The sequence below is a fragment of the Ranitomeya variabilis genome, chromosome 4, assembly GCF_051348905.1.
Source record: "Ranitomeya variabilis isolate aRanVar5 chromosome 4, aRanVar5.hap1, whole genome shotgun sequence".
Lineage (NCBI taxonomy): Eukaryota > Metazoa > Chordata > Amphibia > Anura > Dendrobatidae > Ranitomeya > Ranitomeya variabilis.
Genome location: NC_135235.1, coordinates 253,585,689 through 253,694,132, shown reverse-complemented (window position 1 = coordinate 253,694,132; position 108,444 = coordinate 253,585,689). Strand labels below are relative to the sequence as shown.

General features: G+C 46.5%; 2 protein-coding genes across 4 annotated transcripts; one reads left to right on the top strand and one right to left on the bottom strand.

The window, feature by feature from the left end:
* Window positions 1-18,811: 18,811 nt before the first annotated feature.
* On the bottom strand, window positions 18,812-56,750 carry CCDC15 (coiled-coil domain containing 15). Of its 2 annotated transcripts, none has more exons than XM_077249519.1 (10): window positions 56,473-56,750; window positions 51,537-51,686; window positions 50,504-50,713; window positions 48,874-48,984; window positions 44,556-44,714; window positions 43,801-43,920; window positions 22,658-22,761; window positions 20,953-21,117; window positions 19,747-19,895; window positions 18,812-19,399 (listed from the first exon to the last, which is right to left on the bottom strand). In XM_077249519.1, exons 1-10 carry the CDS (start codon window positions 56,665-56,667, stop codon window positions 19,284-19,286), a joined length of 1,479 nt encoding a protein of 492 aa, XP_077105634.1. In that variant the 5' UTR covers window positions 56,668-56,750; the 3' UTR covers window positions 18,812-19,283. The 2 variants fall into 2 exon arrangements, with proteins under 2 accessions (XP_077105634.1, XP_077105633.1); XM_077249518.1 differs by having other exon boundaries at window positions 18,832-19,399; window positions 56,479-56,717.
* A 2,983-nt stretch (window positions 56,751-59,733) lies between these two features.
* Window positions 59,734-106,586, top strand: HEPACAM (hepatic and glial cell adhesion molecule). Of its 2 annotated transcripts, none has more exons than XM_077249516.1 (7): window positions 59,734-60,608; window positions 87,380-87,721; window positions 88,811-89,092; window positions 93,343-93,436; window positions 94,849-94,922; window positions 101,064-101,134; window positions 105,953-106,586. In XM_077249516.1, the coding sequence occupies exons 1-7, from the start codon at window positions 60,488-60,490 to the stop codon at window positions 106,229-106,231; spliced, it is 1,263 nt and encodes a 420-aa protein (XP_077105631.1). In that variant the 5' UTR covers window positions 59,734-60,487; the 3' UTR covers window positions 106,232-106,586. The 2 variants fall into 2 exon arrangements, with proteins under 2 accessions (XP_077105631.1, XP_077105632.1); XM_077249517.1 differs by having other exon boundaries at window positions 60,010-60,171; window positions 105,953-106,585.
* The last annotated feature ends 1,858 nt before the right edge of the window (window positions 106,587-108,444 follow it).

Sequence of the window (108,444 nt, the reverse complement as noted above, 5' to 3'; positions counted from 1 at the left end):
TACTGAGCCAGATACCTACCTACACAGCCAGATACATACCTACTGAGCCAGATACGTACCTACGCAGCCAGATACGCACTAACTGAGCCAGATACGTACCTACTGAGCCAGATACCTACCTCCACAGCCACATACGTACCTACTGAGCCAGATGCCTACCTACTGAGCCAGATACCTACCTCCACAGCCAGATACGTACCTACTGAGCCAGATGCCTACCTACTGAGCCAGATACGTACCTACACAGCCAGATGCCTACCTAATGAGCCAGATACGTACCTACTGAGCCAGATACGTACCTACTGAGCCAGATACGTACCTATTGAGCCAGATACGTACCTACTGAGCCAGATACGTACCCACACAGCCAGATACGTACCCACACAGCCAGATACCTACCTACTGAGCCAGATACCTACCTACACAGCCTGATACCTACCTACTGAGCCAGATACCTACCTACACAGCCAGATACGTACCTACTGAGCCAGATACCTACCTACACAGCCAGATACGTACCTACTGAGCCAGATACCTACCTATTGAGCCAGATACCTACCTATTGAGCCAGATACCTACCTACACAGCCAGATACGTACCTACTGAGCCAGATACCTACCTCCACAGCCAGATACGTACCTACACAGCCAGATATGTACCTACTGAGCCAGATACTTACCTGCACAGCCAGATACCTACCTACACAGCCAGATACGTACCTACACAGCCAGATACGTACCTACACAGCCAGATACCTACCTACTGAGCCAGATACTTACCTGCACAGCCAGATACCTACCTACACAGCCAGATACGTACCTACTGAGCCAGATACCTACCTACTGAGCCAGATACTTACCTACACAGCCAGATACGCACCTGAGCCAGATACCTACCTACACCGCCAGCTACATAATTACTAAGCCAGATACTAACCTATACAGCCAGATACGTACCTACTGAGCCAGATACTTACCTACACAGCCAGATATGCACCTACTTAGCCAGATACCTACCTACACAGCCAGATACGCACCTACTGAGCCAGATACGCACTTACTGAGCCAGGTACCTACCTACTGAGCCAGATACCTACCTACACAGCCAGATACGTATCTACTGAGCCAGATACCTACCTACACAGCCAGATACCTACCTACACAGCCAGATACGCACCTACACAGCCAGATACGCACCTACACAGCCCGACACGCACCTACTGAGCCCGACACGCACCTACTGAGCCCGACACGCACATACTGAGCCCGACACGCACCTACTGAGCCCGACACGCACCTACTGAGCCCGACACGCACCTACTGAGCCCGACACGCACCTACTGAGCCCGACACGCACCTACTGAGCCCGACACGCACCTACTGAGCCCGACACGCACCTACTGAGCCAGACACGTACCTACACAGCAAGATACGTACCTACACAGCCAGATACCTACCTACACAGCCAGATACCTACCTACTGAGCCAGATACTTACCTACACAGCCAGATACGCACCTGAGCCAGATACCTACCTACACCGCCAGCTACATAATTACTAAGCCAGATACTAACCTATACAGCCAGATACGTACCTACTGAGCCAGATACCTACCTACACAGCCAGATACGCACCTACTGAGCCAGATACGCACTTACTGAGCCAGGTACCTACCTACTGAGCCAGATACCTACATACACAGCCTGATACCTACCTACACAGCCAGATACGTATCTACACAGCCAGATACGCACCTACACAGCCAGATACGCACCTACACAGCCAGATACGCACCTACACAGCCAGACGCGTACCTACTGAGCCCGACACGCACCTACTGAGCCCGACACGCACCTACTGAGCCCGACACGCACCTACTGAGCCCGACACGCACCTACTGAGCCCGACACGCACCTACTGAGCCCGACACGCACCTACTGAGCCCGACACGCACCTACTGAGCCCGACACGCACCTACTGAGCCCGACACGCACCTACTGAGCCAGACACGTACCTACACAGCAAGATACGTACCTACTGAGCCAGTTACGCACCTAAACAACCAGATACCTACCTACACAGTCAGATACCTACCTACACAGCCAGATACCTACCTACACAGCCAGATATGTACCTACTGAGCCAGTTATTCACCGACACAGCCAGATATGTACCTACTGAGCCAGATACGGACCTACACAGCCAGATACCCACCTACACAGCCAGATACCCACCTACACAGCCAGATACCCACCTACACAGCCATATACCCATCTACACAGCCAGATACCCACCTACACAGCCAGATACCCACCTACACAGCCAGATACCCACCTACACAGCCAGATACCCACCTACACAGCCAGATACCTACCTACACAGCCAGATACCTACCTACACAGCCAGATACCTACCTACACAGCCAGACACGTACCTACACAGCCAGGTACGTACCTACACAGCCAGATACATACCTACACAGCCAGATACCTACCTACACAGCCAGACACGTACCTACACAGCCAGAAACGTACCTACTGAGCCAGTTACGCACCTCCACAGCCAGATACGCACCTACTGAGCCAGATACGCACCTACTGAGCCAGATACGCACCTACACAGCCAGATACCTACCTACACAGCCAGATACATTACCTATTTGAGGGATTATGTGACGTGTGATTGTAATGTATTTATAACTGAGTGGCTAGTAGGTCTATGAGGATTATACTCTGTATTGGGTATCTCAGTTTTTCATGTAGTCCAGGTGCTGGACTTGTTTTCAGTGTTTTTAAATTGTGTGTTGTTCAATAAAACTGTGTTTGTTTCCTGGTGATCCCTGACTATTTGTACATACTATTTTTCTTTTTTTTGTATAGTTCACATTGATATGCATTAAGAGATTCTAGTTCATTTAATTAGCAGTTGGTGTCTGCTTATATCTATATAATTGATTGAGGATTGTACACAATGTCCCCCACACAAGAAAGAAACGTGAAAATTATCTCTCTGATCATCAGAAATCCATCTCCAGATGTTGGGGCTTTCCTATAAATCGTGTCCAGTCCCCATTACTTCCCCGTCCTGTGCTGGGATCTGTTCAGATTAATTTCCGCTTCTGGACACTTTCCCCTAATTCTCCACAGAGGACTTCCCGCTTGGGGGAAATTTTTCAGATCTGATACCCCCAGATCTGTGACCGCCGGCCCACAAAATATTAAGGTACCGTCACATTTAGCGACGCTGCAGCGATCCAGACAACGATCCCGATCGCTGCAGCGTCGCTGTTTGGTCGCTGGAGAACTGTCACACAGACAGCTCTCCAGCGACCAACGATGCCGAGGTCCCCGGGTAACCAGGGTAAACATCAGGTTACTAAGCGCAGGGCCGCGCTTAGTAACCCGATGTTTACCCTGGTTACCAGCGTAAAAGTTAAAAAAACAAACACTACATACTCACCTTCCGCTGTCTGTCCCCCGGCGATCTGCTTCTCTGCACTGTGTAAGCACAGCGGGCGGAAAGCAGAGCGGTGTCGTCACCGCTGTGCCCTGCTTTCCGGCTGGCACTTACACAGTGCAGAGAAGCACAGCGCCGGGAGACAGACAGCGGAATGTGAGTATGTAGTGTTTGTTTTTTTTTACTTTTACGCTGGTAACCAAGGTAAATATCGGGTTACTAAGCGCGGCCCTGCGCTTAGTAACCCGATGTTTACCCTGGTTACCAGTGAAGACATCGCTGGATCGGTGTCACACACACCGATCCAGCGATGTCTGCGGGAGATCCAGCGACGAAATAAGGTGCTGGCCTCCTAGCTCCGACCAGCGACATCACAGCAGGACCCAGATCGCTGCTGCGTGTCAAACACAACGATATCGCTATCCAGGACGCTGCAACGTCACGGATCGCTAGCGATATCGTTGTTACGTTGTTCAGTGTGAAGGTACCTTTAGAGCAAAAAAAAATCATGACCAAAATCCCATGCTGCCTGCCTCATATAAACAGACCCAGGTGGTCCCGCACAGACTTACATTAGGGGCTTCCGCTAGAGTCCAAGCGAGCGATTCTTACCATCACAAGTGACAGACAGAGGCCGAGAACACCAACAAGGGGCGCACAATGTAATCCCCCGGTCATCAGACATAGAATCACAGTGAACACAACACCACACTGCTGGGGGAACCCGACCGATTGTGGCAGCTCACACCATGGGCCGGGATACGCCATCGCACCAACAGAGGTGCCCACACACCTCCGCCGGCCACCAAGACCGACCTTCATGGTGGGCCAAGTGTGTCAGGAGCAGCCATTAAGCTTGTGGTCCCCCCACAGAGGAGAAATCCAGCAGTAAGGCCGGGAGCACACGATCCGGTAGCAGCAGCGCATGTACACTGTCATCTATTGAACGCAGGTGAATGCTCTGATCACTGAACTGTGCGGATTCACCGCGTCAAATACATTGTATAGATGTATTGCACCTCTCCAAGATAAAGAGACATGCTGCGGTCTGGAAAGTCGCTCCCAATGTGTGTCTCAGCGGGTGACCGCAGGCGTCTGTGGACACAGCGGAGATGGGATTTCTTGAAATCCCATCTACTGTGCTGTAACATCTGGACGCTGCGGGTTTAACACTGCATAAATACACAGCTTCAAACCCGCATTAACTACGGATCGTGTGCACATATAAGGGTACTGTCACACAATGCAATTTTGAGCGCTACAACGGCACGATCCGTGACGTCGCAGCGTCGTATGAATATCGCTCCAGCGTCGTAGACTGCGGTCACACGTTGCAATCACGGCGCTGGAGCGATGCCGAAGTCCCCAGGTAACCAGGGTAAACATCGGGTTACTAAGCGCAGGGCCGCGCTTAGTAACCCGATGTTTACCCTGGTTACCAGCGTAAACGTAAAAAAAAAAAACGGTACATACTTACATTCCGGTGTCTGTCCCCCGGCGTTCTGCTTCTCTCCACTGTGTAAGCACAGCAGCCGGAAAGCAGAGCGGTGACGTCAGACGTCACCGCTGTGCTCGCTTTCCGGCCGGCAGGCGCTCACAGTGCAGAGAAGCAGAACGCCGGAGGACAGACACCGGAATGTAAGTATGTACTGTTTGTTTTTTTTACGTTTACGCTGGTAACCAGGGTAAACATCGGGTTACTAAGCGCGGCCCTGCGCTTAGTTACCCGATGTTTACCCTGGTTACAAGCGAACACATCGCTGGATCGCTGTCACACACAACGATCCAGCGATGTCAGCGGGTGATCAAGCGACGAAAGAAAGTTCCAAACGATCTGCTACGACGTACGATTCTCAGCAGGATCCCTGATCGCTGCTGCGTGTCAGACACTGCGATATCGTAACGATATCGCTAGAACGTCACGAATCGTACCGTCGTAGCGATCAAAATTGCACTGTGTGACAGTACCCTAAGAGCCCGTGGTTATCTCGCCCTGGCTCATGGCTGCAAGCTCCTTGTGTGTAAAGTGCCGCAATCAGTCTCACAACAAACTTACAATAGGGCCGGGTCGGCGGGTCTGTAATGTAAAAACAAAAGGCTGCTCTCCCACCCCCCTGCCCAATTACCATAACACCCATGTCCTATGCACAGGCCCACCCCCCATTGTTTCCTTGCCTCCCCTGTAGACAACCTTGCACCTGCATTATGCCTACCTCAGTCCCCCACTACTGCTCATCTCTCCGGAGGGGGGCACATGGTTCTCCTTAGGCCATGTTCACATGCCAAGTAATCATCTGTTAGAACGGATCCAGCAGTAGTCTACTGGCAAAAAAGTTGTACAGACATACAGTGCCCCCCGCCAGCAGCACAGAGCTTGCCCCCCACCCCGATGACGGCACATAGCTCCCCCCCACCCACAGTGGCTCAGAGCTCAACCGCCACCCCTGACAGCGGCACAGAGCTCGCCCGCCACCCCTGACAGCGGCACAGAGGTCGCCCGCCACCCCTGACAGCGGCACAGAGGTCGCCCGCCACCCCTGACAGCGGCACAGAGGTCGCCCGCCACCCCTGACAGCGGCACAGAGGTCGCCCGCCACCCCTGACAGCATCACAGAGCTCACCCGCCACCCCTGACAGCGGCACAGAGCTCACCCGCCACCCCTGACAGCGGCACAGAGCCCCCACAATCAGGTCTGGTGAAACAAAACAAGAAACAAAAACCCAATAAATCACTGACTTTGCTTTTCTTCCTTCTCATTCTTGGATACACAGCGGTGGGTTCCACCAGACCATCGCAGCCCTGCACCTGTTTATATCACGGGGATGAGCGATCAAGTTTCCTGATCCATGTGGGGTAAATAACAGACTTTTCCTCTCGAACGCGATCTTCCCTTCGTCAGGACCTGTCCGCTCAGGGTCTGAAGTAATCTTACAGTCGCCTTGTAGTGGGTGGTGGGGTGATCATATGCACAGCGGTGAAGAGGGGCCCAGAACCAGAACTTCACTCTATGGGTTTATCTTGCCTGTGACCCCAATATCATGAAGGGTGTAAACCTGCGCAGGAATAAGCAACATGAACGGCCCCATGTCCTCTCTGTGGAGGACTTCCAGACTTGTGGGGCTGCAGGCTCTGAGTCCAGGGGGCTTTTACCAGTCCTTTCTCGGCACAAGCTGTGATTTCATTGAGGACATACAGCTCAGAAAAGACTTTATAACCCCAGGGGCAAATATCTGAGCGCTCACATCGCTCTGGGGTTACACGTATACATCTATGCGTACGATCTCCCATAAACCGTGTCCTTTTAATTATTTGTGCCACCCATTACTGTACATCAGAGCGATTTCTGACGATGCTCAGCTTTATCCAACCAGCGCCATCCCAGAAGTTGCTTTTTGCAGGGTTGTACCGAACAAGTAACACTGATGTGGATTTGCACACGAGCTGACAGCAGCAATAAACTTGAGCTGTTTTTGTTTTTTATGCATTTAATAAAATGTTATGAGTGCAATTTAATTATTATATTGGTATAATGAGCTTCCCTCATTGATTGGGGCCGATCTCTGGCCGTGATGGATGCAAACAATCTCCGGTGTTTACATCACAAGAACATGGTGTAAAACCTCACAACTACACAGAATCACTCACCTGAATGGAAGAAGCAGACTGGGAGCTGGAGAAGCTGAAAAAACACAAAGGATACTGAATTAAGAAAAGGAAGTCATTCCTCAATAACGGGATCGGAGAGAGGGAAAATACAGGGAATCATCAGGTCTCCGCTCAGATTAGTTAAAATTCACATATAACAAAATTATAGATTTACAACTTTCAATTCTTTGTTGAAAACCCATCCAGACTTGGTCCTGCTCACAAAGCTGGAGCTTCCCATAGCAGCAAAACAGTAAACAGGTTGTGTAAAGAATGGCGTTACGGTCAAACATGCACCCCCCTCCGCTCCACTGACTACCTATGGGACTGCTGGGGAGAACGCTCTGCTCCCATAGAAAATGCATGTCTGACCTTGCTCTATCCTGACTCTGCCAAGCCCCATTCTTGAGATCGGGGGGGGGGGGGGGGGGGGGATTGGGGGTGCCAGCAGTCGGACCTCCCAGCAATCCCCTATGGGATAACTTCTAATCATGGCACCATCCTTTCAGTAACCAGTACAGTGCTGTGAGCAGTAATAGGGATATAAACATTGAGGGCTCCCGTTCACCCACAGCAAGCAGAGATCATGAAATGGAGAGTGATTGACCTTCATGTATATAATACCCTCTGCAGGATATACAGTGGCATGTGAGAGTTTGTGCGCCCCTAGTCAAAATTACTGTTATTGTTAAAGGGAACCTGTCACCCCCAAAATCGCGGGTGAGTTAAGCCCACCGGCATCAGGGGCTTATCTACAGCATTCTGTAATGCTGTAGATAAGCCCCCGATGTAACCTAAAAGATGAGGAAAAGACGTTAGATTATACTCACCCAGGGGCGGTCCCGCTGCTGGTCCAGGTCTGGGGCTTCCCATCTTCATCAGATGACGTCCTCTTCTGGTCTTCACGCTGCTGCTCCTGCGCAGGCATACTTTGTCTCCCTGTTGAGGGCAGAGCAAAGTACTGCAGTGCGCAGGCACCGGGAAAGGTCAGAGAGGCCCAGCTCCTGCGCACTGCAGTACTTTGCTCCGCCCTCAACAGGACAAAGTACGCCTGCGCATGAGCCGCAGCGTGAAGACCAGAAGAGGGCGTCATCTGATGAAGATGGGAGGCGCTGGACCCGGACCAGCAGCGGGACCGCCCCTGGGTGAGTATAATATAACATCTTTTTCTCATCTTTTAGGATACATCGGGGGCTTATCTACAGCATTACAGAATGCTGTAGATAAGCCCCTGATGACGGTGAGCTTACCTCACCCGCGATTTTGGGGGTGACAGGTTCCCTTTAACAGTTCAGCAAATTGAAGATGAAATGATCTAAAAGGCCTAAAGTTAAACATGACACATTTCCTTTGTATTTTAGGCAAACAAAATGTTTTCTTCATCTTTAACATTTTAAAAACTACAAAAAGATAAATGGGCCAATGCAAAAGTTTGGGCACCCTTGGAGATTTGTGTGGTCAGATAACTTTGACCAAGGTTTCAGACTTTAATAATACTGTTAGGGTTATGGCTTGTTCACTATCCTCATTAGGAAAGGACAGGTGATGCAGACTTCCCAGCTTTATAAAAACCCAGCCTCCTCTAACCTTGTGCTAAAAATAGCAGCCATGGGTTCTTCCAAGCAGCTGCCGAGCACTCTGAAAATGAAAATGGTGGAGGCCAACAAACCAGGAGAAGGTTATAAGAAGACAGCAAAGAGTTTTCAAGTTGCCCTTTCCTCAGTTCGAAATGTAATTAAGAAATGGCAGTTAATCAGAACAGTGGAGGCCAAGATAAGGTCTGAAAGACTAAGCAACATTTCAGTGAGAGCTGTTCATTGGATTGCTAGAGAGGGAAATCAGAACCTCCCGCTGAGGTTGCAAAGGACGTTTAGAAAGATTTAGCAGACTCTGGAGTTCTGGTACATTGTTCTACTGTTCAGAGACATTGGCACAAATATGGCCTTCATGAAAGAATCATCAGAAGAAAATCTATCCTGTGTCCTCACCATAAAATTCAGCGTCAAAAGTGTGCAAAAGTACATCTAAACAATCCTGATGTATTTTGAAAACAAGTCCTGTGGACCGATGAGGTTAAAATAGAAATCTGTGGGCGCAATGATCATAGGTATGTGTGGAGAAAAAAAGGGCACAGAGTTTCAGGAAAAGAACATCTCACCTACCATTAAGCATGGGGGTGGATCAATCATGCTTTGGGGTTGTGTTGCAGCCAATGGCACAGGGAACATTTCACTGGTACAGGGAAGAATGGATTAAATTAAATTTCAACAAATTGTTGATGAAAACATAACACCATCTGTAAAAAAGCTGGAGGTGAAAAAGAGGATGGCTTCTACAAATGGATAATGATCCTAAACATACATCAAAATCCACAATAGACGACCTCAAAAAGGCACAAGCTGAAGGATTTACAATGGCCCTCACAGTCCTCTGATCTGAATATCATTGAAAATCTGTGGCGAGACATCAAAATAGCAGAGGAAGCAAGATGCCCTGGGAATCTCACAGAACGGGAAGAATTCTCCAAGGAAGAATAGAGGAAAATCCCTCAAACAATAACTGAAAGACTCTTGTCTGGCTACAAAAGAGGGATTTTTGTATACTCACCGTAAAATCCTTTTCTCCGAGTCAATCATTGGGGGACACAGACCGTGGGTGTTATGCTGCTTGCCACTAGGAGGACACTAAGTGATACAAAGAAAGTTAGCTCCTCCCCTGCAGTATACACCCTCCTGCTGGCTCTCAGCTAACCAGTTCGGTGCGAAAAGCAGTAGGAGATCAGTAACAACATATTAGCTTACAGCATGTCATATTATATATGAGAGTATAGCATATCGGATTATAAAAACAAGCATAAGCCAATACCAGGATGGGAGCTGTGTCCCCCAATGATTGGCTCGGAGAAAAGGATTTTACGGTGAGTACACAAAAATCCCTCTTTCTCCTTCGCCTCATTGGGGGACACAGACCGTGGGACGTACCAAAGCAGTCCCTGGGTGGGGACAACATCAGATCAGGCCCTGTATAACCGCTACTTACAAGTGCGCCACCGCGGCCTGCAGAGTCCGCCTGCCCAGACTCACATCTGTGGAAGTCTGGGAATTATAGTGTTTCAAGAATGCATGCGGACTGGACGAATCCGAAAGCTTGCAGGCGTGTCTTGTCGACGCCTGGTGCCTAGAACCCACGATAGACAGGGAGATAGGCTGACATCTAACACGGAAGGACTCCTGGATGGTGAAAGGAATACACCAGGCTAAATGGCCGATGAAGACGGCTAAACCCTTCCTGTAAACGTCAGGAAGCCTTCCTCTTACCGTCAGTAAGCCCAAGATACAGTGTCCAACCTTCGGAAGGACGCCGTCCTCGAGACTTACCTACTCAGAGCACTCGCTTCGTCCGGAATATGGGGAACTCATTCCATTTTGTGGACTGGTGCCGAAAGAAATGAGGGAAGAACTATGCCCTCATAACAGTGGTAATACAATGCCACCTTGGTAACAAGGGATGGGGAAGGCCTAAGGACAACCTTGCCTTGAAGGAAATAAGGGAAAAAAGTCTGAAAGGACCCGTTAGCACCGAAGACTCGTCAGGATGAGGATATCGCCGAGAAAAAAGGGGCGACCTTCCCTAATAGAATAGATCCCAATGATCTAACGGTATGCGTTAGGGAAGAACTACATGTGAAAACTTCCTGCGAGGTGGTCCCTACTTGCAGTTTTGTTGCAGAAAGGCAGAAAGCTACCAGCTCCGCAAGCAAACAAACTGACGTGGTCAGTGCGGATTTCCGAGAATCACTGGGGCCCTTTCTGCTTCTGAAAAGCTTTCGGAAGTAATGAACGGGGAGTTGTGGAAACTGGTACCACGGAAGAACCAGAGCATGCAGTGCGATGGCTCTTGGATCTCGAGGCCGAACGACAAACTCGAGTACACAGGCGATCAGTCAGGACACCATCCGAACTACAACTGGAGAGCTCCAGTGAAGGCAGGTCTGATGGAAGACTTCCGGGTGAAGTTCCCACTCACTTGAGGCGAAACCCTGACGGCTGAATATGTTCGCAGCCCAGAGTTATACTCCTGGGATATGTACTGCCGAGATCACCGAGTGATAGATCTCGGCCCATGTGAGAATGTGAGGTACCTCGGCCATGGTGCCTGAACGTGGGTACCTGCTAGATGATTGACCTATGGCACAGCCGTGGCATTGTCCAATTGAATTCAGCTGGGTTGACCCGCCATAAGGAATTGGACCTACTGTAGGACTACCTTTCAGATCTCCAGAGCAATGATCGGGAGAAGAGGACTGGTATTGGAAGTTACTAGTAAGCATTGAACCGGGAGAAAGGCCCTGGATGAAAGAGCTCAGAGACTATCGTCTGAAAGTCTGCTTGACTTGCTGAAAACTAACGGAGCGAAGGAAACTGCTTCCATTGTCTCCATCTTTTCCTCAGAACCCTCCCAGCAAATCAAATGAAATGAGGGGATGAGTGAGCAAGTACGCGAGCTCCCTGTTGAAGGACCATGACCTTGTCTGAAGGGAGATTTACCACCCTTCTGGAGGAGTACCGGATCATCCTCAAAAAGGATATCTGCTGGGCTGGAAATGAAAAGTTGTCTAAGTCTAGCCACCAGTCCAGGTGAGAGGGTATCGCAAGTGATATAGACAACTTAGCGTAGTCCTGCAAGAGCAGGTAAACAGTCGGCCAAACAGGGCAGGACGACCACACCTCTAGGTGCAAGAGGAACATGACAGCCGCCATGACCCTTGCGAACACTCTGGGTGCGGTAGCAAGGCCGAAGGACAACGTCGTGACTTAAATGCTGTTCACGAATGGAAAAGCGAAGGAATTTTTGAAGAGGGTAAGCATCCCGAATGTCGATGGATGCCTTGAAGTAATGGCTGAACGGAGGAACTCCATTCGAAGAAGAAGAACCTTGTGAAAGGTTGTTAGAAGTTTGAGGTCCGGGATCGGTTCTACTTCTCGTTCCCCTTTTAGGAACCAAGATCCCTTAGATCTAGACTGTCCTGGACAACCCTTTCACTGTTGGTCGGGGCTGTAGGAACGTACGATCCTTCGTTAGTCTCCCGCTCAAAAGATTTGATTGACCAGCTGTACTGTCTTCAGGAAAGGTTTACTGGTGTGAATCAAAGTAGTTAAGGTCTCCAGGCAGTAGACCGTTGCTCTAGCAATCCATGCGGCGGCTAGGGAGGGTAGAGGGCTGGAACCGTAGCCGCAAAACGGAACAAACCAGATTTGCTATTTGACAGATCGTGGCATTTTTAATTGATGACACATCGGGCAGGGATACTGGTAGGTAAACCACAGGAGATTGTACCCGGTTAATCTGCCAAGTGGCAGAATGCGCGGCTGCTTCCAGCAGGTCATTGCAGAGTTAAAAATTAGGAACCCTCGATCCACCATCCTCTTAACAGGGAAGTGGAGAGGGGACATCCGCCTTCTTGCATCTTCTGTTAAATAGTGGTGATGCAGAGGGGGGTGCTCAGACGCCCGAAAAGGGTGCCTCTGTTCATCCACAGAGTTCAGGTCTCCGGGTGGACAGGACAGGTTGTCTGGCGTTAGGCCTGGATGCAGAAGAGGATACCTGGAGGCGACACTCCGTGTGCCCGTCTGTTGATGGTGAGGGGAGATCGGCGCCCTTTAAAGGGCCTGTCGCCCTTAAAAATCAGACCAGGCATGGTGTCCCACGTAGAGACTTCTGTCCAGTGAATCGCATATCCGGACTAGATGGCAAATGCTCTACGAGGGAGTTTAGTCTCCTTATGAGGGACACTGTGTAGTCTAGAGCAGGACCGGAGTCCTCGTCAATGTACAGAGATTGGATGATGATATAAATAGGCGAGTCATCCTTTACTGAAACTCTGGCAAGTCCAGGTCCAAGGCAATATCCATTCTGTGTTCAGAGTCTTGTTGTCAGCAAATCCTTGGAGAGAGATCATGAAATGAGAACTTCCGTTTTGTAGATGCCTGTACGTTTCTAGACGCCTGTACGTTTCTAGAATACTCGCGGCCCCTGCTAGCCGACAGATCCCATGTAGGAGAGGGACCATGTATATCGGTCCTGCGAGCACTCCGAGCTACGGAGGGATTTAATTTCTTGGTCATAAAAACCATGGGTTGCGGCAGTGACGAAGTCCACTGAGGGAATTAGTTACACTGGGATAAACTGGGATCAGCGGCAGAGGGCTCCTCATTTATGAGCAGCTTCGGATTGGTCATGTGCCTTTAAGACCAGGGAATACTGGTCGTGTGCCTTTAAGACCAGGGAATACTGGTCGTGTGCCTTTAAGACCAGGGAATACTGGCCGTGTGCCTTTAAGACCAGGGAATACTGGTCGTGTGCCTTTAAGACCAGGGAATACTGGTCGTGTGCCTTTAAGACCAGGGAATACTGGTCGTGTGCCTTTAAGACCAGGGAATACTGGTCGTGTGCCTTTAAGACCAGGGAATACTGGTCGTGTGCCTTTAAGACCAGGGAATACTGGTCGTGTGCCTTTAAGACCAGGGAATACTGGTCGTGTGCCTTTAAGACCAGGGAATACTGGTCGTGTGCCTTTAAGACCAGGGAATACTGGTCGTGTGCCGTTAAGACCAGGGAATACTGGTCATGTGCCTTTAAGACCAGGGAATATTGGTCACGTGCCTTTAAGACCAGGAACACTGGTCACGTGCCTTTAAGACCAGGGAATACTGGTCGTGTGCCTTTAAGACCAGGAATACTGGTCACGTGCCTATAAGGCCAGGGAATACTGGTCATGCGGGTTTAGGTAAAATCTCGCAGCAAGCGCCAATTCGGGGGGCGGAGCCTCGAGACTTCCATGAATAGGCCCAAGCCGGGGCCTAAATTTCTGCAGCCGGCGCCAGTGTAGAAGTGCGGGGCGTTGCTAGAGAAAATTGAGCGCTTCTGTGCCAGGCGAAAAAGCGCCAGGAAAACAGGCAGAGCCGCCTTAGGGCGCCACAGTGCGCTTCCGGGGTGCGGCCTACACATCGGCCGAAGCCGGGGGCTAAATTTTGTAGCCGGCTGGAGCGTTACCTCAGGGAGGTGGGCCACAGGGAAGCCTGAGACTGCCTGAGCACGTCAGCGGGCCGCGAAGTAGCGCCGAATGATTGCCGCTGGCGTACCGGCCAGCAGCACCTCCCCCCAGGGACCAGGACCGCACCTTCCACGCAGGCAGCGTGAGGAAGGAAACTACTCACCACCACCGAGCAGAGATGCAGCCTCTATTGCGAGGGAATAAGCTCAATCGATCCTCCCTTGGCTGGGGGATGGAGAGCCTCTGCCATCTTCATATCTGCCTGCCGCAGGGGACTTACGGCTACTGTGGGGACTACATGACGCCAACAGGTGAGGGCTTAATTGCGGAGGAGCCCGGGAGATGCACATAAGAGGTATACTCTATGTGCTCGCCATCTTACAGGGGGAGATCGGGACCATATAGGAACCGTCGCCCTAGCGTAGATTAGGCGTGCCCCAGTCGTCGCAGGAAGGGAACGGGGAGGTATACTCGCCGTGCTTGCCTGTTGATGGTTCGGGGGAGAGCGGACCCTAGAAAGGAATCCGTCGCCCCCTTCACTCCGTTAATTAAAAAATAAAAATTTACAGAAAATAAAAATAAAAAATGTTGGGGTCTGAAAACAGACCCAAGTGCCTCCTACAGACACTAAGCAAGAACTGGTTAGCTGAGGGCCAGCAGGAGGGTGTATACTGCAGGGGAGGAGCGAACTTTCTTTGTATCACTTATGTCCTCCTAGTGCAGTGATGGGCAACCTTTTGAGCTTGGTGTGTCAAAATTCGCCAAAAAAACGAGCATAACTTGGGTGGTGTGTCACCTTGATAAAAAACCATAATTTTGCGACATGTATAGTTTAAATAACAAATATGTATAATTAGAATTAACTTACCTGCTTAGTGACTAATTTGTTCATCTGTCAGTTGGTTTCTTTTGTTGGTCTTGCTATTATTTAACTTGTGTGGGGTGCCGTGAACTAAGATAAGTGAGGGGGAGGGCGAACCTGTGGCACTCCAGCTGTTGCAAAACTACAATTCCCATCATGTCTTCACAGCCAAAGCCTTTGCTTTGAATGGCCAGCCATGATGGGAATTGTAGTTTTGCAACAGCTGGACTGCCACAGGTTCGCCATCACTGACAGCCTCCCTCTCACTTATCTCAGTAATGGCCAATGACACCCCACAGTTCACTGGATGATGGTTGCTGTAGTAGTCACAGGGCCTGCAGACAGCAATCACAGGGCCTGCAGACAGCAATCACAGGGCCTCCAGACAGCGATCTCCTCAGGCCTCAGAAGTGCAGCCTGGGACTTCTGGCCAGCGCAGCAGGGAGCAGGGAGCAGCGCAATGCCGCCCAAACAACACAGATCCGACGCAGAGGCCTGGGACTTCCGGGAGCTGCGCCTGGCCTACCGGAAGTCCCAGGCCTAGACGCTCTGCACCGGAGCTCTGTTGTTTGGACCCACAGACCTCCTGCATGGCATCCGATCCGATAAAAAATCGGATCGGATGCCATTAGTGTTGAGCATTCCGATACCGCAAGTATCGGGTATCGGCCCATACTTGCGGGTATCGGAATTCCGATACCGAAATCCGATACTTTTGTGGTATCGGGTATCGGTATCGAAACAACATTAATGTGTAAAATAAAGAATTAAAATAAAAAATATTGCTATACTCACCTCTCCGACGCAGCCTTGACCTCACCGAGGGAACCGGCAGCGTTGTTTGCTTAAAAATCGCGCTTTTCCTTCCTTACGTGAAGTCCCGGCTTGTGATTGGTCGCGTGCCGCCCATGTGGCCGCGACGCGACCAATCACAGCAAGCCGTGACGTAATTTTAGGTCCTTCAGGATTTTAAAATCACGTTCTGGCTTGTGATTGGTCGCGTCGCGGTCACATGGGCGACGCGACCATCACAAGCCGGGACGTCACGGGAGGCAGGACAAGCGCGCATTTTAAAATGCGCGCTTGTCCTGCCTCCCGTGACGTCCCGGCTTGTGATGGTCGCGTCGCCATGTGACCGCGACGCGACCAATCACAAGCCAGAACGTGATTTTAAAATCCTGAAGGACCTAAAATTACGTCACGGCTTGCTGTGATTGGTCGCGTCGCGGCCACATGGGCGGCACGCGACCAATCACAAGCCGGGACTTCACGTAAGGAAGGAAAAGCGCGATTTTTAAGCAAACAACGCTGCCGGTTCCCTCGGTGAGGTCAAGGCTGCGTCGGAGAGGTGAGTATAGCAATATTTTTTATTTTAATTCTTTATTTTACACATTAATATGGTTCCCAGGGCCTGAAGGAGAGTTTCCTCTCCTTCAGACCCTGGGAAAGAAGCAATTTCTATGGGGCCGCGGCCGGCGTGTCACTGAAAATGACTACGCGTGTCAGCACTGACACGCGTGTCATAGGTTCGCCATCACTGTCCTAGTGGCAAGCAGCATAACACTCACAGTCTGTGTCCCCCAATGAGGCGAAGGAGAAAAGCGTTTACAAGCTGTGATACTTGTAAAAGGGGGTGCTTCTAGGTACTAACTATGCAGGGTGCTCAAACTTTTGCATCAGGCCATCTTCCTTTTAGTAATTTTTAAAATGTAAAAGGTTGGGGGTTTTTTTATCCTTTTTTTCCCTAAATACTGTGTTCAGGGCCACATTCTGGGCTGTGCTGGGCATTCACTGGACATGTAATGCCAGAGCCAAATCTTGTGGGTTTCTAGTTATGTAATCTTGCAGCTCTGAATCTTACCAATAATTTAGAAGTGATGCTCTGATTCCAAGGACGAGGTTTCACAGGAGGATTCATGCATTGATGCGGCTGCTGGATTCAGATCTGCTCGAATGCACATGAAAGCTTCAGCACATGGCGAAGGAGTTAGTGCAGACCCCAAATGATGAACATTCAGCCCTATGACTACTACAAACCCACAGGCAATCTGTGGTGACATATGATGAACATTCAGCCCTATGACTACTACAAACCCACAGGCAATCTGTGGTGACATATGGAGCCTGATACTGCAGAGAATTATGGGTCTGCTCAATACTGCATCCCAGCAGCTTAGTGGTTAGCACACTATTACTTTGCAGCGCTGGGTTCATGGGTATAAATCCCACCAAGGAGAACATCTGCAAGGAGTCTGTATTTTCTCCCCGTGTTTCCCGGCTTTCTCCCACACTCCAAGGACATACTGATAGGTTTAGATTGTGAGCTCCAATGGGGACAGTGTAATGTCTGTAAAGCGCTGTGGAATTAATGGCGCTATATAAGTAAAAAAAAACTAAAACTTGAGACAACATTACTGTGCGACCACATACAAGTCCTCAGCAATATCTGCCTGTTTTGTTTGCCCCCTTTGACGTGGCTCAGAAGCAAATTTCTGCTACATGGAAAGGAGTTACCGTAAATCAACTGTGAAAATCCAAAAACACAAAGTAACATATTCTGAAGTTTAAACATCTGCGCCGCAGGTCACTTTCCGTGCAGAAACTTTCTGTAGTGTGTGAACGAGCTTTGTAAAATCTCATACATCTGTAGTCTGCTGCTTTAATCCACAGTGATATCACCTGTGCAAATCATCTAATATGAGAGAACAATGGAGCAGCTTTCCCCTGGGATCCTGACTGACGACGCTACCGCCCCGGACTGATAACGGACACTATATCCTATATAACGGTGCAGTCAGGAAATATTCAGATCTGCCCCCTAGTGGAGAAATGTAGCAGCACAGACATTGGAAGAATACTAAGTGCGTTCAGTCATTTATTCTGCATTGAACGTATCTGGTGCAAAATTGGGGTCACCGAGTAGTCTTTACGGTTTTCCTTTATGCACTAGCTGCGCTAATAGGTTTCTCCTTGTGCAAATTGATATATTTGTGCTTATGTTATTACTACCAACTCCTGACATCCAGCAGGCGGTATCGGCATCCATTATTCCAGCACACTGTGATTGGCGCCATCATGACTATAACACCAGCGTCGGTGACCAGATTCTCATGTGCTGAAATACTTTGACCTCAAATCCAGCAGCATTTATTTCTCCTGGGGTTTAATTCATAGCAAATAACCATTAATAATTAAATTTAAAGGGTTTGTCCCTGCAGAGAAGAGTAGATGTGAGATGAAGTGAGAGGGTGGTGGACATTCCCTTTAAGGCTTGGGCCTTTGGGTTGTGTTGTGATCCACGACTGTTACCAAAAGTCCAAAAAATACCAGACTTGGTGACATGCACTTTACAAAAATATCTAAGGAGGCACAAAGTGTCTAAAACCCTTTGTAATTGCAGCAAACAGCAGAACGGTCACTGAATTCTGGCACATCTTAGTTAGTAACTCAGCCCCTTTGCGTTTCAGTTTTGCACCATTCTCAATACCTCTGCTTCAGGTCACTGGGTGGAATTATTCTTATCTACACCCAGAGGCTAAAAGACTGACCAAAAATGCAGGGCTCTCCAGAGTTTTCATGCGCTGTGGGTGAGCTGGTTCATTTTCTCTTTTTTCGATAGACGGACTTTATAACTTTAAGACAGATTTTTCAGTCTGTTTATATAAAAAAAAAAAAAAAAAAAGTTTTTACTCACTGACAGATGGCAGAGGACTTGAAACAAAAGGTTGGAATTTCACACTGTTTCCATTTGTGGTTTCTGTACTTCTGTTGGAATTAATTTACCTTTATTTTTTGTGGACAATTTATTTTTGCTGCCGTTTTGAGATAAATTTATTCTTTGTGACTTGGAAAAAGTTTTTTAATCTTTACGTTTTCATAATTTAGTTCAACAAGAAAAATAGTCACAAAACTAATAAAAAACAACCAAACAGATTAATAACTGCACAAAAAACGTTTATCTCATGGTAAATCCCCCCAGAGATTTTCTGCATACACTTATAGAACTGTGTATGTATAAGTCCTGCAAGTGATCAGCCCGACACACAACACACCACAGCTTCCCTGGCTGCATCCTGCAGGAACTGCTGCTGCAGAACATCTTAAGTCATTTATCAAAAGCTAAAGTGTAAAATACGTATGCTGTAGATCAGCACAAATGGCGACCCTCATGCCTGAATCCTTTGTGCTGGAGGATACGGATTAATAACTCCTTGTCCTCCACCACTCCCAAACTTCAAGCTCTTGCATCCAGCAGAGATCTGTGCATTATCTTACACCTCGTGGTTCTGCAAAACTGATGTTGCAGGCGGAAAATCTGGAGCCGGCGGATCCATCCCACATGTCACGAGACAAGAGCACGGATTGCAGGGCGCGACTGTATGCTGCAGGTGAAAGTCGAGAAATAAAAGTTATTGAAAATTAATGAAAGGATTAAATGACAGACAACAAAATAATAGGCTTCCAGGTAAGAGGGGGCAATCCGGACCCTCCTCTATTCTTCAGGGCACAACAGCCATGATGGTTATTTAGGACACTCCCATATACAAGCCATGCCCCAAACATCATCAGTTTTTGGTGCATGATTCTGGCACACGTAGAGGTGTAAATCTCTCTCCTTATAGATGATTTGGACAGCAGCGAGGCTGAACCTCCATCATCAATAACTCAGGAAATATTATACGTCCACATTTATAGGAATCCATACCCATACCCCCTTCCCAGGCCGCACCTTTGGGGTTCTTGTAGAAAACGCAGTTATTTGCGCAGGTGTCTGGATGGGAGTCCCAGAAGTCGGAGCCGCAGCAGCACAGAGGAGGAAGCTCAATGTTATGGAACAACAACTTGTCTTTCATTTGGGCTCGTAAAGCTTCAATGTACCTGGAAAGAGAGGTGGCATTATTTGTCGAAAAACGCAGTGCTGGCCATTGTCACGTGAATCAGTAGACAGTCACGTGTGCCCACTAATAGGAAATAACATGCCATTTTCATTGCAACTGGCCAACCCTCCAACATGTATGGAAACATCTGTCCACCGTAATAGACGATATTGGGGCAAAGAAAGATTGGGCTGTTGGACTCTAATATGCCCGATCCTTTTGATCTCATGGGGAAAATCTGCTGTTGTAAGAGTTTGTCTTATTGTTATTAATGGGTAAAATTGTAAAGCTCTCGTAAAAACAAGCAACTTTGCAATATGCCGCTTATTAAAACTCCAGATTGGAGGAATTTTTAATTCTATTATGTACCACTCGTTCCCTAGCTTGTCAGCCACCTCTGCAATCTCAGAGTATCCGCTTACCTAGGCAACACATCTGGTAAACAGGAAGCTGGGAGGCAGAGAATCGGTTGCTCCTGCAGAAAGATGAGCCAAGCCCTTAAAGGGAACCTGTCACCCCCAAAATCGAAGGTGAGCTAAGCCCACCAGCATCAGGGGCTTAAATAGAAAAAAAATAAAAATAGAAACTGAAAAACTTCAGACACTGAGCGCTTCCTGCTGCAGTTTCTCCTAGAAAATGTGTCCTTTTTGAACAACCTGATAAAACTGGTGTGTGCGCACAGCCCAAGTCCCCTCTATATTGAGAAAACGTGCAAGCTCAGCAATGCCCAGAGTGCATGTACATTGGGAAGGGTGGAGTTGTCAGAGCTAAGTGAGCCTTCCTCTGACAACCAGCTAATGGCCGGCTTGATCCAGTTTAGCAGCTCACAGAATCTTCACCCTAAAGCCCAATAAGATTTTAATAGGAAATTGCTTTTTCTGGAGTGAAATGTAACTACCACAGACGAGATACTGACTATAATTGCCCCTGTATAGTATCTAAAAACCACAAGCAACTTCCCAAATACCAAAATGGCATAACAGCCCGACCGGGATGCTGGGAGGAAGTGACAGTGCTGTGTGTTCACCGCCGCTGACAGACATCATCCCTGGATTTACCGGTTGCAGTCTTTGGATTTCTGTACCCGCTCCCTTTCCACTTCGGCCGTCGCCTCTTGCTTAGTCTCTTCTGACTCAGACGACCGCCTCTGGATATGGGGAAAAGCAGAAACGCGCAGACGTTGTTCCTCCATCAGTCGTTCCACCTCCCGTTCATGTTTCATTCTGTGGACAGAAGAGATTATACTGGAAAGCCAAAATATAGAGATGATACACGACGTTACATCAGTTTAGTCCTGGGATGTGGCAGCTCAGAAGTGCACGGGTCGGCTGTGCAAAAATAGCAACTGAAATATTTTCGGCTTTGTCACATGAATAAACCCAACAGCGGATCCATCAAATAGTTTCATAAAATCTACATACATCATCACAGATTTCTGCACCTGAGACCACTAGCTCAGCACAAGCTGGGGCCGTCAGTCAGGCTGGGTGGGCGGAGACTGACCGGCCATCAGTCAGGCTGGGTGGGCGGAGACTGACCAGCCGTCAGTCAGGCTGGGTGGGTGGAGACTGATCGGCCATCAGTCAGGCTGGGAGGGTGGGTGGAGACTGACCGGCCGTCAGTCAGGCTGGGCAGAGACTGACCGGCCGTCAGTCAGGCTGGGTGGGCAGAGACTGACCGGCCGTCAGTCAGGCTGGGTGGGCAAAGACTGACCGACCGTCAGTCAGGCTGGGTGGGCGGAGACTGGCCGGCGTCAGTCAGGCTGGGTGGGCGGAGACTGGCCGTCCGTCCGTCAGCCTGGGTGGGCGTAGACTGACCGACCGGCCGTCAGTCAGCCTGGATGGACAGAGACTGACCGGCCGTCAGTGAGGCTGGGTGATCGTAGACTGACCGGCCGTCAGTCAGGCGGCTGGGTGGGCAGAGACTGACCGGCCGTCAGTGAGGCTGGGTGGGCGTAGACTGACCGGCCGTCAGTCAGGCTGGTTGGGCACAGACTGAATATATCAGACTCATTATCTATTTTACTCTTTAGCTACTCATAAAATGCTCATTTTACCATTAGGATTAAACAGCTATCCTGTCACGAATTTTCAAATTAAGTGCAGTAGCCTCATCAGGTGCAAGGGATCTATTTAATACTGTATGCATTTTGATTGAAATATGGTGACAACTCCCTTTTAAGGCTATGTTCACACATACTGGAAACAGGGAAGGCTTTCATCCTGAATTTTCAAACATTATTTCTGCAGTGCAGAAGTTAATCCAGTTTTGGCCACTGATTTCACGTCTTTTGTTGCACGTTATCCCCATTGGGTTCCAAAACCCAACCAGTCCGTCCGTACACTTACCATCTGCAGCCCCTGCGGTAAAGCTTTCCTGGCCTCTGTATCTGGCTGCTGCAGTGCTCACATGTGGCGACAAATCATCGCTGGAGGCCGAGTGTACACAGACTGGGGCAGCGTTACCACAGGGGGCGCCACCTCAGCTTAGAGAGCCACAAAAAGGGCAGATTTGCCATATATTCTGCGCAAATCCAATATTTGTGAACTTACCCAAATAAAGACAACTTCTACGAATCAGAAAACTGCTTTTAGGAGTTGTCACTTTCCTTCCCCACTAAGACGTTCAGACACTTTCATTTATTGAAACTGAGCACAAGAAAAAAATACCTCCCAGAAAAAAATCCCTATAAATTCTCTGTTCTATCCCAAGTTCAGGTCAGAGAGAATTTCAGAATTATGTATCGGTTATGTCACGACTTACTTGGAGATTTTCCTCTCGTGCTCCTTCTGCCTCCGCGTCTCTTTCACCTGCTCCCTCTCGATGTCCATAAAAAGTCTTCTGTACATCAGGTACTGGCTTTGTCTCTAGGATACAAAGTTATGTACGGGTTAATAGCGAGGAACAAGAGTCAGAGTATGAAGTGCAATCACTGTAAAACACTTTTAACCAGAGACAAACAAATGAATTCACAAGACCCGGGTCCAGGTACCACATCACGAGTCTGTGGCCGCTAGATGGGAACGCTGCAAAAAATGTTTTTTGAGAGAGACACGGATGAGTATTAAGCCAGTGCAAATGCCTATTTCGCTGTTCTGTGACGTGTTTGTAGGCGACATTTACGTGTGCGGATGATGGGCGATCGTGACCATGAGACCAGAAGACTGAACGTCCCGTGCTGGTAAGGTTTATTATTCGCCTGTTTCCCCAAGTGCCACAAATGTTATCACTCCCAGCAGTGCAATCAAAATAATTATATAGCACTCAGTATCTGAAGTGACACCGCCGGAGGAGATTGTACGAGCGGCTGTACTTTCACACACATAATTACAGCTAATTATAGGGACGTGCTTCAATTGACCGTGTAAAGGTTATAAACACACATGAGTGGGGCAGAAACCACCTGTCCAGCGTCACGGAGACCGGGAGAGGAAAGGAGAAAAGCCGATAATAATGTGTAACGATATTCTACTACCCGCCAAATAACAGGCATTGTACACCCCAGACCTGTGGGCCTGCAGACGATCAATCAGGGGGCCCCACTATGGCCGTGATAAAACACACAGTGGTGCAGTTTTGCCACAATCACACTCATGTCTGTGGTGAGGAAAGATGACTGCCATCACGTCTCACCTTCTCTAAGCTGTGTTGGGGGAGTGATTGTTTTCCCCCTGTGATGCTGGCTGCTTATGATTGGTCAACCTCATGCAGGGGGGAAGAAGTACACGCCCCCCGCTGAGAATAATCTCTGCTAACGCCTGAGTGGATTTATAAATAACCACAAGTTTACTAGCGAACATCTCTTCAAATTAAAAAATAAATCTACGTGGTTCTGCAGCCACTATTCCATGATGTGACCAGTTTAACATCCTCTTTAAAAGGTGTTTTCTCAATATGATAAATGGTTAAAATTGCAAAGTGCTTGTAAACACAAGTAATGGTGCCATTAATCTTTTGTAAAAATCCACCAATTTTGCAAGAAAATAAGGATGTTTAACTCTATAGTTTTACTGCTCATTTCATGGGTTAATGACCACCTCTACAGTCTATCAAGAGTTGGCCGGTTTCTTAGGCAAGGAGTAAAGTTTTTGAAAGTTCTTTCTGGCAAAAAAACTATAAATACTGCTCTGAAGCGGCTGAATTGCTAGAACCAGCTAGCTTCAGTGTCCCTGTGATTCCCCAATGCTGCAGAGGAAACGCTACTTCAGCCTGCAGCATTGGAGGGCGCATCGCTTGGACTAGCAGTGCAAACTATACCGCTGGTCCTTGCTGTCAATCATCAAGGAAGCTGGTAGCTGAGGAGCGGTGCTCACGGAAGACAGAAGATAAGAAAACCCCTTTAAAGTCTGCAACAAATTGACAAGCCGCAGATCACAAACCTGCAATGCTGATCAATTCTGCTGCGGATTTCTCTGCAGTGTGTGGATTACATTTTCTGCAATATGCACTGGATCGGACAATGTACAGTCTATCGTACCCTCAGGATACAGAAGCCATTAGTTTTCTGACCTGCAGAAATCTCTTCTCCACTGAAGGATGACCGGCTGACTGCAATCACCGGATAAACATCTGGAAGTCACCCAGATTATTTGTGAGGAGGATATAGCACTGCCAGGACAATCACACACCTTTCTTATCTTTATGGTTCTCATGGCTCCAGAACTCAGGGTGACTAACATGTGGGGCATAAATTAAACTGCCAGCAATAGAGATTAATGAGGAAAGGGTCAAATGGGCCGAAATATTCTCTGCCCGCTGGATACATGAGCCAAGCCGTCATCTGGCAGTGAGATGTGCTGCTCACATTGGCCAAGAGTTATGAAATGCCAAAAGCAAATAATAAAAAAGGAGATGATTGCATCGAAACCGGTACAATCTCCGGTCGGTGCAGAGACTCCCATATATTTGGCTCAGTACAACATTTTATTGTCTTCACCAGAATAACAGGATATAATGATAATTTGGCAAAACTGTGACCACTATCTGGGCCCGAAACGAGCAGCTATGGCAAAATACCGATCACCTGGAAGACCGAAGCCAGCGACCTCTGCCTGGAAGTGATCTCCCAAAAAATATGCCCCAGGACCCGCTGGATAATGTATATTAAAAAATAGCTGCTTATCTCTCCTTGGTTTCAATAAAGCACGGTAGTATGTTATCAGCATCTTCGAATCAAGTGTATCTCGACACCAGTGGGTGTCAGTAGCCAGGAAAAAGCAAGCATTCTGCACCCACCTAACCCGTGCACTGCCAGCACTCCCCAAGTCCAGTACTGAACCCCTTATCCCCACAAACCACATTTATTGCAGGTTAAAAAAACACTGATGTAATTATATTTTGTTTTTTTTTTATTTTTGCTGAAATCCAACATAAAATGTTAAAACCCCCTTCACCCGAGCCTGATTTCACCTTCCTGACCGAGCCAAATTTTACAATTCTGACCTGTTCCACTTTATGTGGTAAGAACTGTGGAACGCTTCAACGGTTCCCGCTGATTTGCGTTTATTTGTGAAAATATCCAAAATGTGTCAAGAATGTGAAATTTTGCCATTTTCAAACTTTCAATTTTTATGCCCTTAAATCAGAGTCGCGTCACACAAAATAATAAATAACATTTCCCGCAAAGCTACTTGACATCAGCACAATTTTGGAAACCTAACTTCCCAACAAATAAACATAAGGGTTAAAAGTTGACCAGCGATTTCTCATCTTTACAACGAAATTTACAAAACCATTTTTTAGGGACCACCTAACATTTGAAGTGAGTTTGAGAGGCCTATATGGCAGAAAAGACACCAAAAAAGTGATACCATTCTAAAACCTGCACCCCTCAAGGTGCTCAAAACCACATTCAAAAAGTTTATTAAGCCTTCAGGTGCTTCGCAGGAATTAATTGAATGTGGAAGGAAAAAATGAACATTTAACTTTTTCACAAACATTTTACTTAGACCCCAATTTTTTTTTTATTTTCTCAAGGGTAACAGGAAAAAAATTTGTTGTGCAATTTCTTTGCAGTACACCAACATCCCATATGTGGGGGGAACCACTGTTTGAGCGCATGGCAGAGCTCGAAAGGGAAGGAGCGTCATTTTAAATGTACAATTTGCTGGAATAATTAGCGGGCGTCATGTTTCGTTTGGAGAGCCCCTGATGTACCTAAACAGTGGAAACCCCCCATAAGTGACCCCATTTTGGAAACTAGACCCCTCAGGCATCTTATCTAGATGTGTGGTGAGCACCTTGAACCCCCCAGGTGCTTCGCAGACGTTTATAACATTGAGCCGTAAAAAATTTTAATTTTAAAAATAAAAAATAAATAAATAAATGCTCTGAAGATCCATCTACACGAATAAATTTAGAAATGATTCAAATAAAAAAATAAGGAGTATGATGCCAGACAGATGCTGTTCCCAGAAAACTGGAAAAAACCCACTAATATTTCTTTTTTGATTTTGGATAATTTTCTGCGCCTTCTCTGTTCCGGCGTTGGCTGCCGGGTTTGTGCGCCGCAGACTGTGAGCAATTTTCGCACTCTGTGGCGTACTTCCGGGTTTCTGATGCTGGACGGGCGTGTATATTATCATGTACTTTTAAAGTGGATTTTCATCTAGGCTTAATGTGTATAATAGCACTATACTCCTACTCCAGCTATTAATGCAAACGTCTACTTCAACTATGCATTCATTGCACTGCTTTATGTATTCACTCTGCCTGTTGTATATCTGAGCCTAATATTTTCCACATATTTATTATGCATTTTTCATATCAATACTGAGGCAACACAGGCATTTACATCTCTCAATTATTGCACTCTGCACTTTTTAATATGAACTGATGTATTCTGTCATCTAAACTGGTAATTATTAATATACAGCAGCTTTTGTAAATGTGCTTTCTGCCATTGAAGTCCTAGTTTCTTTACAAATTTACCAATTCATTTAACCCATCCTGCCCCCTCATACATTCATTGTTTTATATTTCGTTTTTTAATCTCCCCCTATTTTGTGTAATCATGTTTTATTATCTATTTGTTGTGTAATCATGTTTTAATATTCATGAATAAAAGCATTATACTGTACGTGCTCTCTCTCTGAATACATTCTTTTGGTTAGTGTATTATAGTTATGGTATCCATTGTATGGTCAAATATGTCTTATTTATGGTATTTCTTTTCCATGTAGGTTTTATTTATTTATTTTTTTTACTCTGGACTCCGTCTGGCGTCTGTTCAGAGGTGTCCTTCTCACAGGTGCACAAAACTGTGGCAGACCATGCTTTTATGCACACCTAAAAAGATGGACACTGCCGGGTCACAGTGCCTCCATCTGCTTCATTATAGGGAATCTTTCACCAGGTGTTCTGTCTGAATCACATATTTCAGAGATTTACACAAAAACCCCAGTGTAAGCGCTCAGCGTAGAGTATAGGATAAATGTGCGCCGAGCCTTACTGCGATCTTTGGGAGGCAGAATGAACAAATCAAGAACATAGGAAGAATTGGTTTTATTTATTGTTTACGCCATTCCTCCTGCGGAATAAGTGATTAAACGACTTTATTCTTTGGGTCGGTGCGATTACAACAATACCAGATTTAGATCGGGTTTTTGTTTTAGTGTGTGACAGCAGCCAAAGACACTTTTATTGCAAAAACTAGTTTATACATAGCCTTATTTAAACAGCTATAATTTTTATAGATTTCTGCCGACAGTCAGGTAACGGCTTGTTTTTTTGCCGGACCAGTTAACATTTTTATTGGAACCATTTTTCGGCACATTACATTTTCTGATCGCTTTCTATTCAGATTTTTGGGAGACAAAATGAAAAAAAACCGAGGAAATCAGGAATTGTTTTTTGGGGGTGTTTTTAGGACATTCAGTGTGTGGTAAAAATTAAGACAACTTTATTCTTCAAGTCAGTACGATTACAGCGATACCACATTTATACAGTTTTATATTTTGCCGCTTTCACGCAATAAAATTTTTTATAGAAAAAGTAATTATTTTTGCATTGCCTTATTCTGAGAGCTATAACTTTTATTTTTCCTCTGATGGATCTGTATGGCAGCTTGTTTTTTTTGTGGGACAAGACGTTTTCAGCGGTACCATTTGTTGGCCTAGGAATATATTGGCACTATATAAATAAAATTATTATTATTATTATTTATAGTAGTTTTTTATTGCGCTTCATTCCACTTTTTGATCGGTGACATGAGGCTAAAGCATAGTTTTTTGCCTTGTTTATATACAGTACAGACCAAAAGTTTGGACACACCTCATTTAAAGATTTTTCTGTATTTTCATGACTATGAAAATTGTACATTCACACTGAAGGCATCAAAACTATGAATTAACACATGTGGAATTATATACTTAACAAAAAAGTGTGAAACAACTGAAATTATGTCTTATATTCTAGGTTCTTCAAAGTAGCCACCTTTTGCTTTGATGACTGCTTTGCACACGCTTGGCATTCTCTTGATGAGCTTCAAGAGGTAGTCACCGGGAATGGTCTTCCAACAATCTTGAAGGAGTTCCCAGAGATGCTTAGCACTTGTTGGCCCTTTTGCCTTCAATCTGCGGTCCAGCTCACCCCAAACCATCTCGATTGAGTTCAGGTCTGGTGACTGTGGAGGCCAGGTCATCTAGCATAGCACTCCATCACTCTCCTTCATGGTCAAATAGCCCTTAAACAGCCTGGAGGTGTGTTTGGGGTCACTGTCATGTTGAAAAATAAACCGGATGGAAAAGCATGCCGCTGCAAGATGCTGTGGCAGCCATGCTGGTTCAGTATGCCTTCAATTTTGAATAAATCCCCAACAGTGTCACCAGCAAAGCACACCCACACCATCACACCTCCTCCATGCTTGACGGTGGGAACCAGGCATGTAGAGTCCATCCGTTCACCTTTTCGGCGTCGCACAAAGATACGGTGGTTGGAACCAAAGATCTCAAATTTGGACTCATCAAACCAAAGCACAGATTTCCACTGGTCTAATGTCCATTCCTTGTGTTCTTTAGCCCAAACAAGTCTCTTCTGCTTGATGCCTGTCCTTAGCAGTGGTTTCCCAGCAGCTATTTTACCATGAAGGCCTGCTGCACAAAGTCTCCTCTTAACAGTTGTTGTAGAGATGTGTCTGCTGCTAGAACTCTGTGTGGCATTGACCTGGTCTCTAATCTGAGCTGCTGTTAACCTGTGATTTATTAGGCTGGTGACTCGGATAAACTTATCCTCAGAAGCAGAGGTGACTCTTGGTCTTCCTTTCCTGGGGCGGTCCTCATGTGAGCCAGTTTCTTTGTAGCGCTTGATGGTTTTTGCCACTGCACTTGGGGACACTTTCAACGTTTTCCCAATTTTTCAGACTGACTGACCTTCATTTTTTCACACCATGGATGTGCGTATCTCATGTCAGCCGTATAACTGATATATGAAATTATGGTCATTTATTTATTTATACTATACAGCTATATTCAATATATCTATGTGTTCAGCTGTTCGGTGTCCATTAACAGTACAATTGCTTTTTTTTATTCCTCTGTTTTTATGTAATTGGCAATAAAAAGGAGATTTTTGTGTACTCACCGTAAAATCTCTTTCTCTTAGCCTCTAATTGGGGGACACAGGACCATGGGTGTTATGCTGCTGTCCACTAGGAGGCGACACTATGCATAATCTGAAAAAGATTAACTGTGGCTCCTCCTCTGCAGTATACACCCCTGGACGGCATCAGCCTTCTCCAGTTTTGTGCAAAAGCAGTAGGAGGAATGCAACAAGAATAACATAATTATGCCTGTAAGAAGGCAACTATGTATAAGCTCAAGAGCACAATATGAGAACTCAACAGTTACAACGGCCCGGAAAGGGCAACAGGGTGGGAGCTGTGTCCCCCAATTAGAGGCTAAGAGAAAGATTTTACGGTGAGTACACAAAAATCTCCTTTACTCAGTCGCCTCATTGGGGGACACAGGACCATGGGACGTCGTAAAGCAGTCCCTGGGTGGGAAGCAATGGACGAATATTGTGCAGACAGGCCCCTATACTTAGGGCACCGCCGCCTGCAGAACACATCTACCCAGGCTCGCGTCCGCTGAGGACTGGGTATGAACCCTGTAGTGTTTAGTAAACGTGTGTAGGCTAGTCCAAGTGGCTGCCTTACATATTTGTTGTGCAGAAGCCTGGTGCCGAATGGCCCAGGAGGCCCCTACCGCCCGTGTAGAGTGTGCCGTAATACCGGCTGGAAGAGGAGAATTCTTAAGGCGGTAGGCCTCTTGTATGGTGGATTTGATCCAGCGGGCAAGGGTAGCTTTGGAAGCTAGCAGACCCTTGTGGCTGCCTTCCGGAAGGAGGAAAAGAGAATCAGACCTCCGGAAGGACGCAGTCCTAGACACGTATATACGCGATGCCCTGACGAGGTCAAGCGTATGCAGAGCCTTCTCCACTCTATGAACCGGAACCGGACAAAGGGATGGTAGTGAAATTTCCTCATTGAGGTGGAAGTTGGACACAACCTTCGGAAGGAAGGATGGGACCGTACGAAGAACTACCTTGTCCTGGTAAAAAGCCATGAAAGGCCGTCTGCAGGAGAGTGCTGTCAGTTCAGACACTCTGCGTAGCGAGGTGATTGCCACCAGGAAAACCACCTTCTGGGAGAGAAGGCAGAGCGGGACCTCCTTAAGGGGTTCGAAGGGTGGTTCCTGCAATGCTGTCAGGACCAGGTTGAGGTCCCACATTTCTAGTGGTCGTCTGTAGGGGGGAACCAATCGGGAAACCCCCTGAAGAAAAGTCCTTTCTTGCGGCTTGGTAGCAATGCGTCTTAGAAAAAGCACTGAGAGGGCTGACACCTGGCTCTTAAGCGAGCCCAATGACAGCCTGGCCTCCAGACCCAATTGGAGAAAACCAAGTACTTTGGGTAGGGAATAAGGGAGTGGGGTCTGGCCACGAGATTCGCACCAGGTAAAGAAAGCTTTCCAGGTACGGTAATAAATCTTGGCAGAGGCTGGCTTCCGTGCCCTGATCATGGTTCCAATGAAGTCCGGCGAGAGCCCTGCCTGGGTTGGAACCCAGGTCTCAAGGGCCACGCCGTCAAATTGAGAGCCCCCGAGTTCTGGTGGTAGAACGGGCCTTGTGATAGAAGATCGTGGCGGTCGGGGAGACGTCAGGGGGCGTCTGCTGTAAGTTGTACGATGTCGGCATACCATGTACGTCTGGTCCAGTCCGGTGCAATTAGGATGGTTGGAACTCCCTCTTGTTCGATCTTCCTCACCACTCTGGATATTAGACGGAGAGTTGGAAAAATGTACAGAACCTGGAACTGGGTCCAGTCCTGAACCAGAGCGTCTGCTCCGAGCGACTGCGGATCGTGTGTTCTGGCCATGAAGTTGGAGACCTTGGCATTGAAGTGGGATGTCATTAGGTCCACATCCGGGGTCCCCCAGCGATGGCAGATTTGGCGAAAAATTTCGGGATGGAGAGACCACTCTCCCGAATCTATCTCTTGTCGGCTGAGGAAGTCTGCTTCCCAGTTATCCACACCTGGAATGTGGACCGCCGAGAGAACCGACCCCGTGTCCTCCGCCCAGTGGAGGATATGTGATACTTCTTGCATCGCCTGGGTACTGCGGGTCCCCCCTTGGTGATTCACATATGCCACAGTCGTGGCATTGTCCGACTGTATTCTGATGTGAGAGGCTGCCAGTAAGTGATGAAAGGCCCTCAATGCCAGGAGGATGGCCCGAATTTCCAGGATGTTGATGGGCATGGTCGCTTCCACTGGGGACCACTTGCCCTGTGCCCTGTGGTGTAGGTGCACTGCACCCCAACATGTCAGGCTCGCATCGGTGGTCAGAACTTTCCAATGACCTGTGAGAAAGGATTTCCCCTTTTCTAGCGAGGTTGGCTTGAGCCACCAGTGCAGGGACCTCTTGGTTGACGACATTAGTCGGAACTCCCTGTCGAGAGAGAAAGGGTTCTTGTCCCAGGACTTGAGGATGGCTAGTTGGAGAGGCCTGAGACGAAACTGGGCAAATGGTACGGCTTCTATTGCTGCCCCCATCCTGCCGAGGACTCTCATGGCAAACCGGAGAGATCGAGGGGGTTTGCGGAGGAGGGTGCGTCCCAGGACTTGAGGATGGCTAGTTGGAGAGGCCTGAGACGAAACTGGGCAAATGGTACGGCTTCTATTGCTGCCCCCATCCTGCCGAGGACTCTCATGGCAAACCGGAGAGATCGAGGGGGTTTGCGGAGGAGGGTGCGAACTCCTAGACGGAGAGCCAGTGCCTTGTCCTCGGGAAGAAGTACTAGACCCCTGGAGGTGTTGAATAGCATTCCCAGGAAGGTCAGAGACTGACTCGGGGTTGCTGATGACTTTTCTAGGTTGACTAACCAACCCATGCGACTCAGAGTGTCGATTGTGATTGAGACACTGAGCTCGCAGTCCGTGAAGGTGGGAGCCTTGATGAGTAGATCGTCCAAGTATGGAACGACTACTATGCCTCTGGAGTGCAGGACGTCTATGGTGGCTGCCATGACTTTGGTAAACACTCTGGGAGCAGTGGCGAGTCCAAACGGGAGAGCCACGAACTGGTAGTGGTCCTGGTCGATTGCGAACCTGAGAAATCTCTGATGAGCAGGTGCAATCGGTATATGCAGGTATGCGTCCTGTATGTCTATGGAGGCGAGATATTCTCCCTTCTCCATGGATGCAATGATGGACCGAAGGGACTCCATGCGGAAGTGACGGACCCGTACGTATTTGTTGAGTTGTTTTAGGTCCAGTATGGGCCGCACGCTGCCTCCTTTCTTGGGAACTACGAAGATTGGAGTAGAACCCTCGGAAGCGCTCGGCCATGGGGACCGGTACTATGACTCCTGCTTGAAAAAGCAAGGAGACCGCTTGCCGGAAGGCACGAGCCTTGGCTGGTGGTTTTGGGGGGACAGAGAGGAAGAATCGGTCCGGTGGGTTGGAGGTGAACTCTGAGTATCTTGTATCCGGAAGACACTAGTTCACTGACCCACTTGTCTTCTGTAATAGGCAGCCAGACGTGATGAAAGAGCAAAAGTCGGCCGCCTACGGGTGTGGTGTCTTCCGGGGTCCGCGAGTCATGATGAGGAGAAAGTCTGAGATTTTCCTCCTCTACGTTTAGACTGGGCTGCTTTTGACTGCCAGGTCTTGTCCGACCTTTGCGTTGATCGTGAGTTGTCCCTGCGTGGGGAACGGTTACGATTTTGTGCTGGACGCGAGACGGACCAGCCCGAAGAATTCCGAAAGGATAGGAATCGAGTTTGGTTACGCTTCTTGTAAGTGCGTTTAGGTTTCAGTTGGGGAAGAGAGGTACTCTTACCCCCGGTGGCGTTGGATATCATTGTGTCCAACTGTTCACCGAAAAGTCGCCCACTGAGGTAGGGGAGGTGCGCGAGGGACTTCTTTGAGGCTGCGTCAGCTTTCCATTCCCGCAGCCAGAGGATACGCCGAATTGTGATGGCGTTTGATGCTATCCCCGCTACGCCCCTTGCTGAATCCAGAGCTGCATGAAGCATGTAATCTGCTACGACTGCTATTTGAACCGCTTCGTCCGATAGCTCAGGAGCGGATGCTTGGAGAGCTTGTAAATTTTTGGCCCAGGCCAGAATGGCCTTGGCAGCCCAAACTGAAGCGAACGCGGGAGCCAGGGAGGCCCCTGCGGCCTTGAAAATTGAACGAGCCATGCGTTCTACCTGCCGGTCTGCTGCGTCCCTGAGGGTTGAGCTATCTGGCAGTGAAAGGAGAGTCTGTGCTGCTACTCTAGAGACTGGGGGGTCCACTTCGGGTGGGTCTGTCCACTCCTTGGTATCCTTCTGCGGTAAGGGGTACCTCGCCTCCAGATATTTGCGATTTTTTTCTCAGGATGTGAGAACTGCTTTTTAAGGATCGCCTTAAACTCTGGGTGGTTAGAGAAAACCTTAGGCGGCTTCAGAGGTCCTTCAAAGGAAATCTTGTGTTCTGGGGCCTCTGGTGGCGGATCAGAAATGTCCAGCACCTGGTGGATGGAAGAGATTAAGTCCTCAACTAGCGCAGTATTGCTAGGGGGGGATTGGGATCAGGGACCCCTCCGTTTCCTTGTCTGAGTCACAGATGTCTTCCGAATCCTGTGTATCATCTCTGGTCGGGGATTGCGGAGAGCTGCGTTGTCGGTCCCTGGAAGGGGACGGTCTAGCTGACCTGGAACTACGGTGTCTCTCCCTAGAAGGGGATGACCGAGTGCTATGGGATGACGTAGATAGACTGTGGGTCCGCTTGCGTCCTGACTTAGACATGGATGTGACAGGGTCGTCCTGTCCCTGAATCAAGCTCTCCCTTTGCTGGGTAACGGTCATAGCCGAGGCATGACTCTGCAGAGCCTGGAGCAATGTGGAGGTTAGGTTATCTATAGACTGCGTCATAGATTGCGACATCTGAGTGACCCATTCCGGCGTGGCATTAGACACCGAAGCATTGGCAGGGGCCTCTTGGGGCTCTGACACAGTAGTCTGAGTGCAGTCCTGGTAGTGTGGGTAGATACTGCCACTGGGGAGAGCGGTCCTGCAGGCTGTGCAGAATGCATGATAGCAGTCCTGCCTGGTTCTCTTGGACCTTGAGCCCGGCATAGTGCACAGAGTGCAGAAGGGCTGCTAAGCAGAGGATGTTACAGGGGTAGTCTATGCAGAGGGCCCTATAGGGCAGCCTTATAGGGAATATGGATTCACAGCCGAGTAAAACAACCCAGCTGTGATCTTACCCCACCAGTTTGCCCCTAGGTCCAGCGCCGAAGATCCACAGTCATGTGCCCCCCGGAGACTGGCTGGCCTAATCCTGGTCCTGCTGACCGGGAGATGCAGGGTTAATCCTTGCTGCAGTAGAAATGGCCGCCGAGGAAAAGAGGCAGGGGGAGAAGGGAGCGGAGAGCTGAGAAAAAGGCGGCAAAGTTGTGTAAAAAACGCGCCCTTTCTGTCTCGATCCGCCCCCTCTATGACACTGTAGTGTGTCATATTTGTCATCTGGGGGGTGGAGAGGAGGCGGTGGCTTCAGCTAGGCCGAAGCCGGGGCCTAAATTAGATGCCCAATGCCCAGAAGGGCTCCAGGCCGGCGCGAAAGTCCGGGAGGGGGTCGGATCTGAACCGGACCCCCCGGATTTAAAGGCAGGATAGCGGTGGGGCTGTAAGCGGAAGGGGGGCCCGGTGAGGGGTCCCCCTGAGGCAGTATAGAGCTGGTGCTGCCGCAGAGACAGGGGCGCAGGGAGCCCTGTGTCTGTCTGTGCCATGCCTGCCTGCACTCCCCCCGGCCCCAACAGGAGCCCGCAGCTGGGCTGGGGTCCCTGGATGCAGGCGCAGTGTGCTGGCCCATTGCTGGGAGCTGTAGAATGCTGCCTGTACAGGCCCTACCTGAGGCGTCTCAACCTAATACCCCAAGAGGGGGATTAGGGAGGGTGCTTTGTCACCTTCAGGGGCCTTTATCCTCGCCTCGACCTCAACCCAGAAACCAAAAGGAATTGGGGAAGGAGGGGGGGGTCTCGACTTCGAACCAGCACCCGAGGGACTGGGGAAGGAGCAACATGGGGAATAGCCATCTCTACTTCAACCGGGCACCCCATAATAGAGGGCCGAGGAAGGAGCCATGCCGGCAGTCTCGCAGGAGACCCACTTTTCTTCATCTGTAATCCGTCAGGAAAAAAACGGAGTAAAAGAAAAAAATCTTAGGTGTGCCTCCTATGCGACACTAAGCAAAAACTGGAGAAGGCTGATGCCGTCCAGGGGTGTATACTACAGAGGAGGAGCCACAGTTAATCTTTTTCAGATTATGCATAGTGTCGCCTCCTAGTGGACAGTAGCATAACACCCATGGTCCGTGTCCCCCAATGAGGCGACAGAGTGAGTTAATTTTTATTTCTATTGTGGGATCTCTTCTTATTTCCATTATTCATGAAGTAATATGGAGTATTGGTTTATATTATGAATTGAAGTGCCCAGTTGTTGATGTGGGACTTTTGTGTGGTTTATAAGTTTACTTCATTTCTTAAAGTAATGATGGCCACTAGTTTTTCTTTACTTAGCTGCTTTCTTCTTGCCATAATATAAATTCTAACAGTCTATTCAGTAGAACTATCAGCTGTGTATCCACCAGACTTTTGCACAACACAACTGATGGTCCCAACCCCATTTATAAGGGTCCCTTTCCACTTGCGAGATAAAAAACGGTCCGTAATCTGGACCGAAAAAACGGATGGAACGTATGCGATTTGCATGCGAGTGTCATGCGAGTACAATGCGATTTTTAATCGCATCATCCGTTTTTTATAATCGCATCATCCGTATGACATCCGTATTACTGTCCGATTTGTACGCACCGGTGTCCTTTGAAAAGCCGGCAATTCAGCGCGGTGTACAGTAAAATCACACTGACAGGTTAGAATAGAGTAGATATATACACATAGAATAGGTATATATACATATATATATATGTCAGTGAGACACCTATATATGTATATTTATATTTAATGCAGCGCTAGATAGCATAAAAGCCGCTAATTCAATTGCCGGCTTTTAATTTCTCCTTCACAAACCCGACATGATATGAGACATGATTACATACAGTAAACCTTCTCATATCCCCATTTTTTTTGCATATTCCACACTACTAATGTTAGTAGTGTGTATGTGCAAAATTTGGCCGCTGTAGCTGCTAAAATAAAGGGTTAAATGGCGGAAAAAATTGGCGTGGGCTCCCGCGCAATTTTCTCCGCCAGAGTGGTAAAGCCAGTGACTGAGGGCAGATATTAATAGCCAGGAGAGGGTCCATGGTTATTGGCCCCCCCGTGGCTAAAAACATCTGCCCCCAGCCACCCCAGAAAAGGCACATCTGGAAGATTCGCCTATTCTGGCACTTGGCCACTCTCTTCCCACTCCCTGTAGCGGTGGGCTATGGGGTAATGAAGGGTTAATGCCACCTTGCTATTGGAAGGTGACATTAAGCCAGATTAATAATGGAGAGGCGTCAATTATGACACCTATCCATTATTAATCCAATTGTTTGAAAGGGTTAAAAAACACACACACATGATTAAAAAGTATTTTAATGAAATAAACACAGCGGTTGTTTTAATAATTTATTGCTCTCTCATTCCATTTTCATACCCTCGCTTGGCAAAACAATAAACACACAAGATACATACCTTCTGGTGTACTGTCAGGTCCAACGATGTAATCCATCTGAAGGGGTTAACTAATATTACAGGCAGAGCTGCGATAATCCACTCGCTCGTACCTGTAATCCCCGGGTGCTGAAAGGAAAGCAGTGATCTATACTTACATTCAATCGCGGTGATGCGCCCCCTGGTGGATGTCCTCATATGACCTGGAGCGTGGGAAAAAGTTCCCAGGCTGCAGTTCATGAGAACATCCAGCAGGGGCGCATCACCGCGACTGAATGTAAGTACAGATCACTGCTTTCCTTTCAGCACCCGGGGATTACAGGTACGAGCGAGTGGATTATCGCAGCTCTGCCTGTAATATTAGTTAACCCCTTCAGATGGATTACTTCGTGGGACGTGACAGTTCATCAGAGAGGGTATGTATCTTGTGTGTTTATTGTTTTGCCAAGCGAGGGTATGAAAATGGAATGAGAGAGCAATAAATTATTAAACCAACCGCTGTGTTTATTTCATTAAAATCCTTTTTAATCATGTGTGTGTGTGTTTTTTAACCCTTTCCAAAAATTGGATTAATAATGGATAGGTGTAATAATTGACGCCTCTCCATTATTAATCTGGCTTAATGTCACCTTCCAATAGCAAGGTGGCATTAACCCTTCATTACCCCATATCCCACCGCTACAGGGAGTGGGAAGAGAGTGGCCAAGTGCCAGAATAGGCGCATCTTCCAGATGTGCCTTTTCTGGGGTGGCTGGGGGCAGATGTTTTTAGCCACGGGGGGGCCAATAACCATGGACCCTCTCCTGGCTATTAATATCTGCCCTCAGTCACTGGCTTTACCACTCTGGCGGAGAAAATTGCGCGGGAGCCCACGCCAAGTTTTTCCGCAATTTAACCCTTTAATTTAGTAGCTAGATCCCCCAAATTGTGCACACAGACACTTGTTACATTAGTGAAGAGGAATATGTAATAAAAAAAGGGATATGAGATGGTTTACTGTATGTAAACCATGTCTGATATCATGTCGGGTTTGTGAAGGAGAAGGAAAAAGCCGGCAATTGAATTAGAGGCTTTTAAGCTATCTAGCGCTGCATTAAATATAAATATACATATATAGGTGTCTCACTGACATATATATATGTATATACACACATTCTATGTGTATATATCTATTCTATTCTAACCTGTCAGTGTGATTTTACTGTACACCGCGCTGAATTACCGGCTTTTCAAAGGACTCCGGTGCGTAAAAATCAGACAGAACTCGCATGGTGCGAGTGCTGTGCGATTTTTTTCTCGCACCCATTGACTTGCATTGGCGAGTCTCGTCCGAGAATCGCAGCAATACGCAGCATGCTGCGATTTTTTTCTCAGCCGATCCAGATTTTTCTCAGTCCGATTTCGGCTGAGAAAAAAATCGCAAATGAAAAGACACCTATTAAATAACGTTGGTCAGAGTGCAATCCGATTTTTTATCGGATTGCACGCATCCGTTTTCCTCGCAAGTGGAAAGGGACCCTAAGGGTCCCTTTCCACTTGCGAGATAAAAAACGGTCCGTAATCTGGACCGAAAAAACGGATGGAACGTATGCGATTTTCATGCGAGTGTCATGCGAGTACAATGCGATTTTTAATCGCATCATCCGTTTTTTATAATCGCATCATCCGTATGACATCCGTATTACTGTCCGATTTGTACGCACCGGTGTCCTTTGAAAAGCCGGCAATTCAGCGCGGTGTACAGTAAAATCACACTGACAGGTTAGAATAGAGTAGATATATACACATAGAATAGGTATATATACATATATATATGTCAGTGAGACACCTATATATGTATATTTATATTTAATGCAGCGCTAGATAGCATAAAAGCCGCTAATTCAATTGCCGGCTTTTAATTTCTCCTTCACAAACCCGACATGATATGAGACATGGTTTACATACAGTAAACCATCTCATATCCCCTTTTTTTTTGCATATTCCACACTACTAATGTTAGTAGTGTGTACGTGCAAAATTTGGGTGCTGTAGCTATTAAATTTAAGGGTTAACTCGCGGAAAAAATTGGCGTGGGCTCCCGCGCAATTTTCTCCGCCAGAGCGGTAAAGCCAGTGACTGAGGGCAGATATTAATAGCCAGGAGAGGGTCCATGGTTATTGGCCCCCCCGTGGCTAAAAACATCTGCCCCCAGCCACCCCAGAAAAGGCACATCTGGAAGATGCGCCTATTCTGGCACTTGGCCACTCTCTTCCCACTCCCTGTAGCGGTGGGATATGGGGTAATGAAGGGTTAATGCCACCTTGCTATTGTAAGGTGACATTAAGCCAGATTAATAATGGAGAGGCGTCAATTATGTCACCTATCCATTATTAATCCAATTGTAGGAAAGGGTTAAAAAACACACACACACATGATTACAAAGTAGTTTAATGAAATAAAGACAGCGGTTGTTGTAATAATTTATTGCTCTCTCAATCCATCAGCAACACCCTCGCTTGGCAACATAATAAACGCACAAGATACATACCCTCAGATGTCAGATCACGTCCCACGATGTAATCCATCTGAAGGGGTTAACTAATATTACAGGCAGGAGCCCTGCTAAATGCAGCTGTGTGCTCCTGCTTGTAATTCCCCGGCGAATGAATGAAATGTAGGTCATTGACCTACATTTCCTTCAGTCGCGGTGATGCGCCCCCTGGTGGATGTCCTCATATGACCTGGAGCGTGGGAAAAAGTTCCCAGGCTGCAGTTTATGAGAACATCCACCAGAGGGCGCATCACCGCGACTCAATGTAAGTACAGATCCTGCTTTCCTTTCAGCACCCGGGGGATTACAGGCACCAGTGAGTGGTTTATCGCAGCTCTGCCTGTAATATTAGTTAACCCCTTCAGATGGATTACCTCGTGGGACATGATCGGACATCAGAAGGTATGTATCTTGTGCGGTTATTATTTTGCCAAGCGAGGGTTTCCTGATGGATTGAGAGAACAATAAATTATTACAACAACCGCTGTGTTTATTTCATTAAACTACTTTTAAATCATGTGTGTGTTTTTTAACCCTTTCCTACAATTGGATTAATAATGGATAGATGTCATAATTGACGCCTCTCCATTATTAATCTGGCTTAATGTCACCTTACAATACCAAGGTGGCATTAACCCTTCATTACCCCATATCCCACCGCTACAGGGAGTGGGAAGAGAGTGGCCAAGTGCCAGAATAGGCGCATCTTCCAGATGTGCCTTTTCTGGGGTGGCTGGGGGCAGATGTTTTTAGCCACGGGGGGGCCAATAACCATGGACCCTCTCCTGGCTATTAATATCTGCCCTCAGTCACTGGCTTTACCACTCTGGCGGAGAAAATTGCGCGGGAGCCCACGCCAATTTTTTCCGCCATTTAACCCTTTATTTCAGCAGCTACAGCGCTGAAATTTTGCACATACACGCTACTAACATTAGTAATGTGGAATATGCAAAAAAAAAGGGGGATATGAGATGGTTTACTGTATGTAACCATGTCTCATATCCTGTCGGGTTTGTGCAGGAGAAATGAGAAGCCGGCAATTGAATTAGCGGCTTTAATGCTATCTAGTGCTGCATTAAATATAAATATACATATATAGATGTCTCACTGACATATATATATGTATATAGACACATTCTATGTGTATATATCTAGTCTATTCTAACCTGTCAGTGTGATTTTACTGTACACCGCGCTGAATTACCGGCTTTTCAAAGGTCACCGGTGCGTAAAAATCGGACAGAACTCGCATGGTGCGAGTGCTGTGCGATTTTTTTCTCGCACCCATTGACTTGCATTGGCGAGTCTCGTCCGAGAATCGCAGCAATACGCAGCATGCTGCGATTTTTTTCTCAGCCGATCCAGATTTTTCTCAGTCCGATTTCGGCTGAGAAAAAAATCGCAAATCAAAAGACACCTATTAACTAACATTGGTCCGAGTGCAATCCGATTTTTTATCGGATTGCACGCATCCGTTTTCCTCGCAAGTGGAAAGGGACCCTTAGGCAAGAAATCCCGCTTATTAAACCTGACAGGGCACACCTGTGAAGTGAAAACCATTCCCGGTGACTACCTCTTGAAGCTCATCAAGAGAATGCCAAGAGTGTGCAAAGCAGTCATCAAAGCAAAAAGTGGCTACTTTGAAGAACCTAGAATATAAGACATATTTTCAGTTGTTTCACACTTTTTTGTTAGGTATATAATTCCACATGTTTTAATTCATAGTGTTAATGCCTTCAGTGTGAATGTACAATTTTCATAGTTATGAAAATACAGAAAAATCTTTAAATGAGGTGTGTCCAAACTTTTGGCCTGTACTGTATATATTTTTATAGTTTTTATTAAGTTTTTTTTTTTTTTACATTGTCCCAGGATGGGATATCAACTTTACACTGAAAGATCGCTAATCTAATACTCTGCTATGCTTCTGCATTGCACAGTGTGATAAGGTATGTGGGGCATCATTCTGTCTATGTTCATATTTTTACTGATTTTAGTAGTGTCGTCTTGTTGCTCTGTATCACTGTGTATCTCCTCTAATGTGACCACACAGCATTCAGTGTTAATTATCCAGACATCTGATAATGTGTTGGTTGACCATTGTGTGGTTCCCTGTGGATTGCTGACCTAAGGGTACTGTCACACAGTACCATTTTGATCGCTACGACGGTACGATTCGTGACGTTCTAGCGATATCGTTACGATATCGCAGTGTCTGACACGCAGCAGCGATCAGGGATCCTGCTGAGAATCGTACGTTGTAGCAGATCGTGTGGAACTTTCTTTCGTCGCTTGATCACCCGCTGACATCGCTGGTTCGTTGTGTGTGACAGCGATCCAGCGATGTGTTCGCTTGTAACCAGGGTAAACATCGGGTAACTAAGCGCAGGGCCGCGCTTAGTAACCCGATGTTTACCGTGGTTACCAGCGTAAACGTAAAAAAACAAACAGTACATACTTACATTCCGGTGTCTGTCCTCCGGCTCTCAGCTTCTCTCCACTGTGTGAGCGTCTGCCAGCCGGAAAGCGAGCACAGCGGTGACGTCTGACGTCACCGCTGTGCTTGCCGGCTATGGCGCTTACACAGTGGAGAGAAGCAGAATGCCGGGGACAGACACCGGAATGTAAGTATGTACTGTTTGTTTTTTTTACGTTTACGCTGGTAACCACGGTAAACATCGGGTTACTAAGCGCGGCCCTGCGCTTAGTTACCCGATGTTTACCCTGGTTACCGGGGACTTCGGCATCGCTCCAGCGCCGTGATTGCAACGTGTGACCGCAGTCTACGACGCTGGAGCGATAATCATACGATCGCTGCGACGTCACGGATCGTGCCGTCGTAGCGATCAAAATGGTACTGTGTGACAGTACCCTAAGGAGCAGAGGACAAACTATATTAATTAAATCCTCAAACAATGTGAGATGAGCCCCTGCCACTTCCCCCCTGACCTGTGGAGGATGACCTGAAACACAAATGTGGGTATAAAGAGGAAATTTCTATCCTTCTGAGGAGAGAGACAAGTAAGATCATGTGTGGGATGCTGAGGCTATGGCAAGTACCCCAGAGACTTGGAGAAATCTGGATTGCCCTGGAAATGCTGCTGGAAGAGCCTATACGGAGAAGTATATGGAGCCATATCGATCTCTAAGTGGAGGATTGTGACTCCTCTCCTGCTTATCCGTGTTCCTGGACTATTTTATCCTGTGTGTGGTGGACTGTTTTATGGACCTTTCGGTTTGCATGTAATGAAGGTTCTTGGGGCTGTTCACTCATCTCTCGCTCTGTTGATTGTTCAATCCCGGAGTAGGACCCTGTGACACAGAGCATTAGATAAAGTCTCATATGCAGGGAGTAGGCATGTCAGCTCCTGAACCGAGCATGAACTGACAGGCCATCATCCCTTGGTGACCCCGTGGCCATCTTTTGGCCCAGGGTCACCATGGAGACCATCGACACAACACGATCTCAATCTTGTTGTGCTGATGGAAGCACAGAAACAGCTCCCTCGCTCTGCAATGTCGCTGTCACTATTGATAACGGCATCAGAAGAGTCCAACGCCCATGATCGGAGGTAGCATCGATCGTGGGCGTTGCTGCAGGGTGTCCGCTCTCATATAGCGCTCAAACTCGCATTTGATCGTGGCAGCGCTCAGCGTGAGCCCCGAGCGATCATCATGCCTTATATATACACACACATCGCATGCCGGGAACGGTTTAAATATTCTTTTTTATGTTTTATTACTTTTTTTTTTTGTGGAACTATTTTTTTTAACACTTACTCCTAAGCCAAGTCCCAGAAAAAGTGTAAAAACATAAAAGCATCTCCTGTAAAGAATGAAGAGGGCACCACATTATGTACGTCTTCATTCATTGGCTGCTTATGTGATTTTGGTGGCTACTGATGCAGAGCGCAGCAATGAAAAGAGAGGAGTTTGTCATCAGCAGCTGCATGATACATAGGCAAAGACCAAGAGGATAAAGCTCACTTAATTATACCGCTAATGTGTCATTTTGGTTGCTGTCTATGCAGAGCCGCCAATGACAAACTTGTCATTCCTAAAACATGCACAATGAGCAAAACTGAGGACCTTAGAGGACCTCTGGATCTGTCCCGTGGCCAAAATTCAACCCCAAGTATAAAGTAATGAGATCACTGGAAAAATAATGAATTAAATACATAAATAATTTATCGCTCATTAGTTCTTTCACCCACTTGTTTTCGTTCTTCCTCTTCATCAACGCCTGGGCGAAGTACGAGAGCCGCACGGTAATCTGTGTTATATGCTGGCGCCGGCCCAGCGCGGTAAGACTCCTTCATTAAGCGATTACACACCTGAGACAAAGAATTCAAGGAAAATACTTCAGCACAGAGAACATGCAAGATTTCCCAGACTTAGCGGAGGAGTCGTTTATGAAGATTATATACTATAACATGCATATTGGATTGCAAGTAGAAAAAAAAAAATAGGAAAATCGACAGTTCGCTCTGCTGGTGATACACGGAGCAAAGCATGGGTTGGTCCTGTTTACAACAGTATGAAGAAAAGCTGTTCCTGCACACAGCCACATTGGAAAAATTATATATTTATCCATTAAAGTCCATCAGTACAAAACACTGGATCCTAATGAATAGGATAAACCATTCTTAATATACATTCTTGTTCGTCTGGTGGAACAAGTACATTAGAATAGATGTGGCCACATGCACCATTATGTGGGGCTTCACCTGCTGCTACAATCTTGTAGTGATCCCTTCCACACTGCGCAGTTTTCAGGGATTGCTGCGTGTTTCCAATAAATCACAACAGCAACCAAGAAAGACAATTACAAGAGGTCAGAGCAGCTCACCATGAGTGAATGCACCTGTATCAGGTCTCTCAAAGTAAGAGATGCGTATGACATTTTATATGGAAACAGAGGGTCATATATAAACTCCAGTGCTGACATGTGCCCGGACTGTGGACTCACAGATTTTACAGATGGTATGGCATTTTCTTTCTCTAAAAGATGCCTCTGTGATTCATGAGGAAGCAGCTCCACAGGAAGGTCATGATATCCCCGCAGAGAGATCTCGTCCTCCTCAGCAATACTGCTGCATAACACTGGTGATCTCCGGGACACTGGATTCTGGGGAAACACAAGGAACTGTTTAATATCTCTGTGCATGGCAGATTACCGCCAGACTATGACACTAATCTGATCCAAAAATTAGCAGTGTCAATTTAAGTTTCGTCCTGGCGTGATTGTCACATCATTGGCGCCTCCTGAGAAGAGCAATAACTGCACTGAGCATAGACAAAAAAGACAACATTGATTTCAATGGTGCATCCAGGGCTGCCATGTGTTGTAGATCCTGTATATCAATATACAATCATGGCCGAAAGTGTTGCAACCCATGAAATTGTTCCAGAAAATTAAGTATCGCTCCCAGAAAATATTTGCGATTGCACATGTTTGTTTGCTCTGTGTGTATTTGACAAGACAACAGAGAAAAAAAAGCAAATTGGACATAATTTCACACAAAACCCCCAAAATGGGCTGGACAAAATTGTTGGCACAGTCAACTTAATATTTGGTTGCACCCTTTGAAACAAATAATTGCAATTAATTGCTTCCTCTAACCATTGACAAGCTTCTTACACTTCTCAGCTGGAATTTTGGACGACCCTTCTTACAAACTGCTCCCGGTCTCTCATATGTGAAGGCGCCTTTCCCCCAACAGCAATTTTAAGATATTGCCACAGATGATCACTGGGATTTAGACCGGGACTCATTGCTGCCACCTCAGAACTCTACAGCACTGTTTCCATCCATTTCTGTGGGATCCTTGAAATATGTTTGTCCTGCTGGAAGACCCATGACGCAAACCCAGCTTTCTTACACTGGGCACTACATTGCCACTCAAAATCTGTTAGTGATCTTCAGATGTCATGATGCTTTACACACAATCAAGGCCCCCAGTGCCAGAGGCTGCAAAGCAACCCCAAAAATTCTGTGAACCTCCACCATATCTGACTGTAGGTACTGTGTTCTTTTCTTTGTAGGGCTCATTCTATTTTCAGTAAACAGAAGACTGATGTGCTTTACAAAAAAAATCTCTATTTTGGTCTCATCTGTCCTCAAAATGCTTTCTCAGAAGGACTTTGGCTTACTCACGTACATTTTGGCACACTGCAGTCTAGCTTTTTTCCTCTCTGTGTCAGCAGTGGGGTCCTCCTGGGTCTCCTGCCACAGCGTTTTATTCACATGTAGACGGATAGTTTTCTCTGACATTGATGCACCCTGAGCCTGAAGGATGGCTTGAATTTCTTCAGACCTTGACTGGGGCTTATCCACCATCCGGACTATACTGCGTTGCAACTTAACATCAATTTTTCTCTGCCGTCCAGGGAGATTAGCTACAGTGCCATGGCTTTTAAACTTCTTGATTATGTTGCGCACCGTGGACAAAGGAACGTCAAGAACTCTGGAGATGGACTTGTAACCTTGAGATTGTTGATATTATTCACCAATTTTTGTTCTCAAGTCCGCAGACAGTTCTCTTCTCTTTCTGTTCTCCATGCTTAGCGTGGCATATACGGAAACACAATGTAAAGATTGAGTCAACTTCTCCCCTTCTCATCTGGTTTCATGTGTGATTTTCATATTGCCCACACCTGTTACTTGCCACAGGTGAGTGTGAACAAGCGTCACATGCTTGAACAAAGTTGTTAACCCACAATTTTGAAAAGGTGGCAAAAATTTTGTCCACACTATTTTTGGGGTTTTGTGTGAAATTACGTCCAATTTGACTTTTTTTCCTCCGTTTTTTTTTTTTTTGTGTTGTTCCAATACACACACAGGGAATAAAAGTGCAATTGCAATAATTTTCTGAGAGAAATACTCTATTTTTTGTACATGAAAGATATATATCTTGGTACCGTGTTAGCCAGTAGATAGAACAATATTTAGAATTGAGAGTCCTCAGTGGTTGATACCTTTTAATGGCTAACTGAAAAGATGGTAACAAATTGCAAGCTTTCGAGACTACACAGGTCTCTTCATCAGGCAAAGACTAAAAGAAATTCTGAAGATTCACATATTTATGCACAACATAGCACAGAAAAAAAGGAAAAACCATGGATAAGACAGGTGACATGAATCAGAATTACCATGAGTGATAAACAGTTATGTCCATAAATATTGAGCCAGTTCTTAGATAAGGAATGTTTTATTGTCCTCTGATTGGGTCTGTTTCTGTTGTGATGACCCCTCATAGTCTGAGGGGCAAGGTCCTTAGTTGATGTAAAAAGACATAAATCCATGCGACACATTCATTCCTGCAGTGTCTCTGTCAAAGGTCGTCATCAGTTTATATTCCCAGACTCTTCTGTCTCTCTTAGATTTGAAGCTACCTTTTAACACAAGTAATTTCATGTCCATAATGTTATGATTTGGGAGACAAAAATGTATTGCCACAGGTAGATCCATTCTTTTTTCTCTTATTGTGTGGCGGTGAGAATTCATTCTTGTTCTAAGCTTTTGCCCTGTCTCCCCCACATACAGACCCCCAGTTGGACATTTAGTACAAATAATTAGGTACACCACATTAGAAGTGACGCAGCTGAAAGTACCTGGTATCTTGTAGTCCTGATGTGAATTAGGGATCTTTATCTTATCCGTGGTCATTATAAATGGACAGGCTTTACATTTTTTCTGATTGCAAGGAAAGGTACCTGCAGCTGTTGGAGAGGACAGGGAGCTCTTGACAATGATGCTTCTTAGATTTGGGGGCTGCCTAAAACACAGTAGTGGGGGGTCTGGAAAAATGGATTGTAAGCGGGCATCTTTTTGTAGTAAAGGTTGTAATTTCCGTGCAGCTCCCCTTAGCACCTCCAGATTTGGATTGTAGGTAACTACTAGAGGTACCTGGTTATTTTCTTCTTTAGCTTTGTAATGTAGCAGGTGATTCCTTGATATTCTGGTGGCTCTTGTAATCTGGTTTTCAATTGTTCTTGGATAGTAGCCCTGATTCAAAAAGGTCTTTCTGAGGCGACCAAGGTGTTCATCCCTATCCATTGGGTTGGAACATATACGATTGTATCTGACGGCTTGGCTGTAGGCAATAGTTTTTTATGTGTTTTGGATGGAAACTGTCCCATTTAAGGTATGTTGGACGGTCGATTGGCTTCTGATACAGGGATGTCTCTATTTTATTGTTCTGCAGCTTAATGATGGTGTCCAAAAAGTTAATTTCAGTGCAGGAGTAGTTGAGTGTCAAGTTGATGGTAGGATGAAATTGATTAAACTGTTCATGGAACGTCTTTAGATGTGGCTCAGACTCCATCCAGATGATTAAAATGTCATCAAATGTACGCCAGAGGCCTGATGGGACATGAGGACAAAAAGTCGCTTTCAAGCTTGGCCATGAATAGATTTGCATACTGTAGGGCCATTTTACTTCCCATTGCTGTGCCAGTCTCCTGTAAATAGATCTTCTTGTCAAATTCAAAGTAATTGTGGGTGAGGATGAATTTTATAAGTTTCACCACAGAATGTGCATCAGTCCCTTTTACATTCCCTTTTACAGTCTTTTTACATCAACTAAGGACCTTGCCCCTCAGACTATGAGGGGTCATCACAACAGAAACAGACCCAATCAGAGGACAATAAAACATTCCTTATCTAAGAACTGGCCCAATATTTATGGACATAACTGTTTATCACTCATGGTAATTCTGATTCATGTCACCTGTCTTATCCATGGTTTTTCCTTTTTTTTTTCTGTGCTATGTTGTGCATAAATATGTGAATCTTCAGAATTTCTTTTAGTCTTTGCCTGATGAAGAGACCTGTGTAGTCTCGAAAGCTTGCAATTTGTTACCATCTTTTCAGTTAGCCATTAAAAGGTATCAACCACTGAGGACTCTCAATTCTAAATATTTGTCTATTTTTTGTAACAATTTTAAGGGTGCCAACACTTTCAGCCATGACTGTATGTGTATAGGGTATATACGTTTATTCAACTACCAAAAATCGTTTTGTTTTTTCATTTTTTCTTCACCATTTCCAAGAAAAGTCATTGATTTTGCAATATTCTCCTCCATGTTTTATTGCAGGTTGAAAAGCCAATATTTTTTATGTTGCTTAACCGATTACTAGAATAAAGATTTACAATCCGGATGCAATGCCATCAATCATGAATTTGGGTCTTGTTGTTCTTACAAGTAGCAGTTTGCAACTTGTAATTATCTCGCCCTTTGAATGGTATAAAGCAATCGGCCATAACTGAATAGCGAGGACTCACATCTCTGGTGGGGGAAACCTTCCAGAGGCCACCAGGCAGCGTTAACTCCTCGGCCTCCACCGTCTTCAGAGCAGCCAACCTGCCGCGCACCTGTCGCATGGTATTTTTGAGCTGTTGTGAAACACAGATGAGGTTAATAGTGACTTACACTAATCAAAAAAATCATATTAATACCGCAGCCCACGATGCGTTTTAAGCTTAACATCTGGATCCTGTCTGACAGTCTGGTCACAGGTTTTCTATGAGGTTGTCAGACATCAGTCCTTAGCAACTAATCCCAGATGGCCCTCACTGGCAGCAGCTGATCTCCTGCGGTAAGAAAGGATCAGGCATGCTGAAATCCAATATGCCCAATGCTTGCTCCCAACACCATTGACATCCAAGGTCAAGGAGAGCCAGGATACATTAGATGAACAATCCTGCAGAAAACAGGTGGCGGAGCCAAATTTCATCTAAAGTCTATAGTTATATATTATGCGGTTTCCAATAATATGGGTGTATAGGAATGGTGGTTACTGGAACATTTTACTGATCTCCAAGTGTAGAAATACTGAACAACTTCCCCAGAAGCCCGGGTCGGGACGTTATCCATCCATGATTTAGGTTTCTGACCGTACTGTGCCCACACCCTGTACCGAGGACCATACACCACAATGGGGTAAGACCTTGGCACAAGTGTGGGTGCGCATCCAGCCAAATCCACGGTCCGATCACCGATGTGAAGTGTACGGAAGAAACGCTTCATTACATAATACATCACTGTCAGACAGTCTCCGTACTGAGCATTACCCCGAACACATGAGAACATAGGATGGGCCACAAGAGATAACCTTTATGGCGGTATTATTAATCAGGGCTGTCCATAGGATTTATACAAGAAAACGTTGATTACAGGTAGGACTGACAGTCTATGAGGAGAATGGAAGTCCTGACACTCCAACAACTGGTGCAGTCACGTAAAGGAAGGGTCAGGCATGTTGGATTGCAGCATACCCAAACCTTCTGTTCTCAGCTTATATTACCGTTGGGGGCCAGATGGCAAAAACATAACATTATAACTCAGCGTTGGAAGAAGCAGCTGTAACAGCTGGAGGTTTGCTACAATGTATCAGTGTAGGTAACAGCCATTAGCCCAGAGGACATGATGATTTATTAACTCAGAGGACAGTATTACAACCTGCTGATATGAACAAGGATGTTTCCATTTTTTGACATCTAGCAGAGATTTTTTAAAGCAGGGAATGATTGACAAGCCCCGATACCCATCTTTGAAGATTAGGTACCGTGTGATCACTCAGCCCCAACCGCCGCGGTTCCCTCTCCCCCTTCATGTTATGGATGAGTCATATTTGTAGTAATCATCCTCATCATAGTTTATACAACAGTGTAAAGTGAGAGGTCAGCTTTGACGCAATTGCTGGAATAATATTATAGTTATTAAGCAGCAATTACATCCAAACCTTAAAGTAACAGCGTACCCCGACACCTCTTCTGACATATCACGAGCCACTGGTGGGGGTACAGGAATCTGCGGAGGGGCTGCTGAATTGCATTTTGTGGACACCAGAAAAAAACAGTAACAAAATGAGTTGCTTACCGCAGATGCAGAGAACCATCAGGAGATACTTACTGCTTTAGCATGCTCCAAGAATAACTTATTTCCATCCCACTCCTTCAGATCATCCTCAGAGTCATCGCTGATCCTCTGAGCGGACACCCAGCGCTTGTGGGGGCTGCAGATGGCGACTTCTGTATTGCGGTAAGTGCAAGTGTTTCTTTTTGGGGTAAAATGCATGGCGGCATCTGAGGACTGTGTGACGATGATTCCCTCCCTTGTAATCTGCAGGACAGAAGAAAGGCTGTAGCATAATAAATTAGTGTATGAAATCCGTAGAGAGGCTGTGATGCAGGCCAAGCCTGTCTCATCAATCCTTTAGTCTTATAATCTGTAGGGTGACCTGACAGGTGAACATGCCAAGCACAGAGAATGACGACTGCACCCCATTGAGTCCTCAAAATCTCACCTCACAAGACCCCACAGTACAGTCATGTTTAGATTTAATGAAGCCCCTATTTTTCTATGCACGGTGCCTGATCCACGGGCAGCAAGAATCAGACATTGGCTGCGTTATTGCAGCTGTGTATGTTACTTGGGATCGCTGCTACGATTCACGGAAAACACACTATGAAGAGTCGGTCATGGACTACACGTTTCGGACCGTGTGTCTGAGGCAGGTAGCTAATGCTTTGCCCCAGCTAATTTAACAAGACTGGCATGTCTGTGTGTGTCTATAAGGGAGTGACATGCGCTGCCGCTGGTCAGCCTCGGACTGGTCAGCCATGACACACAGTCCGCGGCCGGCATGTCAAACCATGTTTTCTCTGAGAGAACGCAGCGTTCCAGACTAAAACATTCACTATTAAATGTTCGATTCCTACTGCCTGTGGCTCGTACAGCATGGATGAGATGATGACAGCTACTCTTCATCTAACACAAGGTCTTGTGACATTACCACACAATGGATGCAAGGTCACCGTGGATTATTAAACACATAAGATCAGTCTGTTGCCCTGGAGAAACATAGGACTTTGCGTGTTTTCCTCTCCTGCCTGCACGCACATACATGGGGGCAGGTGAGGACCTGCGGCAGGGGGACTCATACCACATCGTAGGATTTCTGGAGCTGATGCTGCTTGCACTGTTTGGCATGCTGATTAACCCTTCGCTTCACCTCCCCTTGAAAGCGAATCAGTCTCTGCTCCTTCTCCCTCTGGTACTGGATCAGCTGGTCTTCAATTTGCTGAGCAGGGACCTGAACCAAGAGAAACAAGAGGTTAGGCGGGCCCCATGAGGAACACACTGGTATCTCCTGCCATCTAGTGGCTGTACCTGGAACTACAGAGTCAGGAGCTTCAGACCTGAACTCCCCTAGACATTCCTGCTTATTCAGTCCCTGCCCCGATGCATCGCCTTCTATGAAGTGTCTCAGTGTCCATTCAGTCATCTTTAGGATGTGACCTGACCTTCTGTATTATAGGAGCACAGTTCGCTGACTCCTAATAGCAACCAGCAGAATTGTGAATGAAGCTCTGGAGTAGAAGAAACTCCTGGACTCCATTGGTGTCAACATGGCAAATCACATTTGGTTGCATTTCTCCATTCAAGGATAATAGATGTCATTCTGCCTGTTCAGTAGTTTTGCTTTGAGGGTCCGGACCCCGAGATGCCCAGCATCAAAGGAAGGGGCAAAAGCAGTGCACAAACCTGAAGCTGCTGCCGCTCTGCTTGTGGATAAGCAGAGTGCTTCCTTAGAGCGATGATCGGAGGCTCAGCGCACCCTGCTGATAAACCTCCTAAGTATAACATCTAATGTTTTATAAGTTCTATTACCTCATAAAATACGGATATCCCCCCGACTAATAGAAATCGCTGCCGTTCATTACATACAGTGGCCATATGAGATTGATTCCGACCCTCACCGATGTCACGTCCTTCCATAGATCAAGAGCAGCACAATCTGTGACAACAGGCCAGGAATTCAGTAAAAATTCGAAGTCCTTTTTCTAACTGGATCATTTTCAGGGTAAAGATATGGAGGGGTTGTACCAAGTTTGGAAGCGATACCCTATCCACAGGACTGCCGGGAACCCCACAGAACAGCGCAACAGCAACAGTGTGCACATTGCAACCATTTGTCAGTCAGCAGCCGCATATAGTGACTGCAGGCTTTTAATCTGAGACTGGAAAATCCCTTTAAGGAATGTGCAGACTGTATATACTAAGGTTATATGTGCACAGCGTGCGAATGTCAGCAGCACGTCCCATACATGCGAAAAGATGTGTCATCGATGGTGCGATCAGCTGACACCCGAGTGTCTGGTCGCTGCTATGTTCACAGTGATGGTCGGCACTAGGTCTCCTATGAAGGTTTCTTTGTGTGATTAATCCTTTATGCAAGTAGGATGATACAGTTGCAATGGTGATCATACAGCGCCAAGCGACAGGTACTATTAACTGGATCACTATCCGAGACTCCAAGACTGTATTTATTCTGTCAGATCAGGAGGGAAATCCTAAGTACAGGAGCAAAAACTGGGGGACAGACCCCCTGTAACTGCCCCAGGCTGTGTTCATCTTTTTTGTGCAAAAAATCCTCTGTTTTCTGTCCACGTAAAGTGCAAGCGATTTAATTTAATCTCCCGACTGACGCTGCTGAACTGTGCGCTTTTAATGCAGAAAACTTACTCACACAGCTCATTTTTGCAGCTTTTTTTCCTGCAGGAACAATGCAGGCATTGGCAGGAAACAGCTTTTTACATACATTAATGAACATTTTAGTTGAATAAGTGAAAAGGCGTGAAACAATTGACAGAGTAGAAAACTGTATTGATGGTTCACAAAAAAAAAAATATATGTAGAGTGTGCACGAGATTTTGGAAATTGCTGGGATGGTAAAACGCTAAGCTTTCTTGTGAAAAAAAAAAAAGCTGCAAATACTCAAGGTGTGAACAAGCCTCTGGGTTTCTGCTCTGTAAACACTCTCAACCTTCCAGTACAAGCCAATAGACCGCTCATGGTTTCTTCATTGTTAAATACAAAAAAAATAAAAAGATCAGGAAAACAACAGAACGAAACGCTCCAAAAATGCTTAAAAAAAACATCGCTTGCAGACAAATAACCTGGCACCTGCCATAACCGCAGGAAACACTGCTGTACAAAAACAAAAAAAACCAAAAAAAAAACCACAACACTCCCTGACACGTCTTCCTCATTCGGCCCCCTGATTATGAACTGTTGTGCATCCTCTTCCCGGGCTGTTGAGGTTTCTGCACACCACGAATAGGCTCGGGAAACTCCAGCCATGTTTTTACAGGTTTAACAACAAAAAATAATCATCACAATAATAATAACATACAAAGTAGTGAGAATGGGTAAGACATGCTTGTCTTTGACATATATGCACTTTTTGCACTTTACCTTTAGCTCTGAAGGAATGCGGTGATTTTGTCAAACTTTAGATTTATTGATAAGCATGGCCTTTTAACGAGCATTGTATATCTTGCCCATTTATAGTAGGCTTTCTATGAGGCCACTCTTTTCTACACACACACACGTGGGGTTACTTTGAGTGTTCTCATTTTATGGATTGCCTGCCTCTGCCAGTTTGTATCATTGTTCATTAGATCTGTCCAGTATTTTTTGCTTTTTATTATGTGCACTGGTTTGCCTTGTTCGTATTTAATTATTAATAAAGATATACTTTTTATAGAATTTCTCTGGGCATTTGTGATTACTTATTCATTATTATTGAGTTATATTTGGGAATTTAAAGCTTTTGTTCTTGTTCTCATGTATACGTATCATATAACTATCAGTGTATTCCTTATGAATATGGTCATCTTACATTATCGGTTCTGGTATATGTTATTATAACATACAATGTAGCGCGGAGCCTGATGTGAATACATTTAAAAACAGCTACAAAAATTATAAAACTGGCACTTAAATGGGCATCAAAGTGGGCACCGAAGGGCGTTAATGAAAGGGTTAAATGACTTTAGGCCACTGATATCACACTGCAGACATATAGAACAGGGAGCCCCACATCAAAACCAGGTCCCTCCAGCTTGGCCCAAATGGGTTCTGAACATCAGAAATTACATCAAAGTGGGTAAACAGCCGATTTTCACAGATTTGAGTAAATAACTGATGTTTTTAAAGGGTTAAATGACTTTGGGCCACTGATCTGACACACCTATTACATGCATAGTGATCCCTCGCATAAAACACAGGTTCCTCCAGCCTGGCCCAAATGGGTTTTGGGCCTCGGAACTGGCATCAAAGTGGGCAAACAGCCAGATTTTTACAGATTTGAATAAGTGATGTTTTTAAGAGGTTATACTTATTCAAATTTGTGGAAAATGGCTGTTTGCCCACTTTGATGCCAGTTCTGATAACCAGAACCCATTTGGGCCAGGCTTGAGGGTCCTGGGTTTGATGCGGAGCATCACTATCTATGTATTCTTAAGGTACCGTCACACTCAGCGACGCTGCGGCGATATAGACAACGAGCCGACCTAAACTAGATCGCTGCAGCGTCGCTGTTTAGGTCGCTGTAGAGACGTCAAACACAGCAACTCCAGAACGATGCAGGAGCGATCCAGTGACGTAATGGCGACTCACTTATCGTTCTCGCTGGTTGTTAGCTCCATGTCAAACATTGCTGACACCGTTGCTTTTGATGTCAAACATGACGATACATGACGACCTGGCGACGAAATAAAGTTCTGGACTTCTAGCTCCGACCAGCGATGGCACAGCGGGATCCAGATCGCTGCTGCGTGTCAAACACAACGAGATCATTATCCAGGACACTGCAACGTCACGAATCATTGTTGTTCTCATTGCAAAGTTGCTGAGTGTGACGGTACCTTTAAGGTACCGTCACACTAGGCGATATCGCCAGCGATCCGTGACGTTGCAGCGACCTGGATAGCGATATCGCTGTATTTGACACGCAGCAGCGATCTGGATCCCGCTGTGAAATTGCTGGTCGCTGCTAGAAGGTCTGCACTTTATTTGGTCGCTAGGTCGCCGTGTATCGCCGTGTTTGACAGCAAAAGCAAGGATACCAGCGATATTTTACACTGGTAACCAGGGTAAACATCGGGTTACTAAGCGCAGGGCCGCGCTTAGTAACCCGATGTTTACCCTGGTTACCAGCGTAAAAGTTAAAAAAACAAACAGCACATACTCACCAGCGCGTCCCCCAGCCTCTGCTTCCTGACACTGACTGAGCGCCGGCCCTAAACTGAAAGTGAAAGCACAGCGGTGACGTCACCGCTCTGCTGTTAGGGCCGGAGCTCAGTCAGTGTCAGGAAGCAGAGGCTGGGGGACGCGCTGGTGAGTATGTGCTGTTTGTTTTTTTAACTTTTACGCTGGTAACCAGGGTAAACATCGGGTTACTAAGCGCGGCCCTGCGCTTAGCAACCCGATGCTTACCCTGGTTACCCGGGGACCTCGGCATCGTTGGTCGCTGGAGAGCGGTCTGTGTGACAGCTCTCCAGCGACCAAACAGCGACCGGCATCGCTGTCGCTATCGCTGCAGCGTCGCTTAATGTGACGGTACCTTTAGTGTGAGGTCAGTGGCCCAAAGTCATTTAACGCCTTAAAAACATCAGTTACTTATTCAAATCTGTGAAAATTGGCTGTTTGCCCATTTTGATGCCAAGAAACCATTTGGGCCAGGCTGGAGGGTCCTGGGTTTGATGCGAGGGATCACTATGCATGTAATAGATGTGCGAGATCACTGGCCCAAAGTCATTTAACCCTTTCATTAACACCCTTCGGTGCCCACTTGGACGCCCATTTTTGGGCACGGTCCCGTTAGCGGTTTCTGACAGGATTTTACGCGCGTCCCGTTAGCAGTTTCTGATAGGATTTTACAAACGGCCCTGTGTGTTTTCTGACAGGATTTTCGTGCAGTACCGCAGCGGTGTGTATATTCCCTCTCTGTGCCGGACCCTCCTCTGGTGCGGCCTCTTGCCGGCCCCGGTACACTGCCGCCAGCCCCACATTCCGTCGTCTCCCGCACTCACTCTTACGCGGTCCGCAGCTCCACGGTCTCCCGGCTCTATCCAGGCCCCGACAGCGGCCACTCTCCCTGGGTTCCGCTCCGCCAGCACCGCCTGGTTCACCACCATCCTGCTGGGCCTCGGCAGGCCGCGCTCCGGTTCTTCCTTCCTCCTCACCGGACGCTGCACGGGCGGCGCCATCTCTGTCCGCACCGACATTCAAACTGCCGCGTCTAGAATCTCCATGACAACCGCTTCAACTTCCGGAACTGAGGAAACTGTGAATGACAGAAAGTCTGACCAATAGCATAAGTCTGCTCATCTGTGTAGTCAGGTGAAATATGTACCGCGCACTCTGATTGGTTAGTAGAACCCCTCATGGTATCAATCAGAGAGAGTACAGTGTGATAGACTGACTGCTGAGCCGTGTATTAAATCCTCTCCTGTGTGATACTGACTGCTGAGCCGTGTATCTAATCCTCTCCTGTGTGATACTGTCTGCTGAGCTGTGTATCTAATCCTCTCCTGTGTGATACTGTCTGCTGAGCCGTGTATCTAATCCTCTCCTGTGTGATACTGTCTGCTGAGCTGTGTATCTAATCCTCTCCTGTGTGATACTGACTGCTGAGCCGTGTATCTAATCCTATCCTGTGTGATACTGTCTGCTGAGCTGTGTATCTAATCCTCTCCTGTGTGATACTGTCTGCTGAGCCGTGTATCTAATCCTCTCCTGTGTGATACTGTCTGCTGAGCTGTGTATCTAATCCTCTCCTGTGTGATACTGTCTGCTGAGCCGTGTATCTAATCCTATCCTGTGTGATACTGTCTGCTGAGCAGTGTATTTTATCCTCTCCTGTGTGATACTGACTGCTGAGCTGTGTATCTAATCCTCTCCTGTGTGATACTGACTGCTGAGCCGTGTAGCTAATCCTCTCCTGTGTGATACTGTCTGCTGAGCCGTGTATCTGATCCTCTCCTGTGATACTGTCTGCTGAGCTGTGTATCTAATCCTATCCTGTGTGATACTGTCTGCTGAGCCGTGTATCTAATCCTCCTGTGTGATACTGTCTGCTGAACTGTGTATCTAATACTATCCTGTGTGATACTGTCTGCTGAGCCATGTATCTAATCCTATCCTGTGTGATACTGACTGCTGGGCTTTGTATCTAATCCTCTCCTGTGTGATACTGCTGAGCCACATATCTAAACCTCTCCTGTGTGATACTGTCCTGTGTGATACTGACTGCTGAGCGTTGTATCTAATCCTATCCTGTGTGATACTGACTGCTGGGCTTTGTATCTAATCCTCTCCTGTGTGATACTGACTGCTGAGCGTTGTATCTAATCTTATCCTGTGTGATACTGCCTGCTGGGCTGTGTATCTAATTGTGCACAACGTCCGTCGGTACGTCGGGCCGACTATTTGTGACGGCCCCGTACCGACGGAAATATGAAAGAAGCCTAAGTGGTATGTTGTGGAACCAGCGGCACAGAGTGTTTCAGGAATTGAGGCATGTAAGGGTTAAGCCTGAGTGTGATGGGTGCAGTTGGCCACACCAGGGGGTGTTCTGCTCCTGGGGGTACATTGTGCGCCGGTTCTGGGACAGGATCCAGTGCTGCCATCGATCTTCCTTCTTCTCTGTTCTCAGCCTTCTGTGAGTGTTTCCCAGACATCAATCACTGGTGACGGCCTGATGGACATTGCTTGTTTGGGGCCACTTGTGACTTTTGTGTTTGTTTTTCCTGGTGATGTAAAGTCCCCCAGTGATTCATGAATATCCAGCAGCGGTACATCCACACTGTCCAGGACAGAAGCCTTGTCCCCCGGGGGCTTCGGGAACACCCAAAAATGGGCACATTCAGCTGAGCGTTTTTTACACCCCATCTCCTTTGCATTCCGGTTCCAAGGATTTAAAATATGGACTGTTGTGTAGTGGGTCCATCCCTGGTTCATGTGCTGCTGCACCTCTATTATTATTATTTATTGTTATAGCGCCATTTATTCCATGGCGCTTTACATGTAAGGAGGGGTATACATAATAAAAACAAGTACAATAATCTTAAACAATACAAGTCATAACTGGTACAGGAGGAGAGAGGACCCTGCCCGCAAAGGCTCACAATCTACAAGGGATGGGTGAGAATACAGTAGGTGAGGATAGAGCTCGTCGTGCAGCGGTTTGGTTGATCGGTGGTTACTGCACCTCTAGTGGTGGCTTTGAGCCTCAGGGCAAAATCTGTGGCGGACCTTCCATACCACGTGCTAATTAAGTAATTAATTCATTAAGGAGACTAGAGAGATCATGTGGGAGGATCCTTTTCTGTTCATGACATTAGATGTATTGGCTCTTACATTCTAATATCAACCATGAATTGGGTCTCCAAGCTGTAGATCACTCCCTGACAATGGACTGTAATATTAATTATGCACAAAAATGGTTTCGATTTAATAGTCTCGAGTTTATACTCAAACACCATTTATTCTCCTTGCAGGGAAATTTATACCTGCAGCGACATGGTACAGCGATGGGGTCTCTGCTCGCCCCAAGTTCTGCTAATCTCTTCATGGGGCGATTCGAGTGCCTATCACCTATCACATCTGAATATTACTGCAACCGTATTAAATATTATCAAATCAGAGGGGAATATCTTTACTACAGATATTTCTGATGAAAGAATTACATTTCTTGATTTGGAGTTATTTCATGCTAATAAGGCAGCCATGTCCAAAACACATCTTACGTCTGTAGATGGAAATGGACATTTGGACTTATATAGTGCACTTTTCCAATAGTGGAAAATAAATATTCCTCTTAGTCAATTTTACGGTATCAGGAGAAATTGTACTTCAACAGAAGATCATGTGATTCTATCCAAAATAATCAGAAATGCTTCTATGGGAAAATACATCTTAAATAACGTGCTAGGATCCCCTCTGTGTGTCGGTAGAGTTGGCACTGGGGCATTATTGGGCTTCGTCCACATGACACAAAGTACAATCCACACTGACAAAAGCACAAACTCGTGTGGCTTCTGCCTCAGAAATGCTGTGGATTTACCCCAAATTTCACTCTTTGTGTCAGTAAATATCAAATCTGCAGAAAAATATTGTGCAGCTCCAGCAATTTACGTTGAGAATTTTATTTGTAGCTTGTGAATAAAATGTTATCTAAGATACTGCTATTGTAAGTCTCTGCCCAGAAAATGCGCTGTGTCCCACCCATGTGGACGGACCCTTACTGACGGACGGGTGTGGCAAACAGGCAGTGCAGAGAGTAGCCCTTTAGAGACCCCCAGTGGCACAGTAAGAAGCAGTGGCGTAACTTTAAACTCATGGGCCCCAATGCAAAAGCTCCAATGGGGCCTCCAAATAGTTTAAATCTTTAATAGCAATAGTGTTTTTCTATAGGCCAAAGGGACCTTTAGGGCCCCCTAGGCTCCAGGGCCCGGGTGCGATTGCAACCCCTGCACCTGTTGTAGTTACATCCCTGGTAAGAAGACCCGAGCTGCCAGTCACTTTGGGGGCAGCCTGGCTTCGGTGGGCATTTCTCATGGTCGCTGTATAAAGAGCGCTTGGGACGCTATGATCGCCGGGCGACTGTTCCATTTTTACTAGACGCTGCCACAAAGAAATTGCCAATGTCTTTGAGAAAAGTCTCTTTAATTTTGTTTCCTTCCCCAGATAATCCCACCCAGCAAGAGAAATGTACCGTGCAATAATCTGTGAGTAACGCATCCCCCTGACAGCCCCTTTCACCCCGCGCCCACCACTTCCCATCCACAATATCCAGACCCTTCTTCATCCAGTTTAAGACCTCTCATTTTTTGAGGATTGGTGCGGTCTCTGCATCTTTTCTGTTGTTCATTTTTCCTTTTTGGGGGTAATGAGGATATTTAAAGGGAGATGTTATTTTAGAAAGGACTTGGCGTGAGAGTGGTTGTTGGGAAGTGAGAACAAAGGACAGAGCTGCCTCTATTCAGGAGACGCTGGCACAAGCCACTGAGCAGCACTACAAGACGTGCCCAGCGTGGAGAAGACATGCTAATCACTGCTGGGGCACCCAGCTTCACCAAGATGAAGCCAGAGCGAGCGGGCGACCTGCGGGCCCTCGGCTGCCCATCTCTCCTTCACCTGCTGTGGCTGCTGGCCCTCCATACAGGTGAGGCTGGTGTGAAGTGTAAGCTCTTCTGTCCAGGCTCTCCCCTGCTATAGTTGATATTAATGATGTCACTTTTCCTGTGTACCCCTCATACATACATACCAGGCGTGGGGAGTTCACATGCAGCGGTTTTGCGTGGCGGCATTCATCTTCACGCTTCTATGGGAAACTGCTTTACTTTTTGCACATATTTTGATAACTTTCCTACTTTGCATTTTAAATCCCCATTTTGCTGTAGCTCTGCGCTCACATCTGATCGCTTGTTACAGTGTATCAGTGCAGGTGACAGGTGCTGCGGCTGGCTCATATGCCGAATGTATCCTCAGCCCCCACTACCCCGTGTGCGCCATAGCAAGTGGTCTCCTGACAGCGAGAAGCGGCTCATCCCATATGCGCTTTATTACAATCAGAGACTGTTAGTGATTAACCCTCAGTGCACCCTGTGATCCCCCCAATGATGGCACTGTGGGTATCACTTATTATGGGGAGCACTGTGGGTATCGCTGTTACTATGGGGACACTGTGGGTATCACTGTTATTATGGGGACACTGTGGATATCACTGTTATTATGGGGACACTGTGGATATCACTGTTATTATGGGGGACACTGTGGGTATCGCTGTTACTATGGGGACACTGGATATCACTGTTATTATGGGGACACTGTGGGTATCGCTGTTATGGGGACACTGTGGGTATTACTGTTATTATGGGGAACACTGTGGATATCACTGTTATTATGGGGACACTGTGGGTATCACTGTTATTATGGGGACACTGTGGGTATTACTGTTATTATGGGGAACACTGTAGATAACACTGTTATTATGGGGGCACTGTGGATATCACTATTATTATGGGGACACTGGATATCACTGTTATTATGGGGACACTGTGGGTATCGCTGTTATTATGGGGACACTGTGGGTATCGCTGTTATTATGGGGACACTGTGGGTATCGCTGTTATTATGGGGACACTGTGGGTATCGCTGTTATTATGGGGACACTGTGGGTATTACTGTTATTATGGGGAACACTGTGGGTATCACTGTTATTATGGGGACACTGTGGGTATCACTGTTATTATGGGGCACTGTGGGTATCACTATTATTATGGGGGCACTGTGGATAACACTGTTATTATGGGAGCACTGTGGATAACACTGTTATTATGGGGGCACTGTGGATATCACTGTTATTATGGGGACACTGTGGATATTACTGTTATTATGGGGCACTGTGGATATCACTGTTATTATGGGGACACTGTGGATATCACTATTATTATGGGGGCACTGTGGATATCACTGTTTTTATGGGGAGCACTGTGGATATCACTGTTATTATGGGGCACTGTGGATATCACTATTATGGGGGCACTGTGGATATCACTGTTTTTATGGGGAGCACTGTGGATATCACTGTTATTATGGGGGCTCTGTGGATATCACTGTTATTATGGGGGCACTGTGGATATCACTGTTATTATGGGGACACTGTGGATATCACTGTTATTATGGGGACACTGTGGATATCACTGTTATTATGGGGACAATGTGGATATCACTATTATTATGGGGGCACTGTGGATATCACTATTATTATGGGGACACTGTGGATATTACTGTTATTATGGGGACACTGTGGGTATCACTGTTATTATGGGGACACTGGATATCACTTATTATGGAGCACTGTGGATATCACTGTTATTATGGGGACACTGTGGATATCACTATTATGGGGGCACTGTGGATATCACTGTTTTTATGGGGATCACTGTGGATATCACTGTTATTATGGGGGACACTGCGGATATCTCTGTTATTATGGGGAACACTGTGGATATCACTGTTATTATGGGGCACTGTGGATATCACTGTTATTATGGGGGACACTGTGGATATCAATGTTATTATGGGGACACTGTGGATATCGCTGTTATTATGGGGGCACTGTGGATATCACTGTTTTTTATGGGGAGCACTGTGGATAGCACTGTTATTATGGAGGCACTGTAGATAGCACTGTTATTATGGAGGCACTGTGGATATCACTGTTATTATGGGGCACTGTGGATATCACTGTTTTTATGGGGAGCACTGTGGATAGCACTGTTATTATGGAGGCACTGTGGATATCACTGTTACTATGGGGGCACTGTGGATATCACTGTTATTATGGGGCACTGTGGATATCACTGTTATGGGGCACTGTGGATATCACTATTATTATGGGAGCACTGTGGATATCACTATTATTATGGGGACACTGTGGATATTACTGTTATTATGGGGACACTGTGGGTATCACTGTTATTATGGGGACACTGGATATCACTTATTATGGAGCACTGTGGATATCACTGTTATTATGGGGACACTGTGGATATCGCTGTTATTATGGAGGCACTGTAGATAGCACTGTTATTATGGAGGCACTGTGGATATCACTGTTATTATGGGGCACTGTGGATATCACTATTATGGGGGCACTGTGGATATCACTGTTTTTATGGGGAGCACTGTGGATATCACTGTTATTATGGGGGCACTGTGGATATCACTGTTATTATGGGGGCACTGTGGATATCACTGTTATTATGGGGGCACTGTGGATATCACAGTTATTATGGGGCACTGTGGATATCTCTTATTATGGGGACACTGTGGATATACTATTATGGGAGCGCTGGGGATATCACTGTTATTATGGGGGCACTGGGGATATCACTGTTATTATGGGGAGCACTGTGGATATCACTGTTATTATGGGGCACTGTGGATATCACTGTTATTATGGGGACACTGTGGATATCACTATTATTATGAGGGCCACTGTGGATATCACTGTTTTTTATGGGGAGCACTGTGGATAGCACTGTTATTATGGAGGCACTGTAGATAGCACTGTTATTATGGAGGCACTGTGGATATCACTGTTATTATGGGGACACTGTGGATATCACTGTTATTATGGGGGCTGTTATGACCTGGTGGTTAAGAGGCCACACTGATATGACCTGGTGGCTAAAACGCAACATGGAACGAGCTCTGAGAAGGTGGTATCTCTACTGACCGCAGTCCCTAATCCTAACAACAACACTAGTAATAGCCGTGGGATGTTCCTGACTCTCCCTAGACACCTCTTCACAGCCTAAGAACTAACTACCCCTAAAGAAGGAAATAGAAAGCTATCTTGCCTCAGAGAAAACCCCAAAAGGAAAGACAGCCCCCCACAAATATTGACTGTGAGTGAAGAGGGAAATGACGTACACAGAAATGAAATCAGATTTCAGCAAAGGAGGCCAATACTAAACTTGATAGACAGAGAGAAAAGGATACTGTGCGGTCAGTATTAAAAACTACAAAATCCACGCAGAGTTTACAAAAATGAACTCCACACCGACTCATGGTGTGGAGGGGCAAATCTGCTTTCCCAGAGCTTCCAGCTAGCCAGAATATGACATAGTGACAAGCTGGACAAAAAGAGACATATCTGCAGAGCAATAGAGTCCAGGCAAATGGACAAACAAAAACTTAGCAAAAACTTATCTTTGCTGACAAGGACAGGCCATATGAGAAATCCAAGGAGAGAACCAAATCCAACCAAGAAGATTGACAGCTGGCATGAACTAAAGCCCAGAGCAGGTTTAAATAACAAACCCAAGCAAGGCGATTAGTGAAGGCAGCTGCCACAGCTACCTAAAAGAGCAGCAGTTCCACTCGAAACCACCAGAGGGAGCCCAAGGGCAGAACTCACAAAAATACCATTAGCAACCACAGGAGGGAGCTCCAGAACGGAATTCACAACAGGGGGCACTGTGGATATCACTGTTATTATGGGGACACTGTGGATATCACTGTTATTATGGGGACACTGTGGATATCACTGTTTTTATGGGGGCACTGTGGATATCACTGTTATTATGGGGGGCACTCTGGATATCTCTGTTATTATGGGTACACTGGATATTACTGTTATTATGAGGGCACTGTGGATATCACTGTTATGGGGGCACTGTGGATATCACTTATTATGGGGAGTACTGTGGATATCTACTGTTATTATGGGGGGCACTGTGGATATCACTGTTATGGGGACACAGTGGATATCACTTATTATGGGGGCACTGTAGATATCACTGTTATTATGGGGGGCACTGTGGATATCACTGTTATTATGGGGCACTGTGGATATCACTGTTATTATGGGGCACTGTGTATGCAAGTGTTATGGGTACACTGGTTATCTCTATTATTATGGGGCACTGTGGATATCACTTATGGGGGAACTGTGGATATAACTGTTAGGGGGCACTGTGGATATCGCTGTTATTATGGGGCACTGTGTATGCAAGTGTTATGGGTACACTGGTTATCTCTATTATTATGGGGACACTGTGGATATCACTTATAGGGGAACTGTGGATATAACTGTTAGGGGGCACTGTGGATATCACTTATTATGGGGGGCACTGTGGATATCACTGTTATTACCGGGCACTGTGGATATCACTGTTATGGGTACACTGATTATCTTTATTATGGGGCACCGTGGATATCACTTAGGGGGTACTGTGGATATCGCTGTTATTATGGGGGCACTGTGTATATTACTGTTGTGGTGATCCTTTGGCTGTCACTGTGACAGTACTGTGAGAGACTGGTGTATGTACTGTATATTTATATATAGTGCCTTGAAAAAGTATTGGCCTGTAAACTTTTCCACATTCTGTCAAGTTACGGCCCAAACTTTGTGGTTTTTTTTTTTATTTGGATTTTCTGTGATACTAAACTAAGTAACAAGTATTTGTGACATGTAAAGGAAATGATTCAGGGTTTTCTAATTATTTTAAAAATATAAATCTGATAATTGTTAGGTGCATTAGTATTCAGCTCCCTTGACTCAGTACTTTTAGGACAACCTTTCCCTGCAGTCACTGCTGTAGTCTTTTGGGGTCTGTCGCTCCAGCTTTGCACATCTAGAGGTGACATTTTGCCCTTTCTTCTTTGCCCCCTCGCTCAGTGAAATTGGATGGATATATTTGATCAGTAACTTTAACGTCTTGTCACAGATTCTCTGGGATTTGGGTCTGGACTGTGACTGGTCCGTTCATACACATATGAATATGCTCTCATCTTTATCCCCCATTGTAGCTCTTGCAGGATGTCTAGGGTCGTTGTCCTGCTGGAAGGTGAACCTACTACCCAGTCTCAAGTCTTTTGCAGCCTCTAACGCGTTTTCCTCCAGGATTGACATGTATTTAGCTCAACCCATCTTCTCAACTTTGAGCAGCTTCCCTACCCCTGCTGAAGAAAAGCCTCCCCACAGCATCTATGTGTGATGGTGGGGATGGTGTTTCAGGGTGATGGGCAGTGTTAGTTTTCAGTCATTCATAGCCTCTTGTATTTAGCCCAAAACGTTCTCCTTTGCTCTGATCTTAACCCCTTCTTCCACATGTTCGCTGGGCTCCCTACATGTTTTTATGCAAACAGGATTTGTTAAGATTTGCTATCAAAAATGGCTTCTTCTTGCCACTCTTTCATAAAGTCCAGATTTTTGGAGTATACGATTAATAGTTTCCCTGTGGACAGATTTTCCCTCTGCAGCTTCTCCACAGTGACCATGGGCCTCCTGGCTGCTTCTCGCTTTAGTGCTCCCCTTGCTTGGGATGTCAGGTTAGGTGGAAGGCCTTGATAGGTTTGCAGTTATTCCATACTTCTTCCATTCTTGGATGATGGATTGAACAGTGCTCCATGAGATGTTCTGAGCTTGGGCTGCTTTTTTTTTTTCATATAACCTAACCCTGCTCTACTCTTTTCCACAACTTTATCCCTGATCTTTCTGTTGAGCTCCTTGGTTTTCATGATGCTGTTTGATCCCTAATGTTCTCACACAAACCTCTGAGGCCTTAATAGAACAGCTGTTGTTATACTGAGAAGAAATCTCACCCAGGTGGACGCAAAGTACTAATTATGTGACTTCTGGAGGAAATTGGTCACTCAGGATTTTATTTAGGGCGATCAGACTACAGTGGGTTGAGTACAAATGCACCTCACAATTATCAGATTTAGATTTTTAAAATAATTAGAAAACCCTGTATCATTTTGTTTATATTTCACAAGCACTTGCTACTTTGTATTGGTATCACCTAAAATCCCATCAAAATACACTACCGTTCAAAAGTTTAGAGCCAGCAATGAAAGAGGAAAAATAATCTCCAGCATGGATCTTCTAAAAAGTCAATTTATTGGAAACATTTTAAAATGCAAACATTTGCAAAAAAAAGAGATGGGGGTCCCAGGTGGTCAACGCCGACGCGTTTTGACCATCAGGTCTTAGTCATGGCATGAAAATGGAACCCAAAAGTTTTGGGTCACCCAGACAATTTTGTGTTTTCCAAGATAACTCATACTTTTATTAATCAAATGAGTTGCCAAATGAATTGAAAATCTAGTCCAGACATTGACAAGGTTCGAAACAAATATTTTTAGTTGAAATAATTTTCTTCTTCAAACTTTGCTGTCGTCAAAGAATGCTCCCTTTGCAGCAATTCCAGCATTGCAGACCTTTCGCATTCTAGCAGTTAATTTGCTGAGGTAATCTGGAGAAGTTTCCCCCCATGCTTCCAGAAGCCCCTCCCACAAGTTGGTTTGGCTTGATGGGCGCTTTTTGGCACCATACGGTCAAGCTGCTCTCGCAACAGCTCAATGGGGTTGAGATCTGGTGACTGCGCCGGCCACTCCATTACAGATAGAATACCAGCTGCCTGAATCTTCCCTAAATGTTTCTTGCATAATTTGGAGGTGTGATTTGGGTCATTGTCTTGTTGTAGGATGAATTTGGCTCCAATCTAGCGCTGTCCACAGGGTATGGCATGGCGTTGCAAAATGGAGTGATAGCCTTCCTTATTCAAAATCCCTTTTACCTTGTACAAATCTCCCACATTACCAGCACCAAAGCAACCCCAGACCATCACATTACCTCCACCATGCTTGACAGATGGCATCAGGCACTCTTCCAGCATCTTTTCAGTTGTTCTGCGTCTCACAAATGTTCTTCTGTGTGATCCAAAACCTCAAACTTGGATTCGTCTGTCCATAACACTTTTTGCCAATCTTCCTCTGTCCAATATCTGTTCTTTTGCCCATATTAATCTTTTCCTTTTATTAGCCTGTCTCAGATATGGCTTTTTCTTGGCCACTCTGCCCTGAAGGCCAGCATCCTGGCGTCGCCTCTTCACTGTAGACGTTGACACTGGCGTTTTGCGTATACTATATAATGAAGCTGCCAGTTGAGGATCTGTGAGGCGTCGATTTCTCAAACTACACAGTCTCTAATGTACTTGTCTTGTTGCTCAGTTGTGCAGCGGGGCCTTCCACTTCTCTTTCTACTCTGGTTAGAGCCTGTTTGTGCTCTCCACTGAAGGGAGTAGTACACACCGTTGTAGGAAATCTTCAGTTTCTTGGCAATCTCTTGCATGGAATAGCCTTCATTTCTAAGAACAAGAATAGATTGGCGAATTTCACATGAAAGTTCTTTTTTTCTGGCCATTTGGAGAGTTTAATGGAACCAACAAATGTAATGCTCCAGATTCTCAACTAGCTCAAAGGAAGGTCAGGTTTATAGGTTCTCTAATGGGCCAAACTGTTTTCAGCTGTGCTAACATACTTGCACAAGGGTTTTCAAGGGTATTCTAACCATCCATTAGCCTTCTTACACAGTTAGCAAACACAAAGTACCAAAAGAACACTGGAGTAATGGTTTTTGGAAATGGGCCTCTATACACCTATGAAGATATTGCATTACAAACCAGACGTTTGCAGCTAGAATAGTCATTTACCACATTAACAATTGTAAAGAGTGTATTTCTAAATCATTTAATGTCAGCTTCATTAGAAAAAAACTGTGCTTTTCTTTCAAAAATAAGGAAATTTGTAAGTGACCCTAAACTTTTGAACAGTAATGCACAGTAACGTACATATTTGTGGGTGTAGCGTGAAAAACAAATATGGAAAAGTTCAAGGGGTATAAATATATTTTCAAGCTATGGTACATTGTTGTATGTAGAATTTACATTTGGGGATTTTTTTTAACCTTTTGTCTTTTTATGAATAATATATACCCCTCTGCTTTCCTGGACTATAGATGGCTCCACACCCAGGCGGACACGCTTCATGGTGCGAGGTCGCCCCTGTATTGAGAAGAGCCCCTGATGCAGGGATGGATGAATGTAGCTGATTCGTACACAAGGAGCTGTATTCAGGCTTCGAGCAGCGGGTGGTGGCAGCTTTGGCCACTTTCCCGCTGTCCCCGCAGAGTTTGCCTCCCTGTGTTTCTGACACTTGATATACGGCCTGTTCTGTTTTTTGTGTCCTAATGAAAGTCCTGATTTCTTGCCAAAAGTCCTGAAGTGACAGAGCCGATACCGGTGACAACCAGACTGCGCATCCTCAGTGTCAGAAGTCTCCAGAGCCTCCCCCTTTGTTAAAGCTCCTCTCCCGATTTGTGGGCATTAATTTCCTGAGAATATTTGCAATTATGTTGATACTAAATTGAGATTATTACAATCCAAAAATCACATTAGCAACAGAGTAGCAACAGCAGGAAAAAGGAAAGTCCACAATCGCTTAAATGTGTACTCTGTGCACGGTCGTCCTTCTGTGGCTCAGATCACACAAACCGAAAGGATAAAAAGCTCTCCAAAGTGCAACAACTGTGTTACAATGGTTATCCACTGTTACTTGTAGTCCGCCAGTGCAGAGAATAAAAAAAATACCAATGTCAGTCTTGATATTTCATATTGATGGGTTTTGATTAGAGAATGTTAACTTGTGTGTGCAGAAAGACTATTTAAGATGAGGCACCTGAAACACGCAGGACATACCCCAGAAGAAGCTGTGAAAGCGAAACCCTGGATTGGGCAGGAATCTGGTGCGTCACTAGAACTCTACACTTTTACAGTATATTGTATAATGTGCGGTTTTCATAAATATTTGTGAGTATATAGAGATTACCTCTTGATTATACAATCCTGAGGTCTGCTGCACGATGGTTTTATGCTTAATATATCGCTAGGTGTATTAAGACAGACATTGGAATTTTTTATAACATGCACGGGAGGACTACAAGTACCAGTAGACAACCAAAGGAGCTGTCCTGCTGTGGAGATCTGTTTATTAGTGATGAGCGAATATACTCGTTACTCGAGATTTCCCGAGCACGCTCGGGTGTCCTCCGAGTATTTTTTAGTGCTCGGAGATTTAGTTTTCATCGCCGCAGCTGAATGATTTACATCTGTTAGCCAGCCTGAATACATGTGGGGATTCCCTAGCAACCAGGCAACCCCCACATGTACTTATGCTGGCAAACAGATGTAAATCATTCAGCTGCAGCGATGAAAACTAAATCTCTGAGCACTAAAAAAATACTCGGAGGACCCCCGAGCGTGCCGGGAAATCTCGAGTAAAGAGTATATTCGCTCATCACTACTGTTTATCCTTTGTGAGACAGTGACCCCTATTAGGGTATGTGCACACGATGCGGAAAACGCTGCGGATCCGCAGCGTTTCCGCAGCTGCGGGTCCGCAGCAGTTTCCCATGAGTTTACATTACAATGTAGACCTATGAGAAACAAAAAACGCTGTGCACATGCTGCGAAAAAAATGCACGGAAACGCAGCGGTTTACATTCCGCAGCATGTCACTTCTTTCTGCGGATTCCGCAGCAGTATTACAGCTGCTCCTATATAAAACGGCAGTTGTAAAACCGCAGTGAAATCCGCAGAAAAACCGCGGTAAATCCGCGATAAATCTGCAGCAAAAATGCAGCGTTTTTGCCCTGCAGATTTATCAAATCCGCTGCGGAAAAATCCGCAGTGGACCATTCTATGTGTGCACATAGCCTTACATCTCGGGGGCGCTGTTTGTTCTCCCCAGGATGCGCACAGAGGCGTAGTAAGGCCATGAGGGGGCGTTATAGTCGCAGGTGTGGCTGTGATTACAATTGTTAAAAGCCCTGTAGTATGGAGAGGTTTTAGATTTGAGTCTGCGGAGTCTGAGGTGTGTCAGGACCAGAGTGAAGCCTGACAACCCACAGCATACACACTGGTGCTGCTGTCCACGATGAATGGTCACGGATGTGGATAGGTCTTGTGCCCGGAGGTGAACCGGAGGTAGACTGTCCTGTGCCTACAGGAAGGACCAGCATGTGTCACAGCTACAGACAGGAGGATGTCAAGGTCTGTGTACAGCTGTGAGTAGAGACTGTGATACAGCGGTGCAGGACACCCAAGGAACTAGTAAGAGAAGGACTAGCATGTGTAGTGACTGCAATATAATGGATGCTGTAATGAACTGGTGTGAACTGAACAGTGAAGTTATGTGCATTTAAGTTATATGCTTGTGTAGCGCCCCCACTGCCGCAGGGCCGAGGGGTACCCGGTACCGGGCCTCTGAGTCTCTGCTCTGGGGTTGTCACGGTGGCTAGACCCGGTCCGTGACCCTGCTGAGGGGTGTACAATGAAGGTGGAGGGTATGGTGATGATGTTATAGTGCGGTGCAGGTCGCAGTAAATAACGAGGACACCAGGTTGCAGTCTCTTTACCTCTCTACTGAAGGCTTCAGGATCCTCAGTCCGGAATACGGTTAACCGGGCTGCGCAAGTCCGGCCGGTCCGATGGCACCTCCAGAGTTCCCTTTGCAGGTGGAAATCTGTGCCTACCTTCTAGCGCTTGTGTGTTGTGGTCCTCCCCTGCTGTGCTTACAGGATAGTCCCCACAACTGTTGTGTCTGTTTCTGAAGTTCCCTCACAACTCGATTATGATGTTCTTCTTCGTCCCCCAGATGATATGGCTAGGACGCACCCGTATGAGGGGTAGGCTCGGAGCTCTTCCTGGACCCTAGTGTCGCCCCTCCCCTGTTGTTGCCCCCTATGTCTTCTTAGGTGAATTGAGTGAGACAGCCCGCCTATAACTGACTGTCCTGCCGTAGGTTTGAAGTTAGGCCTGGAGCTCTATACTTCCTCGGCGTTCCGGCCACCGGTTGCGCGCCTCAGTAGGATGTTGCCTCGTCTTACAGCACGACTCCTACTGGTGTTTCTCCTTGTTGCGTTGATCTCGTTTCTCACTCAGCACAATAAACCTAGCTTCTTGTCCTTTCTTAGGGCACCGCCGCTATCTCGTGCAGGCGCGGTCCCGTAATGTTCTCTCTGTTCGCTAGGCCTCTGTCAGGATCCCACCCCTGACAGTGACCCCCCTGAATCTTCCCCTGCAACACCCTCTGCCACAGGATGTTGCCTGGCTCCAACCCAGTCAGCTTCTCTCTAACTTCCTATCCAACCCCCAGTTTTACCAGATTGTGAGGAGTGGCCTAACACATAGCACCCTTAGCTCCCCCTGGAGGCCGGACTGTGAAGTGTATTGGTGTCTGTGATACCTGGTCAGGTGAACTCCTTCAGTGCCATCAGACGTACCATAGCCCCCCTTAGCGGCAGAGCATCAGTACTGCAACGACCAGGACTCTGGGGCGCTGCACTCCCCCCCGGTTAAATCCAGTACTCCTGGACTGGGAAGAAAACAACAATACATGTCAGCAAAAAGACATACAATTTTGAAACACAGTAACAATAAGTAAATTTGAACAGAGCTTCCCTTTATGGGAGGTGAGGACACTTGAACGTTGCAAACATGGTTAAATACTTTTAAATAACGTACTATAACTAACTTCTCTTACCCAACCGGGTATCCTACTAAGTGCAATTTCCGAACAATAATTTAACATGGCCTTTAAGGACGTACACACAAAATCCACTAAAGACCTTCTTATAAAACATTATAAGGCTAATCAACTTTTCTTCACTTTCCATCTTTACATCTGCAGGACCGCCTGTCTATCTGCCCCAGGCCTACTGCCTCTCGTTCTGTTGCAGGACCGCCCCTTTCCGCCCGGGCCTACTGCCTTTCTGCTACTATACACAGTATAGAACGTATCATACATCTCTCAGTTCAGGATCACCGAGCCATCTCTGTATGGCTCCTAGGAGGACTCACCGACTAACCCCTGTCATGAATCCCAGTGGCTAGGGATAGCAAGGGACAAGCAAAGTAATACAAAATATCGGACGAGCTCTAGGGTGATGGAACCTGGGCTGACCGCTGCCCTACGCCTGACAAACGCAACTAGAGATAGCCAGGGAGCGTGCCTACGTTGGTTCTAGACGCCACGCACCAGCCTAAGAGCTAACTAGTACTGCAGAGAAAGTAAGACCTCACTTGCCTCCAGAGGAATGAACCCCAAAAGGTATAGTTGCCCCCCACATGTATTGACGGTGAAATGAGAGGAAGGCACACACAGAGATGATATATATAGATTCAGCAAATTGAGGCCCGCTGTAAACTAGAAAGCAGAACGATACAAAAAGGGTCTGAGCGGTCAGCAAAAAACCCTAATCAAAAAACCATCCTGAGATTACAAGAACCCATGTGCCAACTCATGGCACATGGGGAGAACCTCAGTCCACTAGAGCTACCAGCTAACATAGAGACATAATAAGCAAGCTGGACAAAAAACCAAACAACTGAAAATCAGCACTTAGCTTATCCTGAAAGATCTGGGAGCAGGTAGGCAGGAACCAAACAGAGCACATCTGAATACATTGATAGCCGGCAAGGGAATGACAGAAAGGCCAGGTAAAATAGGAAACACCCAGCCTCTGATGGACAGGTGGAAACCAAAGGCCGCAACCCACCAAAGTCACCCAGTACCAGCAGTAACCACCAGAGGGAGCCCACAAACAGAATCCACAACAGTACCCCCCCCTTGAGGAGGGGTCACCGAACCCTCACGAGAACCCCCAGGGCGATCAGGGTGAGCTCTATGGAAGGCGCGGACCAAATCAGTCGCATGAACATTGGAGGCGACCACCCAGGAATTATCCTCCTGACCATAACCCTTCCACTTAACCAAATACTGGAGTTTGCGTCTGGAAACACGAGAATCCAAGATCTTCTCAACAACATACTCCAATTCTCCCTCCACCAGCACCGGAGCAGGAGGCTCAACCGAAGGAACAACGGGCACCTCATACCTCCGCAACAACGACGGATGGAACACATTATGAATAGCAAACGATGCTGGGAGATCCAAACGAAAAGATACAGGGTTAAGAATCTCCGAGATCCTGTAAGGACCGATGAACCGAGGCTTGAACTTAGGAGAAGAGACCTTCATAGGGACAAAACGAGAAGACAACCACACCAAATCCCCAACAAGAAGTCGGGGACCCACGCGGCGACGGCGATTAGCAAACTGCTGAGTCTTCTCCTGAGATAACTTCAAATTGTCCACCACCTGATTCCAAATCTGATGTAGCCTGTCCACCACCACGTCCACTCCAGGACAATCCGAAGACTCCACCTGACCAGAGGAAAAACGAGGATGAAACCCCGAATTACAAAAAAAAGGAGAGACCAACGTGGCAGAACTAGCCCGATTATTAAGAGCAAATTCAGCCAGCGGCAAAAAAGCAACCCAGTCATCTTGATCAGCAGAAACAAAACACCTCAAATAAGTTTCCAAGGTCTGATTAGTTCGCTCCGTCTGGCCATTCGTCTGAGGATGGAATGCAGACGAGAAAGACAAATCAATGCCTGTTGTGGATTCTGTTTGCGGGCTCCCTCTGGTGGTTACTGCTGGTACTGGGTGACTTTGGTGGGTTGCGGCCTTTGGTTTCCATCTGTCCATCAGAGGCTGGGTGTTTCCTATTTTACCTGGCCTCTCTGTCATTTCCCTTGCCGGCTATCAATGTGTTCAGATGTGCTCTGTTTGGTTCCTGCCTACCTGCTCCCAGATCTTTCAGGATAAGCTAAGTGCTGATTTTCAGTTGTTTGGTTTTTTGTCCAGCTTGCTTAGAATGTCTCTTTGTTAGCTGGTTGCTCTAGTGGACTGAGGTTCTCCCCATGTGCCATGAGTTGGCACATGGGTTCTTGTAATCTCAGGATGGTTTTTTTGATTAGGGTTTTTTGCTGACCGCTCAGTCCCCTTTTGTGTCATTCTGCTTTCTAGTTTTCAGCGGGCCTCTATTTGCTAAAGCTATATACATCATCTCTATGTATGTGCCTTCCTCTCATTTCACCGTCAATACATGTGGGGGGCAACTATATCTTTGGGGTTAATTCCTCTGGAGGCAAGTGAGGTCTTTTGTTTTCTCTGCAGTACTAGTTAGCTCTTAGGCTGGTGCGTGGGGTCTAGAACCAACGTAGGCACGCTCCCTGGCTATCTCTAGTTGCGTTTGTCAGGCGTAGGGCAGCGGTCAGCCCAGGTTCCATCACCCTAGAGCTCGTCCGATATTTATTATACTTTGCTTATCCTGTGCTATCCCTAGCCATTGGGGATTCATGACAGTATAGCCGGCCCACAAAGTGTTAATTGTTTGGGCTGAAGCAGGAGGAAAAGAAGTGTTCAAGGAAAATTTTTTTTTTTTTTTTCCTTCAGAGTTTTGCTGCCTAGCCCTTAATTGCTATCTAGCTGCTTCTTACCTCCTCTTAACCCTTGAATGGCTCTGATCTTAGCTGTTTATCATGGATGTCCAGAGTTTGGCTTCCAGCCTGAGTAATCTCGCGGCAAAGGTTCAAAACATACAGGATTTCGTTGTTCACACTCCCATGTCTGAACCTAGAATTCCTATTCCAGAGTTTTTTTCTGGAGATAGATCTACCTTCCTGAATTTCAGGAACAATTGTAAATTGTTTCTCTCTTTGAAATCTCGCTCCTCTGGAGACCCTGCTCAACAGGTCAAGATTGTTATATCGTTCCTACGGGGCGACCCTCAGAATTGGGCATTTGCATTGGCACCAGGGGATCCTGCATTGCTCAGTGTGGATGCGTTTTTTCTGGCATTGGGATTGCTCTATGAGGAACCTAACCTAGAGATTCAGGCTGAAAAGGCTTTATTGGCCCTCTCTCAGGGGCATGATGAAGCGGAAATATATTGTCAGAAATTTCGGAAATGGTCGGTGCTTACTCAGTGGAATGAGTGCGCCCTGGCTGCAAACTTCAGAAATGGTCTTTCTGAGGCCATTAAGGATATTATGGTGGGGTTCCCTGCGCCTACAGGTCTGAATGAGTCTATGGCTATGGCCATTCAGATTGATCGGCGTTTACGGGAGCGCAAACCCGTGCACCAGTTGGCGGTGTCTTCTGAACAGGCACCTGAGACTATGCAATGTGATAGAATTCAGTCCAGAAGTGAACGGCAAAATTATAGGCGGAAAAATGGTTTGTGTTTTTATTGTGGTGATTCAGCTCATGTTATATCAGCATGCTCTAAACGCACAAAAAGGGTTGATAAATCTTTTGCCATTGATACTCTGCAGTCTAAGTTCATTTTGTCTGTGACTCTGATTTTTTCACTGTCTTCCATTTCCGTCGATGCCTATGTGGATTCAGGCGCTGCCCTGAGTCTTATGGATTGGTCATTTGCTAAACGCTGCGGTTTTAGTCTAGAGCCTCTGGAAGTTCCTATTCCTCTGAAGGGAATTGATTCTACACCATTGGCTATGAATAAACCGCAGTATTGGACACAAGTGACCATGCGCATGACTCCCGTTCATCAGGAGGTGATTCGCTTCCTTGTACTGTATAATTTACATGATGTACTAGTGCTTGGTCTGCCATGGTTACAAACTCATAATCCTGTCCTGGACTGGAAAACAATGTCTGTGCTAAGCTGGGGATGTCACGGGGTTCATGATGATGCACCTCCGATTTCTATAGCTTCATCTACTCCTTCGGAGATCCCTGCGTTTTTGTCGGATTATAGGGATGTTTTTGAGGAGCCTAAGCTCAATTCGCTCCCTCCCCATAGAGAGTGTGACTGTGCTATAGAATTGATTCCTGGCAGTAAGTTCCCTAAGGGTCGTTTATTTAATCTGTCACTGCCAGAGCATACTGCTATGCCGAATTATATTAAGGAGTCCTTGGAAAAAGGACATATTCGTCCATCTTCGTCCCCTCTGGGAGCAGGTTTTTTTTTCGTGGCAAAAAAAGATGGTTCCCTGAGGCCTTGTATAGATTATCGCCTTCTGAATAAGATTACAGTCAAATACCAGTATCCATTGCCATTATTTACTGATTTGTTTGCTCGCATTAAGGGGGCTAGGTGGTTCACTAAAATAGATCTTCGTGATGCGTATAATCTGGTGCGGATAAAACAGGGTGATGAGTGGAAAACCGCATTTAATACGCCTGAGGGCCATTTTGAGTATTTGGTAATGCCTTTTGGACTCTCCAATGCTCCGTCAGTCTTTCAGTCCTTTATGCACAATATTTTCCGTGAATATCTGGATAAGTTTATGATTGTGTATTTGGATGATATTTTGGTGTTTTCTGATGACTGGGAGTCTCATGTTCTACAGGTCAGGAAGGTGTTTCAGGTTTTGCGGGCCAATTCTCTGTTTGTGAAGGGCTCAAAGTGTCTCTTCGGAGTCCAGAAGATTTCTTTTTTGGGGTACATTTTTTCTCCTTCTACTATTGAGATGGATCCCGTTAAGGTTCAGGCTATTTGTGACTGGACACAACCTACATCTGTTAAGAGCCTTCAGAAGTTCTTGGGCTTTGCTAATTTTTATCGTCGGTTCATTGCTAATTTTTCCAGTATTGTTAAACCTTTGACTGATTTGACTAAAAAGGGTGCTGATGTTGCTGATTGGTCTCCTGCGGCCGTGGAGGCCTTTCGGGAACTTAAGCGCCGGTTTTCTTCTGCTCCTGTGTTGTGTCAACCAGATGTTTCACTTCCTTTCCAGGTGGAGGTTGATGCTTCCGAGATTGGAGCGGGGGCGGTTTTGTCACAGAGAAGTTCTAATGGCTCGGTGATGAAGCCATGTGCTTTCTTCTCTAGAAAATTCTCGCCCGCCGAGCGCAATTATGATGTGGGTAATCGGGAGCTTTTGGCCATGAAGTGGGCATTTGAGGAGTGGCGTCATTGGCTTGAGGGTGCTAAACATCGTGTGGTGGTCTTGACTGATCACAAGAATCTCATTTACCTTGAGTCTGCCAGGCGTTTGAATCCTAGACAGGCTCGTTGGTCGTTATTTTTTTCTCGTTTCAATTTCGTGGTTTCATACCTGCCAGGTTCAAAGAATGTGAAGGCAGATGCTCTTTCCAGGAGTTTTGTGCCTGACTCTCCTGGAGACACTGGGCCTGCTGGTATCCTTAGGGATGGAGTAATATTGTCCGCCGTATCCCCAGACTTGCGACGCGCATTGCAGGAGTTTCAGGTGGATAAACCGGATCGATGTCCACCAGAAAGACTGTTTGTTCCGGATGATTGGACCAGTAGAGTCATCTCCGAGGTCCATTCTTCTGTGTTGGCTGGTCATCCTGGAATATTTGGTACAAGAGACTTGGTGGCCAGGTCTTTTTGGTGGCCTTCCTTGTCTAGGGATGTGCGTACCTTTGTGCAGTCTTGTGAAGTGTGTGCTCGAGCTAAGCCTTGCTGTTCACGGGCTAGTGGGTTGTTGTTATCCTTGCCCATCCCGAAGAGGCCTTGGACGCACATTTCCATGGATTTTATTTCTGATCTCCCGGTTTCACAGAAAATGTCCGTTATCTGGGTTGTGTGTGACCGCTTTTCTAAGATGGTTCATTTGGTGCCCTTGCCTAAGTTGCCCTCTTCCTCTGAGTTGGTTCCTTTGTTTTTTCAGAACGTGGTTCGTTTGCATGGGATTCCGGAGAATATCGTTTCTGACAGGGGATCCCAGTTTGTGTCTAGATTTTGGCGGACGTTTTGTGCCAAGACGGGCATTGATTTGTCTTTCTCGTCTGCATTCCATCCTCAGACGAATGGCCAGACGGAGCGAACTAATCAGACCTTGGAAACTTATTTGAGGTGTTTTGTTTCTGCTGATCAGGATGACTGGGTTGCTTTTTTGCCACTGGCCGAATTTGCTCTTAATAATCGGGCTAGTTCGGCCACGTTGGTCTCTCCTTTTTTTTGTAATTCGGGGTTTCATCCTCGTTTTTCCTCTGGTCAGGTGGAGTCTTCGGATTGTCCTGGAGTGGACGTGGTGGTGGACAGGCTACATCACATTTGGAATCAGGTGGTGGACAATTTGAAGTTATCTCAGGAGAAGACTCAGCAGTTTGCTAATCGCCGTCGCCGCGTGGGTCCCCGACTTCTTGTTGGGGACTTGGTGTGGTTGTCTTCTCGTTTTGTCCCTATGAAGGTCTCTTCTCCTAAGTTCAAGCCTCGGTTCATCGGTCCTTATAGGATCTCGGAGATTCTTAACCCTGTATCTTTCCGTTTGGATCTCCCAGCATCGTTCGCTATTCATAATGTGTTCCATCGGTCGTTGTTGCGGAGGTATGAGGTGCCTGTTGTTCCTTCGGTCGAGCCTCCTGCTCCGGTGCTGGTGGAGGGAGAATTGGAGTATGTTGTTGAAAAGATCTTGGATTCTCGTGTTTCCAGACGCAAACTCCAGTATTTGGTTAAGTGGAAGGGTTATGGTCAGGAGGACAATTCCTGGGTGGTCGCCTCCGATGTTCATGCGACTGATTTGGTCCGCGCCTTCCATAGAGCTCACCCTGATCGCCCTGGGGGTTCTCGTGAGGGTTCGGTGACCCCTCCTCAAGGGGGGGGTACTGTTGTGGATTCTGTTTGCGGGCTCCCTCTGGTGGTTACTGCTGGTACTGGGTGACTTTGGTGGGTTGCGGCCTTTGGTTTCCATCTGTCCATCAGAGGCTGGGTGTTTCCTATTTTACCTGGCCTCTCTGTCATTTCCCTTGCCGGCTATCAATGTGTTCAGATGTGCTCTGTTTGGTTCCTGCCTACCTGCTCCCAGATCGTTCAGGATAAGCTAAGTGCTGATTTTCAGTTGTTTGGTTTTTTGTCCAGCTTGCTTAGAATGTCTCTTTGTTAGCTGGTTGCTCTAGTGGACTGAGGTTCTCCCCATGTGCCATGAGTTGGCACATGGGTTCTTGTAATCTCAGGATGGTTTTTTGATTAGGGTTTTTTGCTGACCGCTCAGTCCCCTTTTGTGTCATTCTGCTTTCTAGTTTTCAGCGGGCCTCTATTTGCTAAAGCTATATACATCATCTCTATGTATGTGCCTTCCTCTCATTTCACCGTCAATACATGTGGGGGGCAACTATATCTTTGGGGTTAATTCCTCTGGAGGCAAGTGAGGTCTTTTGTTTTCTCTGCAGTACTAGTTAGCTCTTAGGCTGGTGCGTGGCGTCTAGAACCAACGTAGGCACGCTCCCTGGCTATCTCTAGTTGCGTTTGTCAGGCGTAGGGCAGCGGTCAGCCCAGGTTCCATCACCCTAGAGCTCGTCCGATATTTATTATACTTTGCTTATCCTGTGCTATCCCTAGCCATTGGGGATTCATGACAAATGCCCATCTTGGCACAAAACGTCCGCCAAAATCTAGACACAAACTGGGATCCCCTGTCAGAAACGATATTCTCCGGAATCCCATGCAAACGAACCACGTTCTGAAAAAATAAAGGGACCAACTCAGAGGAGGAAGGCAACTTAGGCAAGGGCACCAAATGAACCATCTTAGAAAAGCGGTCACACACCACCCAGATAACGGACATTTTCTGTGAAACCGGGAGATCAGAAATAAAATCCATGGAAATGTGCGTCCAAGGCCTCTTCGGGATGGGCAAGGATAACAACAACCCACTGGCCTGAGAACAGCAAGGCTTAGCTCGAGCACACACTTCACAAGACTGCACAAAGGTACGCACATCCCTAGACAAGGAAGGCCACCAAAAAGACCTGGCCACCAAGTCTCTAGTACCAAATATTCCAGGATGACCAGCCAACACAGAAGAATGGACCTCGGAGATGACTCTACTGGTCCAATCATCCGGAACAAACAGTCTTTCTGGTGGACAACGATCCGGTTTATCCACCTGAAACTCCTGCAATGCACGTCGCAAGTCTGGGGATACGGCGGACAATATTACCCCATCCCTAAGGATACCAGTAGGCCCAGAGTCTCCAGGAGAGTCAGGCACAAAACTCCTGGAAAGAGCATCTGCCTTCACATTCTTTGAACCTGGCAGGTATGAAACCACGAAATTGAAACGAGAAAAAAACAACGACCAACGAGCCTGTCTAGGATTCAAACGCCTGGCAGACTCAAGGTAAATGAGATTCTTGTGATCAGTCAAGACCACCACACGATGTTTAGCACCCTCAAGCCAATGACGCCACTCCTCAAATGCCCACTTCATGGCCAAAAGCTCCCGATTACCCACATCATAATTGCGCTCGGCGGGCGAGAATTTTCTAGAGAAGAATGCACATGGCTTCATCACCGAGCCATTAGAACTTCTCTGTGACAAAACCGCCCCCGCTCCAATCTCGGAAGCATCAACCTCAACCTGAAAAGGAAGTGAAACATCTGGTTGACACAACACAGGAGCAGAAGAAAACCGGCGCTTAAGTTCCTGAAAGGCCTCCACGGCCGCAGGAGACCAATCAGCAACATCAGCACCCTTTTTAGTCAAATCAGTCAAAGGTTTAACAATACTGGAAAAATTAGCAATGAACCGACGATAAAAATTAGCAAACCCCAAGAACTTCTGAAGGCTCTTAACAGATGTAGGTTGTGTCCAGTCACAAATCGCCTGAACCTTGACGGGATCCATCTCAATAGTAGAAGGAGAAAAAATGTACCCCAAAAAAGAAATCTTCTGGACTCCGAAGAGACACTTTGAGCCCTTCACAAACAGAGAATTGGCCCGCAGAACCTGAAACACCTTCCTGACCTGTAAAACATGAGACTCCCAGTCATCAGAAAACACCAAAATATCATCCAAATACACAATCATAAACTTATCCAGATATTCACGGAAAATATTGTGCATAAAGGACTGAAAGACTGACGGAGCATTGGAGAGTCCAAAAGACATTACCAAATACTCAAAATGGCCCTCAGGCGTATTAAATGCGGTTTTCCACTCGTCACCCTGTTTTATCCGCACCAGATTATACGCACCGCGAAGATCTATCTTAGTGAACCACCTAGCCCCCTTAATGCGAGCAAACAAATCAGTCAATAATGGCAGTGGATACTGATATTTGACTGTAATCTTATTCAGAAGGCGATAATCTATACAAGGCCTCAGGGAACCATCTTTTTTTGCCACGAAAAAAAAACCTGCTCCCAGAGGGGGCGAAGATGGACGAATATGTCCCTTTTCCAAGGACTCCTTAATATAATTCCGCATAGCAGTATGCTCTGGCAGTGACAGATTAAATAAACGACCCTTAGGGAACTTACTGCCAGGAATCAATTCTATAGCACAGTCACAATCTCTATGAGGAGGGAGCGAATTGAGCTTAGGCTCCTCAAAAACATCCCTATAGTCAGACAAAAACGCAGGGATCTCAGAAGGAGTAGATGAAGCGATTGAAAATCGGAGGTGCATAATCATGAACCCCCTGACATCCCCAGCTTAACACAGACATTGTTTTCCAGTCCAGGACAGGATTATGAGTTTGTAACCATGGCAGACCAAGCACTAGTACATCATGTAAATTATACAGTACAAGGAAGCGAATCACCTCCTGATGAACAGGAGTCATGCGCATGGTCACTTGTGTCCAATACTGCGGCTTTTTCATAGCCAATGGTGTAGAGTCAATTCCCTTCAGAGGGATAGGAACTTCCAGAGGCTCCAGACTAAAACCGCAGCGTTTAGCAAATGACCAATCCATAAGACTCAGGGCAGCGCCTGAATCCACATAGGCATCGACGGAAATGGAAGACAGTGAAAAAATCAGAGTCACAGACAAAATGAACTTAGGCTGCAGAGTACCAATGGCAAAAGATTTATCAACCCTTTTTGTGCGTTTAGAGCATGCTGATATAACATGAGCTGAATCACCACAATAAAAACACAATCCATTTTTCCGCCTATAATTTTGCCGTTCACTTCTGGACTGAATTCTACCACATTGCATAGTCTCAGGTGCCTGTTCAGAAGACACCGCCAACTGGTGCACGGGTTTGCGCTCCCGTAAACGCCGATCAATCTGAATGGCCATAGCCATCGACTCATTCAGACCTGTAGGTGTAGGGAACCCCACCATAATATCCTTAATGGCCTCGGAAAGACCATTTCTGAAGTTAGCAGCCAGGGCGCACTCATTCCACTGAGTAAGCACCGACCATTTCCGAAATTTTTGACAATATATTTCCGCTTCATCATGCCCCTGAGAGAGGGCTAATAAAGCCTTTTCAGCCTGAATCTCCAGGTTGGGTTCCTCATAGAGCAATCCCAATGTCAGAAAAAACGCATCCACATTGAGCAATGCAGGATCCCCTGGTGCCAATGCAAATGCCCAATTCTGAGGGTCGCCCCGCAGGAAAGATATTACAATCTTGACCTGTTGAGCAGGGTCTCCAGAGGAGCGAGATTTTAAAGAAAGAAACAATTTACAATTGTTCCTGAAATTCAGGAAGGTAGATCTATCTCCAGAAAAGAACTCTGGAATAGGAATTCTAGGTTCAGACATGGGAGTGTGAACAACAAAATCCTGTATGTTTTGAACTTTTGCCGCGAGATTACTCAGGCTGGAAGCCAAACTCTGGACATCCATGTCAAACAGCTAATATCAGAGCCATTCAAGGGTTAAGAGGAGGTAAGAAGCAGCTAGACAGCAATTAAGGGCCAGGCAGCAAAACTCTGAAGGAAAAAAAAAAAAAAAAAAATTTCCCTTAAACACTTCTTTTTCTCCTGCTTCAGCCCAAACAATTAACACTTTGTGGGCCGGCTATACTGTCATGAATCCCAATGGCTAGGGATAGCAAGGGACAAGCAAAGTAATACAAAATATCGGACGAGCTCTAGGGTGATGGAACCTGGGCTGACCGCTGCCCTACGCCTGACAAACGCAACTAGAGATAGCCAGGGAGCGTGCCTACGTTGGTTCTAGACGCCACGCACCAGCCTAAGAGCTAACTAGTACTGCAGTGAAAGTAAGACCTCACTTGCCTCCAGAGGAATGAACCCCAAAAGGTATAGTTGCCCCCCACATGTATTGACGGTGAAATGAGAGGAAGGCACACACATAGAGATGATATATATAGATTCAGCAAATTGAGGCCCGCTGTAAACTAGAAAGCAGAACGATACAAAAGGGGTCTGAGCGGTCAGCAAAAAACCCTAATCAAAAAACCATCCTGAGATTACAAGAACCCATGTGCCAACTCATGGCACATGGGGAGAACCTCAGTCCACTAGAGCTACCAGCTAGCATAGAGACATAATAAGCAAGCTGGACAAAAAACCAAACAACTGAAAATCAGCACTTAGCTTATCCTGAAAGATCTGGGAGCAGGTAGGCAGGAACCAAACAGAGCACATCTGAATACATTGATAGCCGGCAAGGGAATGACAGAAAGGCCAGGTAAAATAGGAAATACCCAGCCTCTGATGGACAGGTGGAAACCAAAGGCCGCAACCCACCAAAGTCACCCAGTACCAGCAGTAACCACCAGAGGGAGCCCACAAACAGAATCCACAACAAACCCCCGTACGGGTTCACTTCCTGTCCTCATTCTCTAACACATTATTAAACATTCCTTACAATTAACTAGCTAACTACATATAACTGTTACATGTCAGCATTATTACTTCTTCTGTTAAAGTATCATCATTCTCTAAGTGCTATCGATGAACGTCTCCTTTAAGAAGGGACCAAGTCTCTATGAGGTAGTGCAACTTCTCAAGCTGCAAGTCCGTATGCAGTAAGGACTCTGATGCTGTTTCCAGGAACAGTTTCTTCGCAAAGAGTCCCTTTCTTTGTAAAACCAGTAGAGGGCACCTTTAAGAAGGTGCAAACTATTTACAGAGAGTTTGTAATCATGCAGTGTTCATGATCCAGCAGTTCTTTCAACAATGATAAAACAGGAAACAAAAGCAAAAGCAGAGGAAGGGATCCCGGGTAAACAAAGGGATCCCTTTAAGAGTTACCCTGATCGGGTTGTAGCAGCAAGAAGACAAACAGTTAACTATTTACATGTGATGAAGCATTTTTGCTTACTCAGCTCCTGGCTGCCCCCCACCGAGGTTTTACCTGGCAGGTGGCCCTCTGCGGCCCAGGCAGGCCGGACTCCAAGTCTACTCCCGATGCCAGGTGTACCCCGTGGGTTCGGGTCTTCTGCACGACCAGGTCGTGCGCTGCGATAAGTGTCTGCGTGGGTCGATGGATGATGCTGGCGGCGGCAGAGGCTGCAGCAGCGGCTTCAGCGGCAAGCTCCTCCCCCTCGGTTTGGGGTACCGCCAGAACGGCCGTACAGCGCTGCATATCCCGGGCCCACCAGCTGCTTCCCTTTAGACGCCGGCTGTACATCACCACATCCCCCGGCTTCAGTAGGGACTTGGCGCCATCTCCACACAGGCAGGGCTCCACTTCGTCCCGGGTGATGCGGACCCTCAGGGCTGTTCCAATCTCCTGCACGAAGCCCTTCCCTTTCTGGGGCTGGTAGACGATTATGACGCCCCATTTCGGCAGGGAGCCCTCCAGCAACTCACCACGCGCCTCCCGCTCCACTTCCCGCTGGAACTCCGCAACCAGGTGGTTCCTGTATTCTCCCCAAGGGAAGGGCCCCAGGTCTGGCCCCCCCGGCACTTTGGGGCCAGGCTGCGGGAACGCTGGGGCACCAGTGGTCGCAGCGGCGACCGGGTCTGGTGCAGAGGTGAGGCGGCCTCCCTGGGGGTCGCGGCACTCAGTACCCCCACTTGGGGTAACTCCTCTGGTGCCACTCCACTCTCCTGAGGGAGGCACACAGGTTGGGGACCGCGCAGGCAAAGAATGCCCCATCGACAGCTCCCACGGGTCCAAATCCTCCAGCAGGGGCATATTGGAATAATTCTCCGGTGACGGGGATCGATGCGGGGCCATCCTCTTTTGCAGGCCCTCTCTGGTCTCTAGTCCCACCTCATCTGAGTCATAGTTTCGTTTCTTCGGTCTCCGCCCACCATAGAGGATCGGGAGGATCGGGAGGCGGATCTCCCATGCTGACGGGCACGTCCCCAGGACACAGAAATATTCAGACTGGGCGGCCATTGCCTGTCGCACTCTCCAGCTCAGGTACGCCCACTCCACGCCCTTCTCCTTCTTCTGCGCTTCTCGGAGTGCTATAATGGCGGCGGTTTTGGCGGGAATTCTTGGCGGCAGCGGTAATGCACAGTCTTTGCACTAAGTCACAGTCCAAGCACAATAAATCACAGTTCCAAGGCACACATGACCTGATTCTTCAGGCTTAAGTAGATCCTGTTCGTGACGCCAAGTTGTAGCGCCCCCACTGCCGCAGGGCCGAGGGGTACCCGGTACCGGGCCTCTCAGTCTCTGCTCTGGGGTTGTCACGGTGGCTAGACCCGGTCCGTGACCCTGCTGAGGGGCGTACAATGAAGGTGGAGGGTATGGTGATGATGTTATAGTGCGGTGCAGGTCGAGGTAAATAACGAGGACACCAGGTTGCAGTCTCTTTACCTCTTTACTGAAGGCTTCAGGATCCTCAGTCCGGAATACGGTTAACCGGGCTGCGCAAGTCCGGCCGGTCCGATGGCACCTCCAGAGTTCCCTTTGCAGGTGGAAATCTGTGCCTACCTTCTAGCGCTTGTGTGCTGTGGTCCTCCCCTGCTGTGCTTACGGGATAGTCCCCACAACTGTTGTGTCTGTTTCTGAAGTTCCCTCACAACTCGATTATGATGTTCTTCTTCGTCCCCCAGATGATATGGCTAGGACGCACCCATATGACGGGTAGGCTCGGAGCTCTTCCTGGACCCTAGTGTCGCCCCTCTCCTGTTGTTGCCCCCTATGTCTTCTTAGGTGAATTGAGTGAGACAGCCCGCCTATAACTGACTGTCCTGCCGTAGGTTTGAAGTTAGGCCTGGAGCTCTATACTTCCTCGGTGTTCCGGCCACCGGTTGCGCGCCTCAGTAGGATGTTGCCTCGTCTTACAGCACGACTCCTACTGGTGTTTCTCCTTGTTGCGTTGATCTCGTTTCTCACTCAGCACAATAAACCTCGCTTCTTGTCCTTTCTTAGAGCACCGCCACTATCTCGTGCAGGCGCGGTCCCGTAACGTTCTCTCTGTTCGCTAGGCCTCTGTCAGGATCCCACCCCTGACAGTGACCCCCCTGAATCTTCCCCTGCAACATCCTCTGCCACAGGATGTTGCCTGGCTCCAACCCAGTCAGCTTTGTGTCTAACTTCCTATCTAACCCCCAGTTTTACCAGATTGTGAGGAGTGGCCTAATACATAGCACCCTTAGCTCCCCCTGGAGGCCGGACTGTGAAGTGTATTGGTGTCTGTGATACCTGGTCAGGTGAACTCCTTCAGTGCCATCAGACGTACCATAGCCCCCCTTAGCGGCAGAGCATCAGTACTGCAACGACCAGGACTCTGGGGCGCTGCACTTGGAACCTTTTCTGTGTGAAGATAACGCATTAAAGACACTTTTATTTTTGAACTTTGTGGGTCACTGCCTCTTCACTGCTACCGGTGCTTTACACCTTCCATGTGTAAAAGGAGGTGAGTGAACGCCCCGTTCATACTGCAACCATCGGCTTCTAACATGTCAGCCACAGCAGGATGGAGGTGGAAGGATTGAATTTCAGATGACATCAAACTGAATTAGATACTCGGCTCACCAGACAGTTTCACACGAGATAAGATTAGGTACACAGCTCAGCATCTCAATGAATGTAATATTTGGCATTTTCTCGTGTCGCCTGCAGATCTTGTCGAGGTTGTGAACATCACCAGTCACATACAGTACATCCACGGCACGTACGGAAGATCCGCGCTGCTCTCGGTGCAGTACAGCAGCTCCAGCAGTGACAAGCCAGTGGTCAAATGGCAAGTGAGGAGAGAGAAGCCGGTCACTGTGGTGCAGTCTGTGGGCACCGAGATTATTGGGAATTTGCGACCGGATTATAAGGATCGGATACAGATATTTGAAAATGGCTCCCTCCTAATAAGCAACCTCCTCCTGTCTGACGAGGGGATGTATGAGGTGGAGGTCTCCATAACAGATGACACTTTCACCGGACAAAAGTCCATCAACCTCACTGTGGACGGTAAGATCATAATGTCACTAAGCGGACGGACACAGTTCCTCCATAACATTATCGGCCTCAGTTGCCTCCTCCATAACATTACCATCCAGTCATCTCCTCCATAACATTACCATCCACAGTCATCTCCTCCATAACATTACCATCCACAGTCACCTCCTCCATAACATTACCATCCACAGTCACCTCCTCCATAACATTACCATCCACAGTCACCTCCCCCATAACATTACCGGCCCATCGCCTCCTCCATAACATTACCATCCACAGTCACCTCCTCCATAACATTACCATCCACAGTCACCTCCTCCATAACATTACCATCCACAGTCACCTCCTCCATAACATTACCGGCCACAGTCACCTCCTCCATAACATTACCGGCCACAGTCGCCTCCTCCATAACATTACCGGCCACAGTCGCTTCCTCCATAACATTACCATCCACAGTCACCTCCCCCATAACATTACCGGCCCATCGCCTCCTCCATAACATTACCATCCACAGTCACCTCCTCCATAACATTACCGGCCACAGTCGCCTCCTTCATAACATTACCATCCACAGTCGCCTCCTCCATAACATTACCGGCCACAGTCGCCTCCTCCATAACATTACCATCCACAGTCGCTTCCTCCATAACATTACCATCCACAGTCGCTTCCTCCATAACATTACCATCCACAGTCGCTTCCTCCATAACATTACCATCCACAGTCGCTTCCTCCATAACATTACCATCCACAGTCGCCTCCTCCATAACATTACCATCCACAGTCGCCTCCTCCATAACATTACCATCCACAGTCGCCTCCTCCATAACATTACCATCCACAGTCGCCTCCTCCATAACATTACCATCCACAGTCGCCTCCTCCATAACATTACCATCCACAGTCGCCTCCTCCATAACATTACCATCCACAGTCGCTTCCTCCATAACATTACCATCCACAGTCGCCTCCTCCATAACATTACCATCCACAGTCGCCTCCTCCAACATTACTGGCCACAGCCACTTCCCCCATAACATTACCATTCACCGTCATTAGGTTTTCTGCTATCTCATGTTTCCTTTTATTTCTCACCAGTTCCTGTGTCGAAGCCTCGTGTGTCTGTTCCTTCATCCACTGTCCTGGAGCTGACAGAGAACCTCACTATGAGCTGCGTCCATGAGAACGGGACTAAGCCGCTCTACACCTGGCTGAAGGCTGGGAAGACGCTAATCAATAATTCCAGGATCCTCCTGTCCCCTAATCATCAGGTGGTGACCATCACCAGAGTCTTAATGTCTGATGATGAAATCTATAATTGCCTGGTAGAAAATCCTATTAGCAGCGGACGTAGTTCTCCTATAAAGATGACCGTCTACAGTGAGTAATAATTATTAATATTAAACACATAGAAATTAGCATCTAAAAAAAAAATACATATAAAGTATATGACCACTGTGAGGGGTTGACTCACTCAGCTGCTTCCCAAGGTAGACACAGGAACGCTTCTTGTGATAAATCACCTGCTGGTCTATTATGGAACAGCATAAACCATAGCGGGGTTCAGCAAAGTAAACGTGGCCTTTCTGGCATAACAGAAAACAAAAACATTATGTATAGCAAAGTCCAATATGTCTGAGGGGTTCGCCTGCCCGGATCACCATGTGTCTTTAGCTCCACCTGAAGCCACCGTTTGGAGTCTTTGCTCTCCAAATCACAACACACAGACTGCCTCTCAAGTTCACACAGGTCCTGACAGCACATGGCTGTGCCGACTCTGCAGGTGAACAAACGGTGGACATCTTCCCACCCACGCTATAGATATCCACATAACACCTGCCCATGTATGCAACTTTAAAGGGAACCTGTCACCCCCAAAATCGAAGGTGAGCTAAGCCCACCAGCATCAGGGGCTTATCTACAGCATTCTGTAATGCTGTAGATAAGCCCCCGATGTATCCTGAAAGATGAGAAAAAGAGGTTAGATTATACTCACCTGGGCGGGCGGTCCGATCCGATGGGCATCGCGGTCCGGGGCCTCCCATCTTCTTCCGATTACGTCCTCTACTTGTATTCACGATGCGGCTCCGGTGCAGGCGTACTTTGTCTGCCCTGTTGAGGGCAGAGCAAAGTACTGTAGTGCGCAGGCGCCAGGACCTGCAGTCACTGTGTACATACATTACATTACTGATCCTGAGTTACATCCTGTATTATACCCCAGAGCTGCACTCACTATTCTGCTGGTGCAGTCACTGTGTACATACATTACTGATCCTGAGTTACATCCTGTATTATACCCCAGAGCTGCACTCACTATTCTGCTGGTGCAGTCACTGTGTACATACCGTACATTACTGATCCTGAATTACATCCTGCATTATACTCCAGAGCTGCACTCACTATTCTGCTGGTGCAATCACTGTGTACATACATTACATTACTGATCCTGAGTTACCTTCTGTATTATAATCCAGAGCTGCACTCACTATTCTGCTAGTGCAGTCACTGTGTACATACATTACATTACTGAACCTGAGTTACATCCTGTATTATACCCCAGAGCTGCACTCACTATTCTGCTGGTGCAGTCACTGTGTACATACATTACGTTACTGATCCTGAGTTACATCCTGTATTATACCCCAGAGCTGCACTCACTATTCTGCTGGTGCAGTCACTGTGTACATACATTACTGATCCTGAGTTACATCCTGTATTATACCCCAGAGCTGCACTCACTATTCTGCTGGTGCAATCACTGTGTACATACATTACATTACTGATCCTGAATTGCATCCTGCATTATACTCCAGAGCTGCACTCACTATTCTGCTGGTGCAGTCACTGTGTACATACATTACATTACTGAACCTGAGTTACATCCTGTATTATACCCCAGAGCTGCACTCACTATTCTGCTGGTGCAGTCACTGTGTACATACATTACATTACTGATCCTGAGTTACATCCTGTATTATACCCCAGAGCTGCACTCACTATTCTGCTGGTTCAGTCACTGTGCACATACATTACATTACTGATCCTGTACATTTGTTATTTAAAGCAGTCTATGATGAGCTCCTATAATTTTGGGCAGGCACACTAACACCTGTGGGAAATCGCTGCTATTTCTAATTCCTGTAACTGATTCTTTTAGAGAAAATACAATGTTACATTTTTCGTTGACTTTTGAATTTGTGTTTTTCTAGTTGGTTAAGAAAATACAGACTTTTGTTTGTACAAGCCTGTAATATTGTCTTGTAAGTTGACATTTGATGTAACATACTGTGCTGTTATCTTGGATGACTAGTGATGTTTGCTGATTATGCATTATCCAGGCCAGCTGGCTTGTTGACTTGCAAAACAGAGGAGTAAAAGTTATGCAAATTGATTTAAATTGTCAAACAATGCGAGTCAACCTAATCCCATCTTTCTCTTGACCTCTGAATGCTGATTTGAAGGTCAGTTGCTAACTATAAGGGTATGTGCACACGTTGCGGATTTCTTGCAGAAATTTCCTGAAGAAAACCGGAAATTTTCTGCAAGAAATCCGCATTTTTTTTTTGCGGTTTTTTTCCGTTTTTTTTTCGCGTTTTTTTTAGCATTCTGCAAGCGTAATTAGCTTGCAGAATGCTAACGTTTTCCAAGCGATCTGTAGCATCGCTTGGAAAACTGACTGACAGGTTGGTCACACTTGTCAAACATAGCGTTTGACAAGTGTGACCAACTTTTTACTATAGATGCTGCCTATGCAGCATCTATAGTAAAAGATAGAATGTTTAAAAATAAAAAAAATAAAAAAATGCTTATACTCACCCAGACATCTCCTCAGCGGCGTCCGTTCCTCTTCCTATAGCTAGTGTGTGCGCACAGGGCCTTCCGTGACGTCACGGTCACGTGAGCGGTCACAAGACCGCTCACGACCAATCACAGGACAGTGACGTCATCGGCAGGTCCTTCTCCGCACACCAGCTACAGGAACCGAAGCGACAGCGTGCAGCACAGAGGCGGGAAGACATCGAGGGTGAGTATAGGACTATTTTTTATTTTAATTCTTATTTTTTGACCAATTATATGGTGCCCAGTCCGTGGAGGAGAGTCTCCTCTCCTCCACCCTGGGTACCAACCGCACATAATCTGCTTACTTCCCGCATGGTGGGCACAGCCCCGTGCGGGAAGTAAGCAGATCAATGGACTCCTAGGTGTGCGGAATCCCCTGCAATTCCGCATTTTAATGAACATGTTGCTTTTTTTTCCGCGATGCGATTTTTTCGCGGAAAAAAAGGCTACATTTGCACAAAAAATGCGGAATACACTTAAAATAATAGGAGGCATATGTTAGCGGTTTTTTCGCGTTTTTATCACGTTTTTATAGCAAAAAAACGCGAAAAATACTTAACGTGTGCACATGGCCTAAAAAGAGGAGATGCCCCTCTGTAACAGAGATACCTCCAGACAGTCAAGAGAGCCAGACATCTAAAGAACCAGAGACTCTCTACAGTACAACAGTGAAGACATCATGGCTCCATCACGAGTGACACATTTCTACAGGATGCCAGCTTAGAGGACCATGACCCCAGCTAAAAGAATACAGATCTGCTTCATTGACCATCGCTGAACCAAGGATACATTTGGGGTAGTCAGGATTTGGACCCACTTCTCACCTGAGCCCCATGGATACATGTATGGTGGCCAGGAATGGGACCCGCAGGTCGCCTGGCTCCATGGAGATGTTCAGAGAAGCCACTTTGTGACCGTCTGGTCAACTGGCCTTGTACCTGAATGGACTGTCATCTGCCTAAGCTTGTTGTTACCTTTGCTCTGTGCATGCCACAGGTAGGGTAGTTGGCTCTGGAAGCTGAAGCTAGGTTGTGACCCTCCAGTAAACTGGCCTTGAACCTCAATGGACTGTCCTCTTCCCAAGCTTGTCATTGCCTCCTCTCTGTGTGCGTGTCACAGGTGGGGTAGTCGGCCCTGGAAGACGTGAAGTCTCAGCTGCTCTTATCCTGGCGAGTCAGCGGAAGGATGAAACTCTGTAAATTTGCACCATCTTGGGTATTTTGCTGGGACTGTTCTATGTGTATTCTGCCTGTTTTGTGGTTTAATAAAGTATTGCCACACTGTGTTACCCTCACCCTGTGGTGTCTGAGTAGCATTATGCTTACGGAGAAAGGAGATCGAGTGTTCGGTGGGTTGATCCCTGGTGCATGCAGTTTCGGCTAGCGGACCAGAGCCCCCATGCTGACTCCCCCTTGTCTATACAGATGGGATCAAACTTTAAAAATCTCTGCTGGTTCCTAGACGGATCGATTGGAAGCAGAAGGGAAGGCTGACATCATGGGGGTTAGACCCACCCTGCACACTAGATAACTTTTTGGTGCACATCGTCTAGCACTTCCGGGATGTTTGTACCCAGCCTTTAAAGGAGGGTTTCCAGTGTGTTTCCTGCTTTCTATGGAGATTTTTCACTCGAAGATTCCCTTACAATTATATTGACCGCGTAGCCGCCTACAACTGATACTCCAGATGTTGTCATGTCAATTATATGGAATATCCCTTTAAGATCTATATTCTTAACAGTTTATCTCCTGAGATGATTGTAACATGATGTTTGTTTTTCTATCACACAGGAAGAAGCTCTTTGTACATTGTCCTTTCCACCGGGGGAATATTCCTGCTCGTTACATTGGTCACAGTCTGCGCTTGTTGGAAGCCATCCAGGAAGTAGGGTTACAAGCATGCACTGCACCTCAGGAGCCTGTCCCCACCCAAAGATTACATTATATATGTAGGAGCAGAATAACTGATATCCATATCTCATGGTACAACTATGGCGTCTCAAAATGTCAGTTTTCGTATAAAGTTTACACAATATTGTCATTGGATATTTGCTATTCCTGTCAAACAGGCGAAGTGTGCAGAGAGTCAGCCACAGCAGGGAGGGGGACACTGAGGAAATGTCAGTCAAGTTAGGTGGATGGAGATCCAGCAAGGAAGGAGGACACTGAGCAGCGGTCAGCATAGGTGGGTGGAGATGCTGTAACAGGGAGGTTGGACACTGAAGAGCTGTCAGGATAGGTGGGTGGAGATGCTGTAGCAGCAGGGAGGAGGGACACTGAGGAGCTGTCAGGATAGGTCAGATGAGATGCTGTAACAGCAGGGAGGAGGAACACTTAGGAGCTGTCATGATAGGTCAGATGAGATGCTGTAGCAGAAGGGAGGAGGAACACTGAGAAGCTGTCAGAATAGGTGGGTGGCGATACTGTAGCAACATGGAGGAGTGACAGAGAGGGGCTGTCAGGATAGGTGGATGGTGATGCTGTAGCAGCAGAGAGGAGGAACACTGAGGAGCTGTCAGAATAGGTGGGTGGTGATGCTGTAGTAGCAGGGAGGAGTGACAGAGAGGAGCTGTCAGGATAGGTAGATGGTGATGCTGTAGCAGCAGGGAGGAGGAACACTGAGGAGCTGTCATGATAGGTCAGATGAGATGCTGTAGCAGAAGGGAGGAGGAACACTGAGGAGCTGTCAGAATAGGTGGGTGGCGATACTGTAGCAACAGGGAGGAGTAACAGAGAGGGGCTGTCAGGATAGGTGGATGGTGATGCTGTAGCAGCAGAGAGGAGGAACACTGGGGAGCTTTCAGGATAGCTGGGTGGAGCTGCTGTAGCAGCAGGGAGGAGGGACACTGAGGAGCTGTCAGAATAGGTGGGTGGTGATGCTGTAGCAACAGGGAGGAGTGACAGAGGAGCTGTCAGGATAGGTAGATGGTGATGCTGTAGCAGCAGGGAGGAGGAACACTGAGGAGCTCTCAGGATAGATGGGTGAAGATGCTGTAGCGGCAGTGAGGAAGGACCCTGAGAATCTGTCAGGTGGGTAGAAATTAAATCTAATTTTTTATAAAACATTATACATCCAATTTGACATGGATTTTTACAGTAAGTTCACCAGTATCATGAAGTCTAAAAACAACTATGTAATTTTACAGTTTGTTTTGTGAAATCTGGGGTCAGTTCCCTTTTAAATCATTGGAGGGCTACAGAAACCTGTTTATGGCTGAACCACAGCTGACAGATCAGCGATGTGGGGGACGGATGTCGTGGGTAATATCATATAATGCATCAATTCTGACCTTCTAGAGAGAAGCACAAGCTGGAGACGCAGACGTCTTGTGACTACACCGACCATCCAGAAGATCTCCTAAAACATGAAGGTAAATATTATGTGAAGGGCCAGATTATAGCTGGGTAACAGTTCCGTCATCCTGGGGGCATATCACCCCTATCTCCATGTACAGCCCCCTCGCACCTTCCTTCCTGGGGAGACATATGGCTGGGTATAAAACATGCTCTGCGTGGTAAGATGATATCTGCACTACATGCTGTATGTTCTCTCTATGGTACAATGATATATGCACTCAGCAGCGTTATTACATAGGTGTGTATATATAGTACAATACAGGGGCTTTGTCACATTACATTTGTACTGTATGGCAGGGGTGTAACTAATCAGGTGCAGGAGTTGCTGTTTTTTTTGGCCCATGAAAAGACCAGTATGATTAAAGATCCTTGATAGGACTTTCAAGTAACGCCACTGCCATATAATACTTCTATATGTACACTGTGGGGCGTTATTATTCAGGCTCTCTATTACACTACATTGCATATACACATTTACAAATTGCCTGTTCAGAAAGGACTTGATCTCTACTGCCACCTATTGGTAAAAAACAAAGACTTTGTTTTTTTTCTGTTTAGTGGCTAGTGTGAACGTGTTCTTACATGCTGCATGCACACCAGTTTCTATCTCAGTTCATACCTTTGGTTTTATTTGTTTGCCACCTATTGGTATTAGCAATCCTACTTATAACCATCCAGCCTTGCCACATGCCTTAGGATCACTGCATCCAATAGGTGGCAGTAATAATTAACTCCTCTTCCTCTCTAAACAGGCAATTTACATATTTAATTTCCCAGAGGAGCATTGCATGGCCCATCAGGCATGTCGCTCTCCAGAAGGAGAAATGGTACCCCTTTTACTAACACATTGACACCTAGGTCTCACAAACACGTTGGCACTGTTTGGCATGACTATATTTGCAGTGCATACTATTTATTTATTTTCACCGTGTTCATTTTCCCTGTGTGTCTGTCACTAGGACTTTGCGGTCCTTTTATGGGTTCCCTCTGATGGTCTGGGGGGGAATTTGTGGCTATTAGGTTCCGCTTCCCCCGGACCCCTGACTCTCCACTTTCCGGGGGAGAGACGACAGTGGATGGCTCCTAGCGCTCACGCAGATGCTGGGAGCAAGATTGGGTTTCCCTTGGCTTCGGCTACTATCCCTGACCCTCACTGTGGCCTTCTGGCCCGGAGGGACGGGGAAAGATTTTGGGGGCCCTTCTCCTTTTGGAGAGGGTTTCAAGAGACCATAATCCTAATGCACTTTTTGTGGCACCTTTAGTCACTTTTTTAGAACACTCGGGTGGAGAGCACGATCTTGGGCTTTCAAAAAAAAACAAACCATACTATTTATTCCCTAAATGACAGTATTATCTATGCAGCATTATTATACAGGCACTTTATTCCACTATACATATGTATGTCTCACTATTACATTGGCACTTTATGTTACTACGAGTGATGAGCGAATATACTCGTTACTCGAGATTTCTCGAGCACACTCGGGGGTCCTCCGAGTATTTTTTAGTGCTCGGAGATTTAGTTTTTATCGCCGCAGCTGAATGATTTACAGCTATTAGCCAGCATAAGTACATGTGGGGGTTGCTAGGGAATCCCCACATGTAATTAGCCTGGCTAACAGAAGTAAATCATTCAGCTGAGGTGAGGAAAACTAAATTTCCGAGCAGTAAAAAATACTCGGAGGACCCCGAGCATGCTCGAGAAATCTCGAGTAACGAGTATATTCGCTCATCACTAGTTACTACTGTACATGTTTTGTAACACATTATATGGGCACTGTATGGCACCAGGCAGGACCGCACCAGATTTTCGTGGTCCCCGGGCAAATGTCACAGTGGGCTCCTTTAACACATACTGTGATTCATGATGCACACATAAGAAATATATGTATAAGATTTCACTCACTTCTTACATTTCATGAGTGATATCTATTGTAAATTCTATAATAGCTCAGAAACCGACGAATCCTCTCAGTGCACAGCACATTGAGTGACTGCAGACTTATTCTAGACCAGATGGTATAGTCCTCCATACAGTATAATGGGCACCACATAGTGCTACATACAGTATTATGGGCACCACATAGACCTCCATACAGTATTATGGGCACCACATAGTGCTAAATACAGTATTATGGGCACCGCATAGTCCTCCATACAGTATTATGGGCACCACATAGACCTCCATACAGTATAATGGGCACCACATAGTGCTACATACAGTATTATGGGCACCACATAGACCTCCATACAGTATTATGGGCACCACATAGTGCTACATACAGTATTATGGGCACCACATAGACCTCCATACAGTATTATGGGCACCACATAGTGCTACATACAGTATTATGGGCACCACATAGACCTCCATACAGTATTATGGGCACCACATAGTGCTACATACAGTATTATGGGCACCACATAGTGCTACATACAGTATTATGGGCAGTGCATAGTCCTCCATACAGTATTATGGGCACCACATAGTGCTACATACAGTATTATGGGCACCACATAGTGCTACATACAGTGTTATGGGCACCAGATAGTCCTCCATACAGTATAATGGGCACCACATAGTGCTACATACAGTATTACGGGCACCACATAGACCTCCATACAGTATTATGGGCACCACATAGTGCTAAATACAGTATTATGGGCACCGCATAGTCCTCCATACAGTATTATGGGCACCACATAGACCTCCATACAGTATTATGGGCACCACATAGTGCTACATACAGTATTATGGGCACAACATAGTCCTCCATACAGTATTATGGGCACCACATAGTCCTCCATACAGTATTATGGGCACCACATAGTCCTCCATACAGTATTATGGGCACCACATAGTGCTACATACAGTTATGGGCAGTGCATAGTCCTCCATACAGTATAATGGGCACCACATAGTGCTACATACAGTATTATGGGCACCACATAGTCCTCCATACAGTATTATGGGCACCACATAGTGCTACATACAGTGTTATGGGCCCCCCATAGTGCTACATACAGTATTATGGGCACCACATAGTCCTCCATACAGTATTATGGGCACCACATAGTCCTCCATACAGTATAATGGGCACCACATAGTGCTATATACAGTATTATGGGCACAACATAGACCCCCCCCCCATACAGTATTATGGGCACCACATAGTGCTACATACAGTATTATGGGCACCACATAGTGCTGCATACAGTGTTATGGCCCCCCATAGTGCTGCATACAGTGTTATGGGCCCCACATAGTGCTACATACAGTGTTATGGGCCCCACATAGTCCTCCATACAGTATTATGGGCACCACATAGTGCTAAATACAGTATTATGGGCACCGCATAGTCCTCCATACAGTTATATGGGCACCACATAGTGCTACATACAGTATTATGGGCACCACATAGTGCGACATACAGTGTTATGGGCACCAGATAGTCCTCCATACAGTATTATGGGCACCACATAGTGCTACATACAGTGCTATGGGCACCACATAGTGCTACATACAGTGTTATGGGCACCGCATAGTCCTCCATACAGTATTATAGGCACCACATAGTCCTCCATACAGTACTATGGGCACCACATAGTCCTTCATACAGTATTATGCGCATCAGGGCCGGTGTCACCAGCCGGCGCACTCGGGCAAGTGCCGAGGCCCTGAGCAAGCAGGGAGGCCCACTCACTGTCGGGAACACTGGCACGGTTTGGGGCCAGTGAGTCGGGGGAACCCAGTACCAGCGTGGGCACTACCACTGGGCCTCCCCATCATGCTTTAAACTGCTTCAAATACTTACCTCTTCCTGTTCCTGCACTGCTGCGGTCTCTTCCGTGTCTTTTGACTCTGACATCTCAGGGCACAGGACGCGATGACGTCACTACAGCGTGCCCCTTGTGTTGATCAGTGCCGAGTCCTAGAAAATGCTGAGGAAACCGGAGCTGGAGCCAGCAAGGAATGAGGAGAGGTGAGTAGTTGATTTTTTATGTATAGAGTATTATATGGGGCCCATTCTGTATGGAGCATTATATTGGGAACAGGGGCCAATTCTGTATAGCGCAATATATGGGGCCCATTATTCTGTATAGATATACTGTATGGAGAACTATGTGGTTCCCATAATACCCTATGGAGGACTATGTGGTGCCTATAATACTGCATGGAGGACTATGTGGTGCTCATAATACTGTATGGAGGACTATATGGTGCCCATAATACAGTATGGAGGACTATGTGGTGCCCATAATAATGTATGGAGGACTATGTGGTGCCCATAATACTGTATGGAGGACAATTAGTGCCCATAATACTGTATGGAGGACAGTTGGTTCCCATAATACTGCTTGGAGGACTATAGTGTCTGGTCTACAATGAAAAGTCTGCAGTCACTCGGACTGCAGACTTTTGATACCCCCAGCGCACACACTGTGCGCTGCAAGAATTCACCAGTTTCTGAGCTATAATAGAATTTATAATAAATGTCACTCATGTAATGTAAGAAGTAAGTGAAATCTTTGGCATTGTCTATACCTATATTTCTCTGCCGTACCTGTGCTTCATGAATCATGGCGTGTGTTAAAGGGGCCAACTGAAACTCTTTCGCCCAGGGCCCACAAAAACCTGAAGCCGGACCGGCCCAGGAGGACCCCTCTTCTGGCAAAGAGACATAAAAAAGCCAAACTGCAGCTTACCAAAATGTATGCAAGTCAAAATCCTTCTGGGAAAGCATCTTATGGACATAGGAGACCAAGATAGAGCTTTTTGGTAAAGCATGTCATTCTACTGTTTACCGAAAACGGAATTAGGCCTACAAAGAAAAGTGTAGTTCCTAGTCAAATATGGTGGAGGGACACAAATGTTTTCAGGTTGTTTTGCTGCCTCTGGCACTAGGGTGCCCTGACTGTGTGCGGGGCATCATGAAATCTGAGGATTGCCAAAATATTTTGGGTCACAATGTAGTGCTTAGTGTCAGAAAGCTGGGTTTGCGTCCTTGGTCATGGGTCTTCCAGGAGGGCAATGACCCCAAACATACTTCAAGAAGCCTCCAGAGATGGATGGAAACAAAGCGCTGGAGAGTTCTGAAGTGGCAGCAATGAGTCCGGATCTAAATCCTATTGCTCACGTGTGGAGAGATCTTAAAATTGCTTGTGGGAAGAAGGCGCCTTCACATATGAGGCCGGGAGCAGTGTGCAGAAGAATGAGTGCTCCATTTCCAGTTGTTGATGATTATAAAAATTGAGGGTGCCAAAAATTTTGTCTGGCCCATTTTGGGGGTTTGGTGTGAAATTCTGCACAATTTGCCTTTTTTTCTCTGTTTTGTTGTTCCAATACATATCCAAGCAGATAAACATGAATATAACACAACATGTGTAATTGCAATAATTTTCTGGGAGAAATACTTCATTTTCTAAAAGAATTTCAAGGGTGCCAACACTTTCGACCATGACTGTATACCTCATATAAACATAAGGATGAATGACCTCGGGGAGATCAAAACATCCAACACCGTGGAGACACCATCACGTGTTTCTCAACGCAGTGATCCAGAACACTGCCCCCATCCCTAAAGGGAAATATGCAAATGCATGTAGAAAAGCCTCGGAGACACCATCACGTGTTTCTCAACGCAAGCAATGAATAGCCAGGTCTTTCACCGGGAAGGAACAACCACGGGAAGGGCAGCATCCAATAAAGGAAAACCACCTGTGCCAAAACATGGTATCCATCCACAGACAGCTGTTTCGGGGTATTTGCCCCGAAACAGCTGTCTGTGGATGGACACCTTGTTTTGGCATAGGTGGTTTTCCTTTATTGGATGCTGCCCTTCCCGTGATTGTTCCTTCCCGGTGAAAGAGACCTGGCTATTCATTGCTTGCGTTGAGAAACACGTGATGGTGTCTCCGAGGCTTTTCTACATGTATACCTCATATGGCACAGTTAGCTGGGCACAGTGGTATTATTATATAAGTAGTGTAATAGGTTGGCACTGTATGCCTGTATACTGGAGACCCCCGGACATTTAGTGTTTCAGGGAATTGACATAAGTAGAATTCCAGGTGAAGGAAAGCCGATCTTTGGAAATACTCCTGGCGTTCATTGCTGCAGATGAGTCATTTTAATTGTGTTCTTCTCATTGCAGTGGAAGTTAATTCACGGACTATAGAACGAGAAAACAAAAATCCTGTGACTTTGTACATCTTGAATAATAAGGTACCAGATGACGATACTTATGTGTGTCCCTCTGTACAGACTTAGAACGAGCTGCAAAAGAAGTCGTCACATATCATGTAATGCCGCCCTCAGCCACTGGGTGTCAGTCTTATCCTATTTTTCTTAGTAACCAGTAGAAAGTTTATTGTAAAAGTTTTGTTATGGAAATAATTACCGTAAATGGGTTGTTCACCTTTTGGGGGTTACAAGGGTTTTTCTTTATTAAATTTATGTATTTGAGATCAACTTTTTTTTTTTTTTTTTTTAATTTACCTTCATTAAAAAATGTCACCGTTGTCTTTCTATAGGCTGTGCGGCAGAATGAGCTAACTGAGAATCAGTTAGCAAGCTCATGCTAACAGAACTGTCTCTTTATGAGCACCTGTCAGCTGATTTATAGCCACAAATCACATCATAGTTGAGTGGCTTTTACAAGCTTTTTTTCTCTGCACAAACTGCAAAATTTTTAAGGAAACACAACTGCAATACAAAACTGATTTAACCCCAAAGATATGTTAAAAAAAAAAAAAGCAAAAACACATGCCCTATAAAGAAATGTATTGCCCCTCATTCCCTAGCCATTCACAGCAAATATGGGGCATAGCGCATTATTAGCACATCCTCAGTGAATGAACGCAAAGTTCCTGTGTATGTAACTGTGCACCTTGGTGTCTTTACTACAATAACTTCAACATTCGGTGTTTATAAATTTCTTGATATATCTTTCTAAGGGCCAAAGCTTTGTTTTCCAGATACAGAGCCACCAATCCCCTGCACTTACATAGATATAAAAGCCTGAACCTTGTCTGCAGCCGCCATTTATACAAAATAATGAGACCGTATGCTGAAAGCGCTGGAGCTCCCTCTAGTGGCGGTGCATGAGGAAACATGCATATTGTCTTTGCAGGGGCTGTGAGGCTCTGGATCTGAAAAATGGAACTGTACCTGCTATAGAGACATATCGAAAAAGTAATTATAGTAGAAAATGGTGCTAAAAAACGCCATCATAACAGGCGGAGGGTCATTTTAAGCGGATGAGCATCTCTATGGCAGAGGCAGAACCTTTCTTCTGGTCGATTTCAATGGCACCAATCCAATGTGTTTCTATCTGAAATCATCCACACGTCACATTTCTACTGTAGATATTTTTACAATACGCAAATGTAAACCTGCAGAAGAATTTTCCACTGCGTGTGAACAAGATTACAGAAGCTCTAGGAACTAGTTGAGGAAACCTACAGCTTCTGATTTTGCACATTTTCTCACCTACAAAGAATGGAGATGTAATATTTATCGGAGGTACACTTCACCTGTGAGAGACAGAATCTAACAATAAAATCCAGAAAATCACATTGTAGGATTTTTACATAATTAATTTGCATTTTATTGCGTGAAATAATTTTGATCACCGACCAACCAGCGAGAATTCTGCTCTCACAGACCTGTTAGTTTTTCTTTAAGGGCTCCTACTCACTTGCGCGAGACTCGGATGAGTCCGCATGTTAATCCCCGGCGCTGCTGCCGGCACTCATAGGAATACATGCAGCCGCACGCTCGGCTCCTCTGTGCCAGGTGCAGTTCCGGGTATTGACGTGCGAGACTCATCCGAGTCTCGCGCAAGTGAGTAGTAGCCCTAAGAAGCCTCCTACTCTGCACTCATTACCTAGATTAATTGCACTTGTTTGAACTCGTTACCTGTATAAAAGACACCTGTCCTCACACTCAATGACACCAGTTACTGAAAATAGGCAATGTTCACTCTCAATATGCCTCCTCAGGGTATGTGCACACGTATTTTTGAGGGTTGCAGATTTCACAAATCTGCAGGTAAAAGGCACTGTGTTTTACCTGCGGATTTACCGCGGATTCCACCTGTGGTTTTACACCTGCGGCTTCCTGTTATGGAGCAGGTGTAAACCGCAGCGGAATCCGCACAAAGAAGTGACATGCTGCGGAATGTAACCTGCGGCGTTTCCGTGCGTTTTTTTCCGCAGCATGGGCACTGCGGATTGCGTTTTCCATAGGTTTACATGGTACTGTAAACGCATGGAAAGCTGCTACGGATCCGTGCGGATCCGCAATGTGTGCACATAGCCTCAGGATCCCTGTAGGGTGGTGTATTCACATAGATAACATCCAAGGTAAATCATACAAAATTGAAAGATTTGGAGCACTCACCCAGATCTTTCTTTTTTTTTTTTTTTTTTTTTAAACCAATAACTTTTTATTGAACTTTTCCAAAAACAGAAACAAGTAAAGAGGCACTTAGGTTATGACACAATTACCTTCAAATTACATATAAGGGAAGAGGGGGTAGTTGGTATAGGATGGGAAATTAGGAATCGGAAGAATAAACATGGGAATAACACTAATCAATAAACAAGACGCCATAAGAGAAATTCGAGATCTAAGAATGAATACTTCAATTGAAAGATCTAGAGTTGCAAAAACTGAATTCAGGGAATATTGGGTATATAGGCCCACTGCGAAGCACTCCACCAGACCCACCTTTCCTCTATATTGATTCTATGTGACAGGTTTACAGTGAGGATTGATTCGTATTGGTAATGTATATTCATTTTGTCCATCAAATCCGCTAAGGTAGGTACCCTGGGAGTCTTCCCACAAAACGCTAAGCATTGTCTGGCAGCAATAAGGATATGAGAAACATAGGTTCTTACAGGAAAAGGAAGGTCATCTATACCAATGTTAAGGCCTGCTTATTGGCCCGAGAGAACCCAGATCCTTCTTGATGTGCAATTTTATTCCATGGTAAAACGTGACATCAAACCATATTAAGGTGCGGAGTGCAGATAGCAGAGGAGCTATGCAGATGAGAGAGCCTGACATACTCCTCCCGTTTGGGGGGATTGATTAGCACGTCCATGCTTCCTGCCTTGTGGCGGTCTATAATTTTGTCCTTAGCTCTTTGGTCTTGGCCATGGTGGAGAGGTTGGAGTGTGAGGACAGGTGTCTTTTATACAGGTAACGAGGTCACACAGGTGCAGTTAATCCAAGTAATGAGTGCAGAGTAGGAGGCTTCTAAAGAAACACTAAGGCTATGTTCACACGATCCTTTTTTCGCTGCGGATTTTTCAGGTCCTGATTTGTGAAAACCGCAGTGCAAAACCTGCGGTGGTTTTCACTGCGGGTTTCAGTCCTTTTTCTACTGCGGATTCCACTGCGGGTTTCCAGCTGCATTTTCCTATTGGTGCAGGTGGAAACCCGCTGCGGAATCCGCAGAAAGAATTGACATGGTACTTCTTTTTTTCCGCTGAAAATCCGCGCTGATTTTCAAGCCGAAAAAAGGATAGTGGGCACAGCGGATTTCGTTTTCCATAGGGTAACATTGTACTGTACCCTGCATGGAAAACGTCTGCGGATCCGCAGCTGCAAATCCGCTGCAGATCCGCAGCGAAAAAAGGATAGTGTGAACAAGCCCTAAGGGTACGAGTCCACGGTCAGGATGGCCGGCGGTATCGCCGGAGCGGCGAAGCCCCGCCCCCTTTCTGGGACGCGATGAAGCCGGATGTGTTAACTGTACACATCCGGGATCATCGCACCCTCGCATAGCGCCCTGTGATATTACTTGCGGCGACGCAGCGTCGCCGCAGGTAGCACGGACATGCTGCGATCTGAAAAGACGCGCAGCATGTCCGGAGTCGCAGGGAAGTCGGATGCGTGTTTCCACGCATAGTGGACACGGGATTTCATAAAATCCCCTCCACTATGCTGGAACATCTGGACGCTGCATGTTTGACGCTGCAGCTCTGCGCAGCGTCAAACAAGCAGCGTTTACTGACCGTGGACACATACCCTAACAGGTCCGTGAGAGGCAGAATTCTCGCTGGTTGGTCGGTGATGAAATACTTATTTCATGCAATAAAATGCAGATATTCTGTCCCTCACAGGTGAAGTGTGCTTACGATAAAAATTACAAAACTCTCCATTCTTTGTAGGGGAAAAACCTGCAAAATCGGCAGCGTATCAAATACTTAATTTACCCACTGTAAATCAGTTAAAAATACAACAGGTATGAACAGAGCCTAAGATGGCAAGGTAACAATATCCCTATACCAGTCTGCCAGGCGTGTGATCCACATATATCCTTGGTCATATATATTCCCATAAGTGGTAGTCACTTATATCCATAGGTGCCAGCTGTAGATTCTTCCATAATTGTCAGCTGTAGGTACCATACCCCCACATGTGCTGCCTGTAGATCCCCCCCACACCTGCCGCCTGTAGATCCCCTCCCACGTGCCGCCTGTAGATCCCCCCCACACGTGCCTCCTGTAGATTCTCCCCACACGTGCCGCATGTAGATCCCCTCCCACGTGCCCGCCTGTAGATCCCCTCCCACGTGCCGCCTGTAGATCCCCCCCACACGTGCCTCCTGTAGATTCTCCCCACACGTGCCGCGTGTAGATCCCCTCCCACGTGCCCGCCTGTAGATCCCCTCCCACGTGCCACCTGTATATACCCCCACACGTGCTTCCTGTAGATTCCCTCACACATGCCGCCTGTAGATTCCCTCACGAGTGCCTGCATGTAGATCCCCTCACATTTGCCACCTATAGATACCCCCACACATGCCTCTTGTAGATCCCCTCACGAGTGCATGCATGTAGATCCCCTCACACGTGCCGCCTGTAGATTCTCCCTACACGTGCCGCCTGTAGATCCCCTCACACGTGCCTCCTGTAGATCCCCTCACACGTGCCTCCTGTAGATCCCCTCACACGTGCCGCCTGTAGATTCCCCCATAAGCCGTATTGTTGCATACTGTGATGAATGGCTCTGTACTCTGTTCACCAGGAGTCTACGGAGGTGGAGGAAGACTCACCCACAGAATCAAGGACGGCCTCTGACACATCGGGGTCCCCCAGTTATACAAGCAGCAGGTCCACCGGACCCACCACTCTTTCCAGCCACAGGTACCACCACTCCCCAGCGAGCTCAACGGCAGACATCAGAGAGCAAGAGCCCCCACCCAAGACTGCTGGACCCCGAAACACATCCCGGGCACTGTGTGCAGCTGGCGTGCATGTTATCCACGAACAAGACGAAGAGTCCACGGTGCAGAGTACCACCTGAGCTACCCAAGAACTGGGGGGAGCAGGGAAAAGGTCAGGAACTGTAATCACGGGAGTCGGCGGCATATTTGTCTAGAGCCTGTAGCGTAGATCGCTGCCTAGTAACAAGATGGCGTCTTCACCATAGATCTGTAGAATAAAGTGTCTTCTGTCAGTGGACTGAACCCTGCTGAGAATAACCATCGCTAATAACCGTCTTTGCTAACCACAAGCCCCCGAATATGTGCCCGACCCAGACGAACGATCATGAACATGATGTCCTCCACCACAGCCACATAATTAAGGTTTAAATCACCGTCTAATGAAAAGTTCTGCAACTCTCTAATAAACTTTGATTCAGTTTTTTCATTATTTTCAAAACCTCTGCTTGCTGTCAGTGAATAGGGATATTTTTGTTTACATGGGGAGGCTGCAAGTCTGTACATCCCAATATTTCTAGTCTGCACAATCCTCTGTGAGCTCGATACATACCTGCACTGATACATTGTAACAAACAGGCCGGGAGACAGATCTGTGCTGCTGAGTGGTGGAGCTCCTAGTGGATTATCTTGGCTGGATATAAATGTAACGAGCTCTCAGCTGTTAGAGGCAATCGGTCGATCCAGGCTTTTTAGCCTCTGAACGTGAACAAAGATGTTACTATGCGGTGACACCAAGGGAAGATCCAAAACACAGCGAGACTCAGAGTATATTAGAAAGTTGCATAAATTAAATATAAAGCTGGAAGAGTCATTATAGGGGCGCTGGAGCCCCTACAGGGATCACTATGCCGGTCATTATGGGGGCGCTGGAGCCCCTACAGGGATCACTATGCCGGTCATTATGGGGGCGCTGGAGCCCCTATGGGGATCACTATGTCGGTCATTATGGAGGAGCTGGAGCCCCTACAGGGATCACTATGCCGGTCATTATGGGGGCGCTGGAGCCCCTACAGGGATCACTATGCCGGTCATTATGGGGGCACTGGAACCTCTAAAGGGATCACTTGGCCCATCTCTGTTATTATGGGGGGCATTGTGGATTTCGCTGTTATTATGGGGCACTGTAGTTATCTGTACTATGTGGGCACTGTAGATGTTGTTATGGGGACACTGTGGATATCATATCACCAGTATTTTGGGAGCACTGTGGATATCACTGTTATTATGGGGGCACTGTGGGTATCACTGTTATTATGGGGGCACTGTGGATATCACCATTCTTTTGGGGACACTGTGGATATCACCGTTATTTTGGGAGCACTGTGGATATCGCTGTTATTATGGGGGCACTGTGGATATCAGTTAATTTGGGGACACCGTGGATGTCACTGTTATAATGGGGACACTGTGGATATCGCTGTTATTTGGGACACTGTGGATATCACCTTTATTTTGGGGGCACTGTGGATATCACCGTTATTTTGGGGACACTGTGGATATCACTGTTATTTTGGGGACACTGTGGATGTCACCGTTATTTTGGGGCACTGTGGCTATCTGTATTATGTGGGCACTGTAGATGTTGTTATGGGGCACTGTGGATGTCGTAGTTATGGAGGCACTGCGGCTGATTTTCTTTTGATGTAAATTAGTTTTTTTTTTTAGATTTCTTCATTTTTGTCCCTTATGAATATTTTGCAGATATGTCAGGTATCGCCGTCCTGTGCAGTCACCTTCTCCGGCCCCAGACCCTGACCTGAGAAGAGAATAGCCGCCCCTCTGTGAGACCTGACGGCTCCTTTTCCTCTTTTCTACTGCTGGTTCAGTTAATTTTCGTTATGTGTCTTGTCGCTAAAGATACATTGTAACAAACACTGTCTTTTTAGGAAGATTCCTCTTAGGTAAAGGTACAATTTCCAACAAACTAAGGTCAACAAGGAGACAATGTGATGATCCGCAGCTTTCTCTGTCTATATAGTTTCAATCCCTTTAAAGAAGTACACTGAAAGACCAGCTTGGCTTTAAAAAAATTTTTTTTTTTTTTTTTTTTTTTCTTTATAACATTTTGGCGTTTGCTACCAGACGCCTTGAATTTATATTTATAAACTCAAGCACAAAATTAAGAAGCTTTCAATGATCTTCTGAGAAAATCCACCGGATAAAAAGGGAGTGGAGCTGATAAAGGCGTCTGTTCAGCTCATTGTAAAGCATGGCATGTATAAAACATGTTGTACGCCCACGGCTCGGAGCAGCACATTAAATGCACGACCCAAACGCCCATGAGCGTGAAAAC

Bases quoted from the DNA above. Each gene is read 5' to 3' on its own strand.
- CCDC15 (XM_077249519.1), bottom strand. From the start codon at position 56,667: ATGTCGGTGCGGACAGAGATGGCGCCGCCCGTGCAGCGTCCGGTGAGG. The intron at 51,687-56,472 runs GTGAGTGCGGGA...CTCTTGGTTCAG, and splicing joins GAGCTGCGGACCGCGTAAGA to GTCCCTGCTCAGCAAATTGA. The intron at 43,921-44,555 runs GTGAGTCCACAG...TCTTTGTCTCAG, and splicing joins CCATACCATCTGTAAAATCT to GTGTGTAATCGCTTAATGAA.
- HEPACAM (XM_077249516.1), top strand. From the start codon at position 60,488: ATGCTAATCACTGCTGGGGCACCCAGCTTCACCAAGATGAAGCCAGAG. The intron at 87,722-88,810 runs GTAAGATCATAA...ATTTCTCACCAG, and splicing joins CATCAACCTCACTGTGGACG to TTCCTGTGTCGAAGCCTCGT. The intron at 94,923-101,063 runs GTAAATATTATG...TTCTCATTGCAG, and splicing joins AGATCTCCTAAAACATGAAG to TGGAAGTTAATTCACGGACT.